This window comes from Centroberyx gerrardi, chromosome 21 (genome assembly GCF_048128805.1).
Source record: "Centroberyx gerrardi isolate f3 chromosome 21, fCenGer3.hap1.cur.20231027, whole genome shotgun sequence".
Lineage (NCBI taxonomy): Eukaryota > Metazoa > Chordata > Actinopteri > Beryciformes > Berycidae > Centroberyx > Centroberyx gerrardi.
This window is the reverse complement of record NC_136017.1, coordinates 5,739,211-5,883,389: the sequence shown is the minus strand read 5'-3', so window position 1 is coordinate 5,883,389 and position 144,179 is coordinate 5,739,211. Positions and strand designations below refer to the sequence as shown.

General features: G+C 42.0%; 7 protein-coding genes and 1 non-coding gene across 9 annotated transcripts in view; 6 read left to right on the top strand and 2 right to left on the bottom strand.

The window, feature by feature from the left end:
- Positions 1-19,454: 19,454 nt before the first annotated feature.
- Positions 19,455-21,095, top strand: pou3f3b (POU class 3 homeobox 3b). Its single transcript, XM_071923711.1, has 2 exons — positions 19,455-20,669; positions 20,997-21,095. Exons 1-2 carry the CDS (start codon positions 19,455-19,457, stop codon positions 21,093-21,095), a joined length of 1,314 nt encoding a protein of 437 aa, XP_071779812.1.
- A 29,557-nt stretch (positions 21,096-50,652) lies between these two features.
- Positions 50,653-67,738, top strand: mrps9 (mitochondrial ribosomal protein S9). The gene is made up of 11 exons (XM_071923715.2): positions 50,653-50,756; positions 52,077-52,259; positions 56,997-57,059; positions 58,509-58,539; positions 58,695-58,774; positions 63,569-63,654; positions 64,196-64,271; positions 64,778-64,946; positions 65,284-65,392; positions 66,292-66,461; positions 67,286-67,738. Exons 1-11 carry the CDS (start codon positions 50,658-50,660, stop codon positions 67,375-67,377), a joined length of 1,158 nt encoding a protein of 385 aa, XP_071779816.2. The 5' UTR covers positions 50,653-50,657; the 3' UTR covers positions 67,378-67,738.
- A 1,330-nt stretch (positions 67,739-69,068) lies between these two features.
- On the top strand, positions 69,069-88,583 carry LOC139930498 (SLAIN motif-containing protein 1-like). Its single transcript, XM_071923714.2, has 9 exons — positions 69,069-69,514; positions 72,483-72,619; positions 80,030-80,173; positions 80,785-80,904; positions 84,068-84,217; positions 85,156-85,578; positions 87,172-87,321; positions 87,546-87,882; positions 88,508-88,583. The coding sequence occupies exons 1-9, from the start codon at positions 69,069-69,071 to the stop codon at positions 88,581-88,583; spliced, it is 1,983 nt and encodes a 660-aa protein (XP_071779815.2).
- A 4,939-nt stretch (positions 88,584-93,522) lies between these two features.
- On the top strand, positions 93,523-93,595 carry trnar-ucg (transfer RNA arginine (anticodon UCG)). The gene has a single exon. It is a non-coding gene; the product is annotated as a tRNA-Arg (tRNA).
- A 2,664-nt stretch (positions 93,596-96,259) lies between these two features.
- On the top strand, positions 96,260-105,382 carry fam171b (family with sequence similarity 171 member B). The gene is made up of 8 exons (XM_071923720.2): positions 96,260-96,443; positions 99,395-99,628; positions 101,539-101,631; positions 102,585-102,743; positions 102,900-103,070; positions 103,281-103,397; positions 103,511-103,634; positions 104,062-105,382. The coding sequence occupies exons 1-8, from the start codon at positions 96,284-96,286 to the stop codon at positions 105,380-105,382; spliced, it is 2,379 nt and encodes a 792-aa protein (XP_071779821.1). The 5' UTR covers positions 96,260-96,283.
- Positions 105,383-108,886: 3,504 nt separating this feature from the next.
- On the bottom strand, positions 108,887-115,037 carry zswim2 (zinc finger, SWIM-type containing 2). Its single transcript, XM_071923713.2, has 10 exons — positions 114,888-115,037; positions 114,683-114,759; positions 114,081-114,121; positions 113,171-113,399; positions 112,160-112,411; positions 111,763-111,847; positions 110,835-110,917; positions 109,855-110,023; positions 109,172-109,420; positions 108,887-109,015 (listed from the first exon to the last, which is right to left on the bottom strand). The coding sequence occupies exons 1-10, from the start codon at positions 115,035-115,037 to the stop codon at positions 108,887-108,889; spliced, it is 1,464 nt and encodes a 487-aa protein (XP_071779814.2).
- A 2,093-nt stretch (positions 115,038-117,130) lies between these two features.
- LOC139930491 (calcitonin gene-related peptide type 1 receptor-like) lies at positions 117,131-129,355 on the top strand. Of its 2 annotated transcripts, XM_071923704.2 has the most exons (13): positions 117,131-117,211; positions 120,567-120,642; positions 121,429-121,585; positions 122,870-122,980; positions 123,623-123,735; positions 123,832-123,923; positions 124,784-124,910; positions 125,065-125,218; positions 125,588-125,648; positions 125,994-126,060; positions 126,826-127,044; positions 127,664-127,705; positions 128,284-129,355. In XM_071923704.2, exons 2-13 carry the CDS (start codon positions 120,574-120,576, stop codon positions 128,503-128,505), a joined length of 1,434 nt encoding a protein of 477 aa, XP_071779805.1. In that variant the 5' UTR covers positions 117,131-117,211; positions 120,567-120,573; the 3' UTR covers positions 128,506-129,355. The 2 variants fall into 2 exon arrangements, with proteins under 2 accessions (XP_071779805.1, XP_078147232.1); XM_078291106.1 differs by lacking the exons at positions 117,131-117,211; positions 120,567-120,642 and adding an exon at positions 117,293-117,306 and having other exon boundaries at positions 121,395-121,585.
- Positions 129,356-143,442: 14,087 nt separating this feature from the next.
- col5a2b (collagen, type V, alpha 2b) overlaps positions 143,443-144,179 on the bottom strand; it is a 42,652-nt gene continuing 41,915 nt past the window's right edge. Inside the window, exon 55 of the mRNA XM_071923691.2 lies at positions 143,443-144,179. This exon is cut by the window's right edge and continues 526 nt beyond it. The gene's annotated coding sequence lies outside the window, so the exon portion shown is untranslated.

The window sequence follows — 144,179 nt, the reverse complement described above, 5'->3', positions numbered from 1 at the left end:
GGCGATGGCCACACTGGAGCCTCAGTCCTCTGTGTCTGTCGCTGAGTCGCCCCGTCCGTCCATCTGTCCGTCCGCCCTCAAAGGGACGTTTGTCCATTTGCCACGCGGGTCATTCAGGACCCACACACACACACACACACACACACACACACACACACACACACACATACAGAGAAACACACCCTCTTGTGACTGGACAAATGGACACTCGGTGACCCTGAGAGAGGCACTTCAGCAGCAGAATCGCTTTATTCGCCAAGTGCAATGACTTTGTTTTGATGATATTAGCGTAAAGACATATTGATTAATAAATACAGTCACATATTAAGTACATAAAGACACTTACAGAGGACAAAACAGGCAGAGAGCAGGGCTTTTGTTTGTCTGTTTTTATTGTTCAGTTCATTACATTGTTCTGAATGAAGAGAGGTCAAAGTTCATGCTCTGAAACAGACTGGAATTTGCTAGTACAGATTACAATGAACTAAACCACCATGTGCATCAGTATCTAACTAAATCTGGAACAGATTGTCGTCAGGCTTATTAGCTTCCTTGTGCATCACATTTGGGTGAATGACAATTTTTGGGTCCTAAAAAACACATAGAATATGTCAAATTATGTAAAATTATGTCAAATTATTCTTATTATTCTACAACATCTGCTTCATGAGAAACCATTTTCTTTTTATTGAAATGCAATTCATCGTTGGCGTTCCAAAGTGCAAAAACTGGCATAAAAATGTTCATTTTCTTAATACAGTTTTTAATCAAATACTTATATGCATTTTAGGCACTACAACAATTAATGCTTTTCAGCTTTCAGTGGTGATAAATACAGTAAAAGTGTGTTATTTAACATTTTGACATCTCCTGTACAATTTTTGAGACTCTTCTACTGTAATTCATTCATTCGTAAAGAAAAAAAGTATTCATATCGACACATCATCAGCATTGTTTGTGCTATTTTGAGCAATACATAGCAACTTCTGCATGGTATAATGTAAAAAAAAAAAAAATACAGGGAAATGGTGTACATGATGTGGAAAATTACTGGTTACATAAACTGATAAGTCCTACCAGTGACACAGTATCAGGCTGTGACAAAAACCCTATGAAAGAGTCTATCTGAGACGAGCCGGCGATAGAATATTTTCCAGTGAGCGATGTGACAATGTGACATCATGCTGAGGGGAAATGAGCACGAGCAGAGAGAGAGAGAGGGAGAGAGAGAGAGAGAGAGAGAGAGATATTCAAAAAGAAACTCTACCGGCTATATCCCCGAGCTTCACTGACGAAAATGTCTTTAGGTGGCGAGGATTATGGATTAATCTATAATAACTAGTGAAGGAAAAGAGAGAGGGGGGGGAGAGGAGAGAGAGAGAGAGAGAGAGGGGGGGGGGGGGGGGAAGAAGAAAAAACACTACTGTACCACCGCGAGAAATACTGCCTCATCATCTAATGTTCCGACTAATATCCCCCCCCCCCCCCCCCCACCCTCCAAATTATATCGTTTAGACCGGTATCAGCTGGAGAATTAATCATCGTTTCACTGACACCGGAGTTCATTAAATAAACTGTTTCCCCCCTCTACGATTTCCACAAGTTGTAGGGATTTTTTAAATATATTTTTTCACCCCCCCACCACCCCCCCCCCCCCTCCCCTTGATAATCTGTTTATCCGTAAGTGTCACATTACATTTGCAAAGCAGCTGGGGGGACCACTGCCATCGTGTACGGAGGGGCTCGAGTGTGATTACCCGGCCTCATATTTGGCGCGCACTCAGACTTGTCAAATCCTTTGATCTGAACTGTCTTCATAATCACTTCAAAAAGTCTTCCTGAGAGCGTGAGGGCTTTACAAATGGGCTTCCCACTTTTCGCAGGGCTCCACTTTTATTCCGCGCGCGCACGTGTGTGTGTGTGTGTGTGTGTGTGTGTGTGTGTGTGTGTGTGTGTGTGTGTGTGTGTGACTCTCTCGGTCTCGGTCTCTATTTTTTGTGTGTCTCTCTGTCTTTATCTCTCTTGCTTGGTCTGTGTGTTTGTCTTTATAGCTCTCTATCTCTCTTTCTGTGTCTGTCTCTCTTTCTGAGTGTGTGTGTGTGTGTGTGTGTCCATCTCTCCCTCTCTTTCTCTCTCTCTCTCTCTCTCTCTCTCTCTCTCTCTCTGTGTGTGTCACTGTGTGTGTGTGTGTGTGTGTGTGTGTCTCTCTGTCCCTCTCTGTCTCTCTATCTCTCTGTCTTTCTGTGTGTGTGTGTGTGTGTGTGTGTGTCTCTCTCTCTCTGATTGTCTCTCTCTCCTTGTCTATGTGTCTCTCTCTATGTCTCTCTCTCAATTCAATTCAATTGAAATGAGCTTTATTGGCATTAAATACTTCAGTATCAGTTGCCGAAGCGAAAGGTAATAATCAATAAAAGTAGCGATAAAAAAACCCTCAATAAAAAGTCTCTCTCTTTCTGTGTATGTGTGTGTGTGTGTGTCTGTCTGTCTGCCTATATGTCTCTCTCTCTTTCTGCATGTCTCTCTCTCTCTCTCTCTCTCTCGCTCTCTCTCTCTCTGTGTCTTTCCGCCTTTGTCCCTCTCATTCTCTCTCTCTCTTTCTGTCTCACTGTGTGTGTATCCTTTTCTCTCTTTTTCTGTATATGTGTATCTCTCTCTCTCTCGCTCTCTCTCTCTCTCCCTCACAGGGACATTTTGGAGGCTTTGTGGTTTGTGTGATGGATTTCATTATCTCAATAGCTGTACCTCTCTCTCTCTCTCTCTCTCTCTCTCTCTCTCTCTCTCTCTCTCTGTATTTCACCAGTGGATCCAGAATAAGGCCGCAATTGAAACAGACAATGGCGGCCTTTGAGAATATTTTTAATATCCTGCCCCTGTTGTCTTTCCCTCACAACCCGGTCAGACCTGAGCGTCCTCTCTCTCTCTCTCTCTCTCTCTCTCTCTCTCTCTCTCTCTCTCTAGCTATCTCTCTGGATGGAGGTGCAGATGGAGGTGGAAGCGGCGGCGGTGGCGATGGCGGCAGCAGGGAGGTGAGGGGGTGTAAAAGGAGCGCTCCCCTTCACTCTGCGCTTCAACAATAGCATTTGCATATTTTTATACTCTCTCTCTCTCTCTCTCCCTCTCTCTCTCTCTCTCTCTCTCTCTCTCAAAGAAAACAGCCTGAAGCGTGAATACTCCAGCAGCGGGCGTGCAGAGGAAAACGGAAGCTGGGGAGACGGCGTGTCCGCTTTGCTAGGGGAGAGACAGTGTGCATACACACACACACACACACACACACACACACACACACACGCTCTCACACTGAGGCCCTTACCTCTAGAGGTGGTGCATCGGAGAAGGAGGGGGGGTAAGGAGGGGTATCGCAGGGAGACCAAAGTTTAGGTTGAGGAAGTGTGTGTGCGTGTGTGCGTGTGTGTGCATGTGTGCGTGTGTGTGTGTGTGTGTGTGTCGGGGTGGCAGGGGACTGTGGCTCTCCTGAAAGAGGAAGAGACAAAGAGAAAAGCAGACATTAGAATCAGATGGGTAACCACTGCTAAAAACAAAATAGCCAGACTAGCAGAGATGGAGACTGAAGAAGACGTGAATTCCCCCGGTGGTTCAGTGTGGTAGCATCAAGTTAGCACTGACATGGCAGACTGAACCCAGCTAGAGTACATACACTGCAAAAAAACAGTCCAGTTTAAGTAGGCTTTAAAGGTTAAGGCTGGTGTCTTTTAATGCATTTCTTACTGTCAACAAATCCTATGAAAATAACAAAATCAGCAATGAATTTGTTTTGCTAACAAGTCTCGTCCATGTAGCCGATGCCCAATAAAACCATGCCTCAGCAGCCATAGAACTCCATTGTATTAAAAAAACGATTAAAAACACGTCAAAGAGCCATGCCGTTGCTCTGGGCAACATATTACATCATCGCGATGCACCGGGTCGGCCGACTTTTTCCTCAAACAACTTAATAAGCCGGCTGTAAACACGTTTTCCATCTCAGGAAAGTAGTTCCGTAGCACCGAAAATAGTCCCCGGCGTAATGAAGAATGTGTTGAATTTGATTTGGTAATAACTACAACAGCCTGACTTTTCACGGTAACAGTTAGCGACTTTTACAATTGAAACTATGTCTTTGTGAGCTGTATTTCAAGGTTTTTAGCTTACAATTGGAGCCAATGACTTCCGGTTTGAAGGCTAAAAAGGGAATGTGGGAAGTCGGAAAGTAATGAGAGTAGAGCAAACGCATTGTTAATTTTGTTGTTTTCATAGGATTTGTTGATGATAAGAAGTAGTATTTAAAAACACCAGCCGTATCCTTTAAGGCTGGTTTTGAGTCTTGAAGTGATAATCTGTGACATTTTCATGTAAACAAATGTCCATCGTGCTGCTCTGTATCACCGATCGCTATAACACAACAGTGATGCAACCTATATCCAGTTCATGAAAGCTTTTACATTGGTGTCTGGTAGCTCTTTCCTGGGAAAATCACAGGAAGTGATGCGTTTTACATTTCCGGTTTGTTTGGAATAAACAGAAGAAGAACTGGGTAGTTAGCATGAGCAGCGATAGCCACCATGGCTGAACAGACAGAGAACAGAGCGGCACCTACAGAAACTCAAACTTCATCAACAGAAAATCCAAGCTCCGCCCACACTGTTTGATTGACAGGTGACCTCTGGGAAGTGCAGTGCAGAAACACCACAGCACTGAGGCTGGGCACCAAAGATGGAGACAAAATTTTAAAATGAGGAGCTTGAGGATTACCACTTTAAAATCGTATTTTTCTTTAAACAAGTAAAAAAAAAGCTAGTGGGATGAGATAGTTTCACTCGTTTCCAAGGAAAATCAACTTGTTTCAAGATATTGCCTCTTGTTTCTAGCAAAATTATCTCATCCCTAATGACAGAATTTGAACTTGTTTTAAGACAAATAAGGCCTAAATGTATGGGTCTCTAAATGAATACAGAATTATGAATGATAGTGGCTGTTATTTCTGATCAATGACCCTAATAGTGGAAAAAAAAACTGAACCTTGTAAAAAATACACTCACTCATTATAAAGATTTGCATGGCAGCAATGCAGACAAAACTGATTTCAAGATAGTTATTAACCATTTCCAAACTATTTCTTCACCTGTTCAGCGGAGATACAGACCATTAAAACATTTGAATGTGGATCACAGCTGTAACATTGGATATTATGGCTGTCGTTTTATCTGCACAGGAGACCGTAAGAAATACAGTCAGATTATTATGAAAAGAGAGCGGCGTTACGTAACTGTCTCACTCTGGGTTTTAGCTGGAGGAGAAGAGACAGGTTGGATAAATGTAGGCTAAACAGTGTTTCTATGGCCGCCGCTGGCAAAGTATTCAGTGTGTGTTGCTCTCTGTTGGGAGGATTTGTGTTGTTCACCTTGTGTTCACTTAAAGTTTGTGGACCGCTAATCCAAAGGTCTATCAGAAACACAACGTCACACACACACACACACACACCGGGGTCGACCGAATTTAAAACACACCCCTCGCTAACCGCAGGCGTAACCGCTGAGGATTGGCCATGCCTTGCTAAGCTTTCGTCTCACACCTAAAATGTGAAGGTTAGAGTCTGAGAATAACAAGACGTGCAGCAGTCTTCAGAGGAGAGAACGGCGTGCCGCATGTAATTTCATTTTACATGACACCCTGCATTATCTCGGGTTCAATCACACCAAGAAGGCGTCTGTGTGTAAGACCTTGATTTGGACGGGTGTGGGAAGATAGTACAAGTTTAGAGTCTTGACAATGAAGACGTCTGTGACTCTCTTAAAAAAAAAGTATGTGCCATTTTCCATGTGCCTAGTTTGGGACATTTGTGATACTATTTTTTATGCAACATATATTCAAGGCAGCATGTGTCGTGCCATATGTTGTGTTGAAAAGATAACAAAAATGTGTGTTGTCCCAAATTTGACACCAGATGACACAAAGATGTTGTGAAAAATCCACAGATCAAGACGAATTTTCAAAAACTTGTGATGTTTCCAAGTGGACTATTTACATCAAGACAAGTGAAAACCTGATGAAGATATATTGAACAAATTTAGTGCCGTCCCGCTGTGCTGATGGTATTCATTCCTGGTATTCATTTCTGACAAAGGAAACGCTCGCCAAAACAAACTGTGTACAAACACACAGATAGAAACACACACACCCACGTTCACACACAGTCATCGCCGCTTCCTGGAATGATAAACTGATGATGTGCAACTGCTTTCCATGCTACCAAAGCCAACAGCTGAGACTGATATTTGACTTGACAGTCCACGCTGAGGCAATTTTCCAACATGGTTGAACAACAAAGTTCTATTGTATTCTATTCTCTTCAACTGTAATGCGCTCTTTCTTATGACTGCAGTTACGCAAGCTAAAGATTCTCTACCAAAGTATAAAAGCATTGAAATTACACAAAAGCTCTCCCTGCGTCTCCAGTGAAGTCAGGGGAGAAATCAAGGAAGTTAGTATTATAACTCCCCCCCCCAGCCTGTAACATACAGTATTTCCTAGCCTGGTCCGCCTGCATTAAGACCCACTGGTGAGTAATGTGTGGTGGGTGTGAGCTCAGAGGGTCGGCGGCCAGCATGCCATCCCCTCAAAGCCGCTTTTGTGATGCTGCTGGCTGAACGCTCACGCCAGGCCCGGGACGAGAAGGAGGGAGGAGACGGGGAAAGGGGCTAGCACCGGTTTTGTGAGTCGGGAATGTGTGTGTGTGTGTAGCCAAACACACTACTGAAGAGGCCTTAGTTGTGTCACAAATCTAGAAATGTTGTCTGGCACGATCATGGAGGTCCATTAGAGAAGTGGCAGTGCGCAAAACAAATATATAATAAATGGGCTAGAAAAAGAGAGATACCTGAAAATGATTGTTAGGTGTAGGTCAGTTCAGTAATGTTTTAAGTAGAAGTGAACAGTCTGATTTGTTTTCAAATGTAGGTTACTGTGACAGAGGAAACTATCTTGTCTTTAGCCCTAGTCCCTAGTCTCTACTCCAAACCTTTATGAGTTGTAGTTTGAGGAGAGTCAGCTCAGTTAAAGGGGCATTAAATAATTTATGACTTTCATCGACCTCTATCAGCGACCAAGGAATTGCAGCAACGACAGCTCTCCAGCACAGCTTACGGCAGCCTGTAACTGACAAAAATAATAAATTCACGTTTTCACAAAAGAATGAGAAAGCTAGCTAAATTACAGCAGAGATCCAACAGAAACACTTAGCCCGCGAGATAATATTTCACAATGGACACAATATTGCTTTATCATTTGCTTGTTTGGCTTCAGAACGAAATGTGTTGCAACGCTGGTCGCACACTCGTAGCTCCGTCCTCCATCTTTGAGCAGCTGGACATTTGAGGGGGAGGTTGAGTCATTGGTATTGATCAGCAACCCTATCAACCCCTCTCAAATCATGGTCATTTTGTGCTACGGGACAGTAAAAATCTTACTTAATGCACCTTTAAGCTAACTAGCCAGGCTAATTTTGCAAAGCAACTGATGTTAATGTTAACATGCTAGTTTCTAGGTAGTTTAGCAGTAGAGCGCACACCCATAAAAAGGTGCAAACCAATGGTCCAAAGTCAGAGTAAGTAATAATGAAGGTTGCACACTTCTCTCCATACGAAAATATTTATTTTAGATCACCAACATGTTTCGGCATTATGCCTTCTTCAGGGTGTCATGCTAGTTTCTACTAGATACATTAGCTAGCACACAAATCACATGCGTTTACAACAAGACCGTGATGGTTAGCTGACCAGATGCTATGGCTAGCTAGCTAACAAGCTGACATTATCTAAACTCAAAATGGATTAGATGGATCAGTCAAGAAATTATCAGTTTCCAGTCAAAACCAGTACAGAAATTAACCATTTCTATTAAATTCTGTCGTACGTTTAGAAACACAATCAGCTGTTCAAAGCCACTATTGCCCATGGAGCTGAGCCTCCAATATGGCCGCTAGAGGGTGAGTTACATCACCTGAAAGCCCTCTATTGCAGTCTATAAAGCTGCATATTTTGGCTCGTGTACCTCCTAGTTTATCCAACCTGTGTGTGTGTGTGTGTGTGTGTGTGTGTGTGTGTGTGTGTGTATGCGCGCACAGGGACTGTAAGTAGAGAGAGGGGAAGAGGGAGAGCCAGCTAGATGGAGAGGGAGGGAAAAAGCACTCGTACAAGATGTATGTAAACCCATTTCCAAACAAATGGGCCTGACTGCACGGCGACGGGGAGAGGGCCATAAGCGTCCGGCGTGCATAATGCCCGCATGAATCAAGACTTCCCGACGCTGAACGTGACCACACAAGCTCGTGTACGAATAGCAGCCGTCACCCACAGTCACATATCATCAACAACAGTCGCCGACCCCAACAGCAAGGCCCCATTCTGAAGTTGAGAGTCACCTATCATTGCTGGAGCTAGCCAGCCTGCACGTCGTACATGTGCACGGTGTGTGTGTGATTGCGCACGACACAATATAATACATGTAACACCTGCGTTTCCCTGTACAGGGGTTCTCAAAGTGCGGTCAGAGGACCCACAGGGGTCTTAACGGAGGCTTTCAAGGGTCCCAAAATGAAAAAAGGTAGCACTGTGCTTTACAATAGGCTTATTCCAGTGTATTAAGCTATGGAAAAGTATTGTAAATACATATTAACACTGTATTAATGCTTAATGATAATCTCCCAAACACATAATAGCGTGACAAATGTACATACAAACAATTACTCTTGCACTCTTATGTAGTTATAATACTTTTCTACTGGTTAATACTCTTTAAGCCCATGATGAATATTAAAATGTTGCTCTTATTCATTCTCATCACTGGGTAATTTAGCATTCCTTGCCCAATCATATCTAACAATGAGCAAACTGGAGCTTTGGGACAGAACCAACGTTTTTCGGATGGGGATCTGTGTCTGTTCGGGTTACTTGATACAGAAAACGTGGCTGAACATAACTGCTGCTGGAGTTTAGCGAGCTGCATATTTGGCTCCTATAGTTTCCAGTCTATCCAACCTGCACCGGTCCCACTGAAGCTGTAGATTTTCCGCTCATTTGCTGAGCATCATGGATCATCAGACGGACGCCGGTACACAGTGGTGAGCCGTTTGCGCTGTCTATCTCTGCTTATGCATCACACCTGCACACAGGCACATATATATATACACACACACACAAACACAGGTTGGATAATGTAGGGGCTATAGGAGCTAAATAAGCAGCTTTCTGTACTGAATTACGGATACTGTATCCCTACTATGTACACACATACTGTACATGCACACACACATGCTCTCACACACATGTTGTTGGATAAACTGGAAGCTACAGCAAGCTATGCAGTTTTTGCGACTAATATTCCTCTAAGTGTGCACATGCATACATAAGCACACACACACACACACAAACACTTGTACACATGCAGGCATGCACATGCAAGCTTTGTCCCATGCATTCAGGCTGCCTTTACCCTGAGAGGCCTGGCTCTGAATCAGGGCCCCGCCAGCGACTCCAGCTACCCCCTGCACCCCCAGCACACATGGCTGCAACAGTGTGTGTGTGTGCGAGCATGTATCTACAAACAAGTGTGTTTGCATGCATGTGAGGGTCTGTGTGTGTGTGTGTGTGTGTGTGTGTGTGTGTGTGTGCAGAGGGGGTGGCAGGGTTGCCTCCAACGCCCCAGCGCCGGTGCAACGAGGCCATCATTTATCCCTGATTGGGAGGAAAGCAGGAGCGTTGAATTTGTGCTACAATGCGGCGCCCATAAAGAGAGAGACGACATTTCCTCCCCATTTCCCTCATGAATATCAAAGACGGAGGCAGCGCCACCGCCGCCACCACAACAACACATAAGGAAAAATTACAGCCCTATTATTTTATTTGCATTACCTGTAATAGGCAGCATATTGGGTGGTGTATTTATTGCCTTATCAGCACCGGCTTGGCTGTAAACATTTGCTGATTTATTAGCCATCCGGGCTTTGCCCAAACATCACACATAATTACTTAGCAAATAGTGGAAAGACGGTGTCAGAATTTTTTGTTGTTTTTACTACTTTGTGGGTTTTGCGATGGATTGACCAGACTTAGTGGGAGAAAGCAGGCAGCTTTGGTGTTGGAGGTTGATGTGTCTATCACAGATGGGGGATCTTAAAGGCTCGTTTTTCCTGCTGCTGGCTCGGTCCCAGACATGCCTATAGCCTCGACAGGGAATCACACAGGCGGAGAATGGCTGTTATTTGTACAGCTCTATATCCAGAGTCACTCCTATCGGGGATGTGGTTAGTGTTGTTTTTCCTGTGCCTCTACCTGAGCACCCGCTTCCATCCAATTATGTTGTTTGTCTTTTCAAAGGCCTCAATACCTCTAGCTTTGCAAAGCCCCCCTTCCTCACTGTTCCACAAAGTTAGATAGAACTAGATCCATTAAGTTGGCGAAATGAGCAAAAAGCGAGAGAGGGGGTTACCCTAGGTGCGCCCGTTCTTCTGTTATCCAATTTTATTGGGATTTGGAGTGATTTGCGCCAGGCTCCCCGAGGGAAATAAATACTTTGATTAATGTAATCCTGGGCAGGGAGGTGCCACAAACCCCCCTGTATCCTCAGGGAACGCTACTGTTTAACAAACAAAAACAAAAAGCAGGGACTATGGAGAGACACGCTCAGTGGCTACAAACCAGCAGCTGGAGACGTCTCTCTGCTTTACTTCTATGGATTTGAGTTCCTACGGATTTAGTTGATTTATTTATTAATTACTCCGCTTAATAATACAATATAATTCATGATTAGCATGTGTAATACAGCCTAATAGAATATAGAAATACCAGCATGTCTATCTACTTATTTGCATACACAATAATGCTGTGGTTTGTTTTGATGCTGCTGGAGGTGGTGGAGGAGGAGGGGGGGGGGGGGGGGGGGGGGGTCTGGGCGTTTGTGTGTCCATGTTGATGTGTTATACACCTAGAGAGAGAGAGAGAGAGAGAGAGAAGGAGAGAAGGAGGGATAGGGCAGAGCCAGAGGGAGGTGAGGGGGCTCAAGGCTGTGGTGAGGCAGCACCGACCAGCACCCGAAGCGATGGGTGGAGGATGGGGTGGGGGGCGAGGGGGTGAAGCTGAGACTGGCAGACAATGGTCCTCCTACAGTCCCCCCACCCCTCCACCCCTCCCTACACCCCCACACACACACACACACACCTCTTCCCTCTCCTCTCCTCCCCTCTGACTCAGAAAGCTGCACACTTCATCCTATCTTTGCCTATCTGTCCTCCGTCACTCACCTCCTCACCAGCCGGCACTAGTGGTTTTGTGTGTGTGTGTGTGTGTGTGTGTGTGTGTGTGCGTGTGTGTGTGTGTGCACTATAAACACCTGCCTTTGGATCAGGCCACAGACATGACTCTCTCTCTCTCTCTTGACCTCTCTCAGGTCGTGTTTTCAGCACAACTAACCTCGCCGTGACCTTCGACCTTTACTCTCCAATTAATTCGCACCTCAGTGTTTTTTTTTTTAAGTCATAACCTCATTAAATTGAGACAAATTTTGAACTATTGCGCAGGATCCCTGTCACCCAATCAAAACTATTAATTCTGGTTCATTCAAAGCACTTAGCTATGACGAAATGCTCGACCTTATTGAATTTCAATGTCTAATTTTATGATAAAACTCACAAAAAAATAAAAATAAAAAACAGACACTTTGTAAGCTTTTTTTTACCTGATGACACAAATCACACCAAAGGAATCTATGTCCTCTAAACTATATTTTTTTAGAAACTACAAACTAATTTAAAGCAAATTATGACATTCCTATTGATTTCCAATCCAAAATCAATACTGGCTGAGCTGATACGTGTTCCAGCCATGAAGCATAGTCAAATGAGGGCTGAGCACCATTGGAGACGCCTATAATAACACTAAACATATAATCTTTACCTGCATGTCAGCCCATTTACAAGCTGTAGGCCTACCGCTCTGCATAGCTAATGCAGGGCAATTACAATACCGCGTACTGGAATAAGAGGTGTATATAATTATATACAGTATATTGGCCTTTATTAATAGAATATGAATAAAGACCCTCTGTCTCGTTTGAATGAGTCAAGAAAAAATCCTATTCATAAAAGACCGTGTCTGAAATTGAAGGCATGTTTAATGCTTACACTGATATTCAGCGTAGCCCATTTAATTAACGGTATAGTAGCTACATTATCATTTAAGTGCTCCAAGTTGGATTCGGCTTTAAATCAACGTTTGGCTTGACATGAGACACACTTAACGTATGTTATTAACGTTTCGGATTACTGACTGGACCAAGTGAAGAAAATAAATTATGCAGCCCATAGGCAACTTAAGTAGGCCATAATTAAAACGGCCGAAATTGCATCAATTTAATCTGGATATTGTAAGCAGGGGTGTAGTGGAGGGGACAGCCACCTCAACTCGGTTTACACCTTTCCTTCTGAGGCTGACATAACTCTGAATGTCATGTGTCATAAATTCATAGCAGCTATACATCTTAGAAAGTGTTATCAAACTGATTAGATATGATATAGTATTTTCAGGGTGGGAGGGGGGAGCATACATTTATGTTTTTGTATGAATAAATGATTGATTATTGTTTATATTGGTGTTTTAGCCTTTATCACCGACTGAAGGTCATAGTTTACCCACCTCTATATTTGTCCTTTTTTTTCTCCTGCAGGTCAAAACGCGCATTGGGTTTATGAATATGGTTATTGAGAATGTAGGAAATCCGAGACATGACGCCACCCCTGCGGTGTAAAAACGCTTATTTTCTAATGAGAGCACCTTTAAATCAGCAGAAAAAGGGACCATACCATCTCACCCATTTTCCACTGCAATATTGCCCTCGCTCTGTTTCCCCGTGCGCGATTTGCAAGCAAAAGGCATGGGTAGAATATGCTGCGGGTCTGAGTGGGAAATGTAAGTCCATGAAAAGATGTTTGATGAATTGGGCAATCTGTTCGTTAAATCTGATCTGGAGGAATAAACGGCCTCCTGCTACCAACAACAGTCACACCAGGACAGACTAGATGCATAATGCAGTGTAATAATGCACAATACTGCTTAGATGCTTTGTTGTTGTTGTTGTTGTTGCTGCTGATGATGATGATGAAGAAGAATTTGACTGGATAGTGCAGCTCTAAATGGCTGGTCAAGCATGCAGAGAAATTGCAATGCACTAATTCCCCAGATAATTCATGATTCCTGCCCGGCCCTCATTTGCTAATAATTCTTAATGTCGTGGTTAGTCATATGTTTCCACAAAGACCTGCTGGCTCAGACTTATGGCTTATAGGCTACTGCAGATGGCGACTGGCTTAAAAACAGCACGCAGAGACTATATAATCGCTGCCTATTTGCATATCAAGTAGGGATACGCTGTCATTGATAGGCTACTGTCATTGTTACTGATCGATACACGCGGGGTTCCTTCACAATCTTTCACTGCTGGATTTGCTGAAATCATATTCAGATTATAGTGGAATATATGAGAACGTGCAAAAATAATTCATCTGTGGCCCCAGCCTCTCATGAAATTAAGATATTCAAAAAAAATCTGGGGAATTAAAATATTGTGTTGTTGATTAACTAATGCTATTTGTCTATAATGATGCCTCTGGGGTTAATTGATGAACCAGAATATAGCCTAAACCCATATTTTATTTGGGGTTTTTTTTTGGCCCTTGGATTCTGCCATGCAGCCTTGTTTTGCAAGAAGAGGAACGAGCAGGATGCTGCATATGAATACTGTAATATTTATCAAGCAGGTTTGTGTCATCTATATTGCCTCAGCATGATATAGGCCTATTCAAATAGTAGCCTACACCATCCTCCTATTCGCAATTTAGCTCTTGCCTCTGGGCCGATATAGCAATTTGCCTTTGGAAATGTGTCCCCCGTTCCGTCATTTTCTGTCCCTAGTCGAATACAGCTGATATCTTAATTGCCAATCGTGTCATCCATAGCCATCAATTCCTGTCTCTTCTTGAAAGGGTGGCCATAAAAATACAAGAATGCATCTACACTGCAAAAAATACCCATCTTAGCAAGTCATTTTTATTCAGTATTCTGTCTTAAAATCTTATTTTTCTTAAAACGATTTAAAAAAAAAAAAAAAAAAATCCAATGGGGCGAGATAGGTAGCCTACATCCAATTGCGTCCAATGCAAATCAACTTGGTTCATGAATTGTGTTGAATCAAGTGACATATCTTGATAGTAGTGGAGTGAAGCATCTTGTTCTGCCTTGTTTTGAGGTGGTGACGCCTGTTTGTAGAAAATCCTTGAAACAAGTGAAACTGCATTGGTCACAACTGCGAGAATTTTGTATTTGTTGTAAGAAAAATAAGACTTAAAGACTGATTATGAGTCTGAATTACTTGTTAAGGTGGACATTTTTTGCAGTGTATAAGTGGATTTGCATCATGAGTGAGTGCGACACCTGGCGGCAGACATGATTTATCTATCATGAAGCCAACAATGAGTTCAAATCCATTTTACCTCAACCCTGACTAAAGCAACAACTGGCCTGTGTTAGACAGTGGCATGGGGCTTGGGGAGTGCTGGGCTCGTTACTCGAGAAAAGTAACGCGTTACTCACTACCTGTTACTCACTCAACACGGTAAAACGTTACTTTACTATTTACTCCCATGAGGCAGTAGTACGTTACGTTACTTTTCCGTTACACACCCAAAAATTGACGTTTGGCGTCTGTTCTTATCTTCAAGCATCGCGATAACTCAGTTACCTCATCGTGTGAATGATCAGGGAAAACAAACAACGTCGATGTCCAGTGGCCGTGTCATTTGGCTCGATAAAATCAAAGTAGTAGAAACACTTCCACCCAGACAAAGTAAGCTTTTCTTCCATTTCTCATCTTGTCAAACTAAACGACAGCTAGTCAGGATGGAAACTAATCGAGGGAAGGGGGTGTAATATTAATTTATTGGCTAGTTCAATCTGATAACAGAATTAACATTAAGCTAACGACTTGTAGGCTAATTTTTTGATTGGTAGCTTGTAGCCTAGCATGGCGTTACACTGCTCTTTTCAGATGGGTGTAACGGCGTTACTGTAACGCGTTACCGCCCAGCACCGGTGTTGGCCCGGGACACCGAGGCTCTTTTCATCTCGACTCCAGTGCACAAACATACAGCTTAATGCGACTAGTGTTTCCCCCTTTTATTGGGCTCACCATGGCTACCAAGTGCTGGGCTCAGAAATGCGCTGCCCATCAATGAAGGAAAAGGAGTTAACCCGTGAGAAAAGAGGAAGAAAACCTCGAGGAAAGTGTAGAGAAGACAGTCTAAATTCAAAGTGTTCTCCACAAATTCGGGTTAATGTGTGATAGGTTACTCACTGATGACATTATTTTCAAAATGTGGCAGAAAATGGTGATAAATGGACACGAGCTGTTTCAGGATCGGTGCATTTCAATTCATGGAAACCATACATTGTCCTCTACTAGATAATTGCCTGTTACCAGATCTCTTCCCATTAGGATTTCTGCATCTGCACGGTTAAAATTTGTCGTTTTACTTTGAGTTTTCCTGACATTTCCTCGTTCCTTTGCTCTTGGAATAGCTCCAAAGTATATACATATATATAAATAAAATACTGTTTGGCATCCGTTAAAATCGCCGTCTATTTATAAGCATTTATAGGCTTTGTCTGTTGATTGCAGTTTAGGACTGAGCTGTGGTGGCCAGGCTGCTGCAGATAAACTTTAAACAAACTTTGCAGCGGCAAGATCGATTTATATTAAACGATTTCATATTGCACTTGCCTACGCGATTCCTCTGGAGGATTCAACCGAGGGGTCTCTCTCTCTCTCTCTCTCACTCTCTCTCTCTCTCCCTCTCTCTCTCTCTCTCCCTGCTTAAAATGTGATTGATTGCACTTTTCTCCGGTGGACATTCACTACAAAACAGCACAGCTTATCCATCTGCCCCGCTATTTATATAAAAAACCAGAGGCTGGGGCGCAAAAGCAAACACAGCGCACGTATTGATTTTTACGCATTCCAAAAAAAAAAAGGAAGGACACGCATTTGCAATTCGGTTTTATATTTAAGTTAGAGAGAAGGTAATTCTGTCTATATATCGGCGCAAAAAGTATAGACTGAAATGCCATTAAAACCAGCAAATGGTATGTATATATATATCCATACTATAACCATATGTTCAAGCCATGCGTTTGCGATGGAGATAAACTATAACATTCCTCAAGCGTAAAGGAAAATAGGCATAGGGTATTTGTTGACTTACCTTATGTCGAAGAATAGGGAAATAGCTTCACATTGTTAATATAGAGCCTGTTAATGGTTATCTCCCTTTCCTACGACTCGGTGCTCCCTAAGATTTTCTTTCCTCTGCCTCAACTGAGCAGGAGCACTCCTCGGCTCCCGCTATTATTTTCACTAAAATATATGAAAATTTATGCAAATGAAAATCAGCACTAACTGTTCGTCTCTTGTTATACTTGGGGATGATTTTTTTCCTCTCCCCCCTTTCTTTCTTTCTTTTTTTTTTTTTTTTTTTTTTTGCATACAAAACAAATGAACTCCCCCAGCAGGGAACTTGGGGACCTTTTATGAAATAAGCAAATAAATAATAAACACATCATATATCAGAGAGGAGTGTTTTATCGCCGCACGGTGATTTCGGGGAGCATTTCTGAAATGGCTTTTGACTCCTTTTTTTTATTTTTTGGTTATCTTGTGCACGGAGCCCTCTTCTCTGCATACACCCTTGGTGTCACGTTTCTCCTGGCCGCCTGAGACGCCCTTTGAAAGCGTGCAGTGTGGATTGAACAGCAGTAATTTAGACAGAAATCCTCACTGTATATTAATGAATAGAGGGCCCCATGGCACTGGCCCCTAGCCTGCCTATTCAATGTAAACAAATCCACGAGGCTCCCTCGGTTTTGAGCTCAGTCCAAATTAAATCTACTGGGATTGGTGGGGGGGGGGGGGGGCAAACTGGCATGGAGCACAGCAGAACTACACCAGTGCGTTATATTTGCTCTGGTGCTGTGAATATGTAATTTCTTGTATGCAATAAAATCTATGCGTAATCTTTGCTTTGGTGGGCTTATGTGGCAGTGTTAGGTGCTAAAACCGTGACATGCCCCCCCCTAACCTCTACAACATGATATACTACAGTTAATCCTACCAGGAAAATCACCTACCAGGGGTGTAGGCCTGCGCTGTTCGCCCTGGAAGACACACACACACACACACCCTCAGCTGCGTCTCCCTCAACCAATGGGGTGCAATAGGCTATATATCTGGCACCCATTACCACCCTTGGGTGCGTCCGTATAGGCAGAGGGGTCCCACGGGCTAACAAAGGCCCATTCATCTCCGGGGTTATGTGGTCATCTCGCATTTTAAGGACTATCTCTAGATTTCAGATTTTAAAAGAAGCAGACATTTCCACCGCCGCCGCCCCCTGCAAATCCCCCAAGGACTGCTCAATTTGCCCTTGTTTTGGTTGCCACTTTCTCTTTCACTGTGGTTCAGTGAGGTTGCCTGTGCGCTGCGTTTCCGCATGGAAGCATCCCCGCAACCTTTGTGCGTTAACTCCTGAGGAGCCGAGGCGCAGGGCTGCACTGGCTGGTGGGTGCTGCGCTGTGTTGCGCTCAAAACATGACATACATCTCGTCTTTCTTTTTCACATATATGTACATACATGCTCTGAGGTGCATGAAACAGGCCCTTATTCCAGGTTTAGGTTGCAGTGTCATGGTTTTATTGTCCTTGGAGTCAAATAAAGATCAAAGTGACAATATGAGTCTGAAAGGCATTTTGACTTTTATATGCTCATAAACAACTTTAGCTGGGAGATTTTGATAAACCTTTTTTGAAATGTTAATGTGACCATTTTAAACATACCATACCTTCTATACAGCCTGCCACACCTAGCCCTTTAGGTTAATTATGACTACAGTCTATGTTTATATCCAAAGCGTCTTAAAGTCCCATAAGTTCATATATTAAACCCCATAATATATTATAGGGAATTAAACTTCTAACCATGGCAGTATTGATGCCTTGCTCAACCTATAGTTACACAGTCAGATAGGTCAGGTTACCTCATATATTTACCAGTACATCTTATAATGTCAAATGCATGGGCATATTTTGAATAAAAAGAATTGCGTGGGTATGTTTGTAACAGGGATAAACTCACTTCAATTCAGTTTACCACTTTTTTATTTGCTAAACAGAGTTTATCCACCTGTTTAGGCTGGCATAAATCTTGAATTCATATTAGGCTATAGTCAGTAGTTTCAAACTGGTGTAAGTTATATCAGGATATGGTCTTTTAAGGGGGACAAACATGAAACATCTTTTTCTGAAAATATAAGAATTTTTTGGTTATACTGCTGGTGGTTTTCCTTATGATTGTCACAAACTAGAAGTCATAGTTTACCCACTTTTTTATTTACCACTACATCCCTGTTTGTGTGCTAATATCTCTGTATTATTTACTACTAAGTTGTATTCTCCGTTTTGTTTGGATTGCAATTAAAAATCAGCCAATTGGAACAGCCGGAAGGAGGGCTCGTGCGCCCGGAGCAAGGCTGGCGAGACCTGCCAATCACACCCCGGGTAACCAATCAACGGGGACGCACAGGGTAAACATCCGCGCGTCGTCAAGCTTGGAGGGGGGCGGGACTACACGGCCTGTCAGAGAGAGAGAGCGAGGGAGAGAGAGAGATATAGAGTGAGAGAGGGAGAGAGAACAAGCGAATGAGAGAAGAGGCTTGCAACCATCGCCTTGCACTGTTATACTGGATTGTACTTCAACGGGAGTTTGCGGTTTGGCAGGTTTATATACATCAAAACAGAACAAAGAGATAGGCTCTACAGTGCTATAAAAGAAGAGAGAGAAAAGAATAAAGCGAGGGAGAAATCTCGGCGACTGAATTACAAAAGAACTAAGGACACTCTGCTAATGTTTTTCACATCCAAAGGGGACATAAACTGGGACTTTGTACATTGTGGAGAATTTGCAACGTTTTTTTTTGCGACCACCAAAAGTTTGTTTGGGACAAAGCGTTTTTTCCTGTATATTTGAATTTTAATGTTCAGAAATTCATCCCGGTGCAAAACTTTCTAAACGGACTGCACATGGTTTCAAAGGGCTTTTGAAAACCTGGGATTTTATTCATCGATATTCATGCATAACTGTTTGAAATAGAATGTTGTAAATACATACGGATTTTATCCATTTTTCTGCCACCATTTTGAACCTTTTTTGCGTTTTTTACGCGCGTCGATGGTATTTGCCAAAAAGCTACCCATACTTTTAAAGTTTGAATAATTCATGAGATACAATTTGCCTGCTCGAAAGAAGTGACTGTAAAAAGGGAGGGGGGTTATCCACAAACATATTCATAAGGGTTGACGGAATGGCCACCGCGGCTTCCAATCCTTATCTGGCCAGCAATAGCATCTTATCGTCCGGCTCCATCGTGCACTCTGACTCCGGAGGTGGTGGCATGCAGCCGGGCAGTGCTGCGGTTACCTCGGGGTCTGGGGGCTACAGGGGAGACCCCTCCGTCAAGATGGTACAGAGTGACTTTATGCAAGGCGCAATGGCAGCGAGCAACGGGGGACACATGCTGAGCCATGCCCATCAGTGGGTGACATCCCTCCCGCACGCCGCAGCGGCCGCAGCAGCAGCCGCAGTCGCTGCAGCTGAAGCCGGATCGCCCTGGTCGTCGAGTCCCGTCGGGATGACGGGCAGCCCGCAGCAGCAGGACGTGAAAAACTCCGGCAGAGACGATCTACACACGGGCACCGCGCTGCACCACAGGCCCCCTCACTTAGCTCCCCATCAGACTCACGCCGGGGCTTGGGGGAGCACGACTGCGGCTCACATTAACTCCATATCCGGGGGGCAGCAGCAGCAGCAGTCGCTGATCTACTCCCAGCCGGGCGGGTTCACTGTGAACGGGATGCTCAGTCCGGGGAGCCAGAGCCTGGTGCACCCGGGCTTGGTGAGGGGGGACACCCCGGATCTGGACCACGGCAGTCACCACCACCACCATCACCACCAGCATCCGCATCACCAGCAGCACCACGGCGGCGTCAACAGCCACGACCCGCACTCGGACGAGGACACGCCGACCTCGGACGACCTGGAGCAGTTCGCCAAGCAGTTCAAGCAGCGGAGGATCAAACTGGGCTTTACGCAGGCGGACGTCGGCTTGGCTTTGGGCACCCTGTATGGGAACGTTTTCTCTCAGACAACCATTTGCAGATTCGAGGCTCTGCAGCTCAGCTTCAAAAACATGTGCAAGCTCAAGCCTTTGTTAAACAAGTGGCTTGAGGAGGCTGACTCGTCCACCGGCAGCCCCACCAGCATCGACAAGATCGCGGCGCAGGGAAGGAAGCGAAAGAAGCGCACCTCCATCGAAGTGAGCGTAAAGGGGGCTTTGGAGAGCCACTTCCTAAAATGCCCCAAACCCTCGGCCCAGGAGATCAGCAGCCTAGCGGACAACTTGCAGCTGGAGAAAGAGGTGGTTAGAGTGTGGTTTTGCAATAGGAGACAGAAGGAAAAACGGATGACGCCCCCAGGAGTGCCACAGACGCCGGAGGATGTGTACTCTCAGGTCGGCAATGTGAGTGCAGAAACACCGCCCCCCTCCATGGACTGCAAAAGAATGTTCAGTGAAACATAGAACAGCACACAAGAATATTTTATATGAAATTAAACTGATAAAAAAAAACACACAGACTATCGCCAAGATAGCCACAACAAATTTTTTGATACTGTGATTGTGAGGGAATATGAATGAGACTGCAAATGTGTTATATATTTTTCACCAGAAAAAAAAACAGCAACCTCCCCCTTTTTCCTCCCAACCCCCCCCAGAACGCACCGTTAACCTTCTTCCAGGCCCTGAAATGTCTTAACCTAAAAGGTTCCTTCTGCTTTTTTCTTTCAGGGACATTTTTTAGTAGATTACTTAAAAGATGCAAGTGAAGCGAGCGACCAGAGGGTGACAACTACAAGTTCATTCCACCAGGTAATTTTGGCGCATTAAAACACACCAAGAGGAAACTCAAACCAAGTGTTATTATTTTTTTTTCTCTCCCCAAAAATATAACCCCACTTTATCCTGTGTTTGATTTGCGAAGAGACAAAGGAGCAGGCATTTGTATATTTAGAAATGGGACTTAACCCCCCCCTCCCCCCCCATCCCAAACAATAACAGAGGGAAAAACTGCAACAGCAACAATATGAAGAAGAGTGGCATCCACGAAGCTTCCATCATTATTTCACTTTATTTTTTCGGGGTGGACTGCATGGTTTAATTTTGACACACGGAGGATTTGAGCTGTTTTTTTGGAGGCCCTGTGAGCCCAGAGATAAAAGACAACCAGGACAGGACTGTCCCCGCCTGATCTCAAAGATCACACCTTCTTTCAAATGGGCTTTTTATTTAAGGGACTTAAACACCGCGAGTGGATTTTTTTGTCTCTCTTTTTTTTTGGCCTTTTTTTCCAAGAAATAGAGCATAAGACATTTGAAAAGACTATCTTCAGCTGCACTTATTTGAAAAAATCTCCTCTGAAAATCTGTTGCCAAGTGTGACTGAGTGGGTGCTGTGGATATACTATTAATGCTGCCCTTTCTAAGCAGTATTCTTTGGTAGGTTTTAATAAACAAAACTCTGTAAAGCCGGCAATATAGATCACTAGATCAGATACTGATCTGAGTTATTTACTTTATATTTTTCATCAGAATGACTTGTTTTAATATTTTATTCGGAATACATATGAATTATTCCAAACGGTAATTTATTTTTTCTCCCCAGGAACTTGTGTAAGATGCTTTCCCCTTTCTTGTTTTTTTTTTTTTTGTTGTTGACCTTATTTGTTTTTGTTTAATTTTGTATTATCGTTTCTAAAGGAGCACAAATCACCATAAGCTGACATTGACCGTTGTTAGGTAATAAGGGTATATTTTGATGTGATAATTTGATTGTAATTTAATTTCAGTAGTGGTTCCGTACGAGCTGATTGAGACACAATAAATTTGTTAGAATGAAATGCAGTCATCTTGTGTTTTGAAATTTATATTCATATCGTATAATGGGCTGTTTATTAATTTTTTTTTTTTTTTGCATTATCCCGTCTCTATTCATGCTATTTTTGCCATGCACAGCAGCAGAACCTAATGAAGAAAATGGTGGACTATATTGTCCCAGATGAAGCTGCGAGCTAATAATAACCTGCTTCAGAATAACGCAGAAAAATATGTTTAAGCGCTTTACAGTTTAATTTAAGTGAAAATATAGACTTTGTTCTAACTTATAAAACACATCCAACTATTTTCTCCCTCGGGAAATATATATATTTTTATTTTTTATATATAGGCTGCCATATTAATATATAACCTGCTAGGTCATTGCCTAAGCCTAAACACAGGTTCACCATCATTGTTACCATCATCCCATAACTAGACCTATATATTACCATTTAAATGAAGCAGCACGGCCAGTTGCTGCCTGTACAATGGCTCGTGTGTTTGTTTACATCTGGTGCCTCTTCAGGCCTTGGGCAAAACGCACGAGCCTTTTCTCCAAATGCCCTAACCTTCTAACATATAAAACACATGCAAGCGTGAAAATGCATAAAATGAAGGGTGGATTTATATTTTGCAGTGGTGAAAAAAATATGAGGGAGCATCGTCGGTGGGTTAGACACATTTCAAATGGACGCGTCCATGATTGTGGTTGTTATATAGACGCGTCCATAATATCCTGGCTGCATGTTATGTAATATGAACGTTACAGCTCGGTATAGTGCAGATATTGGAGCACGTATAATACTGAAACAGAAAGATTCAGCATATTTATTGTTCTCCTACGCTTCTGAGCGCTTTATCTGTGCGCTCCCCGCTGCTGCCATTGCAGTGGCAGTTTAAAAACTGAAAGCCACCTCTAATCTGCAAAATAATTGATTTACACTGAAAGAAATAACCCACCAAACTCGCGATTTCACTACATTTGTGTGGCTGGTGTGTGGGCCTATAGAGGGAACTTGCTTTTGGTGCATGCAAGAGCAGAAAGAGTGCTGCAAATGAAAAACAAAACAATGTGGTGTAATGCATTGCAGGCAGTGGAACAGCCCCACTCCATGTAACTCTATGCATATATAACTCCATTCACTTCCATATGACTCCACGCCCATTCACATAAGCCCATAAACATCCATATTTGTCGGGACAGGCCCACAGAGGGGTGAAGCTGCTTACAGGCAGACTCTATAGGTCCATAACTTGGTGAGCTGACATGTTGTTTTAGGATCCGGGGCACTGGGTCAGATAGCTTATTGATTATGTCTATCCAGTGCTGAGGAGCCCACAGGCTGAGCCTCTGCTGCACTTTACCAAGGATGAAACACTAAACTGCTGTTTGACATGTTGAAGTGGTAAGAATATCAGATTGTTGTTTCAGGACTTGGTCAGGTTGGGGGCAATAGCCGACTTCTGAACGGGGTTTTGCGGGACAGGCCCAACGAAGAATCCTTATAATATTCCTATAATATTCCTGTAGGGACTTACAGTGTTATGTGTGTGGTAGTTAATAGTGAGTTTATAGTGTCCTTATCGTAACTTTATGGCATTTTTTTTCATCTCCTATGGTACTATTCCTCTAATATTCCTACAGGATATATAGTTTATAGTCTTGCTGTGATATTTCTATAGTATCATTCTAAAAAAAATATTATAGGATTACTCTAGTTCTTTTCGTAAGGGTTTCCACGTCTCTTTGAATGGGAAAATGTTCACGGTCTGCACATGAGGCAAATGTGTTCCTGGGTTTCAAACTTTTTTTTCTTGAGTTGTCTTGCTCGCCTATTCAGCAAAACTCACAAAACGTGTCTTCTCGCTGGAGGATTTGAATTTCGCGGATGATTTCCCATACTAGTTGCTTAGCAACTGAATTCAATGTTATAGAGAAGTAGGCATCATTTTTCTTTGTCTCCATTAGTAAAAGTGCCAGTCAGACACACGGGATAATTTTTTTTTTTTTTTTTTTTTTTTTTTTGCAAAGGCTCATTTCAAAGCCGTGGATTTGAAGAAGCCAAGTTTCTGCGCAAATAAAAATGCAGGGATTGTCTGGGTGTTTTGGTGCCAATAACTCACATTTTACCAGATGTACATGGCTTAAATTATGTAGCTATATTATAATATCTGCAAATCTGTGATTAGCTTTTACAACGATATTTATAGGTGTGACGTACAGAAAAAAAATGCTTTTACATCAATATTTAAATGTGTGACTTAAAGAAGATAGTCTACAAGTTCTCGTCTAAATAGTGTCAATTCAGGACAACATGAGGTGGGACTCTACATTCATTTTTATTTAAACTAATTTATGTTTAGCGCAGCTATAGATAGAAAAAAAAGTACGCCTTTATGTAATAGCCTACGCCATGTAAGGTGTCAGGCTGTACTTTGGCCTCAGTGCAGCCTACCTGCACTTGCTCATCATGCATGCAGTTCTTGTGCCTGTATAAAATCCAATGCAAAGTCACATGACGTGCTAAGATAAGCTGCTGCTCTGCCCAGCGCACAAGACCTTCAGCACAGAGGGAAATACTGGAGTTTTGTTGCCGCTATACTAAGTTGACTATAACAAATCCCATACAGCAGACCTCTGCATTTACATTGTGCACGCATATGGATTCCGCAAAATACCTTTTTGGAGCAGCCAACTGCCTGCACGGCTCGTGCAGAAATATCCCAATCTGGTGAGAGATTTTACCAAGGGCGACACAAAAAGAGTTTCAAATCTCATAATGGGTTTTGATCCGCCTATTCTCCAACAGCTTTGCCTTTTTCATGGGTCTTCAAAACCAAGTTGGCAGCAGCGTGGATGTGTGTGTACGGCAGCTCAGGCTGAGCAGCGGTACGCTCAGGCCTAGAAGGACCTCAGCTCTCTGCTTTATTGATTTAGGACGCCAGTGGCCCAACAGGCTCCGCGCGCCCATTCACACTAATTAAAGCTGGTCGTTGTCACACCGCTGGTCTTTAAAACGAGGCTTGATCGGTAATTGGAGGTATTTCTGATTTGTCCTATAAACCAAACTTGTAATAGGCTATCTGATTATTATTATTATTATTACTATTATTATTTCATATTCCATGTCAATACCCAGCACCCTTGAATCAATCACGTTACATCTTCCCTCATGACACTCATCATATTTTAAGTCGATGCTGTTTTGGAAGCTGTAACCACATCAATATAATGGCCTAATAAATACACTTTAATTGCAATGTTTTTATATTATATATAGCCTACACTTAAGCATATAATAGACCTACAATAAAAGTAGGCTACGTGTCTATTAGGCTACACACTTTTATTGTTATATGTTTAGGTTTATACCGTTGTAGCTATGTTTATTATAGGCCTACACCAACTTAAACGAATGTATTTATTATAGACTATTATATTATACACACACACATACATTTATTATATTATATCCTGCTTAGGTTTATAGATATTATTGTGCAGTTATGATAATTATGCGTATATGCCCTAGTTATAAGGCTAAACCAACTTAAATGTGGGGTATTCAGACTTACACATTGATATTGCATGTATTATAGGCTATTATATAAGACGCCCACTTTAATTATAATATATGTAGGTGTTCAGATATAGTTGTACACTTGTATTAATGTTTATTATACGCCTAGTTATGGGGCTAAAACAACTTAAGTGTAGTGTATTGAGACTTTCAGACCGATTTTCCATATTAAAGGCTCTTATATAAGACGCACACTTCTATTATATTACATGCTTAGGTTTTAGATGCAGCTGTACACTTGCAGTTATGTGTATTCTATGGTTATGTGCCTAGTTATAGGGCTACACCAGCAGAGATGCAGGGCAGGCCGGTGTAAACCTTATTGTGACCTGAGGAAAATGTGCATATACACAATGGTTCCCCCTCATATTGTATTTACTCCACGTGTCGAGCACATGAATATGGATTATTCTGAGCTGTTCTCCACGGGGAGGCTTCCTCCTGCACGTCCACATGCATTCATTTCTGCTCCACACACTGCAAAGCAACTCCAAAAAAATCCCCCCAGTTCTGCCTGCTTCTGATCGATGACGCTTGATTATTTTTATAGGATCACTTGTATTTGTTCTTTATATTTTCCCCCTCATCCTCGTCCTCCTCATCAGGATCTCTATCTTCTTGTAACTTCATAAACAATAGGTGGTGCACGTGGTAGTAACGTCTATATTTCACTGTTTTTAACTTTATTCCTGCTCTGTTTATATCACAATATTAACGCTACTGTATTTCCTAATTGGACTACACGCTGTCAGAAACTGCACCAAAAAGCAGTTGCACGAATTATCTTATTTCTTGTCTATTTTTTAAACATTTCAGGCGTTTTCCACCAAGTTTTATATAAATCAAATGGCCAATTACTAGTGTTTGTACATTTATTAACAGCACAACAGTAATCTAAAATTACCTACTTTGAACAAACTGTAAAAAAAATATATTATTATTATTATTGGTAGTATAATAATAATAATTATTATCATTATTATTATTATTATTTAATTAACGTAATATGGGTGATCAAGGTGGCTGGATGATATATAATTATTAGATTGTTATTATTGTTATTATTATTATTATACCAGCAAGACCTAAAGTGATATTTCTGTTGAATGACGAAGAGACAAAACGACTAAAACGACATTTAACGGTGACTTATCACCTTCTCTCCGCATCAGAAAGCAGAAACTCAACACGTTTTGGAAATGATTTAAAAGAATAAAAAATTCTATTAATCCTCTATCAAATGCAGGCCAATACCTAAAAAACATAAGAGCTATAGAGAGAGCATTAGGCCCATACATGCATATAGGGGTTTATCAGGTCTCTATCCGTTTGTGGCAGCAGGAGAAGAGAAGAGAATAGAAGAGAGAGGAGAGGAGGACGTTTTAAAATATGACGTGACTCTCGGGGGTTTCCTCTCTATAAATTGTGAAGGTCATGGTTTTCTGAGCAGGGAGGATGGATAGGTAGAGGAGGGGTGAATGGAGTCTGAATGCAGCTCAGCCATAGACTGAGGTAATGTGCTTCAGCAGCTCATCTGCCTGTCTGCATTTCAAAAGCACAGAAAGCCTTGTGTAGTCTAATGTTGTTTTTTTTAACCCCCCCCCCACCTCTCTCTCTCTCCCTCCTTACCAACCGCGGATTTAATGCCTTTTATACAGCAACGTGAACGATTCTGTTATATTTGATTAACAATTCATAAGTGACAAAACAGTCTACTCTTCCCAAATAAGGATAATTTTCTATCAGGATTTGTAAAGTGAAGTGAGATGAAACACTTGCACCATAGATCAGATTTAACACCCAAACTGTGCCAGTACACCGTCCCATAATTAAGAGCTCTAACGAAAAATCTCTATAGTATTCCTATAATATTCCTATAGGGATTTATAGTGTTTGTTGTACTCAATAATGTAGGTAACCTTATTGTATTTATTGTATTCTCACCTCCTATGGCATCACTATAAAAGTACCATAGTGACCTTATGGTACTTTTAATTTTCTCATTTCCTATGGTATCGCTATAATATTCCTATAATATTCCTATAGGAACTTAGTTTATAGTGACATCTCTTATGGTATTGCTATAATATTCCTATAATATTCCTTTATTTTTATGAGTTTATGACTTTATGAGTTTACAGTGACCTTATTACACTTTCATTTAACCATCTTCTATGGTATCTATACTATAATATTCCTATAGAGACTTTGTGAGATTATAGTGAGTTTATGGTAGGCTGCTTTATAATTACACCTCCTATGGTATCGCTATAATATTCCTATAATACTCCTATAGGGACTTTTTGACTTTATAGGGACTTGATTTATTTTTTCATCTCCTATGGTATCATTATAATATTCCTATAATACTCCTATAGGGACTTTGTCAGTTTATAGTAACCTGATTTGCTTTATTTTTTCAACTCTATAATATTCCTATAGGGACTTTGTGACTTTCTCGGGACCTAATTTGCTTTATTTCTGGTATGACTACAGTGTTATAATAAGTTGTGTTCCTAGTGGAAGTTTTTGGACAGAGAAGTAGTCCCGGGTCTCTGCTCCAGACCTGCAGTCCCCACTGAGCAGCGTTCAAACCCTCAAACCAAGTCGAAACGCAGATTGGCTGCAGACTGCGCGCTCCCGATCTCTCCACACCCCACAAAAAAAACCTCTGCAACAAAAAGGTAAATATTTATCTGTGCGTGAAAAATAGTCAGGAATTTGTCAACAGTTTGTGTGTGGCCAGGTTGGTCACTAATTTGTCTCTGACATCAGTCTTATTAAAATTCATCATTAAGAGGGAATTTGTCTTTGGGTGAATGAAAAACTTGCAGCAATAAATTAGACTTAGACTAAGCCAGCCCACAGAGACTAGATTTATACCTGAATAGTCAATGTGATTAAAAAAAAAAAAAAAAAAATAGAATAAACATTTTGGTGTTTATAGATAATTCTTCATCTTCATCTGATTAATTAGTCGTCCAGGATACTGTATCGTCTATTAAACATTTATTTTTTCAGTTACAGTTACAGTAAGGAGAGTTGTAAACATGTTTTTGATTAATCAAATCATTTAAACCAGTTTATCCGCCTAGTTTATTATTTTTTATAACTTTTCCTTACCATTAATGTCATATTTACCAAGATTAAAATGAGTTAAAACAGTAATTCTTTAGTTTGAATCTTCTTTTGCTGTAAAATATCCCACCGTCTTATTGATATAACCAGGATTTATCCAGCATCAAGCCTGTGTATCGTTTTTGATGAAGGCACCAGATGCACCGGAGAGTAAAGCCGTCTCTGCTGCAGCTTCCCTGACCTTACAGCGCCATCCAGTGGCCGCTTCAGCTGACTCCACTAAATAAATATATATTTTCCATGACAAGACTTTTAATGTTCCTGTCATTATCTCCACCAGAAGCAACTGTCTTAATCAGAATCAGATAATAAAGATGGCATTTTGATGTAGTTTGAATTATGAATTAAGCTATTCAGATTTGTGTTTTATTGCAGGGGGGTGTAGACTATTTTTATTTTTGTTTTGTTTTTTTATAGCACTGTATGTCATTGCAGGCCTATATTGAAAAATTGAGCATGCAACTAATCAGAGGGAGCAGATTTTTTAAAAGGGTTTTCTTCAGGCCTATTGGGCTGCATGGAAATAGCTAAGATGGAAATTTGGCCCAGTAAATCAGTTTCATTAATTGAGACAAAATGTATTTACTTTTAGTGTAAAACTGCATTGTTGTTGTTTGTGCACTGTTTAAAAAAAAAATGCAAACATTACTTACCAATTTGATTTCTCCTTACAGCTACATTTATTTGTAGAAGCATATAAATTACATATCTTGGAGTATCTATCTATCTATCTATCTATCTATCTGTCTATCTATCTATATCTATCTATCTATCTAACTATCAATCTGTCTATCTATCTATCTATCGATCTATCTAACTATCAATCTGTCTATCTAACTATCAATCTGTCTATCTGTCTATCTATCTATCTGTGTCTATCTATCTATATCTATCTAACTATCAATCTGTCTATCTATCTGTCTATCTACCTATCTGTCTACCTGTCTGTCTATCTATTTATCTATCTATCGATCTATCTATCAATCTGTCTATCTATCTATCTATCTATCTATCTATCTATCTATCTATCTATCAGAGTCAAAGAAACAATGCAGTAAGATGTTTAGAGGTTCTCCCTGGATGAATCAGTGTGTAAAATCCACAGAGAAACACCAGAACCTCTTGAGCTCCCTCTTGCATTGTGAAAGCTACATAGGAGCCCCGGTGCAGCAGAACGTATGGCAGGTGTGTCTCTTCATATAGGCTTCTGGCTGGGTGATGATGACATCAGTATAAATATGCTGTAATTGAGGTCAAGTCTTGCCTTGTGTTTTTTTTTTATATACGTATATATACTTTGGAGAGCCGCCATTCCCTTGTTTTTCATGGGAATTTCATAGGAGACACACTCAGCTAATGTAAACCTCATTGGGAGCGCTACACATCACCATGCTGTATTGCTTGGTATAGATGTTTTCATAATTCAAATTGTTCTGCCCACTATTTTTGAAGCTACATTACTTCCTTAATTGGTTTCCTTGTGATTTCACCCGAGAGCTCGCAAAGAAACCGAATTAATTCTGCGTCGTCCTGTTGTACGACTTTTCTGAGCATGTTGTATTCAGCCTTGTTTCAGCCAAGCAATCCGATTGGTTAAACACATGTTCCATCCGCGCCGGTGATTCCCATAAAAGACGGCTAGCCCTGCTTTATTGGTTGCTATGGGAACCAGGAAGCTAGTTAGTGATCTTTCACATTTCCTCCTGTTTTTTATTCTTATGGTTGTATGCTGCATTAGAGAAAGCTTTTCAGTCAGCGCACATGTGTTGGTAACCGTCGCACAAAAGCCATAATACCTTTGAGGATGTTCTTTCTAGTGATTATGGGTACTTTGGTGATGCTGATGGTACCCATAATCACAGTAAAGGAAACCCTCATGGGTATTATTGCTGTAATGTGGCATCTTGTGAAGTCTTACATACTATATATCAGTAGTGGAAGAAGCACTCAAATCCTTTACTTACTGAGTAAAAGTAGAAATACCATAATGGAATATTATTCCAGTAAAAGTCCTGTATTCAAAATTCTACTTCAAGTATTAGCAATGAAATGTACTTTAAGTATCAAAAGTAAAAACATTAATTCATTCATTTTATTAATTCATCTAACTACTCCCTCTTTCATTTTGAGTGACTTGAACTTTGATAGTGTATGTTTTATGAACTTTATGTTTTATATGCAAAACCTTATTCTGCAAAGTAACTAGTACTCAGGTGTCAGAGAAAGGTATAGTGGAGTAAAATGTGCAATATTCTATTTTGAAATATAGTGGAGGAAGTCTAATGTCGCACTAAAGTACAGTACTTGAGTAAATATACTTAGTTTACAGCAATAGTATATTTATGTATGTTATTCATAGAGATATGTAATTCTGCACTTGTCCATAAAGTTATTTTTGAACAAAATGCCCAGTGACAGTGAGTGTAACACTTCCATTTGAAATGTAGTAGAGGAAAAGTCTAATGTTGCAAAAAATGGAAATACTCAAGTAAAGTAAAGGCACCTGAAAATTGCACTTAAGTACAGTACTTGAGTAAGTGTGCTTAGTCACTTTCCCCTGCTGCTATATTTATGTTATTCACAGAAGTATGAGGCAGATTTTTTGTGAGTGGCACTTGTCCATATGGTTATCTTTGAGCGGGTTGCCCAGTGACAGCGAGCGCAGCCTGTGATGTGAAACTTCTCGGTGCCTGCTCGTAGTTCCTCCCAAGTGTTCGAGTGTTCTGAACCCGGCGCCGCCCCGCGACCGGCCGGGCCTCGCACGGCGGCGCGCTGCGAGTGCTCCGCTCCTCCAGAACCTCGTGTCAAAAAGCTGGTCAGCGTTCAAAGGACTCTGAACGTTCCCCAAAACTGACGCCCACAGCCGCGGCGAGCCGGTGCCAACAATCTCTGCTTATGTTGGCTCCGAGAACTATTGTACAGAGAGAGAGGGGGATTTAAAAGTTGCCAAGTAATGACTTGCTAACCTCAAGAAAAGTATTCTTCCAAAAAAGAAGCACTTCTCAACACTCAACGCCAGGACTTTCTGCTTATAAGCACAAACATCACATGGACGAAGACTTCTTAAATACTTATAGATTTTCAGGCAGATGTCTTTATAGTTGGAGGTGATGCGGACAGTTTGCATCTGGGGAGGTTTTGGCAGGTTGTGCTGTGCTGTTGACTCATGTTCTGTTCACTGCTGTTGAGTTCAGTTTGATGTCAGGATGATGGCACTTGGCCAAATGATGACGTCACCGGACTGGGATCAATTAGAAATGAAAATCTATTTTCAAGCCCTGCCTGTCTGGACTGAATCCTGTGTGTCTTGCATGTGTGCACGAATGTGAGTCTGTGGGTGTTTACAAGCATGTTTCACACATGTGTATGTGCATGTGTGTCTGTCTGCTTGTGTGTGTGTCTATGTTTGTACTTGCATGCGTGTGTGTGTGTGTCTGTGTGTGTACGTCTGTGCCTGTTTGTGCGTTCTTGTTAGTCTCGCGAGGCCGGACCTCAGGATAAGTCTCGGTCTGGGGAATTTTCACTTCTGTCTCCGTTTCCACTCTGCTGGATTCCAGCGGCAACATTTTGATTGGCTGGAATGGCTATCAATCACTGGCTCTTGACAGGTAGATCGCTGAGATTTTCTGAAGCGCATTTCAACTCCAAATAGACGATGGACATTTAGATTTTAGACTGTTAACGCAAATATGTGCTGTACATAAAATGACTGAGATGAAGCCGCAGGAGTTGTGCTTACAGGAATTAATAAAAGGTATAGCGATGTGTCGGCATGTCTGTCTACAGAATATGGGAAAAGTCTTATAGCTAATGTAGCCTCAATCTCAGACTTTTCGCAGCCTGATGCTCCATTTTGATTGGTAGCCTTTTTTTTATTTAGTTTAGTTTAGTTGTTTGGTCCAACTGGCTCTTCGTCCTGGTAGAGGTCGCCTTCTTGTGTATCTGTGCTTGTATTCCTGTGTGTGTGTGTCTGTGTATGTGCGTGTCTCTGACTGTGAGAGTGTGTGTTTGTATGCCTGTGTGTGTGTGTGTGACTGTGTGTGTGTCTGTGTATGTGCGTGTCTCTGACTGTGAGAGTGTGTGTGTGACTGCCTGTGCGTGTCAATGTAAGCGTGTATGTCTGTCTCTGTGTGTGTACCTGAGTTTGTGTCTTCCTTTTTGCACCTCCCTGTGTGTGTGTGTGTGTGTGTGTGTGTGTGTCTTGGCCTATCTCAGGGAGCGGTCTGGGCGGTGACGGGTCGCCTAGGCAGACGGATCGATGTCCGGGGACGGGGGGGAAGGGGGTCGGTCCTCAGGGGTGCGGCGGTGACATCTCCTGCCGCAGCTCGCCGGCCCGCCGCCAGCCCCGGGTCAGCTATCCCAGCAGGCCGTTCGCCCCGCCAGCAGTTACCAAGGTGACAGCATGTCAGCGCGGCCCCGCAGCGCTGCTGGGAGGAGGAGGAGGGCGAGTGGGGAGCCCGATGCATCACCGGCTCTGATGGGTTTGTCAATACTGCTTAGATCCAGGGGGAGCCGGGCCCGCCGTGACACACACCGGCCCCCTCTAGAGACTGGCTCAGCACACACACACACACACATGCACATACACACATTCGCACACACATGCCCATACACATTATAAAGACACTCACATACACCCACGCACACGTATACAAACATAAACACATGCACATATGCAGGAAAAACACACATATACACACATATCCAAACGCACACACATGCATATATACTTTCACATACACACACATGGATATACACATGAAAAGACACACACACTTCTCTCTCAAGCACCAAAATATACACTTTTGAGTAAATAAACATAAAAAACCTGGCCATGAGCATGTAGTACACTCTCTCACTAGCATGAACACACACACACACACACACACAGCCATACACATGTGCCGCTGACAGACTGATTGTCTGAGCAGACATGTGCGCTTGCATGGATGCATGGATTAAGCCATGGGTGCAGGAGTCGAGAGCGAGCTGGCAGATAGAATTACTGTATGCACCAAGACCCAGGGAAAAAGAAGAGAGGGAGAGAGAGAGAGAGAGAGAGAGAGAAGGGGGGTGACGGAGGGGAGAGAAAGAGTGAGAAAGAGGGAAAGGCTGAGGTAGGAAGACGAGCGTAGAGAAAATGACAAAAAAAGTGAGAGGAAATGTTAAATGCAGGGGCAGAAAAATGAAATGAGGACAGGGAGAAGAATGAGAAGAGAGAGGGAGAGAGAGAGGGACAGAGAAAGAGAAAGCAGGGTTAGGCCGTCTGACTCTGTATCTCATTAACCAGGGAGAGAGGGATTGGAAAAGCGGTGGAGGAACATCGGCAGTGCTCGGCTCAGACGGGGGCTTGCAGTGTAACCATTTATAGGCCGTGGATTTAATAGATTACTAATGATCGGACACAGGCATTTTCAAGTTAGGCATTAGAGCCGAATGCCCGAAGAAAGACCGTTTGTTGCCACATACATTCTCACCTCTCTTGATTCTCCGTTTATCCCTTAAGAAACCCGGTAGGACATTTGAACAAGAGGAGGGTGTGTGTATTTTGGCTGTTAGCGCTGACCCTTTGAAGGGTTTACTGCTAATCTGGTGCCGCTATCTCGGCGTGGTAAGGGTGCTGCACCACCCACTGTAAGTACAGTAGGGAGAAGGTGTGGGGATATACCGCGCGCCCATGATTTCTCGTAGGCTCCATATCCAATCTGAACAATCCTCTTAGCGAGTGAGAGAGAGAGAGAGAGGGAGAGAGAGTTGAGCTCTGCCCTCCCCGGGGAAGTCTCTGCTTCATTCAAACTATTATGTCAATGTTTAATGCTTAAAGAGAGAGAGAGAGATGGAAATATTCAGACTATTCTTACACTTTCGGTAAAAGGGAGAGCTTGCTTACGACTGCTAGTCTCTACCGAACCGCCATTTTCAGTGGATTTACAGTAGTGCGTCTCTAAATCTACGATGTACCGCGGTATCCCCTTCCCATCCTGTTGTTCCTGCGCCGCTGTCTCGTCATGTGACTTGTCGATATATTCCTCCGCCTTTCCCGCTGAGAAAAACTCACATTTACAGTATTTGGAAAATAAAGCCACTCTGATTCTGATTTAAGCGTCGCTGTTGCTGCGCGGTTTTCCCGTGCAGCGCTTCTCTCGTCTCTGCGGTGGCAAAACACGACTCACACACTCGCAAACAGAGAGGTGGCTCGCTCTCCGACGCGAACGCCATCCGAATGGCTTCCGCAGCCGTTTAAAAGCTTTGCTCGCTGAAATAAAAGTAATTAATTGGTGTTATACACCAAGGACATAATTATCTTTTCCAGTAACTGGCACATATTTAATTACCAGTAATTGTTCCCCGAGCCTTGTTCAAAAGTGTTGCGCGCCAGACAGTTCTGATATATTATACACTAATCCTGCACTTGATACTCAGTCAATTAGGAAATGTGTGTCAAAGAGCAATCATGTAAACAGCATTGTGGAACATTACCACACACACACACATACATCCTTCTGAGACATCACGCCTATGTGGGCCAGTATCGGTGTGTGCACACATACACGTGCACTAACACACACACACACACACACACACACACACACGTTTCCCTCCTCGGGGCAGTATCCCTACCTATCCTCTTCCTTCCCAAGGTGTTAATGCCTGCCAGATTGGAGGAAAGTAATTTGAGATCATTTCGCAACAAAGGCCACAGATACTGATTAACACAGGGCTACTTTCTCGCAAAGTGGCGTGGTCCCATTTAAAAAAAGCGTCGGGAGCTAAATTTACTCCCCTGTGCCTGGGGGGTGTGTGGGGCCAGAGGCTGCAGAGGGGCCCTTGAACATGAGAACAGGGTTTAATAAGTAAACAGGGGAGGCAGAGAACAGTGCTTCTGATCAGGGCTTATTTGCCCAGCCGAGCCCCCGGTACGCGCTACTAGCTGATTAGCCCTGCCAATTGTACCTTGTAATTGCAGTGCCTTGACCCCCTCTAGGCAAATATTAGATTTTAGTGGTTTAACCTTTCCAGTCGTCAGCGCGGGGTAAATTGCCTAACCAGATGTTAAGGAGCCCAGCGGTAGTCCCCAGCCCTTCTGATCAGCGGGGAAAAAGCACACAAATTGAACCTTTCTTTTTAATATTGTCTCAATTTCCTCTGGCCTTTCAAGCTGATTTTTCACAGCAATTTCTCCCCCCCAGAGAAATAGTCATACTCCGATACTTATCCCTTCTCTGATTTCAGGTTACAAGCGAGACGTATTATTTAAAATCAGTCCAGTCACAGTCATTAGGGGGGGACAAATGATCAATCAAAAGATCAATGGTAGATATTAACCTAGCAATCAGTCATTCGGTTCAATCACCCCGGCTATTTGTCAGCTGGTAGGACGCAACACATCCAGTTTGAACAGTTCTGTATCCATTTTGGGTGAAAAAATTGTAATCTTCATTGTAAAGTTCATTTATTACTCATTTACTCTAAAATATAGACGATTTGGTCTGTAAAGGGTTTGTCAAGTTACCTACCACCCTTAAAAATGTAGCATTTTTTGCATCATTGAGTAAAAGTAGTTCTGGTTATCTCATTGTGGAAGAAAACTATTCCATTGTTACTATTTAGAGTATTTTTCTTGTGTAAAATTGTTACAATTCAACCAAAACTGTTTGAGACTGACCACTGGACACTTTTGTGGTCAGTTTTTGCATGCAACCACTCGAGATCCATTTTTCCTTTCAGTCCTGCAGCACGACACAGAGAGAAGATGCCGTCGTCAGTATGCTACACTGCAGTGAATACAGAACAACAAATAGGAAGGAGTGTAGATATCCCGTGTCGTCGAACCGCCTCGCGCCGCAGCTCTGAGCACAACGCGAGGTCAAACGAGCAGCAATTACACAATCCTGCTCCTCGGATGAAAGCATTATTTTCCGCCAAATCCCTCTCTGTAATAAAACCGGGATTGATGTGTGGCTGCATGCGAGCGCTCGCTGGAAACATCCGTCCAAATGAAATGGAAACAATATGAAAACATTTTCTGAAGGCTCCGCCGCTGAAAGACGGACAGGCGGCCTGGAATTCCACCCCCACCACCCCCGCCCTCTCCGACTTTTTTAAATTCCACCCCGCGTTCAAACATTCACCCAGATATGTAAATCTCCCCTCCAGTCCCGACCACAGACCGAACAACGGTGCCTGGTTTCCATCATTCCCCGTGAACCTGTAGGTGTCGGTACAGCCAAAACAGAAACATGAGAGGGCCAGATACCCCACTGGTCAAATTAACATAAACCTCATCCCCTGCCTCACAATATAACCATCTAACCTATAATCTTATAAGCTATATAACCTTACAACTCGATGATGAACGGGACTGTGTGTGTGTGTGGTTTCTCTATGTGTGTGAATGGGAGTGTATGCTTTCACACATGCCATGTTTGAGTCTGCATGTGCGTTCAAACCGGTCCCAGCACCTCAGCCGGGCCTTGGGGAACCCCGCTGCCCGGGGAGAGCCCCCCCCACCCCACCCCACCCCACCCCACCCCCTTTCTTTCGCAGACTGAGACCATTATGGGAAACGCTGACAGGACGGGGGGTGGAGGGTGGGAGGGGTTGTAGACGGAAGTTTTTCTTGGGTCATGCTCAGCCGTTTCCAGAGGGCTCGGGTTGCAGCCCCCGGTCCCGTCTTGGGTCCCCGATCCTCTTCCTCCCGAAAGGCAGCTGCGTCTCCGAAAGCCCCGCTTCACCCCGCGTGTAATAGTTTCCTTCCTCATCCACCCCCCCAACACACACACACACACACACACACACACACACACACACACAACTACAGGGAGTCCCAGCCTCACCTGAAAAACGAGTCGGATGGAAGGGAAGGAGGTATATAGTCATCTTTTCATCCCAGAGATGGACTGAGGTAACCCTTCGGCCGAGGGGGGGGGGAAACCCAATACTGCCTCCAGCTCGCTGTCTGAGGAGAGAGAGAGAGAGAGAGGGGGGGGGGGGGTCAAAAGTGGTTCCATGTGAGAGAAGGAAGTGAAGTCTGGGAACGACAGGGATAGACAGACCCCCCCCCCAACCCCCTCCACCACCCCCCTACCCAAAACCACCTGACAGATTCCCATCCTCAAGCACGTTGAAATCAGTATTAGAATAAGTCTCTGTAGATTACTTTCTGTCATCCGGATAGTAAAATGTCAAAAAAAAAAAATACATTAAATCTGAAGCACTGTTCAGTTTTCTTCTATTCTGTGCTGTTCTGGTCTATACTTTTCGGTGCTGTTCTATTTTACTCGTTTCTATTCTGTGCGGTTCTATTCTGTCCTACACTTTCCTATTCTATTCTCCACTGGTCAGTTCTGTTCTGTGCAATTCCACTCAAATCAACTATTTTCCATTCTATTCTACTCTGCACTGTTCTATTTTGTTCTATTCTGTGCTCTTGCTATTCCGTACTACTATGTTGCCGTGTTCAGTTCAGTTCTGTGCAATTCAATTCTATTTTATTCTGTTCTGCGGTGTGCTATTCTATTTTATTCTATTCTCTTTTATACTATTATATATACTATTAGATTCTGTGCAGTTCTGTCCCATTCTATTCTGCCTTGTTCTTTTGTATTCTACTTTATTATATTCCATGCTGTTCTGTTCTATTCTACTCTACACTGTTCTATTCTATTCTGCTCTATTCAATGCAGTTCTGTGCAATGCATTCTGTTCTGTTCTACTCTATTCTGTTCTATTCTACTCTGCACTGTTCTATTCTATTCTGCTCTATTCAGTGCAGTTCTGTGCAATGCATTCTGTTCTGTTCTACTCTATCCTGTCCTATTCTACTCTACACTGTTCTATTCTATTCTGCTCTATTCAATGCAGTTCTGTGCAATGCATTCTGTTCTGTTCTACTCTATTCTGTTCTATTCTACTCTACACTGTTCTATTCTATTCTGCTCTATTCAGTTCAGTTCTGTGCAATTCTGTTCAGTGCATTCTGTTCTGTTCTGCTCTATTCTGTTCTATTCTGCTCTGTTCAATTCTGTTCAATACATTTTGTTCTATTCTGTTCTGTTCTATTTGGTTGTGCTGTGTTTTACTATGACAGATTATAGCCCCCCTCCCCCGCAGCAGCAGCTCCTGTGTGACTGCAGGCTGTCACAGTGTGCTCAGGTAGGGTTTCCCCCTGCGGAGCGGCTCTGAAGAGGCCTAATATCTGCGGACATCTATGGCTGCCGCCCAATCTGTTGCACGGTCCGCTCATTTCACGCGCTGCCAGAAGTGCTTTGTAATTAGCCTGATATTGATGAAGGCTGATTCCAGCAGGTAATCGCTGGCGGTTCAGCTTTTTTTTTACGCATCTCAGCGGAATGTCTCTATCCATTACCAAAGGCAAATTAATTTCCACTCAGTGACCATACTCGTTGATAATCCATGAATTGGTGTGTGAGTGTGTGTGTGGTTGTCAGTAATGACAGCAGATCTGGCTAAGCAATCCGTATCTGAGCTGTGACCCATAGCCCCATAGAGGACTTGCTGTACCTCGCATAAGGATCACTGTTGGTTTGAGCTTTACACTGCAGTCAGTCCGGTAGTGTCCCTCTTTCAGCAAAATGAATGTAATTTATGATATTCTATCTGAATTAAGTGATAGATGCAGCGTAGGATTTGACCGATATTGCTTTATGAAGGCCGATACTGATGGCGATTTCATTTCCCGAGCCCCAGTGCTTTCTATATGGAGTTTGTACTGTATGCTCTCCCTGTGTTCGCGTTGGTTTTCCTCCGGGTGTTTTGGGTTCCACTGCCCGAAGACAGGTGGATTTGTCAGGGTGTTTCCCTGCCTTCCGGCCTAATGCATGCTGGGACAGGCTCCAACCCCCCATGACTCTCAATAGGAATAAGTAGGCAGAATGTTTGAATAAATTTGACCATTGTGTTTCTTGTCAGGGTGTAGAAGCCCCTGAAACAGCATTTAGACCATCATGGGACACTGAAATCCAGACTAATGACATTGTTTTAGGTGGAGTAGCAGCTCTTTAAGGCATGATATTCCAACTAAATTGATTAAGTGATAAATGAGGATTCATATCGATACTGAAGTTTGGAGGCCCGTTTTTCCAGGATGCAGTGGCAGGTGCTTATGACAGTCTGTCTGTATTATGCATTAACGTGCATTAACATGTAAGAATGTGTGTGTTTCTGTATTTATTGATATTTCTGCCTGTATTCAGAAAGTGTGCAAAAAATGAAAATATGTAAATACTATTACTATAATAAATATACCACAGAAAGGCATTTTATGTGCACTGCTAAGTTACCTTAGTACTGCTTTAACCCCTATTTTTTACATTCTACTTTTCCAGAGTTTCCCAGCCACTGTCCTGGTTTTAGCAGGAGTCTGGTGTTAGCGCCCCACACCGGTGTTCTGTGTCCACAGTGTGTGGGCGTGGCAGGCTTCCTGTGGGTCGAGGTTAGAGCGCCTCTGGCCCCTCTGCTGCTCCCATGCTGAGGCTGGGACACCACACAGCCCTCCATGTCCCCCGGCTGCCTTTCCCAATCACTGACTCCATTCCCCAAAGATAAGAACCCAATCAGCGCTGTTGGCTTGGGTACATATGCTCGTCGCCTGAATCAAAACAAGAATTGGAGAGTGGACTGCTGCGGTGTGTGTGTGTGTGTGTGTGTGTGTGTGTGTGTGTGTGTGTGTTGGTGAGAGGTGGAGGATGGGGGGGCGGTGGTTTTGACGCCTAGGGGTGTGTGGCTATGGTGTGCCCATGAAAAAAGCATGGGCCTGTTTACCCAAGAGTGGGGGAGACTCACGGCCTTTCTCTCTCGTTCACACTCTCTCTCTCCTTCATTTATACATGCACAGCATTCACACACAATATAAAAAATATAAAAGACTAGAAATATTTTACATATCCTGACAGCGGGTCTTTTGAACTGTGTTATTTCAGACTGATTCCACTGTGCAAGAGCCAAGAGCACCAAGGTGATACAAGAATATAATTTTCTTACAGTATATGAGTGCATACATTTTCAGCATGGGTGGCTCCAGTGGGAATTGAACTCCTATCAGTATTAGCGCCATGCTTTATCCACTGAACTAGACAGGGAATAGATCTCTTAACCCTGGTAGAGTTAGGGCAATGCTCTATCATTGAGCTACAATCTACAGTTGAGCTATGCCGGACCAATCCAATTTCTTGATTCAAGGGAAATTCAGCACGCATCATGCATAACAACGCAGAACACATTCACAGCTTTTACAGTTAAATTCTATAAAAAAAAAAAACACTATACCGTCTATACAGTCCCATTTCTCTCAGTTAATCTGTTTGCCCTAAAATGAGAAGGTGACCGTTGCCTGGGGGCAATCATCACCAAAATAATACGTTTTGAACCTGAACACAACCAAGAGGGTATGACACTAGGAGGTGTCCTAGTGTCACACACACACACACACACAAACATAGACTGCTTCGAAGAACTATTTGTTTTGAAAGGGGAAAAAAAGCCCAAATACATGCTATTTAATGTAATAAATTTCCTGCCACCAATATTTTGTAAGCCATTTCAGTACACGTCCTGAAGGAGGGTTTGTAATGATATGTTTTGTTGTGTTTTTGTCCAGTGATGCCTGCACAAGTACATCACATATATTGTGTACTGCATGCATGATCAGCATGTGTATATATGCACCGTTAAGAAAAACGGATGACACAGTATATTTAAGATTTACGCTCACACAGTGATTCAAGGGGGAAATGACCAGTTACACTTAAATACGCTATTTCTAAAACCTGCTGTGAGTGTATTGTGATGTATTGGAGATCCCTTCCAACACAGCACTAAGGGTAAATAAATAAGCTTTAAAAGAGTAAATGAGCTTGAGCAAAGTGGCCCTTTGAGTCCCCATGTTTGTGAAGCAACCATAATGGATTCTTTAGAGCCGTGAACGGTTTATAGGCATGACAGCCATGTTTCGGCACGATGGGCTTATCCCTGCGCAAGGCGCTAAGGATATTAGGGAATCAGCGTAAAGCGGCATGGAAATGATGACTGGAGCAAAGCCTCAGCTCGCTGGTATTATAAGCCCTCGATTCCCCGCCACTCCATCCTTGGGAAAGAGGGGAAAGGAGCCGACTTGGCACGGCTCCACGGTGCGATATCCTCCATTATTTGTTGCTCCATCGGTGTTTTAGCCATACAATTAAAAGGATGTCACTCAATCTGGGGCTGGGGCAAATTGAGCGGAGGTCAGTGTCGCCTATTGTGGCGCTCCCCTGTTCGAGATGATGCTGGAATGCGTGCTGTCCATATGGAGAACTGTTGGAGCAGATGGATGAAAGCCAACTCTCTAATGACTGGCAGAGAGATACAGCCTAGCATGTAGCATCGATGGCACATGCCAAGAAAACAGACGCCCATAAGGTTCCCTAAATGAAATCCTCTTACTTTCAAGTCGTAGGAAAATTCATCGTTTTCACAGCGACAGTCAATGAGATGTGCAGAAATGTTTGCTCCTTGTTAATAAGGTGCGTAATTGGATGGTGTGACCTGCGAAACGGCTAAAATGTCTTGTTTGCAGTCATCAGAATGTCGAGTCACTGTGTTGCAGAGTTTACCTAAGTCCACACTGAGCTCACCAGACGAATATCTCCACCCAATCCACCCACGGTGGCTCCGCTGTCAGAGACGGACCACGGCAGAAGGATGATTAATGTCCCACCTCTCACCCCCCACTGTGAATTAGAGACCATGGGTCGAAACTATTTTTCTTGGTGAGCAGGAGCACGCTTGTGGCTAAAAACCGGGGCAAACACTGTTTATCATCTGCCTGACGACAGCCCTCCTCGGGGCAAATTAACCACGCGGCCGTATCGACTGGCACGGGCCGGGAGTCAGTGCCCCTTCACTTTGATTAATCTCCCCGTGTTCCTGTTCCAACTCTATCAAAGTAATCTAAGTGAAGACACACAGCATTGATCTGTAAACACAGCGTACTACTGTACCACAAACACACACATACACACACTGAGAGGAAAGGAGACCATAACTACTGGAGGCAAACTTCTCGTCAAGTTACGATTACGTTGAATGAAACCTATTTGCATGTATGATTGTCATCAGAATAGGAAATGGCAAGTAACTGTTTCGCAGTGGAAATTGTCAGATATGCTTACATTAAGATAGAGGATCATATCTGAAAGCAAAAGTGGGGACTCAAATATACTTCACTACACCTTCATCCCTGAAAAATACAACCCAGTCCAAGGACACTTTATCCTTTCCACATGTCTACATGTAACATCTCGATCTCAGATCTTTGAGACTTGGAAATAAATAGCTTCATAGTCTTTCGAGGCGGTTTGGAAGTATAACTCCCCCACAGGCTGCTCTTCTGCTATTTGTATGTATCTACAAGGACGGGATGGTCAAAATAAAAGACACCGCGACAATAAAAGTCCCACCACAGTGAAGACTTGTGGTGGTTCTGTACTGGTGTGGGCCGTATTACCAGGCATGGACTCAATCCCTTCATCCATGTGTTCCAGTATGACATTGCCCCCATAAAGAAGAGAGTGGTCACCGAGTGTTTTGGAAGCCATGACGACGATGTTGTTCATATGTCAAGGCCTTCTCAATAACTAGCTGTGATCCAGCATCTGAAACAGCATTTTCAGACCCAGATTATCATTCAAACAGTGATGAGCACTGATAGACTTATAGGAGATGAACGAACAAAAACCAGAAAACTGCAGAAATTGGATTTTAACTACTTTAATTGTAATTTGTCATGCAACCTCAGTTGAGTGTATTGGTTTGAAATTGAACTTATTACTAAATTCAACTTTCAACTGTTATTTCAAGTTAGTTTGAAGTAAAAAAAAATTGCAGTACACAAATCATCAAATTCAATTAAAAGTCAATCAACAAATTTTAAATTCAGTTGTTATTATTAAACAATATACAATTACATTTCAATTTTATGAGATACTACTCAGGGATTTAGGAAACATGCAGGGAACGTGAGAATAAAGATTCTATCTTTTGCAATATGTTTTGAAGTAAGATGATTGACACTAGACTTTAACTCATCTGGACTACTCTAACATTATATTTGATCCAGTAGTAATAACGGGTCAAATCCATATAAATATCCGGTTTTCTGTGCATGCCACATTCATTTGTATGTATATCCCCATGATGAAATATCTGTTTTCTGCAGGGATGCAGCAGATTAACGGTCCTCCAGCTGCTCCCTGCAAAGCCAAAAGAGAGTGATGTTTATTACAAACAATACTAGTCAATAAGTAGCCCTAGATATTGATTATTTTTGATCACCCTACACCAACAAAATGCACCCTAGTACAGAGTTGTTCCAGTGATAAAATGATATACGATGAGATAAAGTTAAGTTAATGTTAAGTGAGTTAAGCTATGTGAAGCTAAGGAGGAAAGTGGCATGGCCCCTCGCACATAAAATATGAAAAAAATACAAATAGGACTGGAGCTGTTAATTTTAAATTTGCAACTACTTGTCTTTTAAAACCATGCAAGCTCTACCGATAATTCTCACTTAGGTGTGCATTTGCTTTCTCTTCCAAAGTCTGTTAATGTAAACTTAATGTGTGTGAGCCGATGATATTGATCACATTGAGTAAAAAGGAGTTTTTTCTAAGCGTGACGCATCTTTGCTTGCACCAAATTTAAATAATCTAATATGAACAAATGAGTAAATGAAGCATCTCTGCACTGTAAACATGTAGCCTTCGCTGTTTATTGTAAAGCATCCAAAGGGATTTAAGAGTGAGTAGTGAAGAGTAACTTGCTGTATCTCTCTCTCTCTAAAAAAAATATAGAAATCTGATTTTGGCTTGTTTAATGACAGATTGAATCTGTGTTACAAAAAAGAAAAAAAAATTCTGATTTACAGGCACAATAATTAGAGGTTTAGCTTCACAAGACTGAGCGCTCTTATTGGAGGAGGGTTCAAATGGGGCTTCAATATGATGCTTACTGTATGGATTCCCACTCCCAGTTTTGAATGACATTAATTACCGCACATCTTTGAAAATTGAATTATATAGCCTCATCCACATCTGCAGCAGGACTGTGGGAGGCAGATATGAAAAGCTGACTGCTGGAAATCCTGAGACCCGAGGAGCTGAAATGTGGCTTTGACGTGGTTCTGAATTCCCCGTCTTCTGGCACAGGCAAACTCCTGGTCGTTTTCTGTATTTCAGCTGTGATTAGTTGAGCTTATACCACACCATCCTGAGGCAGATCACTACCAGCACAAAACTTGTCCGGTGTCACTCATATACCACTCGTTACATTTTTTCTTGGAAATTACCTCCACCTCTGCCTCTTTTAGAATGCCTGTCAGAAAGGGAAGATACGGGATCTATTTACATTTCAAGGGGAAATCAACCTCCAAAAATAAGAATTCAAATAATAATGTGATACTTCATTGATCCCCATAGGAAAAGTCTTGCTCAAGGGCACTTCAGCAGAGTGGATGCTTGCTGACACAAGGCCATCCTGCTATGCTTATGAATTAGGACAACCAGGCTAATATTTTATGAACTTGGATACTTTTTCTTTCCCCAAACAAGAAACAACCATTTTAGCAGCAGATACTCATTCATCATACATGCATACTGCATGTATGATCTTTGACACAGAGTTAAAGTTAAAACGCTTCTACCAAAGTAAAGCATAATTTCCTTGATAGCAGCTTGAAAGTTCAAAATTGTCATATGCAAATTTCCATGATGAGTCCTCTTAGGTGAGGTCTCTAGACAAAATAACATTAGAAGCACAATTTAACCAGATCACAAGCTTTACAGCTGGTTTTGCTAAGACAAATATGGTGCAACGGTGAAGGAATTTGTAGTATGGTGTTACATTTCCAGACATTTTCAAACTTTCTCATGAAGTTTTGCACTTGTTCTATACTTCGCAACACATGGAAATCTTTTTCCATACTTTCCAAACTTGCATAAGAACCCATGTTTTTGAACTTTGACCCCAACTAGTGTTCCCCAAAGACAAATCTATTAGTTGTAATGGGTGGTGGACAAATTAGTGGGCAGTGAAACCCTGGCAGTGTGTCTTTTCTACCCATTGAGCCCAAAGTTGCGCCTAAAAAGCAGATCAATTTCCTTATTAGCTCGACTTGATTTTTCATCAATTTCTTTTGTCAATTTAAAAATTTCAATCCTCAATATTCAAAGCAACTCCTTTCATTCAAACCAATGTATGAGTAACTTAATGACTGAGTTAATCTGACCCTGCAGGGTTCGTTTATAAACTATAAGAATCTTGAATCTTGCTTCAAATGAAATGGGCAATAACAGAGATTTCTTCTTCTTTAAGTATTTCGGAGGCAAGTCAGATGTAAAGTGAGTACATACAGTAACTTGTCTTATGTCATTGCTCATAACCTCTGTAAGGACAAAAATACACTACAAGATTTACTCCAGATTTTTGAGTCATTCAAGCTGTCCCGCAAAACTTAAAAGGTAGAGGGTGACAATCCCACATAATAGCTGCTCTCAGATGTTTTCTCTCCGCAGCAAGGCGGCGGTAAGTCAGAGGTTAGAGAAGCGGGCTTGTGACCATAAGGTCACTGGTTTGAATCCCAGACAGGCTGGGAAAATCTAGGTGGGATGAGAAATGTTCTCTCCACCCTAAACAGCTTCCTTAGAGGTGCTCTTGAGCAAGGCACTCAATCCAGGAAGCTTCTCAGTGTCCAACAGTGGAAGACTGTGGTTGTACTGGGCACAAAGTGTGTAACTGTGATTGTGAAAAGAGCTCAGTCATCCTTACCTGGATAAATAAACGTTATCATTGGCATAATTAGGAATCCATACAAAATGTTGTGTTTGTCCAACCTTGTATTTATCAGCACCAACTACACAATTAATTATGTTTTATGTCGTCGCTGTCAGGTGAAAACCCTGCATCTCCAAAATGTCAACTTTTCAGTATAACTAAGAAAAACAGCTTTATTTCAGCTTGATCACAATGCATTTTTGACTTTATCCTGTGGATTTTCTTTTGGTTTCACAAGGCCAAGAGGTCGGAGCATGCAGTCCTTCAACTGAAGTAAAAACATGAAAATCACCAAAATTGGTTTTCACAGGACAACAGCGATGTGTAGCCTTGCCAGTGTGTGTGTGTAGCTCACCTGAATCTGCTCCTTTATCTCCCGTGGCGTGACATTTAACGAACCTTTTGTTGTCAGTGCGGCTTTTACATGGAAGACAAATGGTGCTCACATATGCGTTAAACTGAAGAGGGTATTGCAGCCTCACAAGTGCGACGTTATTGCTGTTGGTATCTGGGTCAAAGTGATTTCCGATAATTGTTCTTTCTATTGGTATAAATTGCTTGTAAACATCCACATACAAATAACTGGCGCCGGCCATGACAATCATGTGGTTTTGAAGGCTGAAACATAAGGAGTACAAAAAGAACAAACTGTCAAAAATGTAGAAACCAAAATTCTTTAGTGGGATTCTTACAAACGTACCTAAATTGAGGCAATCGCTCAATTTAGGTACGTGCTTGACGGTAATTTTGGAAAATGTGAACAGTTGAACACTCAACATATTAGAGGCTCACTTGGTACAATTACAATAAATGCAAAGCCATTCTGAGTGATTACCAATCATGGTGAGGCATCCAAAGCGGTCACCAAAAGCTTCAATGCCATGGTGGGAAAATAGCACCAGCCACCAGGCGAATGCTGGCTATCCAACCAGCCACTTAAGCAGGAAACCAACAATGTTTGGAGGCCCGGATCTAGTCTAACAATCTTGTTGGATGGTAAAATAGTGAAGGTGGCTGGTTAATTTTGGCATTTACCTTCTCAAACAACAGATCTCAAAGTAATCCAACATAGTATTTTCTGCTATCCATCAATAAAATGCCAAATAACATCATTTCTCATTTCTCTTATGGTGGCCTACCTTGTACATTATATTACATATGGGAGTATTTTTGTATGTGGATCTTCTGTTGTATTTCACTTGAGATTGTCTTTGATCCAGCACCTATCTTTTGGATGTGTGCGTCTTTCTTTTGATTTACATTTTACAATTTCAGCATTTTTGCTGACGCTCTTAGCAATGCAGTGAATGCAACAGAAACCATGGAATCAATAAGCACTCGTTGTAGGCTTGGAGTTCAATTCCACCTCCAAATGAATGGTTGTTACCTAACATGGCTGGTGGTGCAGACAAACTTAACAGCTGCAGCCGAAGATGTAGCAGGATTCGGCTGGTGGCTGGTGTTAATTTCCAACCTTTGCTCTTAGAAGAGGCCATAAGGAATAGTTTTAGTGTACTGGATCATTGCAGATTTTTTGCTTTTAGCATGTGGCCAGAATGTTTTGATTCTCCATGACCATAACTGAACAACACAAGGGTTCAATAAGCTGTAACACTGTGATGTCGACTGATGTCTGAGTAATGAAATAAAGCCATGTAATGGGAAGTGGCCTATATAGGTCACTATAGTGAAACGTTTTAATATGATTTGTCTCCTTTTTAATTAATTTTATTTCCCTTAGTTGTCATTTCATGCACATTGTTGTTATGCAATTTTCCACCATGTTGTGGTTTGATGTCATTTGGTTTCTATTATCCGGTCCAGTTTTGCCTTTTCATTTTTTTTTCTTGTTTGTTTCCTTTTGTTTGTTTTTGTTTGTTTCTATATTTGATTTGCTTTTAAGTGAGATGCTATAGATATAAAAAAAAAAAAAATAAAAAAAAACTTTGAGGAGCTTTTTAATCTCACTTGCACAAATTTGTAGTTTTTCTCATCTTTCTGTGTTTTGTTATCATTGTATTTTGGCACTGATTTCATCAATTATCACTATGAAAATACAATAAATGGAAACTGAATGAATAGTCTGATGAAAAGAATGAGCCATAAATGGAAAATGGTGGTATTTCCCTTTAAAAGATTAAGCCTATGTCACTGGCAAGTGCTCTTGAGTTTAAATGATGTGCGATACTTACCGGTGTGTATTTACAGCTACACAAGAAGCTGCTTATGATGGCGGCTCCTCTGCAGTGGTGCATGAAGTAGTAGAATTCATTCTCGCGGGACATGATGGAGACTTTCCATGGCCAAAACATGTGGTTCAACATCTGTGCTGTAGTTGTGGCCAGACCTCTCCGGCCTCATTCTACAAAAGACTGGGGAAAAAAACACAACTGACCAGCCAGAATGGTAACAACCTATTCATCACACACAGCTAAATCTACATACAACTATATCAAAACAGAGTGTTGTCATCAACAAGCCAACAGACAATATATTAAGTAATCTTAGTGTTACTAATCACTAACACTTCTTGTTTCACAAACTATTATCATGGCTTTCCTTGTGATCCCTATAAGCTATGGACTGACACACACATACTGTACATATACACACACACACACACATATGTGAAATATTTTGTAACATGTAGGCTACATTAAGCAGTATATTGAATGTGACAGATTTAAAAAAAAAAAAAAACCAACGTAATTAGCCAAAGTGGTGCTAGGCTAGCTAGCTAGTTTATGTTAGTCGAAGAAACACTCACGCTCTGCCAGGTCTTCTTCCTCCAGGGTGCTCAAGTACACAACCATACAAATTCCAGCTATGCCAAAGACAAATAATACTTTTTGTACATACACACAATACATTTTTGATTTAAAAAAAAATATATATATATATGTTTTTTGGTTCATTGCTGCTGAAGTGTTAGCCCTTAACTCAGGCTGTCGTTAGCACACTGCTACCTCTTTACTGGTCAATTAACGGTCAACGTTATTTTCCTGACCCATAAGACGCTGCCTTCAAGTGCTGTGGGAAATTTCACCATTTTGAGTTAAGCACACATGAACAACCCAATAACAAGGGGCAGAAACACAGGTAGAGACGATCTCTCTATTAGCATAATCCCATATAAACCAGTATGTGTCAGTCACTTTGTCCATTATTTACTACTAAAGTTTATGGGTAAACATCATTGACATCTGACAGTTTTTTCAACTATGTAGCATTGAGAGCTATTTTAAGAGTGTGAAGGTTTCATACAACTAAACACGACACCAGTTTATTTCACGGATTAGTCCCCCCCTCTCTGGTTGAAGGTGTACTAATCAGTTGAATTAGCTGTTACAGAGTTGGTTTGGAGTGAAAACCTGTATACTGTTGGCACAATGGCACTTAACTGATGGATCCATTTTGTTAATATTTCTGATCACTTCAATGTGTGGCAAGTCATATTTACGACTTGAAACACAGTAGTAGGAGCTTATGAGGAGCCCTTGAAGGCAGCATTTGCCTTGCCTTGTCAGGTTTCCCAGGTTTCCCCTCTCCTTTCCCTTTCTGGTCAAGATTTAGAATGAAAATGGAAAAATTAGCAAAATATCCTCAAATCCAAATTCAGCAATACAAAAACCTTTTTTTTTTTTTTTTGAAAATGAGGACAAATAATATCATGTTGGCGCCCACTAATAGAAACGCTGTGAAAACAATTAATTTATGTACAGTTTTTAAGATTTCCGTATGACATTTACATCAGCCCGGCATAATCATGAGATTATGTACCTGCTTTATTAAACCAGTAAAAAAGAAAACAGAGTAAAAGCGTCATGAATAATTAATTGCGCAAAATAGAAACGGAAGCGCATTGACTCCTTGTATATTTTATTATTGTTTGTTGGATAATTTCTGGCATGTGGAATGTCGATGTGTCGGTGTAAAATAGTTAAATAAAAAAAAATAAAAATAAAAATCTGTTTTGTATTCTTTTACACGGAGGAACTTCCGGTGTGACGTCCCCGTGTTCGGCAAAGATGGCGGCCTCCTGTGTGCGAACCGTGGGATCCTTTCTCGGAAAATGTGGGAATTGCAGCTCGAATATAAACACAGTCACGTCGCAGTTGAGCCGACAGGTGTGTGGGATTTTTACCAATGATATACTCTAGTTTGTATGATCGCGACAAACGTCAGTAGATAGAAATTAACTACGATGCTAAAATGTTGACGTCCTTGAACTAGCATCCTCTTGCAGCGCCTGTCAACTGGAGCTGTCATGACTGAGAGATATTTGAAATAACGGTCAGCCTATGTAGCATTGAATTTAGTCACACAGTCAAATTCAGGCAATTTAAATCAGATTAGTAGACTCTTTCCTACAATACTGCTGTGCTATGGTGCTGTCCCGTACAAGTAGCAAGTTAGCATAGCCATAGCATGATGTTTTTTTCTTTTTTTCAACAGTAAATCTTTATTCACAATGACACTCGTACATTATAAGATTGAAAAATTTCCAATAGAAGTTGAAGTGCTGTGATAAAGACAAAATCACAAGTACAAATAGAAACGATAGGAACAGAGAAAAGTATTACAAAATAATTAGGATAATATCATTACAAGATAGCCATAGTATGATGGTGTAGCAAGTTACAATGATGTAAGTTAGCTTACGTAGCTATGTTGCAAAATATTAGCATTTCTCATTTCTCGTGCCTCTCAAGTGTAGAATGTGCTGCAGATACTAGATAGCTATACATAGCATACCACTGTACTGGGACACATGTCTCTGTTATGGATCTTAATATAGTTTGTCAGCAAATAGGCTTTTTCTAAGACCAGCCAGCAACAGACCTGCCTGGAAGGGAGGAAAAAGGGAGGAGGAAGGGAAGGAGGGAGGGAGGAAGGGAAGGAGGCAGGCAGGATCGAAGGAAAGAGGGAGGAGAGATGGAGGAAAGAAAGAGGGAGGAAGGAAGGAAAGAAGAAGGAGGAGAGAGGGAGGGAGGAAGGAATGAGTGAGGAGGGAGGGAGGAAGGAAATGAGGGAGGAAGGAAGGAAGGAGGAAGGAAAAGACAGAGGAAGAGAAACAGCCTGTGTGTTTATAAGTAAACACAAGGGCTGGGCGATAACTCAATATTATCGTTTATCGTCTTTCAGTGAAATCATATCATGATGATATGGTGATTCTGTGATATCATGACACACAATTCTGCTGTCTAAACTGACGATAACAAGCAAATTGTATTTAAAAACTCTGAAAAATGAGATGTGAACCATTTTAAGGAATATTATTTGAATGGGGGTGAACATTAATTCGATTTTTTAACATGTGGTTGCATATGTAAGCCATATCGTGATATACTGTCTATCAATATGGGAAAAAATGCTTATGAGTATCGTGTTATTGATTTCAACCATATCGCCCAGCCGTAGTAAACACACGTTTTCCCCCTCCACAGGTCCTGAGCAGGCAGATCTGTGTCAGCGCGGCCCTCCACAGAAAGAACCTGGCGGCGGCGGGGCCAGAGAAGTTCACAGTGGAGTTCATCCAGAAGCAGGTGGAGGAGTTCAACATCGGGAAACGACACCTGGCCAACATGATGGGAGAAGACCCAGAGAACTTCACTCAGGAGGACGTAGATGTAAGAGACAAGAGACGGAGGAAACTCTGTGTGTGTGTGTGTGCGCAGATTTTCATGTTCTATCTTGAAGGATTACATGCTCCTCTATGGTTTAAGAAAATTCTACAACCCTTGTGCTTATGAAACCTTTTCAAGGCCAGTTGAATGAACTAAAAAAAAAACGCATGATGATCAATCTGAAAACAAGGCTGTTTGTTTTAGTTCCTGAAAAGTTGACATTCGGGAGATGTGAGGTTTTCACCCAAAAGCAGTGGTATGGACATTTCCATGATACAGTTGTGGCAGGTGCTTGAGGGAATGTAGAGGCAAGCAATTTTATTACAATCTTTTCACATTTTCATATAAATAAATGTCTGTTTTGCTACTTTCTATCACCGATTGCTATACCACAATAATGATTCAACCCATATCCAGTTCAGGAAAGCTTTTCCATTGTCTATTCCAAACAGCCGGTGTCTGGTAGCTCTTTCCTGGGAAAAATCCTCTGGATCAGAGGAAGTGATGCGTTTTACATGTCTGGTTTGTCTGGAATAAACGGAAGAAGAACTGGGTAGTTAGCATGAGCAGCGATAGCCACAGAAACAGCTACAGACAAATCTGATTGATTGGACACTCTAAATTGCCATTAGGTGTGAGTGTGATCTGTCTATCTGTATTGGCCCAGTGATGGACTGGCAACTTGCCAACAGTGTTTTTCTGCCTTCCACCCAATGCATGCTGGGATAGGCTCCAGCCCCCTGTGACCCTGAATAGGAATAAGCAGGCCCAGGATTTTCTCTACCATTGAATATGTGAGCTGCTAACACAAAAAAAAATGAATTAGTCTGGGTTTCAGTGGAGGGTTTTAGTATCACATGATGGTCTAAATGCTATTTTAGAGGTGTTTCCACCTTGCCAAAAATAAAATGATCGGGGAAACACTGAGTCCTTGTAATTTTTTGGCATGGAAATGGACAAATTTTGAATATCGGCACAATGGGCACATGAACTCATTCCCTTAGTTGAATCCTTTCAAGTGGCAGATTAGAGAAGACAGTGCAGTTTTTTGGTCATGCGGAGCTGTTTAGCAGAGAGCTTGTAGGGTTTTTTGTTTTTGTTTTTGTTTTTTGAGCCAGGCCAAAATTAAGTGCTGAATGCAAAGTGCCTGTCAGTGGCCATCTGTCACACTGCAGCAGCCCCTTACATTGCCTTTTGTTATATAAGCCACCAACCTCTGGGCTACTGCTGCATCAGTATTCCAGTATTCCTTCCAGCTGGAGGGAGGGATGATGTGTTTTAGGCGGCCAGCCACACTGATCCATCAGAAAACGGACAGAATTATTGGCGGATAGATTTCTGTCTGTTGGGCTTTTTTTTGAACATCAACACAGTGGGCGAGGCAGGAGAACAGGAAGGCTTTGCTCATAACGGAGCTACTTCATAGAAAAGATAAGAAAGTATAAATTCAGTAAGAAACTGAGCTGGAAAACCTACAACCATCCCAATGTTTTATCTTTTTTTCAGTCGTGCCGTTGTCTCGGTGTTGACCACTGTTTTTTCCAAAGAAACGTAGGAATACCTGTGCGTCCAGAAAAGTTCAGTTCAGCAGGGTCTAGCTTTCTAGAAATCTGACAGAGACAGATGAAAATGAATTGAAATGAACGCACACAGACAGACGCAGCGGATCAGTGTGGGCGCTGCCGTAAAGCGGTCCCCCCCCCCCTGTTGGCTGGCTCCTCCGCTGTCAGCTGTGTCATCAGCATCAGCACCAGCCGATTCCACAGGCAGCGGGCAGCAGGAGTACGCGGCTCTGCCTAATGTGCTGCGTCAGGGATATTAGCAACGCCCTCAAAACAAACACGCACACACAGGCTTATTTCAGATTTTGGCAGTACATTAGCCCGCATTGCTCCAATCATTTAGCTTGATTTCCCACTTTCCCTGTCCCCGTTCCCCAACGTCCCTCTCCTGTAATGAAGAGAGCTGTTGGCGCCGGGCTGTGAAAGCCAAAGTGACGGCTAGCGTCCCGTCCTCAGATGTGTGGAGGGAAAGAGGAAAATTTGGGACGACTGGAGGAGTGCAGAGCAGGGCAGCTGATACTCCCTCCTCCCCGGCTCTGAGTCCAAGCTTTTCAGCTGTGACGGTGATAAAGACCCAGGAAAAATCAAAAGGATGTTTAGAGCCAGGGTGAGAAATTAACACCAGCCGCCAGCCAAATGCCGGTAAACACCTCCTGTGACTGGAACGTTTATCTGACAGGTAACCAATCGCTGTGTGGAGGATCATTTCTCTTCTAGACACCTATTTGGCTGGTGAATTAGTAAAAGTGGTAAAAGTAAACTTTGTAGTCTACCAGATGCTATAGCCAGTGGATGGATGAGTTTCCTGGCCTGATTAAAGCATTATGGAAAGTTTTTTGGCAACAGAACTGCAGCTCATTTTAAAGGGTAACTTGGGTATTTTTCAACCTGGACCCTATTTCCCCATCTTTTTGTGTCTAAGTGACTAAAGGGGACAACAATTTTTGAAATCGGTCCAGTATTGAGCGCGATCGCATCGCCGGCAGCCACGAAACGAGCTGCAATGTAATCCGACGGGGCAAATCGCACCGTCAATGTACGTCCACTAAAAGTGCTTGTTTTTGCCACTGACAGGCTCAGATTGTTATTATAAGTGTCTGACAACATTATGGAAAGGACCCTACAGAGAAATGAAATGTTTTTCTTTACCTTTCGCTTGATCCGGTCTGTGTGTAACCAAGTCTCGCTCAAGTCTCGCGAGAGTTGAGTTGTTGCAGGAAGTTACACACAGACCGGATCAAGCGAAAGGTAAAGAAAAACGTTTCATTTCTCTGTAGGGTCCTTTCCATTATTAAACTAAATTATTAACCTATTCCACTATTAAAGGGCCCCTATTATAGGAATTAAAAATGTCCTTTATTTATATACATATAAGATCCAAGAAGTTTAATGAAGCTATTTCTAAAATTTGAGGCGTTAAATTTAAAGTTATTGCATTTTCAAAAATCCACCCTTTTTACGGGCAGTTTCGGACAGTTTGGACAACTTGAGTCAACACATCACTACAGGCCTTGGTCCTGATTGGCTTCCCTCACTTAACAATTGCTAAAATCCTTCCACTCAGGCCAGTTTGCAGACTGTCGTCCAATCAGGGTCCAGTATTGTGAGGTCTTCAAATTCATTCAATAAATCCCGTTTTAACCAAACTACATTTATTCGCAAAACATCATGAAGAACATTATTCTTATCCTGAGCCATAAGATATTTGAAAAAAAAAAAGCTCTGAAGCAAATAAAAATATACCATAATCACATTTGGTAGGAATATAAAATGCATTTAAATGGCAAGTATTGCTACACCACACCAACTCCTCTTATCCAAACTCAACTATTAGCTCGAGCCTAGGTCAGACTTTCAACCAGCTGCTGCCTCTTTTATGTCAAAATAACATTACAAGGATGAGCTTAGAAATTAAATATTGAATGTTTACCATGTGGTTTGCTAGGTCTTGGATAACTTCTCAGACTAGTTAGCTTGAAATGTGTTGCACATCGTCAGCTGGCGGTCTGTTAATGCTTCATATCCCACATTATTCAGTCTCAAGACATGGGAGTAGATGGCCTTTTGCCAAGTTTTAGAAACACCGCAGAGTAGAAAATAAGACAGTTTTGATCGTGTCAGCCAGTGTGTTCAAAATTTAATTCGATTCATTTTACTATGTTGTCGAAATTTGTAAAATTTGACACCCTCCTGTGCCACGGCGCTGCTCACTTGTATGGTTGACTGTTAGACTGTCTCTCTCTCTCTCTCTCTCTCTTTCTTCCTCTGTCACTCTCTCTCTCTCTCTGTCACTCTGTCTCTCCCCCTGGGGATCTCTGCCATATTGTGCCGAGGCTCTGGGGACGAACAGGTGCTTCCTCATCTGTTCCCCGCTTCTCCCTGGCTGTCTCTCCTTTTTTTTACCCTTTGCCTTCTCCTGAACTATATCTCTCTTTCTTTTTTCTTTCTGTCTTTCTCTCTTCCTGTCTCGCACCTTCGCACACCCGCGTACGCGCAAGCACACATTTCCCCCAAAGCGGTCCCTCTCCCTCTCTTCCTGCCTTCCGTCGTCTTGACAACCTTAAAGGCAGCAACCTCCTCCCTCCATGCAGCACCTGCTGCCTCACTAATTGAACCGACAGTGAAAGAAAAAAGTGAAGGAAGAGGAGGAGAGGAAAGATGGCGGGATGGAGAGAGAGAGAGAGAGGAACGAACAGACTGTCTTGATGAGTGTGGCGGGGCCGACACACTTCCTGTCTCCCTCTCTTCTCACACACACACATTTGCAGTGCCATCTGTAGCGCTGCTAATGACCCGGACACACAAACACACACACACACACACACACACAAACAAACTCACACAGCTGAGGATGAACTTCAAGTGAACTGTTGGGTGTCCACAGTGTCCTCTGCTCACTGTCAACACAGCCAGAAGCTTGTGTCTTTTTCTGCTCGTTTTCTCCTCTAACTTCAGTTGCTACAGAAACAGCAACCCCCCCCAACACACACACACACACACACACCACGCTCGCCTTTCCTTGAACTCCGCAAGCAGCTTGTGCTTCTTCCTCTCCTGTCAGTTTGACTGTCGTCCGTTGGTCTGACCTCTATCACGGACGTGTCATTGTTGCCATAACCTGACATCAAAATGCCATTTATTTTTCTTTTTTTCTTTTTGTTTTTTTTCTCACCCACAGAGAAGTATCGCCTACCTCTTCCCCTCTGGCCTGTTTGAAAAGAGAGCCAGGCCGCTCATGAAGGTAAGTCTCGATCTGTCTAGTGGAGGGGAAACCCATCTAAACTCAGTTGATCCACCTTTTTATTTGCAGTGTAGCGTTGACCTTGTTAGGCCGACATGACTCTTGAAGACCTAAATTCATAGTAGGGCTGCAACTAAAGATTATTTTCATTTTCGATTAATCTATCGATTCTTTTTTAGATTAATCATTTAGTCTATAAAATGTCCCGTCACAAGTTACGAGAACCCAAAGCGATTCTTAAAATGTCTTACTTATTCTGATGAGCAGCCAAAAAACCCAAAGTATTCATTTTATAATGATATGAGCATTTATGAAGCTGCAACCAGCAAATGTTTGGTATTTTTACTCGATTATCAAAATTGTAGTTGATTAATTTTAATTTCAGCGCTGATTCATAATATACTGTGCAGAGCCTAATATTAAACTGGTGTAACTTACATAAAAGGCATAAATGAGTGTTTTTCTAAAAATGTTATTGATTTTTTTTATACTGGAGATCATAATTTACCCATCTATTTATTTTCACTATCGCTGGTGACATGATTATTGTCATCATCGCCCTATACCAACCTACAAAAGCAAGCATCAGCTAACCTAATTTTTATGTTTTTAAATGTTTAGAAGTAATTTCAACAAGAAATATGTTTAGAAATGCTGCTTTACCAAGACATGTCTACCAAGACACTGTTGCTGGTGTTGCTTGGGTCGGCGTCTGTGTACAAACCAGCTTGGATTTAGAGGGAAGAAGAGATTGTATGGTTGAATTATCTCTTGAAGAAGGCTCAGCAGTATGTAATAGGCTTAGACATATTCACAACACTGTGGTCAGTATTTTTATTATTAAGAAATATAACCAACAGGACATGCATAAAAAAATAGACAGCGATGTCATCAAAACCAGTAGACTGGAGCAAGATTAGATGAATATTACAAAATCAGAAATAAATAAGCTTTGATATTCAAATTTATATTAACAATCATTGCAAAACAAGTAAGTAAATTGATTAATAAATACATATATACATAAATGCCAGTATATTGAACTGACCACAGATTTTACAATAATGGGAATATTTACACTCCATTATTTACTGTTGGTCTCAACAACATTAGGCTAATGAGACGGCCGACGCTGCTGATTAGAAGTGGCTCTTTCAGTAGTTCAGAAACCCCAAACTTTGCCCACGATCATGTTGTTGGGGCAGGAGATAAACTATTCTCTCATCTCCTGCTCTTTGTCACACGGTGGCTTTGATCCTCACACTCTTTACAAGGGCAAGAGTCAGAGTTTGTGTGCACATCGCAGGGCCGTGCTCGTAACACTGGGTTATCTAAGAATTCAAGCTTATTCTGCTTGTTTCATGGTAAGTCGCTCTAGATAAGGGCCTCAGCTAAATGCCCAAAACGTAAATATCAAGTACAAACTCTCCTGTTTTCTTCCCTTTTCAGCATCCAGAAGAAATATTTCCAAGGCAGAGAGGTATGTGATCTGTGCGCCCGATAAAACATTTTGCAGTAAATGTTTCCAGAATGGGGAGTGAGCGTAGCCTAAACTGTGAATGTGCTGACAAATAAATACATACATCAAATGTTCCACAACTTGATTGGCTGATGTTCTCTTTCCTCTCCTTGAAGCTGTCCAATGGGGAGCGGACGGCCGGCCTTTCCACTTCTTGTTCTACACAGGCAAACAGTCCTACTACTCCCTGATGCATGTGAGTACTGAGGGCTTGTGCTCGGCGGTAGCAGTAAGCTGCACTGTCAGGTTTAGGTGAGGCGGAGGTAAATCTTCATCCAGCCTCACCCCCACCCTACACCTCCTAAACCCCCCCCCACCCCCACCCCACCCCCTCCAGCCGCAGCCGGAGCTTCCTGCCCCTCGGGTCATATCCTATGCAGAGAGAGTGAGTTGAGAGAAGGCGGTGGCGTCCCCGAGGGCAGGCACCGTCAGATCCTCTTTTCCACACAGAAAGCTACAGCTGAATAGAGCCGGGGTGAAGGAGAGGTGGTGGGGGTGGGGGTGGGGGGTGGTGGGGTGGGAGGGGCAGATGGGGCGAAGGTGAGACCGAGGGAGGAGGAGTGAGATAGATAGATGGGTAAAAGGTAGTCCGGCTTAAAGGATGTTTTACTGGGGAACACCCGCTTTGAGAGGATAACATTTCTTTTCCGTCTTTGGTCTTTTTCCTGTTCTTAAACTTTGTCCCTTCTGGCCGCGGTGCACCCTGTCTCACTGCGAGCCAATCAAATCAAAGCCAAACAAAGGCCCTGTGTCAAACAGGCTCCTGATTGGCCGCCTGTTATGCTGCTCTGCGCACAGCGGTAGCGTCTAAACTGTCTCTCCGCTGCTTGAATGGTTAACTGGCCCAGCATTAGCTGAAAATTAACTAACAACAAAGCAGGTGTGAGGTCGGCAAAAAGAAACAATAGAAGAGCAAGTTTTAAATTTAAACCCTGAATCATGAATGTTTTACACAGCACCTGATTCTATACAAAAAATAACATTGTATACAGGAAGAGTGACAGAATTCCACGTATATTAATTATTTTGGACGGCATTGTTTTTAATGTTAGCATGTGAGCCAAAAAGGTAGTCAAATGCTAATCATGTGCGACACCTATCGGTCCCCAGTCTGAGTCCCAGATTATGATTAGTTGAAGAAAAACAGACACTCTCTTGGCTTTTCTTTGACTTTTTTTTTTTTTAACCACTTGACCACAGCTTCAGAGAGACTTCAGTTTAAAACAAAGTGAGGAGAAAGGTCTGGTCAGGCAGGACCAGGTAAAATGATAAGAGAGAGGTAGAGGAAAGTAAAGGGAGAGAGATCACAAGGTGTGTGGCAAGGGAGTAAACTGAGAGGGGTCTTTTAGTATTTCAGGTATGAGTATGTACAGTTTTGTTTTTTTTAAAGATAAAAATTCCTGCTGAAAAGTGATCCATTCATAACTTTCATATCCCACATAAATACTTTTTTTTTTCTCGTTTTCGTTCATGAAAAATGCAAATGGTGAAAAAAGGTTTAAAACTTCAATACACATTTAAAACTCATGTTTAGCTCGTACATATTGTCAGCCCCAGTATCATTAACTCATAGTCAATAGTTTTTAAATTTGAAACATGTCTTTATTCTGGACCACAGTGGCTTAATAGGGATTGCCAAAATCCAGTGCTGGACTGGGCCTGTCAGGTTCAGGGTGATGACAGAAAGTTTAATTTAGCTATTGTCGCCTATAGTTGATAAAATTCAGAAAGAAAACCAAAAAAGAGAAAACCCAGTGGCTTATCAAAAACATCAACATGGTGCTCTTTCTGGAGATGAATGGAAGCTGTGGGTCCAAAAAACCTGAAATAAAAAAAAAACAAAACATGCTTGCAGGTGCTAAAGTGAGCGACGCAGACATGTTTTTGTGTCCGGGCTCAAAATCGCGTTTGAGGCGTGGCACGCCTAGCTTGTCAGGCTTTGTCCCGCCATGGGGAGCGACTCCTCCACGGGGATTTAGGGGGAGCTGGGGTGTGTGTGTGTGTGTGTGTGTGTGTGTTTGGGGTGGGTGGAGGGGGGGTAGCTGAGACCCCCAGGGAGTCCCAGAGAGCTGGAGCTACAGCTGAAGCTACACCGTTAATGCTGCTGCTCACCTCTGAGGAGACCTCCACCTCCTTCTCCTCCTCCTCCTCCTCCTCCTCCCTCCATCTTTTGTTGTCTTCCTCTCTGCCGCTGACCTTGCTCAAAGACGTTCCATAGATAAGAGGTGTGTGTCTGTGTTTTTGTGAGAGAGAGAGAGGAGTATGAATCTCTGAATATTGGCCCAAGCGCACACTTCTGTATGTCTGATACACACACACACACACACACACCCACCATTGTGCCCTGCAGCCTCAATCTGCACCCCCTGCTGTTGGTTTAAATAGGTATGTCAGACATGTCTGAGACGCCGCGCTGCCTGTCTGTGTGATTGCAGGCTCAATCACTCCCTCTCATCCTCCCATTCCCCTCGCTCTCCTCCCTTTTCCTCCTTCTCCACCTTCCCTTTTCTCTCTTCCCTGGCCTCCCTCACTCCCCGCCACCTCTTGTCCCTACTCAAGTATTTCTTTTAAACGTTATCGCCGACTCTCTCTCTCTCTCTCTAACACACACACACACACACACACACACACCTCAGGAGTCTTGCCAGGAGAGGGCAGCGGTGTGTAAAGCAGGCTGCCTGGTCGACTAGCCTCCTCTGGCTGTTGTCGGGCTCAGGCAGCGTGGTACATTAACCTACACACTGCTCCACTGAGCCCTTTATGGCCAGGACCCTGGGGAACACACACATACATACACACACACACACACACACACACACACACCCCTCCTTTTTACCCCACCTCCCACCTCCAGTCAGGAAGAAATACCTAGCTGGAGTGCATCAGCTAGGCCTTTTCATCCAGGAGTGTAATAACGCTGCGAACTCGTACGACCGCGGCTTATTTGTCGGCGCGAGCCTTTTCGGTTAAATTAGTCCAATTGCGTTTTTTTTTTTTTTTAATGCTTCAATATATTCCACCTTCCTCTCCTCGCCGCGGCCCTGAACTCGAAGGCCTCGCGCTGCATACAAAGATCCAGGCCACTTATTGAATAGAAACGAGTCGAGCTGCAGCCGTCCGTCTCCGTAACAGGCTTGACTTAAATGTATCTAGATATTGGCCGTCTCAACAAACCCCCCTCTCTCCGCGCCTTTCATCCAGCCAATCCATGCGAATTATTCCGCGCCATTGTAAGGCCCAGTGTTTGCGAACGTTGTAACGCAAAGCCCCCTTATCCAAGCCTTCCCCTCCTCCCACCTTCTTTTTTTTTTTTTTTTTTTTTTTTTTACGATTTTCTATTACTCCTTTTTTTTTTTTGCAAGGAAAATTGGTTTTTGCTTGATGTTTGCTTTTTTTTTTTTTTGCCCCCCCACCCACCACCCCTCTCCTCCCCCCCCCCCCCCCCCTCCTCCTCCAACCCCTCTGTCGTTGGTCGGAGTGGCAGCGGATTAGGCGCACTCTATCAAGAAGGAATTAAACAAACATCTGGTGAATAATTGACGGGGAAATGAGTTCTCACCCAGGCGTTGGGGTGCGGGGGGGTGGTGAGGGGAGGGGGGGGGGGGGGGGGGGGGGGGTCTGCCTTGGGGACGTGACCAGCATGCCCACCTCTTCCCGTCTGTCTGACTGTCTGTCTGACTGTCTGTCTGTCTCTCTGTGTGCCCCGTCGCCATGCCACACTCCCCTCAAGTTATTTCCCATGCAGGTTTAAGCCATACAGTATAACAAGCTCACTCTTAAACTGCTATTTTTTATTTTATTTTATTTTATTTTTTTTGTGCCAGCAGGTTTACTTCCAGCTTTGCTCCAGGCTCAGCCTATATATCAGACACCCCGGGTCTATTCACCTCCAATTCAGAATGTAAAAGGGAACTGTGATACAATTACTAAAGATGGAGGATTTACTCTTTGGATTCTCGGATATGACAAGCTTTTTAAATGTCTAAATTTGAATGAAAATCTCCACTCTGATTTGATTGAATTGAACCGTTGTGTATGTACTGTGTCACAGTAAATGTGTGAAAATGATAAATGTGTACATTTACTTGTAAATGTGGTAAATGTACACGTTTCCCAAGGTAAATCTAGTGAGTGAATCTTGTGTAGTAAAGTCAGATCTGTGAGGCGCAGGAGATTCATTCATGTAACACAACCACATCACATTTGGCAGAAGCAGACCCTGAACACATCATTGAGTGAGGATGGAGGCAATCTGAGGCCATTTTGTTGTGCCTCTTTACTTTTGGTTGGCAGTAAGTTAGGCAGACGTCGCTGTGTTGATAGCCTGTGTTCAACGTAGATGTAGTTTACTGGTAAATGTACACATTAACCATTTTTTCACATTTACTGTGAGATAGATACTGTATACTGTGTCTATAGCGTGAGTCCGAGTCTTCTATCCTCTGTTGTCTGTCTCAATGTTTTTACATCTCGCTCACTTGTTTTCTGTGCTCAGCAAAGGGAGTCGCACAACGTTATATCACCAAATATTCAGGCTCGGACTCAGACTCTCCAAGGCCTCGTACCGCGGTCCTAAATCGAACCACGACCCACCAGAAAACGGCCTCACACGGAGGTTTTCCACCAGGCTCGCCGGGCACGATGCCAATTTAGACAAGGCCGCCGTCCAGCACATGGATGGCTAGCTCGCTCTGCATGGCGGCTCTCCCTGTGGGGAAGGAGAGGAGAGCGGGAGTGAGGGAAAAAGGAAGGGAGTTGGGGTCCACGCCTGGTGGTCACCCCCAATTCAATTTCCCCACCCTTTTAAATCCACCAGGGATGTGGGGATCTGCCTTTTTTAATAGAGAGTTGGTGTGTGTAGGAATGTGTGTGCGCGCAACCCTGCTTTTATTGCACTTTAGAGAATTTCTCACAGTCTCATAGTCTTTTAGAATCTTTTTTCCTCATGCTTATGTTATCTTATGTTGTTGTATGTTTTGGTGCCTTCTAGGAAACCTATGGTAAAGTCTTGAACATAGAGAAGCACCAAGATTGGCTGAGAGGCAAGGGACTCTTCTCCCTGGACACCAAGCAGATGTAAGTGGAGAAAGAGCTTTTACAACACAGAAGGAAGGGAGAAGGCAGTAAATTTGGTTTTGGTCGAAAATTAGACTTTTGCCAGTGTTTTGTCAGATGGGGGAAAAAAACTATTTAAAGCCATTTTGGTCAGTTTCACAATCTTTTGCCTTTTTAGGGCGGAGAATTGCGTTTGTTGAGGAAGTGGTAGGAAACCCACACACTATGAAAAAACAAGGATACAAGGTTTCTGATTTGAGAGTCTGTTTTTATTCCAAAGTTCACCGCAGCAAATGTTTTGGTGAAAGCGACTATATTCAGTGCATACAGTAAAAGTGTGAAACAAAGAACAAGCCTAACCAGGAAGTGTATATACGTCTCGGGACTTTAAACTGTTTTACGTAAATAGAGGCAGTTTGACTGGAGTGCAGCCTCAGAAAGGGACAGCATCACTTGGTAGGATTGATGATAAATAAAGCACTCAATCCATGTACTCTTGATTTTGTGTCACTGAGCAAAATCTAAATGTGTGTGTGTGTGTGTGTGTGTGTGTCTCCCACAGCTCTCTCGGCACCAGCAGGTGGCTCATGAAGGAGGAGCTGGAGGCGTTGGTAGTGGAGACCATCTCAGATTACGATGTAAGAACGTCTGTCTCTCCTCTTATCCTCCTCTTCCTCCTCTTCCTCTTCCCCTCCTCGGCTCAGCTCAGCTCCCCTCCGACACTCTCCTCTGTTAATGCCATAATATTCATAAGACGTAAACTGTGAGGGTGTTGCAGTTCATCCAGCAACCACTAGGGGGACAGGGTCTACACAGGTCGGGAAACTCGGTATTTGGTAAATATACACTGCCTGTCAAAAGTTTGGACACACTTGGTTGAATGTATTATGTTTTTCATTATCCTAAAGCCATTTTGATCTAAAGGCTTATGCTTAAATGCTTGAAATGTATTTCTTGTCTTTACTATTATTCTAAAATGTGGAAAATAGTAAGAATAAAGAAAAATAGTGTATACTTCTGCATATTGATGAATAGTCCAGGTGCATCATTGCAACGCATTTAGTGGAATTTGAGGCTTACACTGGCAAATTTCGGCATGCAGTTTGACGTGTGTGTGTGTGTGTGTGTGTGTGTTTTTCCCCAGTATGCGCGCTTCATCCAGCTGATGGAGCGCCTGCTGTCCCTGCCTTACTGCGCCATAGAGGAGGAGTTTGTCCTGCGTTACCGTCGGCAACTGGAGGTCCAGTCCAGGAAGCAAGTGGTGCCGCCGCTGCAGAGGGACGACAAGGGCGTGGCCTTCAGCGCCGCAGATGGTAGATACGTGGTTCTCAAACTCACCTGCATTTTCTCTTGCCGATTTACAAGCCAGATTGACATTTTTGCAAGTCCAGAGAAAGCTGGACTTGCCAGCGATGGCTGAACCTCTTCACCGCCTCACTAAGAGTAAGAAATTCAGGTCTGAGGAACATCGTGGTTCATGATTTCTGGGTATTGAAGCCTAAAAATTCAAACCGTTAGTTCTCGCTGCCATTTGGGGCAGCCAACGTGCGAAATTGCCGTCGATCTTAGCATATGATGATAAGAAAAAGGAGGTAAAATTGAGTGTGTGTGTGTGTGTGTGTGTGTGTGTGTGTGTGTGTTCAAACCCAGGCCGGAGAAAGTCGTCCAACTCCTCAGTGGTTTTGAGAGACAGCGGCTCCGGACACATCAGTATCAACGGAAGAGTATACCTGGAGTACTTCCCCGTACTACAAGACAGGTAATAAAGTTTCGTATTCGTATTCGTGTTCGTATTTGTGTTTGGACTCTTTCCACATCACAAGCTCTCTCTCTCTCTCTCTCTCTCTCTCTCTCTCTCTCTCTCTCTCTCTCTCTCTCTCTCTCTCTCTCTCTTATAGATACCATTTTCCTTAAAATGCAAGTCATGATGTGTTTTACTGAAAAAAAAGAAAAAAAAAACATTTTAAAAAGCAGCTTTTTCACTCTTCACAGCATCACCTCGTTTTTTATTTATCTCCTTGTAGTAAGTTAATTACACAGTTGAGTGATTGTGTGTCAGTGTGTGTAAGGTCGGTGCGCGTTGTGTGTGTGTGTGTGTGTGTGTGTGAATGGCCAGCCACTCTAGTGTTGTCACGCAGTGTGAGGACAGGCCGTAATTGGAGCAGAGAGGTGACAATTGACTTTGTCAGCACCCATAGGCCATTCAGCTTGAGACACCAACCAGAACACAGACACACACACTTTCTTTTTCCCTCTCTCTCTCTCTCTCGTACACACACACACACACACACACCTTATCCGGCTCTTGCTGAGTCAGAAGTTACTCTGTAATGTGTGGCGGTGTGATTGTAAAAGAGGGCTTTTCACAGCGACAGTATCCTCTATGCTGCTCTTGTCTGAAAAGTCACCCAACCAGACATTAAATTAGCTAAGCCACTGCTGTTGATACCGCTATCTGTTAAATAGCCCGTGCTCCTGGTTTGCCTATTCAACCACATTTCATTCTTTCTCATTTTTTTTTATCTCTTGGTCATTTTCTTTTACCCTTCCTCTCTTCCCTCCTTCCCCCCTCCCTTGTTCCCTTCCTCACCCGTCGCATCCCCCTCTCCCTCTCCTTCTCCTTCTCCCTCCCTCCCTCCCTCCCTCCCTCCCTCTCAGAGAGCAGCTGATGTTCCCGCTCCAGTTCATGGGCATGCTGGGCCGCTTCGACCTGGAGTGCGCGGTGAGCGGCGGCGGGCGGGCCAGCCAGGCGGGGGCGCTGCGCCTCGCCGTCTCCCGCGCCCTGCTCAGCTTCCTGTCCGAGGGAGAGGTGGAGACCATGAGACAAGGTGAGGGGTGTGAAGCCGTCTTCACACAAATATAATCCGTTTTGAGCCTGACAGTAGACATGATCGTAGTGGCAGGATGCAATTTGCAGAGGGTTGAAAGGGGATCGCGTCTCCCTCGTTAGCACACGCGGTTACATGCATCCATCTTGTCGAAATAAAGATTTTTTTACAGACTTCCCTGCTCTGTGGCTGCTAGCCTCACCTTGATAGCCACAACCAGCTCACCACTGGCCACGCCCACCGCTAATGGTCTACGCCCCAAAACGTCCCAAACATAATTGAAAAGCCAATTTCAGGCAAACTGGGGGATTTAATCATGAACACGCTGGGTCACAGACAGACAGGCTGATCATATATATCCTATTTATTCATTATTTTAATGTCAAAAGGTTGCTTATTGCATTAAATATGAACACATCATCCTCTGGGCTAAGATGGTGGTCCTGTATAAGTCACTAACCCTGCATCCTGAAACTGAATTGAACTGAACTAAATGGGTAACTTAGCTGTCGAACAGGTTGTTCCTCGGTTGAATCATTGATTGGTTGATGTGTTATGTATTGGTGGATTATGACATTTTCCAAAAGCAACTCATTAGTTAACATTTAGAACAAATCAGGTTTACTGGCACATTTGGGTATTGTGGTGCGTGATTTCCTCCTCTTTTCATCACTTTTCATCTCTCTCTCTCTCTCTAGAACAGTCAACTAAAAGGGATACAATTGATCTAACAAGAAAGTAAAGTGGATACATTACTGAATAAGATATATATATTTCTCTCTCTCTCTCTTTCTCTCTCTCTCTCTCTCTCTCTCGTCTTCCAGCTGGTCTGCTGACCCCCGACCCGAGGGTGAGAGAGAGGAAGAAGCCGGGCCAGGAGGGAGCGCGGAGGAAATTCACCTGGAAGAAGCGCTGAGGAAGAGGAGGAGGAAGAGTGCAGAATGGAAAATGAAATCTCATCTGAGCTAAAATACGGAACATTCAAGAGTGACTTTGGATATTGATTCGCCCCTGTTTGAGTCAATCAACATCATTTTTTGACACGAGCCACATCACTTGTGTCCTCTTAAGTATATTTGAGGTTGGAACAACAGCCAGCTGAAAGCCTCTGTACATGTGCACACTAAAGCTTCTCACATGGCGGCCATGTCTTCAGGATATCAGCTGCAGTGAGCTTCCCCAGCCACCAGAGGGCGGCCTATGCCAAGGAATGAATGAAAACGTTGAATATGTTTGTCAGTGTTGCAATCATTAAATTAAATTTTTCATATAAAAATGCGTTGTTTTGTAATTCTTGTATTACGAGGCCTACAGTTTCTTAATCTTGTGTGAGTTGAGTTTTGTTCTGATACCATGTGGTCCTGTAAAGAACGACACTTACAAGGTTAGAGGTTTGATTCCCAATACTGGAAGACATCTAGCACTAAAGGAAAGGTGTTTTGGATAAATGCATCGACCAAATAACATGTTATACTTTGAGTACTGTGAGGAAAGCATTGTTTCGGTGCTTAAAGGTGGCTGTTACTTCAAAGGAAGCTTAAATATTTCATTATGCTTTTTGCACTCTCATGCCAACAAACAATTTTTGAGTTCGACCTACTTTACATGCAGGCAGGGGGTCTGCTGAAAAAATCTGTTTGACAAAGACAAATGTAAGACTTGTTAAAATCTTTTTAATGCTACTTAGAATTACATTTAAGGCCAATTTTAAAACCAAAATAAAGAAACAAAACTGGCAAAACCTTCCTGGGTTTTTTTGTAAGGACGTTGATTGTAATGGTTCATGAAGGCCTCTTGTGATTAGTGAAGAAGATACAGGGGAAAAAAGTGCTATTAACCCTGTTCTGTATTAATCTAAGAGTGGACATGCAGCGCAAAGACACCTATCAATGCATAGTGAAAAAATAACACCTCTATAACTATTTAAGACATTTTAATACTTTAATTTGGATAACAAGACTTTTTCAGACTTTTCAAGGACCTGCGCATCCCCTAGTTTCCAATGGGTGCCACAGCCAGCTCCAACCACAAGGTGGCGCCAAATGCGCGTAAATGTTGATCAGGTGAGTCTGGCCTCAACAAATGATAATGTACTTTCCTCAGCGCCGAAACAATTAGAATATTTATAATTATCAGTTGAATGGATGCTGATATATAATAGACCTATCTGCTGCAGTACATGTAATTTTCCTGAAACAAGGTTGCACTCTTCAGTATAGAGTTTGAACTTCTATTCTGGTTTGAGAATGAGTGTAAGCTTTTGTCCAAAATAAAAATCCTATCAGGGCTTGTTATGGAAAATGGCAATCCCGACTACGACAGGTGCCGTTAGTCTACCTGTAATCAGTGCTGCGGGTGTGGGAGGGGGGGGTGGAGGGTGGAGTCTGTATAGTCTCTCATTGGGTGACTTGCCCACAACCCAGACAAGCGGACTAGACAGATTACTACCGTTCCCGAATACAGAAACCACGGTGAGGGCGACGGGTGAGCCGGGAGCGCAGCAGCCTGCCGCCTGCCTGTCCTCCATTTCTGGATCCAAATCGGGAGGAGAGTCGGGGTGAAAATTGGAGGCTATAAACCTGATCAGACTGTGATAATCAGATCCCGATGGAGGCGGCGGTGCTGAACCCCCAGATGATGCCGGAGCTGGACTGCAACAGCAACACCCTGAACGCCGAGCTGGAGGTGAAGAAGCTGCAGGAGCTGGTCCGCAAACTGGAGCGGCAGAACGAGCAGCTGCGGACGCGGGCGAACGGCTGCGCGGGCGGGCCGCACATGCTGCCTCCGTCCCCGGCGTGCATCCTCGGGAGCGCCGGGGGCTCCTACTGCCTCCCCGGCCCGCTGCCCGCCCTGCTGTGCCCGTCGTCGTCGTCGTCGTCGTCCTTGGGGCCGTTCGCGCCCCCGGACGAGCCCTTCGACTATTTCCACCCGCATACCGCCGGTGATGGAGCGGCTGCGGGGGAGGCGGAGGACGCGGAGCCCACGGTTCTGGACGAGCTGGAGGTGCTGGACGTGGATTCTCTGTTCTGCTCAGACGAGTCCGATGAAACATGGTAACTGTCGACTGTTTGTTTTATTTATGAACCATTTGTTGCTTTTCCGCGTAATGGCAGCAGTCTCGAGTCATATTTTTTTTTTTTTGACATTTTACATGCAAAGGCCAGACTAAGTGCTGATTCTCCAGGATTTTACGCATTGTTTTCCTTTTCCCTGATAATAGTTTGATGCAAGGTGTTTTCCGGCCGGGTGTCCAGGCTTCTGCAATGCCAAAACAAAGCCACACCTTCAAAGTTAATTGGCAGGAGAGGCCACTTGTCATTAGGCCTGTAGATCAGGCTGCACCAAACCCCAATACCCCTGCCAGTCTGTCTGTCTCTCTGTGTGTATGGGAGAGAACTAAACATCAATATGCCATTTGGTGGACGCTTTTGCATCCAAAACACATGAACAGTCTCAGCAGTGGGAATCAAACCCCTAACCATGGCAGTCTAAACCACATCAGTTTCCATGTTGACCTATAAGAATCCAGTGTTGCCTTGCTCACCTGGCTTGAAAACCCTTCAGGAACATGACTCAAGGCCTTTTCTGAATCACTGGGGTTAAATTGGCCATACAGTGAAATCCAACAAGCAGCAGTAATTTCAATAACATGCCACCTTGTGTTAGCTGGCATGTTATTCTTTTGTCCAGTAAAATACACGGTAAAAGTGGTTGCAAACAGTTGAAATGCTGCAGAAATTAGCGCTACTTTGTGGATCTCTCCCTTACAAATAAGAGAATGTCACATATCTTGATCAGCATGTTATAGAGGAAAGATAAAGAACTTGTGATGTTTATTCGCTGCGAATGAAGTGTCTTGAGTTGAGACGTTTTGAATCAGTTGATAGACACTGAAGATACAATTAAAAACAAATCGGGTGATGGACTGAGTACTGCAGCACAGTTTGATTCATCCTTCCTTTCTTTCTTTTTCTGGTGAATGCTGGGTATTCATATTGCAGGTGCTCCTCATATGTCCCCTCTCTCTGTCTATGAATAGTAACTGAGGTTTGTGTGTGTGTGTGTGTGTGTGTGTCCTGTCCCCTTCACTTCTGAGTTTCACCTGAAGTCAGAGAGGGGTTCAATCTATAATTCAGGTCCCTCCATGTTGGCTGACAGAGCAAACCAAGGAGTGGTGGACATGCTGTCGAAATAGTGCGATCCTCTCCGGTGGAACAGTGGCTCTTCCACCTGACACCTAAAACGCTTAATATCACCTTAAAAACCAGAGGGAGAGATTTTTTCTCTTCTTTCCTTAGTGGTAGAAGTGTTGGTTGTACAGTGGCAGGACAGAGAATTGGCTGGAGAACGGTTATCGGTGGGTACAGGGCGTTTAAAATGTTTTGAAGAAGCACAAATCATACATACAAACGTGTCTATAATGTGAATTACACAGGAATTTAGATAATAAAGAGGACAAAGAGGATTTTCAATTTATTTGTGGAATAAACTAGAAGTAGGAGAAAGGGGGAGGGTGATACAATTAGTATCATCGCGACTAAATTTGACAGATTAATCACATTATTTTATATCTGAGTAGATCTGAATTGTCATGACGTTATTGGTTTGAGAGGGACGCGCCGCCATGTTGGAAGAGTGATGACAAATGGAGAGACTGTAATGTCTTCACCTCCTCCTCCTTTGCAGAACAAAGAGAATGTTTGATTTCTGTGCGGCACTATAAGAGGAGGAGGAGGAGGAGGGGTTCAGAGAGGAAGATGTGATAACGTTTCAATCTTTCCTTTTTGTTGTAACTCTTCCAACATGGTGGCACGCCCCTCCGTATACTCAGTAGCTGTCTTTCCATCCAGCCGTCAAGGGAATTTTAAACAATCGTTTGAAATGTCACAGAAAATGAAATGTGAATCGGGTTCGTTTCCATCAGCTAGTTTGAAGCGAATAAACAATCTTTCTGAATGTCTGGAAAAAACACAAGAAGCCCGCAATCCACCCAGAGAATGGAGAGCGTTTCAAGAATTAATTGGTTATTGTCTTTTAATGTCGGCTAATGTCCAAAGACAAAAACCAAGGAGTGTCCTTGTGCCAACTAATCGCTGTAGAACCACGATGGGTGTGTGATGGAGTGTCTCGTGTCATGGGACTGACAGTGTGTGTGATGTTTTGTGAATGGATGTAGTGGACAGATATTTTACTCAACAGTTCGTCTTTCAGATTATCCAAAGCCACTTTTGAATTGTAAAATGAGACTGAACTAAGCCTCTTCGCCAAATACATTTCCATTGCTATTTATCACATCCTTTTTTTAGCGCCTTTCCAACTCAAACGAGTGTCAAATTTTGTTTCGATGTTGACCAAATGTTATCAAATTTGCCGTTTCCATTGAGCTTTTCTAATTCGATGCAATATAATTCACATGAAAACACGTCCAGTTTCCAGCTTCAGCTTCTTCTCTCACCCTGCCTTCACCCTGGTCCTCTTTCCCTCTCCTCACTCTTTTCTGGCTAAGTCACATTAGACTGAAGCCCAGTGAAAAAGACAAGAAGTAAGAGAGGAGGAAGCTAATATTATGAGTTCAAACCAGCCATACTAGCCTGTAGCGATCTAGGTAAGCTAGTTAGCTAGCTGCTGAGCTTCCAGCATCATGATGGTCATGAATGAATGAAAAATTAACTCCTTGCCATTTATATTTTTTATTTAGATTTCGACCAGAGTTCCTTCTTTACTTTCAAGTTTGCTAGTTAGCGAACTTGTGCTCCAAAAACACGACACAGCTGTTCTTTGGCCCCGCCCACTGAGGTTTAACTCAACCAATGAGATTGTTCCTGCCCCTGAGGAATATTCGTATAACTAAAACTCCAATCTGCCTTTATTCTCCTGTCATGCATGCTCTCTTCCTTCTGCTCTGCCTGTCTTGTGTTGTTAAATGTAGTTAAATTTGCTCTCCTCCTGTGCCATTCAGCTGTTTGACTGTTAGACTGTCTGTATTTCAGTCTGTATCTCAGTCTCTCTGTCTCTCTCTAGGTTGTTTGCGTCGTCCAGGGCCAGAGAGTCGCTCGACTCCCCCCTCACACCTCTCCAGTGGTGCCGGCAGGTGCTGGACAGCCCCAAATCTGAAGTGGAGGCCGCCAGGAGATCGCTGTCCCTCAGACTGGAACAAGGTACGAGGCCACAGGTTGTTTGTGTGTGAAGAGAACGGAGATTTATTAGCCCCGAGGGGGGATTTGTCTTGTAAACCAGCACAGCCAGCAGTGCACAACAGACAAACACTGCATGTAAACACATTATACTTCTCTCACTGTGTTTCATTGCAGAGCTGTGTGTGTGTGTGTGTGTGTGTGTGTGTGTGTGTGTGTGTGTGTGTGTGTGTGTGTGAAATTTGTTTTTGTACATCTTCACATGGTTTTATATACTGTGTGTGATTCCTTTAGTGTAATTGCTCAGATAATCACACCTAGTGGTATCACACCTCTGCCTTGTTACCATAACAAGTGTACTGTATACAGAGCAGAGCGCTGCTGGAGCACACAGCTGCGCCTGCAAGAAAGCTCACAGCAAGAAAATGTACTTGATAACAGAGAATAAAGTTCTTTGAAATACACAACAATACATTATTACAAATAATACAATGTAGCAGAGGTGGTTTATAGTCTCATAATCTCTCCTGCTATGATTTAATATTGATGTAAAATTGATGTGAAGAGAAGGATCATTTTTTTTCTGTGTGTCCAAGATCACAAACTTTCATTTATTTGCACAGCGATCAAACATAGAAGTGAAATGATTGGTGGCAGAGGTGGGGACTCGAGTCACATGACTTGCAATTGGAAGTCAGACTTGATGCATGAAGAGAAGACTTGAGACTTGACTTGACTTGGGTTCTGGTGACTTGGGACTTGACTCTGACTTGTACTTTGATGACTTGAAAAGGTTTCTAAAGTCTTGACTTGAGATCTTGTGTTTGTGTAAATGACTTAGATTGAAAGTGATTTGTTCCAGCAGACGACTGAATTTAAATTCTGTTTTCTGAATTTGTATGGAATGATTGAATTTATTGAAGTTGAAACTGATTATAGAAATCAAACTCATGATGCTCTTACCAAGTTTTTATCCTATTAAAACCATATTGCATTGAAAAGTCCTAGATATTTAGTTTTCTTTAAAGGAATAGTTCATCCAAAAATGAAAATTCTGTCATCATCTACTCACCCTCATGCCAAATGAAACACAGGTGAAATTTGTTAGTCCATATAACACACACGGAGGTTGCCAGCACAACTTTGTAGCAGCCTTCTCCAAAACAACTGAAGTCAATGGGGACCGGTTCTTTAGAGTTCCAAAACAAAAACAGCCAAACAATCACACTGTGAATAGAAAGACCTATACACCATTATTTGTTGCAAATCAATCAGCTGTTGTTATGATTTGCACTAAATTATGGTGTAAATATACTGTAGGTCTTTTTGGAACTCTGAAGAACTGGTCCCCACTGACTTCAGTTGTTTTGGAGAAGGCTGCTATGGAGTTGTGCTGCAGCCTCCCTGTGTGTTATATGGACAAACTTCACCTGTGTTTCAACTGGCATGAGGGTGAGTAGATGATGACAGAATTTTTGTTTTTGGGTGAACTATTCCTTTAAGATATTAAATTGACACTGGACACTTGATTTCTTCTCACTTGACTTGGTGTTTTACATTTAGACTTGAGACTTGACTTGAGACTTGTGCCTCAAGACTTGAGACTGACTTGAGACTCGAGCAAAGTTGACTTGGTCACACCTGATTGGTGGTTGCTAAAACACAGAAAGAAGAGATGATTATTATTTATTAGTGCAGGTGAAATAAAAACGCCACAGGGCTTTCAAACACCAACAAAAAAAAACAAAAGTGGGGAACAAAACAACAATAAATCAAGATGATAAAAATCAAGATGATTGCACTTTCCTCCCACAACTGATCTGGATAACAGTCTAAACGCTAACAGAGCTCAGTATGGTGGAAAACGATAGAACAAGATGCATGAAGAAGAAGGATGTCTGAAATGATGAGCGAACCAAACGGAAACCCACACAGTCTAAATATAACCGGCACAGCATCCCGGACTGGCAGGAGGATTCTGGGTGGGGAAGCTGTGGTGTGATTGGTAGAGAAATGAGAAATTCCCATGTATGAGGCTCGGTGTGAAGAGAAGGACCTGGATCAGCTTATTAGAGTATTGTGGGTTCATGAGTGTGTGAAGGTGTGTGGGAGTTTCTCACTGTCTGATGAACAAAGTTTGGGATGCTCCTTTTTTGGAGTTCAGCTGCAGTTTATTTTGGGCCTGGTACTGATTTTTGATTCTCCCGTTTGTAGGGCTGACAAAAAATCAAATTCCGATTATTTGACAGCAATTGTGATTTTAAAATTAAATTAATATCAGTTTTCTTGTCATACATTTTTGACAACTTTTAAATTGTTTAAAGAAAAGTGATTTTGTTCAAGAAAAACTTAATGTCAGTGTGCAGGATTTACTGAGTTTTGAGTATGATGAAAGGTTTTTTACCAATATTATACTTGATTAATTGACCAAAGATTACCTGGAGCACTAAAACACCTTGTTCAGAAATTAATTTTGGATGCTCCTCTCTTAAGCAATTAATTGTAGCCTCTGCGATTTGGAAATTGCAATAGTTCATATTGTGATTTCAATGTTTTTTTTTCGATTAATTGTTCAGCTCTACCCATTTCTCTAACCCTAACCATATCATAAGAGATGCAACAACAACTAGTTTAGCTAACTCTAACTCTTACTTGTTACTTTTGGATTCGTTGGCGTACCAGTTTCCTCTGTGTTTACAGTGATTTTCTGATGTTTTATGTCTAAGCCCGTTAGGATTTCTTTGTCTCACCCACACAGTTTCTATTTCTTCTCTCTTGTTTCCGTTTGAATCTGCACATAAACTAAACCCTAAGCCTGGAATATTGATTTGACTGAGATGAAGAGATGTAAAGGCGAGTCGGTCCCGCCTCTGAGGATTAGCTTGCAGGTCGCTGCCCGGTTCCTGGCTATTTTAAACCGCGGGACACGACTTGTAGGTGTCTTGGCAAACACGCACATGCTCACTAGCAGTCACTTGCTTTCTCACACCGCGCGAATCCCGGCCAAGAAGAAGAAGAAGTGCTAAACCTGTGAAGTCTAGACTGTGCAGCTTGATGCTGTCGCTGTTTTGGAGAGGAGCCACAGTCTTGCAGCAGCACACACACACACACACACACACACACAGCTTTCTGAGATGGCATGCATGTAACTCAGCTGGGTTTTAGAGGAATCACTAAAAGAGAAAAAAAAGGGGGTAAACTGAGATACAGCAAACAACCACCAGCATACATGAAAATCAGTCATATTTTCAGAAAAGCATTCATTTTCTGTACGCTTATTTATGATTTATCCTTTAAAGACCTTGTCCTCATAACTTGCATTGGTTACATACTATTTAGTATGATGTTTGCTATGAATTTATCTCATACATATTCATATCAGCCTAAAACAAGGTTGATAAACTATTACACAAATAAAAGGATGGCTCAACTGGCAGTGTATGTGAGCAGGGTGCACACTCAAGTATACAGTACCAGTGTTGGAGGTAATTTATTTTCTATTTTGGTGGTAACCACTAACTCAAACCTTTTAGTTTTTCTGTTCTTGTAATCTGTTATTAGTTTCATTTTTGTTTCAAATTTGAAAAACAGAGAAAAAAGTGAAAACTTTGCTGTATCTCGTGCAGACAACATGCTGCTAATAAATGCGATATAAGTCTGCTTGATATAAATTAAATTGTCTTACTGTTTTAAAAAGAGAGCAATAGTCTTTTATAGTCTAGTCATTTTAAAACATTGACTGACAACACACTTGGCAGCTCAGGCCACTTTGTCGCAGCGTGTTTTTAAAGAGGCGAACACAAAAGTACTGAGTTACTTTAATAAAGAGTCATTTTGGAATGTAATTGGTTACTTTTTAAGGTGAGTAACAAAGAAAAGTAACAAATTCCTTTCTCCCCCAACACTGTACACTTCTACACTGACACTCTCCTAGTACACACACACACACACACTGTAAGCGGATCGGATCACCTTCACCACTCCAGTGTGAGTAAGAGGCTCAGCAGCACAGTAGAGCTGTAATCTGTCCGTGCATCATGGCATTAGGCAGAGCGGACCTGGGTCAGCTGACCTGAACGCTGCATGGCTGCGATGTTTACATGCATTTCTCCAAATTACAGCCTGATTGAGCTTGATGTAATTGTAGGAGGGAGGCGTTGACGATATTGAGAAACACATTTGAGGTTTGAGGCCATTAGCGCCATCTTCAGACTTACTGTGTCTTACTCTCTGGCTGCCATAGTTGCATCATCATGAGTAAATGTCAGCAATATCGAGAAAAGAGGTCAGACGTGTGAAGGAATAGAGGTTTTAACGCTCTTGCTTTGCTTTCTCTGTTGCTTCATGTGGCTGAATCGACTGTTTTAAATGGATTTCATCTCTTCGGCTTATTGTCAGCCAACCTGGAAAAAGCAGAGCGGGGTTATCAGTTATCAGGAATTCCAGTCTATCAATGAGTCTCCTCTCCTCTCAGCTTCCAAGCCCGTGGGAGTTGAGAGCCGAGTCCCGAAGCGGTGCAGGGAAAGCTCAGCGGAGGCTTGCGGTCTCACAGTCTGGCTGCGGGGCTTTACAGAGGCGTGGAGTGTGGAGTGTGAATGGAGGTGACAGCTGCCTCGGCCTCAGCTGAACGCCGCGATGCATTAAGACAGCTTAACACCCTGAAGCCCTTAATGAGAGGAGATGGCGCTCGGCTCACCTGTGCGGGCGCCAGTTTGTGTCTGTTCTGCCATCCGACACTTTTTTTTTAAAACGTCAAAAGTAATAATCAGCAGTATTTTCACATCGGTAAAATCTTTTGCTACTCTGTTGCTGATTGATATTCGATTCAACCTATGTCAAGTTCATGAAAGCTTTTCCATTTGCTCGAATCAACAGAAGAAGAAGAAGAACTGGGTAGTCAGCATGAGCAGCGATAGCCACCATGGCTGAACAAAGAAAAGAGAAACTCAAACTGCATCAACAGAGAATACAAGCTCCGCCCCCACACTGTTTGATTGACAGGTGATCTCTGGCAAGTGCAGTGCAGAAACACCACAGCACTGAGCACCAAAGATGTCGCCAAAATATATAAAAACCAACGCTGATTCCCACTTTAAATGACGCATTTTCTAGGTGTTTATTCCCTTTTTCACCTCCCTGACTATTAATATGTAATATCGCAATCTCTGCTAATATTTGGGTCACAAAAGTGAACCCATGCCTTCACTCACTCCTGTAAAGTGTCGTCAGCCGGGCAGCTTGTTGCATCAGAGGAGGTGAACCTCAACTGTGGATGCAAACCGTCTTCTCCCAGCTCACAGATGAAGCCTCCCACCAGCTTGGCCTACTATCTCTCTCTCTCGCTCTCGCTCTCTCTCTCTCTCTCTCTCTCTCTCTCTCTCTCTCTCTCTCTCTCTCTCTCTCTCTCTGCCCGCGGTTGAATCCAGCAAACCCGGCAGAACCGGAGAGAGCCGTTGCCATAGAAACCGTGTTTACATGAAAGGAATGTGCCCTCCTTCAATGCTTAAGTGGCTTATATATTCGCATTGACAGGTAACAGAGAGAAATCCTCTTCCTGCATCTTTGAGTGGTTGGAGGCTTTAATAACGCACACACACACACACACATACACACACTTTAATAGAAGAGATGCATAATGTGCTTAACATGCACTACATTTTTTATTAATCTTTTCTTTGTTGCTGAGGATTTTGGCTGGGTTTTCATATCTCAGGTGCTCCAGACCAGTGAAAGTCTTCTCTTTGTCTAGGAATAGTATGAGGTGTGTGTGTGTGTGTGTGTGTCTGTACCTGGTGCGGAGTGTCTCAGACAGTCTGTGAGCAGCTCTGTTGTGCTGCTGAATGCAGCTTTGTCCTCTGTGCTGAGCAGATGTGGAGCCGCTGAATGGAGCGGTTTGTGGCGGTCACAGTGTTGGTGAGGCACTGGGTGTGAGGTAACTGCTGCACAGTGCTGCCCTCTCTTTGGAAAGGTGTGTGTGTGTGCCATGTGTTTATGTCTATATGTTTGTACTTACTTGTAATAGTCTTATTGTGAAGGGTAGTTTGAGTTTTGGAGCTAGGAGGTGAGGACTTAAATTCAACTGGTCCTCACTTTCAAAAAGGGTCTGTCTGTAGGTTTATGGGTAGAGTTCAGGTTAGATTACAGTTAGGGTTAAAATTAGATATTGGTGAAGGTTAAAGGTTTAAAGGTCCCATATGGTGTAAAACAGGATTCCCCTTGCCTCTTTGATTATAAAGGAGTTGGATGTGCTATCTAAACATGGTGAAAGTATCAAAACGCACAGTCGCCAACTAAATCCACATAATCCATATTAGAAAAGCGAGCCTCTAAACGAGCTGTTTGGACTTCCGTAACTTTGTGGCGTCACAAAGGTTCGCTCATTAGCATTTCTGTAAGAAATAATAGACTAACAAAGTGTTTTTTTCAAAGCGGTTGAGCGGTTGTCATTGTTTATTACCGGAGAGTTTTCCCTACCTCTCACTGCTGGCTCTGTGGTGTCTCACGTTTCACTCTTGAAACGGTTAGCCAATCAGAACAGAGGGGTCGTTAATATTAATGAGCCTTAAAGACACGGCGACAGAAACAGCCTGTTCTTGGTAAGGCTCAGAGAGATGCTGGAAAATGAACGTGTAGAAATGGATTGAGAGTGTTTTTGGTTCATGACACCACACACACAGCTTTGAATGGACCTCAAGACAGAAAATAAAACACTGGGAAGTGGAGAATATGGGACCTTTTTAAAGAATGAATGTATTCAGTAGAGTTTGTTCACACTGCGCTGTGAGTATGTCTGGATGCTGTTTCTGATACCTTGACTTCGATAGTGGATGTAAATGATTTGGTTCATCCTGAGAAACAGCACTCACCATACCACAGGCGTGAGACAGTTGTCCCCCAGGATGAAATCGGAGGAGGGACGATGGATTGTCCCCACATCCGTCAGTACATTCGTCTAGCTGTCCGTCACACACAATATCTCGGACACCAATGGTCCGATTCTCATGAAACTTAAAGGAATGGTGTGTTGTCTTGCTGCATTCTGGCATTGTTAAAATGACACTGATTGGCCTATAGGGGGCGCTACAACGTTTGTTTACTTGTTACTGATTGGCCCAAGTGGTGCCTGCATTATAGTTGTCTTGCATGTTTGTTTATGGAAATTATACCAAGGTAATTCAGTTAATTTTACAATATATATTGATGTTTAAAAATGTAGCACCTTTTTAAAATACCTTAAAAGCAATGCTGGTACCAAAAGTTGGTACAGCACCGATTTAGGTATCAATACCCAGCTCTACTCACATGTATAGTCATACAAATGTCACTATATGTGTTTAATGATGGCATGTTTTGGTCATGTTATGTCAACTTTATATTTCCTGTCCTTGTCCCCTTCCTTCCCTCTGCTTCCCCCCATCCTCTCTCCCTCCTTAGTGTCCAGGTGGCGTGGCTCGTTCTCCAGCCCCTCCCCCTCCTCCTCCCCCGTCCCTCCCCTCAGTCGGGTAGCCGGAGTGTCGCCCATCAGCGCTTCCCCGTCCGCAAAGCCCTGCTCCACCCCCCAGTCGTCTGAGAGACACGGTAAACATACTGTACACGGGTTTCGGGTACAAATTGATGATGATTTGGTTTCCCTATAGTTATCTATTTAACTAATCATGTCAGTGTCAGATTCAGTAGATTGAAGAGTCAAGGTTTATGTGTTCTCTCATTTTCCACATACTTTACCTCGACTCCACAGCAATATTGCAATTATAGTTTCACAAATATACTATGAAGCTGGTTTGAATTTGAAGTTTAGGCAAATAGCAGTTTAGCAACTTCTCCGGAGATGGAAATATTCTGATTGGTTAAACCTCAGTGGGCGGGGCCAAAGAACCACCGTTTTTCTGGCTAAGTAACGTTAGACTGAAGCCCAGTGAAAAAGACAAGAGGTAAGAGAGGAGGAGGCTAATATTATGAAGCCCAGCGCTCTTACCACTTAGTAAAAAAAAATGCAATCAAGCCATACTAAGTTATCTAGGTTAGTAATCAGCTAATCGGATTATTTCTGCCTCTGAGAAATGCTTGTCGGACTTAAACTCCAATCTGCAAAATGTATTTATGCCGGAATTGAAACATCTCATCTTTTTGCCATCCTCTCCATCTCCTCCTTCCCTTCTCCACTTTCTCTCCATCCATCCCTCACTCAGCCTCCTCCCTCTCCTCCCCGCTCCACCCGGCCCTCCATCGGACGCTGAGTCCCATAGGGAAGGAGCTCTCCCCTCTAGCTGAGCGGACGCCCGCGTTCGTCCCTCACCTAGCCAGCCGCAGTAAGCCCGCTCCTTACCTCGCTCCGTGTTGCGTCTCTGTCTGCTTTCCTCAGTAGTGTGTGTGTGTTAATTCCTCATTTTCTTGACTCATTGCTTTGGCACATCTTCAGTGAGGACGTTTGCATGCACAGAGTGTTACGGATGCTAGGCTATATCCTACTTGCCGGCATAGGCTAATGGTTGGAGAGACGATCCTTCAATCAGAAGCCCATGTTGGCAAGCATCCGCCCTGCTGAAGTGTCCTTGTGACCTCTGACCTCTCTGTGGAGGAGCAAACAAAAAGAGTATTTCCTTATGGGGATAAAGGAGGTATCATAATAAGGTGTTTATATGCATCTTTATATCCTGATATCCCTCTACACATGAAAAACAACACTCCAAATATGAAGATGATGCTTTAAGATTTCGGGCCTTGCGTCCTGTTTTATAACTTTTTTTATATTATTATATAGCTAAGAAAATAAAGGCTTTTTAACGTTATACCTCACACCTTGAGTGCCTTGGAATTTAACTCCAAATATTATCTTGGAAACAGAACTTACTCAGCAAAACCTAACAGTAAATGAAATGCATAATGTGCATGTAAACATACTCCATGGTGAGAACTGGGAATTTTTCATGTTTTCATGTATCTTCGAGCTTTATTTCAGTTGCAGAAATATTAAAAAAAAGTGTCCCATGGCCTTTTGAAATGCAACTCTGCTTGTTGCTCATCATTTCATTTGTCGGCATATCTGCTGCTGTGCTGTAGTTGTATTGGATTTGAGGGGGAGCGTGTGACAGATTTGAGTGCATTAGTGATGGAAAAACAATGTTCCAGACACGGCAAGGCCAAAGCTGTAGGGAACGAGCAAGGCCATATTGGAGTTCATCCCTTGAGGGAGGCACTCGGATACTGTGTTTCCCTCCCACAGGCGCTTGCTCATAGGCACAACTCCATGACAACGCCGCTCCAAACGGCAACATGGCATTAAAGAGCCAGGGCCTACTCTTCTTTCTGCTTTGTGTTCTTTTTAGATTATGCTGTTTGTTGTTCCAATAAAAATAGAAAATAAGCCTGGCTTTCATCTTGTCTGTGCCCTTTCTGTTTCATCTCTGTGGTGAAATGTTACCAGACCGGTACGCCGTCCAAATTGTTTGTCTCTTGGATATCGGGAGCCTCTTGCAACCACTGGGCGTACACTTGGTCTGAATACTCGCTCTCCAACTGGGAGTGCTGGTGTCACCTAATTAGGAGTAGACATTAAAAGTGAAAAGTACATGGTGAGCTTCCAAGGAAAACAAATTCTCAACCACAGAGTATCTCATTTCTAGATGGATGGATTCTAGATTTGCGTGCAGCGAAGCTCAATTTAGCACTAAGACCCATTTTACATTTTAGGCAATTAGCTGACATTCACATCCAAAGCAGCTTATGAGTGCTGTGGACCGTAGAATAAGCTTAAATTCCAAGATCACCAAAAAAACAGGACTTGTTTGAATGTGATTGGTGATGAGAGGATTGGACAGCTGATAGCCAATCAGCTGGTAGCGTGCACGACTTCAGTGTTCTGCCTGAACGAACGCGCGGCTCCATAAAAATAAAGGGTGCAAAACTACAATTTTCCTGTACATGAGAGCAAATTAGTGCGAGGCGAAGAAATAAGAGGAAAAAGGATGGAGATTGGAGGGATTTTCTTTTAGAGGGCATTTAGAGTGAGTAGATGGGGAATATCATTCACTGGGGAGAGGGTGATGTAACCCTATCCGGTGTATTTATGCCTCACTGGTGCCTAATATCCCCTAATTCTCAAAGCTAAGCATCTCCCTCCATTAGTGTGGATCCTTCATCTTTATGTAAAAGACACTCCAAAGACCCAAGGGGGCTTTTCTCATTACGGAGCTAACAAAACCGAACATAGCTGCCCTGCGCGGTGACTGTGCCGTTCGTTCCACCGCTGCACTGTAGCCCTGCTGCAGCTGAGCTGGAGAGGTACAGTGAGATTAAAAGACGTTACAAGTCTGGGCCGTTCTATGAGAGGAGTGAGAAATTTAAAGGGTAACTTCAGTATTTTTCAACCTGGACCCTATTTTCCCATCTTTTTGTGTCTAAGTGACTAAAGGGGACAACAATTTTTGAAATTGGTCCAGTATTGAGCGAGATCGCTTCAACCGGCAGCCGCGAAACGAGCTGCAATGTAATCCGACGGGGCAAATCGCACCGTCAATGTACGTCCACTAAAAGTGCTTGTTTTTGCCACTGACAGGCTCAGATCGTTATTATAAGTGTCTGACAACTCCTCCCGGCACTCCCCTCTCCAACTCTCACTCACGTATCCACAGTTGACTTCCTGCAACAACTCAACTCTCGCGAGACTTGGTTACACACAGACCGGATCAAGCGAAAGGTAAAGAAAAACGTTTCATTTCTCTGTAGGGTCCTTTCCATAATGTTGTCAGACACTTATAATAACAATCTGAGCCTGTCAGTGGCAGAAACAAGCACTTTTAGTGGACGTACATTGACGGTGCGATTTGCCCCGTCGGATTACATTGCAGCTCGTTTCGTGGCTGCCGGCTGCCGCGATCTCGCTCAATACTGGACCAGTTTCAAAAATTTTTGTCCCCTTTAGTCACTTAGACACAAAAAGATGGGGAAATAGGGTCCAGGTTGAAAAATACAGAAGTTACCCTTTAACATCAGCCAAACTCTATGTCCTTTAAATTGATTTCTTTAGTAGTTTATTAGATAGGGACAGTGCAGTTAACATAATTACACTTCACAATTGAAATATAAAAGATGTATTCACATGGAGTTTGTAGCTACTGCTAATTTCCAACCCTAGTCCCTAGTTGGGCTTTTAAATAGACTACAATTATCTAAAATGTCTTATATAGGCTAGTAAAAAGTTTTTAAAAATAGCCTACATTATTCAACATCACAATTACACAACGTCTTACAATGTACACACATAATGCTGCATGACACAACAAACAAGAGATTCAAATATTTTAGTATCCTTATATCCTATATTCCGTTTTATTCCAGAGTGTGTTACCCCTTACAGAGAATGCTGATTGTGTAAAAGCAGTCCTACAGTGTGGTTGTAAATGCAGGTGTGGAGCTGCCTCGACTGGTTCCTCAGCCTCCTTTTGCGATAACGAAATGTTTTTTTGTTTGAAGGCCGCAGTCTCCGGCGCTTGGCCCTCAGTCCCCAGTCGTCGATGGACAGCGAGCTGAGCGGTCCAGAGGCGGAGGACGACTCCATCGCTCTGGGATACAAGCTGCACGACCTCATCGACGTCCAGGTGATGGCCCGGCTGCAGGAGGAGAGTAAGTCACTGACCGAGCCTCAGTTTCAGAAGTATCACGTGTCCCAGTAGGAGCATGTCAGTCTATACAGTAGATCGGCCAAGCAGGAAAACATACAGATTTGAGTTTTAGATGTACAAACATTTCTCAGAGGGAGAGTTGTTCTGGAGGCAGAAATAATCTGATTGGTTGAGTTAAACCTCGATGGGAGAAGAATCCCTGAACGAAATCCAAACATCCATTTTGTATTTTTGCTGCATTTACATATCTGGCTGCATCTGCTGTCAACAGACTTTTGAATGGAAAGAATAACATGATGCTGACATAGAGGCAGAATGAGACAGAATGGTAGGATCTAGTTAGTACCTGGATGATTCAATACATATCTAAAATGTTCAAATAATAACTATATATAATTATTCTTTTTGTAGCATTTTTCAAGATCTTTACAAAGCACTTAACAAAGGAGTGTAAAAAAAAACTGGATAGAATTGACAGCAAAAGCAGTCAAAGCATGTAAAGAAACATAATAGTAAACCATATCAGGGAGTAAATGATCAGTGCATAAAAAGAGTTTTTAAGAAGTGATTTTAAAACAATGATACAGATTTTGTCTCATCAAAATCATTTCAGAACATTATAGTGAAAGGGATGATTTCTGATATTTTTTTATTTGGCTCTTTTTTTTTTGTCTGTTTTGAGGATTTGTGTCCCTTTGTTGTCGTTGCCTCTGTCTCATGGTGTGCCAATCCATTTCTTCCCCTGTCCATCTGTCTCCATTGTTCCCTCCTCTCTAATACTTTAACATATGGCACTAGATCTCAGAGCTCATCGCTACTTTAGCTTCATTAACCCCAGGAGGTGATGATTGTGTTTGTGTGTGTTTGTCCTGTCCATCTGTGTGTGTGTGTACATGTGTGTGTGTTTTGCGCGCCGGTCCTCATATCTCGCTCCCCCAGGTCTGAGGCAGGACTACGCCAGCACGTCGTCCGTCCTGGCCAACCGCCGCAGCCAGAGCTTCTCCTTCCAGCTCAGCCAGCTCAGCGCCGCGGCCGACCTGGAGGAGGAGGACGAGGAGGAGGAGGAGGAGGAAGAGGAGGAGGAGGAGGAGGAAGACTACGGCCTGCTGCCCCCGCCGCAGCCCCGCCTCACCCGCCTGCCGCACTCGCACACCTTCTCCAGCATCCGAGACTGGCGCAGAAGCACCAGCTCGCTCTCCACGCCTCCTTCCACGCCCTCCACCCCTCCGTACCCTTCCGCAGGGTTCGCCTTTCAACCCCAGCCGCAGCCCCAGGTCCTGGGACTGGGCCTGGGCCTGGGCCTGGGACTGGGACTGGCTGGCCCCTACGCCTCCGAGCAGCAGGGCTTCAGGCCAGGATCAGGTGAGCAGGAAAACCCCCTGGCTGTATTTGGTCGACTGTGATTAGTGTAGCTTCTTTGCCAGTAAGGACTTATTTCCTAGCAGGTTGTCTGTTTTAAAGTCTATTTGTTAAAAATGGTGCTGATTGGCGTCAAGGGTGAAAGAATACTTGAAAAAAGGAAGCCAAGGCACTCTTTTATGTTCAAAAGTTTAACAAAAAGCCTTTATTTTCTAGACTACCAGTGTCTACCTACCTTTTTCTATGGGTAACCATTGAAAATATAATGGCTTTTTTGACTTTTGCACTCATAAAGAAGAGTGCCTTGACTGCCTTTTTATACACTTTTGAAATAAATACCTGTCATTGTTGATACTTATCATCCTTGCTTAGATTAAAAATGATGCAATTTGCTTGAAACCAAACAAAACCTCTCTTCTAATAAGATTTATCTCTCTGTGTTGTTGTGTATATATCTGTTTTTGTACGTGCAATATTTACTGTATGTGTGTATTTACCGTGTGTGTGTATCCATGTATGTTGTTGGCCATATTGTTTTGGGCAAACTTCGTCGGTGCATCCAGCCGAATATGAGAGTAAGTTGACTTTTTGTAGTGTCGTCGTTATCCACTGAATTCACAGCAGAATTAAATATTTTGAACCTCCATAAACATAGAAAAGCTGCAACTGAATATTAAGCCAGCTATCTGCGATTGTACACAAACGCTTACTTAAACCTATTTATTCAATACTCATGAGCTTCTCTTTCCCCGGGGAGAAAACGTTTGCTCTCTGCTGGTTCGTCGACGCTCCCCGACTGACCTGCACTGACGCTCTAACCACTTAATAATAACTCTGTCTAAGCCTCTTGTACAACTGCTCTTTAAGCTCTGAGACCAGAGTGTGTTTCCGTTCCAAGGCGGAGATGAGAGAGAGAGAGAGAGAGAGAGTTTGATGGGATTAGAGCTGGGGAGGAGAGCAACGTATATCTGCCTGCAGGGGGCTGGAAACTGTTTTACGGTAAAGGAGATCAGGGTCAGCTTGGTGAGCCGTCTTAAAGGGACCGGGGTTGTAGTACGAGGACACAGGCAGACTCCCTCATGCATACATGATGTAACATGTTGTACCGTGTCGTTTTTATTGTTAAAGCTGCACTAGGCGGGTCCAAGGCAACTGTTTTAAAACTAAAGTTGTGTCTTGTTCGTGTCGAATGGATGCTGGGTAGTGCAGTGCGGTGAATACGTTTAATCATAAGTTCTGTCGATTTGAATTCCACTGAAATCAGGCAAAGGAATAAATATCACTTCTCTCTGTAATGTATTTCAGAATGGGAACCGTACAGTTTGTAGTTTATAAGTATCAATTAGGTTCAAGTATCTGCAAATGTATTGGAATAGACCAGAATGAAGCAAATATGCCGAATTTACAGCATCTCAATTAGTAGGGATGGGACGCTCTGCTCTGTTGCTGCCCCACTGTGATTTAGGCTGATAAGACGGGTGTCATTTTATATAAAAATCTTGCCTAGTGCAGCTTTAAACATCTTGAATTTATCGGTGTGTGTGTCTGTGTGTGTGTGTGTGTGTGTGTGTGTTTCTCTCTCTCTGTCTCTGTTAGATAAGCTGCGGAGGAGCATGCCTAACCTGGTCAGGACTCCCAGCATGCCGAGTGTGCCCATCCCGTCCAATCCTAGCGCTTCCCCTTGTTTGCTTCGTAACAGCCAGAGCTTTGACTCGTCCAGCGGGCTCGCCCGGCTGCAGTCCTCCAGTGAGATTCTTCTTCTCTTGTTTTTAAGCTTCAGAAACCACACTCGCACAACTCTGTTTTTGAATAGTCACCAGCATATATTCTACTGTACAATTAAAAGATGAAATCAAACCCTCAAACCCTGTTGGTCCCATGCATGTCCAAGACCAGATGGTGACTAATTTCAGATGTTTCTTTGTTTTCTGCTCATACTTCACATCTAATACCCCCCCCCTGTCCACCAGTCCCCTCCCCAGGCCAGCTGCAGAACAGGGTCCAGAGCGTGGGGAACTTCGCCTCGTTGTCACGGCAACCGCTGAAGGCCACCGCCTACGTCAGTCCCACCATCAAGGGCTCGGTCTCCATGCCGACCTCCACCAGCCTCCAGTCTCTGACCGGCAGCGCCAACAGCGGCAGCGGTAACGGCAGTGGGATCCCTATGCTCAGTAAAGCAGCAGCCGGGGGGGGCGCGCCTCCCACCTCCGCCCCCGCCGCGCCCCGCAGCGGCCTGCCCCGCCCCGCCTCCTTCATCGGCACCGCAAGCTCCACCCCCCGCAGCAAGATCGGCCAACCAGCGCGCAGGTATAGGCTGCTGATGAGGATTCAGTCAAAGTGTTTTAAAACTGTAAATGCTTTCTCACGTTGATATTGAACTGAATCACATTTTACATGATTTTACACTGGATTTAATACGCAGTAAGGGCCAGAAGGGCGTAACTGGCATTTTTATATAAAGTAAAAGCTCCTGAGATCTATTTTGCAGTGTAAGTATCTCTTTATTTGTGTGTTTATGTGATGACATAACCATTATCAAAAGATATTTACAATATATTTGATCAAAGTTAGGGCCACTTTTTTTCCTGTAAACTTTGCCAAAACCTACTTATGCCTCTCTGGCTCCAAGCCTTTCTACTGGTATTTTATCAATCAGGCTAAGACATTATTTTGCCTCTTTGGCATTGTATGTCACCAACAGTTGTTAGAGAACATCAAATACCACGAGTATACCGGTGGCCAATTCTGAAATCTGACACATGCAGCCTTTGATATGACAATTTAATTTTTAGCCTCTCAATTATGTATTATTTCACATCACTTGCCTTCAAAAAATGTGCGTCAGAAGACTGGAAACTGGCCGCCGGTACGTTTAGACTCGGCCTGTATCGAATCCATTTTGGTGTCACCGTCTCTCTCTTCTGTCACCCAGTTTACTGACGCCTCCAAAGAGCTTGTCCACCCTCAGTGCCCTTCGAGACGGAACCTGGAGAGACGGCTGCTACTGACGATCGGATGTAAAATAAAGACGAACGGCTGAAGACGTGGAGCGTCTTGACGGTGTGGTGTGGAGGCACCCTGCTGGCCGGGGTGACCCTCCGCACCGCAACATCAACTTGTTCTTTTGGGGGGACGTGGAATGAGACCAAAAAGTAGCTGTTAAGGCAAGAAAACGAGTGTGTTTTGAGATGCTGAGATCCTGCATAAAATAAAAGCCTGCTCATCCGCTCAGTTCTATGCAGAGTTTCTTCTCCAGGCCAGAAACGGAGACGGCGGGGTGTGTTTTCTGGGTTTTGGCGCGTGCATCTCAAGCAGCTGACACCTTGACACTCAGAATAGAGGGAGTACACTGACTTTGAATCGGGTCTGTGCCAAGAGGGAGTCGTTCCCTGTTGCTCTTGTGCAATAAACTGCTGGGTACCAGTAACACTAACCTGCTAAAGAGGGCTGCCAGTTTTTACTAAGTGAGCCTCACATTCTGTCATTTGTTTTTTGTTTTTTTTTACTTTACATTTTTGACTAATAATCAGGTGTTTTCCCTCTGGCAAGGAATGCCAATGATGCTGCTAAAATTGAATCAGTCCCTGTAGTTTGGGCACATTTGGTCTAATTTTTACAAGGCAAGAAATTACATGATAGTATTTATTAGTGTACAAATTTAATTATTATGTGTGCATATATATATATTGATGCAATATTATTGAATTTTAAATGTGAAACTTGTTGACCAAAATGAAAAATGTCTGAATGCGTTTACAAATTTGTCTAACCATGGAAGTGGCAAAACTTTGTGCATATTAACACTTTTGAATTATTTAATGGCATATAGGGTATCTGTTCTTGTTCCACTTTGTGTAAGACTCAAAACTTAATGAAATTTTTATGTTCTGCTTATGTTTACTAATGATTGCACTTCGTTTTACATTTGCTCTTCTGGATTTAGGAAAACAACACGATAGATGTTTAATAAATGTTTTGGGAGATTTCACAGTTGTACACGGCATAATGTAGCACCTTGTTTGTAATATTTGGCTTATGTTTTTAAATCACCATTACTTCATCGCACATTTCACAGAATCTTAACACTTTTGTTACTGTGTTTGACTGAATGAGTGAAACATTTTAATAAAACACATTGAATAAATGATTTCTTCTGGTGTTGTTATTCACGCGACTCATTTTACATTTTGTTGCAAACTGCACATCATGAAATACATACATCCATGTATTTCAAACTAGTAGTATATTTCCCAGAAATCCAGTTAGGGCTGTTTTTTTTTTTTTTTTTTTTTTTTTTTTTTCAGCCACTTTCTGAGGAAGTGAAAGTTTGATAACTCATTTAACCTCAAAATTACTTCACATTTATGCAGTAATTGGTACCTATAGTGTTATCAATATCACAAACAATTTCATACATCATTCATACTGTATATATCTATATAAGTGGCTTGTCTCACAGTTCATTAGCTTGACTTTGACCCATAATATCTGCAACAAAGGCACTGTATCAATTAAGTATCATGTAACTAGTAATTTTATATATGTGCCATTCTCTTGAATCATCACGTCCTAATCAATATGTAACAAGCCATGAAAAAACTGGATCACTGCATAGGAATTGAAAAATGGCACTATGTCGCCACCTAGTGGTGAAGTTCAAATGGCTTAACTGTTTGATTTCACACAAAGGACAAAATGAAAATGGAATCCACAAAGCATCTGAATCGCAACAGGAAACAAAAGCTTTCTGTTAGTTTCTTGTGGTTTTCAAATCAAGACAAAACACCTAAACACTTGGAGACAAACTATTTGTATATGTTAATTTGAATATTTGTGTTCAAACCATAAAACACCCACCATTTCCAAATGAAGACACCATGAAACAATGATTGACAGCACAAAAAAATGGAATATACTTAATATACCAGGATCCTGGTTCAAGCCTCAAGTCTTTTCATGTTCACATCATGTAACAACAATTATAAGCTGATGAATGTAAGGTACAAGCAATGTGGTTGTTGCTCAGAGATGCAGTAATACAGCCGATCATTAGCAGTTTGAGCACGTATAAGTAAGTTGATGAATGAGATGGACGAAGTCTTTGGCTGTAGCTCAGAGAGATAAGTAGATGCTTGTCATGCAGAAGGTTGCTGGTTCTGGCTCTCTCACTCATGTTATTGTTGTCAGTAGTGTGAACCCATGTAGAAATAAGTACATAAATGATGAAGGTGAGTTCATTTAAACTCAATAGCTTAGCAGAGTAAGCAGCTGGTTTCTTCATCACTACCTGACAGTCTGAGTGTTGGTTCCATCCCTGATGGGGCAGATTCATTCTTGTTAAAATCAGTCTGCAATGTCTTTAACCTGACTGGTAAATACACTGGCTTACAGAGCAATATACTGTATACTGGCTCCTATAGGCCGCTCCAAACAAATACACAGCATGTACACACTGATCATATAGGCAGATCCAAATAAATACTACAAGACAACAGTCAGAAACTAATACTTACTGGCTCCTACATGGACAAGTACAATATTAGACACAGATACTATATAGTAATATAATGCAATGGCGACTCGGTTCCAACGTTTTTCTTTTTCTCAGAGCTTTTCAATCTTTACTTGGGATAAGGCTTTCAAAAATCAACCAACTTACTGAAGCTTGAACCCACAACCTCAAAAAGTTATTGTAGACGCCCAGCAGTTTGAGCAAACACGCCGCAGTACTTACAAAGAGTTCTTCTCTGAACTGTTCAACCTTTACTTGGGATGTTGGCTTTCAAAATTCTCAAAACTGCTCAGGCTTGAACCCACAATCTTCATGTAGCCATCTAACTCCTTAAGCCACTGGGTCAGGCTGCTCCTGAACTTTTCAATCTTTACTTGGGATGTTGACTTTCAAACTTTACATGGTTTGAATTCACACCCTCAAACCTTTTCTGTAGCAGTCCAGTGCTTTTCCACTCTGCTTCGGAAAACTTTTTCTCAGAAGTTTTCAATCTCTACTTGGGCTGTTGGCTTTCAAAATTCCTGGCAACCTGGAGTGGATAGTGAGCCTGACCCTTGAACCTAAAACGTTAAAAAGCACAAACAGCTGTCTAGCAGTTAGAGCTACTGGGTCAAACTGCATCTGAGCTTTTTTAGGTGATGAGGGCCTCCTGCAGATCTTTGTCTTTCTGCTCTTTAAAGCGCTGCATGTCCACCCACGCCCCTTCAACATGCTCTCTGCAACAACACATCCACAAACACAGCAGACAGGCAGATGGGCATAGTGTCTTGATTTTGCTGGTTGATCATTTGTAATGTGCTTGTAATGTGAAGTTGTAAAAAGTTGTGCGAGTTGTAAGACACATTGTGCAAGTTCCAACACACTCGCTTTAAAGTAATAATCTACATTTTGCATTAAAGCATTTGCATCATCAGTAATCAATAATCATTTCTGACAGGCCTACCACCACACACCAACAATCACATTACAGAAAAAAACAAAAAGACAGAAAGGCAAAAGAAACAAAATCATCGATCAATAATCTTGAAATAAGCTTGATAGTCTGGAAACAAGTTAAAATCACTGGACAGCTTGTTATTTTTTGCAGTGCAGTAGGCCTAGGTGCAATAAGATAAGATAAGATAAGATAAGTTAAGTTTGCACTTAACTTGATCCCCTGGGGGGAAATTTGGGAAATACAATACATTCAATGCAATAAATACAGTCTCACCCGTTATTGTGAAGACTCCCGTGACCAAGGTGACCCTCCGGTTGGCTAAAAAGGCCGCTTCTATCCGGCCCCCCTGGGTGTCTCTCTGCATCCTCTTTGATTTTACAGATGCCCAGATGCCAATTCCCAGGACCAGCAAGTAGAAGACCACCATCATTATCATACCTGGTATATTGAGAGCCATTGTGGATCATAACAAAATGACTTGAGCGACCGTTTACTTCCCCAGTTTCAAAAACGTATATATATCTTCCTCTGCCTGCAGGCTATGTATGCAGGTGTGTTTGAGTTGGCCCGCAGTAATGTTATATATTATATTTAATATTATATATTACATGTATGCCATTCTCTTGAATTATCACGTCCTAATCAATATGTAACAAGCCATCAACTGGATCAATTGAAAAATGGCAATATGTCGCCACCTAGTGGTAGAAGTTCAAATGGCTTAGCTGTTTGATTTCACACAAAGGACAAAATGAAAATGGAATCCACAAAGAATCTGAATCGAAACAGGAAACAAAGGCTTTCTGTCAGTTTCTTGTGGTTTTCAAATCAAGAGAAAACACTAAAACACTTAAAGACAAACTGTTTGTATGTGTAAATTTCAAGAACCATAAAACACCCACCATTTCCAAACAAAGACACCATGAAAAAATGATTGACAGGAGAAATAAAAAAAAAATGGAATAGCCTACTTTGTAAAAGATCAGTGTGTGGCAGTGCAGCCACCTGGGAGACAACAGTAGCTGCACCTTCCCTTCGTCTGTGCTTGGTCACATGTTCTCAGTTTCACTCTGGATTTTTGTAAACTGCAGCTCTAGGAAGCACGAGCACATAGTCCATGGCAATCCCACAGTTTTTGGATTTGGGATTTGAACACATCAGAAACTGCTCCGCTGGAGAATGTGTGCTCCCTCTCGCATACAAAGTGACCCACTGTCCCATTTGAGTGAAATCCCCTGATGAGCAGTGCAGTCACACAGGAGACAACAGTAGCTGCAGCAAGACGAGACCTTCATCTGTGCTTGGTCACACGTTCTCAGTTTCACTCTGGATTTCAGATCAGATGCTCAGATCATGGTGCTCATAACGCCAAGGTTGTGGGTTCGACCCCCGTACTGACCGGCTGAAACTGGATCTGTGCCTTTATTTATAGAGGAAAACATTCTTAACAAAAACCTTTTTCTAGTGGCTAAAGGAGAATATATTCCTCCACCAGCGTGACCACGTGGCCTAATGGATAAGGCGTCTGACTTCGGATCAGAAGACTGAGGGTTCGAGTCCCTTCGTGGTTGGCTTTCTAATTTAGCAGTTCCAGATGTTTCCATAAAAGCAGCAGGTATTGCAACCGTGAATGATGTTTACTGGAAACTGAAATTCGTCATGAAACTAGGAGTCAAAGTGCGTGGAAAGCAGCCGAGTGCTTAAAGGGGAAAGCCAACAACGGCCCCCAAGACCCTTTCCTTTCATGTTCAGAAATGTAAATAAACAAAAAAATATTTTTGCACACCTAAAAGTCTTTGAGTGACAGGTGCGTAGAAAAAAACAAAAAGGTAGATACTGAGAAAGAAATATGATCCCGCACAAAGAAAGAATAAGAGCCCTATTGCAAAATCTTAACATGATAAACATACATTAGAGTCGGTCTAAAGGTATAAGTATTGCAAAATCATCATCAAAATTTTGAAGATGCAAAAATACATTAGAGCAAGCATGGGATATAATATTGTAAGTCATTTAATATTTGTATGTTTATTGAACCTTTTGCATCTGTGGTAGTAGTCTAATCTCTTTAGCACTGCACTGTGATAGCTACTGGTAATCTAACTCTTATGCCTTTTCTTTAATATAGATTATTGTTATGAATTGAGCTCATTACCTCAGGTGCACCTGTTGGGCCATGTGACCTAGACTGAGGATGGCCTACAGGTGTGTCCTTTGGAATAACCTCTCCTCATTGGTCTGTTCCTCTTTACCCTGTTCTATTTATTTGCCTGATGAAGACCTTATTGACCGAAATGTCACATTAAAGTATCAGGCAAGTGTCAGAACTTTTCCATCTTTACTTGGGATGTTGGCTTTCAAAATGTATTATTTTACTCAGGATTGAATCCACAACCTCAACACATTTGTGTAGCAGTCCAGTGCTTTGAGCCATTGGGTCACTCTGCTTTTGAAGACTTTTTCTCAGAGGTTTCCAATCTTTACTGGGGTTGTTGGCTTTCAAATGTTCCTGGCAACTTCAAAGTGGAAACTGAGCCTAACCCTTGAACCCAGAACTGTTCAGCACTTTGAGCCACTGGGTCAAACGGCTTCTGAGCTTGTTTTCTGAGAGCTTTTCGGTCTTTCCTCTAGATACTGGCTGGCATTAGCCTGGCTCGGTTCCAGACTCCTGAATCGTGTCCCGCCCACTTTTCAGATTTTGTTGAGGGATCCAGAGAATAACAGAGCGGCAACAAAATGGCCCTTCAGTCTGAATATCAGGCAACTTATCTACTCATCTCAGTAGGCTCAGCTTCTGAACTTGTTCTCTCAAAGTCATAGTGTCATGATAATAGTGGCTCTCAAATAAAGAAAATACATTAACTGGGGTTGTGAACTACAATATTCAAAGGGCTCTAGAAACAGTTTACTCCTCTGAGCTACTGACTGAAACCTCAAATTTAAACATACAATCTGCTGACTTCTGACCAGTTTCCAATCCTATTAAACCAGCTGCCCACAGATTATGGTAACATAGCCTTTTCTAAGACATGTTGTGATAAACTACACCAGTCTAACATTTTATTGATCAGTCTGATGAAGCTGTCAGTGTTCCTCTTGGCACCATCGTGCCTGTGCATTGAAAATATTACAAGTGACGGACCCAGAAATTCTCAGAAATGTATCCTTTATTTAATTTATTATAAATCAATCATGATTCAATGTTGCCTTTTCAATGTTGACAACGCAATCAATTATCCACACTGATTGAATGTTAATTTAACATTGAATTTTAAACCTCAACCAAAATGATGATTCTGATGTAAATTTAAAATTCAGATTTTTTTAACTATATTTTTTTCAATAGAGCATTGGAGATAAAAATAGACAACCATCAGGGATCTACTGTACCGACAGAGGCCCCCCCCCATCTCCCAGACCCCGATGATGTAACAGCATCTCCCGTCTTACCAAAGTGCATAAACAAGCAAGACCCCTCACTCTGCCACTATTTCTGGGTACCGCAATCATCATCACAGAGTCTGCTCCTTATGTGCTCTCAATGTATTAATGGAAACATATAGAAGAAAATGTCTCGACAAAAGTCAGAGGACTGAAACATCGACAGAATAAAGTAGAGTTTATTTTTTCTGACAAAAGTTAATGGAAAAGTTGCAACACATTGTCTATTGTTGATCTTCCATTAAAAAAATGGGACTGTTCAAAAACCTCTGAATATTATTGGTTGGAATTTTTATTTAAGCCCACAGCATGGTAACCATTAAAGATGCACTGTTTTCCAGGGAGTAAAAGTAATGGGATTTTGAAATAAAAATACAGTAACAACTCAGTAAAAATAAAAACTGTGTGAATTTGGGACATTTATTGTTAAGAATGTGTATTTTTATGACATGGGAAATTATCTAACAAGGTGAAAAAAGTCATTTTTAATTTCATTGTAACTTTAATGCTGTCTGCCCGTGGCAAAACTGCAGAGCGAAGGAGAAACACGGCGCATGCGTGAGGGTTACCGCCTACATTTGCAGACCAGAAGATCGAGCGACACCTCTTCTGCAACATAAACAATCTTCGGTCATACACACCCAGCCTCAGCACCAGCGCATCCTTTCTCCACGGGGGTTTTTCCTCAGCACCACACCGAGATTGCAGAGACCCACGAAAGCGACATGAGGCCTTCATAACACGGACACACACACATTTCGGGACCTCGGTTTTTACGTTATGTTCGTTATGTCTTTGAGTCTGGGCTCCCTCTCGCCATGCCTGCCGCTGATCGCTACCTGCTGCTGTCGGTGCTTTTGATTTCCTGCCCGGATGGGGCGGTGGGAGCAGCGGAGGAGGGCGGCGGCCTGCGCTCCTCCTCGCCCGGGGACAATGATGGCTTCACCGCCGCGCTCGGAAGAGACCCGCCCGCCACCGGCCCGACCGCTCCGGGCCAATTTCTCACTCCGCCTGCTTTAATAGCAGGTAAACACGCAACGAGACAACACGGTTCAAACGGTTTTGTCTGCTTGGGTCAGTCATTGTTTGGGAAAATGGAAATTAGCTGTAACGATAGTCAACGTGACTCCTATTATTATGGTAGCCCATTAAATGATGAGGCAGGAGAAAATATCCCATGTGTTATCACCTGTCTTTGTTTTCTGAAAGCTGTTGACTGTCTTAACGATTCTTCAACGATATATCACCACAGTATTCCTATTAGCGATATTCCTATAGGGACTTACAATGTGTCTATACTCAGTAGTGAGTTTACACTTATCTTATAGCGTTTTGTTTACTTTATGGCATTTTTTATTCCTTGTTATCACTAGGAATAGCCTACCATTCCTATAGGGCCTTGCAGTTTTCTTGGGATATTTGTAGGATTAATTGTAGGATTATTATAGTTCTTTAGGGAAAAAAAAACATTTCACATATACTTAGCAATAGCCTATGTATGGAGATACCTTTAAAAATATATTTTTTTAAATGGCCAAGCATGTACAAGTAGATGACATTCAATCAAAATATGTTTTGAGTGGCAACAAGATACTTTTGGATGAAGAAAATGTATTTCCAGTGGTCAAAATATATTTCAAACGAATGTCATCTTTATGTGCAAATACATTCTTGGATATTTTTTGGGTTAATTTAAGGCGTACTGTATCTCTGTCTCTGTATATTCTGAAATATGTGTTTGTATTTTTTCCAGTATGGGGCAATTTGCTCTATTGGAGAAACAACAGGGAAGTCAATATGACTCCTGATATGTTACTCAATGAACAATACCAATACCTTGTGGAAAGATAAAAAGCAGATAAAAATGAACAATGAAAGGAAGCCTAATTATGCAATATACCATCCATCACCTGTCTTTGTTAAACCAAAAACCTATGTTCTCTGTAAGCTCTTAACTGTCTTAAATGAAGGGCTATTTGTCTGAATGAGAGGCTATTTTTCACAGCCAGTCTAGCTGTCAGACTAATAGGATTAAGATGTATAATGTTGAGGTGTGAGGGATTGGGGGCTTTATCTTTTTTGGCCAGTGCAGGTGAATATTAATCCTTTGCTGTACTGTGCTGATACAGTGGGTAAGCTCATGTCCGCTGATGGCCTCGCTGCTGCAAATTCTTTGTTTACATTTGAAGTGGGTGTGTATGGTGGGTGTCTCCCATCCCACACACCCCCACCCCAGGCACCCAAAATATTTACACTCTCCGTAGTACCTCCACCGGCCGTGTCTGTCTCTCAGTCACAGATATAGACTCTAGATATAAAGTATAAATCACATTATTGCTGTCATTTGTCTGATTTGGGACAGCACACATTTCTGGAATTTTTTTTAGCACAATGCAACATATAAAGAGTTCATTTCCAAAACTCTTGATTGACTTTGGGGGGGAAAAAACTTACCTGCATTGCTGAAATACTGATGATTACTCTACATTGTCTAAAATGTTACTGCTTCCTAAGTAAAAGGCATGAGACAAACAACATGAGTGAGGTACTTTCATGCCAACATGGAAGGCATCATCTTATTCAAATTGTGGTATTTTGGTGGTATAATTTGCATTGAAACTCTTCATATGTCAGCAACACACTGCCACACCTTATCGTAAAAAGTTGAAATTTAAAACAGATGCTTGTTGTCCTCTGATTTTGGTTATTTTGGGTTAGAAGGATTACGTGGTTTGACAAAGTTCTACAACCCTTAAGTCTATGAAACGCTTTCAAACTCAAAAATGCATGCTCGTCAAGCTGAAACGTTGACATTTTGGAGATACAAGGTGAAAATGAAGAAGTAGGCCATATGCGTATCAGTGGCTCTTTGAAGTCGGCCCGTCTGCACATGGGCGTGTGCCTGAACGCTTAAGTATGCAAGAAGGTTGGAGGGGAAGAAACGTGAGCGTCAGACGTGGCATGTGGCTTCTCCTCTCCGCTGCCACTTGGTTTTTGATGTATTTTTCATCCTCCTACCGATTCAGCTCTGCCTCGCCTCATCACTTTTTCATGGTGAGCGAAAGGTTACCGAGGGAATATGTCGGCTGCTGAGAGGATGATGTGGAGGCAGGTCTGCATACAGATAGTATACTAGTGGAGACGTACTGATCGGGGAAGGAAATTACCACAAACTAAACGCTGGGAAATCTTTGTTTTGAAGTTATTACTAAATAACTGCAAGGTTCATCTCCTCTACCAGCCATGTTGGTAGGTAACTAACCCTAACTCAAACCCCATTAGCTTGAGTTACCATTTTTACCATTTTATGTATGTTTTGTGGCACTGTGGTAAGCCAACTAACCTATTTGTTCTGTATTCTGCATGTTAGAGCTTAAGGCACCTGATGGGGAGCCGAAAGCTGAGATCTCATTCAAACAGACTGCTAACTACTAAATGCACTGTGGGATTGTGCAGACTTGATCTCTGCATGCTGTGCCTTTCAAAACTATCATGACTAAATATCCATTCTGTTCTCCAAAACGCGGCTTAAAAGGAAGTCGTTTTTTTTTTTTAAAGCAATAACCTCACATCAATTGGTTGTGACATCCCGTCACTTTGTGAGTGCTGTTGCTGGTCTCTGCATGTCTGCTGTGATGCACTTGTTGTCGTACTGTATCAATCAGCCGTTGCATTCTCTGCAGTAATAAATCCCAAATTATACACACTCAGAAACAGTTTTCAAACACTAGAAAGGACAATGGATTTTGGAAGTCTAGGAGAAAGCCAACAAGCTGTCAATGGAAGGGGATAAATGCAGTTATAACTTATATTTCTGTGCATGATTTTGAAAACTTAACAAAAAGCGGGTCTAGGAAAAGTCACAGAGGGACATCTATCAATTGACGGCATGTTAACATGTTTCTAAATGTGTGCTGTCCTCTTTCCAGAGCCCCAGTTTGCCCTGAAGGTCCTGGTGAGGGACATGGTGACCCGTCAACCGCTGTCTGGGGCCTCGGTGGATGTTTACGTGAACCACACCGTCAGGAGCTCCGCCCGGACCGGGGAGAGGGGCGAGGTCCTGCTCTGGGTGCCCTACAGCCCCGACCTCAGCCTCACCCTCCTGGGCAACATGGAAGGCTACGTGCCCAGCCCGCTACCCTGGAGCACCTCCAAGAGACCCAGTGAGTAGCACCCAAAATAGATTTTTTAAACCTTTATGTATCCAAGGAAGATTGGCTGAGCAGCTTTACTGGAGGAATTGGGGGTTCAGTCCTTTAGATGGCGGTTGTTGAGGGAGAGGAGAGTATTTCTTATTCACTCTCCTAGCCTAAATTTTCCCATCCGGCTCCCTTTCAGTCATAAGCCCGCCTCTTTAACTTCTGCTGAGGAAAAGGTAATGGTAAACCTTGAAACACTGAAAGGTTATGAGTTGGTATAAGAAGGGTTTCATTCCAAAATATCCATTATGGAAGAATGTTGTTGCTTGACATTACTCGGTTAATGCTGCAAAACCACAGATGATTCTATCCTCAAAAACAGAGCTATTTTGGAAGCAAAGGCCTTAAGATGACTCATAACCTATATAGTTACCTGTAATATGCTTAAAGCTATACTAGGCAAGGTTTTTATGTAACAGGATACCTGTTTTATCAGTCTAAATCACAAACTGGGGGCTGCAACAGAGAAAGCCATCTCATCTCATCATCTTTGTCATTCCCCTGTCTCTCTCTCTCTCTGCTGTCACCTATGCAATAAAGCAGAAATGTCAAAACATAATAATAATAATGATAAACAACAAAATAGACCTTTCTCCTTAGAAGAGCAGAGTCGCATTACGATTATGAGCAGAATAGAATGAAATACCTGAGAAAGCTTTAGAAAGCTTTACTGTCTTGCTGTTGACATATGTATAGTCATAAATAAAAACATTTTGTATGCATTTATTCACTTTAACGCCAGCTAGAGTATTCCCGCGTTCTCAGGACTGAATTATTTACGTTCATTACAGATTGATGAGCTCTCTGCGACAACATACAACTTGTCTCTAAGGTTTGTTCATGATAAAGCAATTCACGGCACCGCTGCATGGTAAAGTGTAATTGAATGCCGTGCGCTACACAGTCATTTTATTGATCGTTTCTAAAGCGGTGCGTGTCGCCAAGGCTCGGGTGAAACATACCCCTGCCTCAGCCAACTGTCTTTGTCCTGCATTGAATCCCGAGCTCAGGGGGGTGGGGGTGGGGGGGGTGGGGGGGGGGGGATCTATGACCACGCCGAGCTTATGTAAAAGGGGCCTGGGTCTTGCTGGGTGGGCAGCCTCTATTGTCGGTGTTTCCATCCCTTCTCACTGGGCTGAATGAGACAGAGGCGTTGAGGTTGTCGGGGGGGGGGGTGGGGAAGATGAAGCAAGTATTCTGAAAGGGTGGAAACAGAGGGATGAAAAAAGAACGGGCGGCAGGCTGACGAGGCACGCTTTGCTCCGCATCATCTGAGGCGCCTCCCTTTTGTGCCGTCCAACCACACCGCTGAACCCTAAAAAAAAAAAAAAAAAGACTTGAAGCGGTATCGCCATCTGCTGGTGGCATTGCAGGTCTCAGGCTGCGCTGTGTGAGTCACTGTAAACCGCCGCTGTGTCCTGAAAACACAGGAGAAGGAGAAGGCGGGGAAACACGTCTCCTCTCTTTGAAATATCCTCTTCACTCATTTATTAAATCCTCAACCAAACGTAGCTTGTGTTTTTGATCATTTCATTACATCTGTCTCCTTTTCCTCAATTTTCTTCTGCGTGGAAAACTATACAGCCACATACATTTGCAGAGAAAGTGGATGATGGGAAACTTCTCTTGTCTTAATAGACACAATGGTCACTTTTGATCTTAGTCACAGTGCTTTGTATTCACATTTATCATTATTCATCTTGAATGAGTTACCGCAAAACAAACAAAGAGTTGGCAAAGAGTAGAATCAGCAAACACTTTCTTTCTCTTTCTTTTCTCTCTTTGACATTGTCATCTCTGAACTGTTTTGTTGACACAGTATTTGTGGTATTTGTGATTGATTTTTTTTGTGCCTTTTGTTTGTGACCCTGCAGTATTCTCTGCTGTGACCCTGCTGCTGCTCCCTCATAACCAGGGGAACATCTGGCTGTTTGAAGACTCAGTTCTCATCACTGGGAAGTTACGTGGTATGTGTGCTCACCTCACCTTACAGAGGGCCAGGGTCAATTCACCTTCAATTCAAAACTGTGATTTGTAGAATAATGATACAGCCTTCATTCTCAATCATTTCTTTATAGGTTGCATTTTACATATCAGGCTTTTAGCTGAAAACCTTTTTAGCCTTCAGGAGCGACTTGCAGTGGGTGCAGCTGTGGAACAAGCCTCATTTTCTAGATCACCAGTATTACAAGCAGCCAGTAATAAGCAGCACAAGAGTCAGAGCCGCAGTGACCAGAAAATATTGCAGTGACCCAAATAGTGACCCAGGAATGTAAGAGAGAAGTGCCAAGAAAAGAAATGAGTCAAGACAAAAATAGAGAATATTAGAGCAAATAGAGAAAAGCATGTGAGAGAAAGCATGATTCATTAAGAAGAGGAGAGATTGGATAAAACCCTTTTTTATAGCTAAACTATTTCCAATATTTGTTGAAAGTGACTTTACCCAATACTGACTTCAACCCATCTTTTGCTCCCTTTTATGTTTTATGAACATAAAATTAATTGATTGTTGTGATCTTACATACAAGTAAACAGTAGAATAATAGCGCACAGATCTACTGTGTGGATACAAGTGTGAATATGAACAAATGAAACCTACTGTAGCGTTTTGTCCCCCTATCAATTAGGATAAATTACATCTCCTAGTTCCTCTCTTGACTACATATGCTTGTGATATGATATATGATGATATATGATGTGATATATGATATAGGGTTAAGGCATTTTTACTATAAAGTGAAGAGTGCTTTGGTTTTCTTTTGCCTTCTGGATCTCAGTTGAAACTCCACTCCAAAGAGCAGCTTCCAATCACTTCTCTTCCATCTTTCCTGCACTATCATGGCAGAATCACTTAAAACTAAAAGATATGCTGTCACAGTGTCCAGATTCTGGTGCATAATATCCCATGTTGTTTTCACAGATAGCTCCTTCCAGCCCAACATTAAATTCCCCAAGAACCTGCTCACACTCTCTGAGAACAGCAACATCTCCTCAGTGACAGCTTACCTGACTGTCCCACAGCACCACCTAGCGAAGGACTGTGTCAGCTGCACTCCAGGCATCATCAGCAGCAAATCAGGTGAGCCTTCTCTAAGGACGTGTTCAATCTAGTGTGGAGCTGTAAAATCTTCTATTTCTCTCAAACTAAGTGAAAAAAATCTGCCATATTGTCATGTTTACTGACAGTTTCTCAGATCGACTCCTCCTCTCACTGTACTCCTGCTTGTGTTTTCAGTGTACAGGAGCATCGAGCTGAAGGCGGTGGCAGCCATTAGTGCTCTGCTGTACTCTGGTGGCGAGGAGCTCCAGGTTCGAGGGCCCGTCCAGATCAGCTTGCCCCTGGGACACACCACCAACCTCAGGGCCTCTGATACTGTGCCAGCCTGGGCCTTCAACATCAAGACTGGTAGGCAAACAATTAAATTAAAAACTGTTGTATTAAAGCCAAAGTACCCTTAACGATGTTCTTGCCCTCTTGGGTATTATTGCTAAAATAATACTTAACAAGGCACTCAATAATTCATGTAAGCTCATAGAGTACGTGCATCAATTGATTTATTGACTGAGACTGTGATGCATAGCAACAGAAAAACTAAGTTATTTTCTCTATTTGAAGGTGCCTGGGAGACTCAGGGTCTGGGAATAGTGAATAAGGTCAGAGATGGCCTGGTCTGGACCTACACAGCCTCTCATCTGGGCTACTGGATTGCTGCCCCCATGCCCTCATCAAACGGTATGACAACATGGGAATATTAAAGGTTTTGGAATTCAACGTCATGTAAGCGCTGTTTGTATAAAGCGTTCAACTGAAATCTGTATTGTATATCTATAAATTTGTCCATCCAGGTTACATGGGACACGCAAGCTCTATGGATTTCATATCGTACCACACCTACCTGCTAATGGGAATACTGGGAGGAACGCTGGCTGTAGTGATCGGATTTCTTTCCGTGTTGCTGTGTCACTGCGGGTAAGAAATCACTGCAGTGAAATTACCAGTTAAATATCAGTTTCGATAAAATAAAACAAAGATTTGGACCCACTTTGTGTATTGCATTGAACTCAAATGATATTCATTTGCCTTATAATTTCCACATATTGAACTGGGACATTCATTTTTTTCAGAATAACTTGTCTAGATATAATATTGTACCTACCTAAGCTTACTTTTAACAAGGTGGGTAGAAATTACAATGACTGAAATACCTCATAAATTCAATTTATTCAACAACCCCTTTTTTTATGAGGGATGGAGGACAAATGGAAGTGTCTGGTGAGGAAAAATACCAGTCTAAAATTAGAAATGGCGAGGAATCCCTTTCGGCCTGACATGTTTGGAAAGCAGCCCTATAGAACTGCGGTTCATCTTGATAAAATTCTGTGTCTCCCACACACAGAGGTTCTCGTCGAGAGCCCAGGAGAAGGAGAGCACGCTTTTCCAAACTGGCGGTTCTGAAAAAGGACCAGACCACCTCGACCCACATGGAAGAGGGTTTGTTGTTCCATTCCGGTGACCACAGCCTGGCTTCACGCAGTGTCCAGTGCGAGCCCTCCTCCACGCCGAGGCACAAAGCCAACTACAACATCTACGTGGAGGACCCGGGGAGTCGCGCGGCGGCTCCTCTTTATGAGAACATGGCTCCGGATCGGATGAAAGGTCCCCAGCAACCGCATCACTACATCAACAGCGAAGAGGTGGCTCGAATCCGGGAGAAGTCAGAACAGAACCGGGCCAACATGAACTCTGATAACTTCTTCCAAGACAAGCTGGTTCACATCTACAACCAGCCAGTGGCCATCATTCAGGCTCCAGAGCTTTTCGGTGCTCAGGAGCAGCAACTGTCGGGCTGCAAGTCTGCCACCTTCCCTCGTAACGGAGGTGAGTATGATGCTCACTCAGAGCCTTCTAGTAAAGACAGCTACACCCAGACCCTACCCAAAGTCCCACACCACCACTCCCAAGCTGGAAACAACCCACAGCAGAGCAGCCAAGACGAGCCCCAGCCTCTGGAGACTCCTCCCCAAGGCCAAGTCCCCAATCCTGGTGTGTGGGGACGCTACACTAACCTCCTCGAATCCTCTGTCTCTGTGCCTGGGACTCTCAACGAGGCAGCTGGTATGGAGGCCTTCAGCGGTGGGCATGGAGTGCCCAGCGAGCTACAGGGGATCTCAGAGCGCACCTTGCTGGAGCTGACTCGGGGCAAGTCCTCCTCGTCTCACCCCCGGGCCTGGTTCGTCTCCCTGGACGGGAAGCCGGCTGCCCAGGTACGCCACTCCATCATCGAGCTCCAGAGCCGCCACCGTCCCCCTAGCAGCAACGACACCAGCCTGGACTCAGGGGTGGACATGAACGAGCCTCTGCAGAGCATCCGTGAGGGGGAGCGCGACAGGCCGTCGATCAGGGCCTCTTCCCTCCCGCACCACAGAGCAGGGCGCTATGGTGAAGAACAGGACCTGAGCAGCAGTGAGAGCGGTACCACGGCCACGTGTACGCCGGAGGACCCTTACCTGAGGAACATTTTAGACGGGAGCAGCGGGGCCATACCCAATATTCCCGAAGAGCGAGACGGGATGGATACGTCCAGCGCTCAGGAGGACAGCGAGTCGAGAAGCACGCCGCCTCCGCGCCGCCTGAGGAAGGTGAGGGAGAAGGGGAGGACAGAGAAGAGGAGTGCCAAGCACGTCCGCGAGGGGAGACCTCTGACCAAGCGAAGCTAGAGACAAGCATTCTCTTTCATCATTCAGCGCTTAATTTAAATGTCCCATTAACCATTTAATCCATAGTGAGCTATTTTCATCACACGGTGGTGTCAGTGGTGAGTGAGTGATCTGAGAGCTCATGCAATTCAATTTTTACTCGCGCTCACATAGGCATTGTTGTTGTTGGGTTATGCGATTGTACAACCTTGCCAAAGAAAGCATAAGCTAGCTCAAGTACAAAAGCAGGATCTATGTCATGTTGAAGCATTATGTAGCTACTGTAGATGTGTTTGTGCACCATGTTCTCTCATTCTCCCTAAACTGAAGATCACCAGCGAGATTCTTCACAGCAAAGTGTCCGTGTGAACACGATGTCCCGTAGCTATCCCATATAGAGGGTGCCTTCTTTCTGCCTGTAATCATTAAATATGATGATATAAGGCACAGTATTTGCCTCTATTTAGCAAAATCTGGTGAGCTTGCAGGATGAACACGGATACAGGTCTATGTGTAGTGCACTTACCCTCACCATAATTGCCTGCTGTAAAAAAAAAAAAAAAAAAAAAAAAGAATATATAGGAGCCTTCCCTATTCACAATGCTTACATCTGGTTTTGGCCACACTGCCTCTCTATAAGAGAATCTCGGGTCCACAAAATGTCCTGGTTATACCACTGTTGGGATCAGCTCACTGTCAATTCAAAAAGTAGAATACTAAAATTCAAAAGTTGAAATAACTCATGACATAACATGCTTCTTCATATCCAATCTATTGACAACTGATTGTGAGTAAAAGTTCTCATTGTTATTGAATTTTGCTTCTTCTTCAACTTTCCGACTCCAACCCTGGACCACGATGGATTTTGGAATAAGACGTTGATGTACAGTCTAAAGCTCAGCTGCCATTTTGAAGTCATCATTATCTGATATTCAAGTCATAGAGCCTAGAGTTATTTTAGAACGCATGAAAATGAATGTTACATTGTGTGTGTATGAAAATATTTCGCATTTTACTGTAGAACCGAAACGAGGCAGACAACACATTACTTCTTTGTAGCTGTCAGCTTGGTGTTTGAATGGTTCATTTTCACTGTCTATTCTTGAAAGGCGACTCAGCGTTGTGATGTCATAAATGAATAATAGTAACTATTATAGCAATAATACCCTAAAAGGGCATTCTTTAATGTGATTATGGGTATGACAATAGTGTCACCAAAGTATCCATAATCCCAGTAAAGAACATCTTTAAGGGTATTATGTTTAACCAACGCATACTGACTGAAAGGTTTTCTTCAAAGTAATATACAGTAAATACAGAATAAAAAAGAAAAGCTTTTTGGGAATCATCAGCATGGTTGGAAAATTCTCTGACCGATCAGATTGAGTGGGGAGTCATTTCTGATTGGTTGGAAGGGTGTTGATTAATTTCAGATAATCACACAGGTCTTAATTTTCTATACTAGCCTTGTACTTTGCTTTCCACAGAAGCCAACCACCCTCTGCTTCACATCAGGGAGTGCTTAGACCCCGAGTCATGCATAATTCTATAAACAACCAAACACCATGTCATATATTATAGCATTATGTTTTAGAGGTATTCTTGTTAATTCTACAATTACAAACCTCCCCCCATCTCTCTAAAAGAGTCACCCTGGAACGTAGTCATTTCAAAGAGATACATATTTCAGAACAGAGAACATTTTCTCTTTTTATCATGCGCACCACCATAGTTCAAGAGCAGTAAACCAACAACTACCTGCTGATCAGCATCACCGGTATTCTCCCACCTCTTTACATTTATTTAGGCTAACAGACAAATTACTTTCTGATCAGTGTGATCACAGAATTAAGTATATTTTTTCCTTGCAGTGAGATATGTTTGAGGGAGAAGAAGAGAATTTTTTCAAATGAAAGAATAATGGTGCTGACTACATGTGGTACAGAGTGGCCATTTTGGGAGTTTAACCAATTTTTAAACTTCTAATATCAACACTGAAAAGTATTCTACCCAAGTGAAATATTGATTGAACAATGAGGTCACATCTCTGAGTCTGTCTTTCTCTCTTCTACCGATTGATGTGATGGCTGTCGTCCTGAGTCAAATGAAGCACACAACACTTTATTGTGCCTGTTTGTTACACTGGCACACAGCATTAGCAGAGGCTGTATACATTTTCAATGTGTAGATACTACAATGACAAAAGTACAGTGTGAAATACTCAAAACTGACAGAAAAACATCCATGCAAACTATGTTAAGTTGATGGGCGTTTGGTAAAACACACACTACCAATGACTCCATCCAGAAAATGGTTCCTCTAGCAATATTTACCCCTACATTCAAATTTTAAATACAACTCAGCAGCAACAATTTTGCCGTAATTTAGTCTTCCGTCATGGTACTGTTAATCTTTTTCACTCATTATTTCACATGTAACTTTGTATGTATGAGGCTCAATACTACAGCTACATACATAAATGTAATTTTTATATGTACATAGTCAAGCAGCATTTTATGTAGTATGTGGGCGTGGTTTACTTTATTTTGTGCTTACCCTGCATTTCGTTTCCTGTCTCAAAGGAACGGTTTTGAAAGGTGCATCAGTGTGTTCAATGAAAAGCTTTTTGAGCCATTGTCAGTCGACCGCAGGGCGCATTTTATCGATAAGAGTGCTTTTAAGGAGCGTCTTCTCATGGGAGTGTAAAAAAAAAAAAAGCCTGAACATGCAAGAGCTTTGTAATTCTAAATGTAGCAACACGTTGAGCACTTAGTCATTCAGTACGCTAACAAACGAATGAAAATACTTACTCTTTGCTAGTGATCAGCTTGAAAATATATTCCAGCTAAAACACCGTAAGGAGTGGTATGTTGACAGTTTGTGCTGATAATTCTTGAACAAAACAAGCATACCATTGCTCCCATTTTAAAGTGGTCTCACTGAATGTATTTGTATTGATTTCAATGTGTTCTATAGTGTGCTCCTCTTGTGTCTAGCCATTGAACATTATGGGCTTTCTTTCTTCCAAAATGGGCAACTCTTGTGTTTACCTCTGTAATGATGGTAGTGTTTTTAGTCTTGCCTTTTTGTGCACTAAATTAATAAACTCACTTGATACCAATACCAGTTCACAAGCTTTCTCATCCAAGCAGTTTCACTGTATTATGTAAAAAAAAAAATCTTTATTTATCTGCCACACACACAAACACAAATAGTGGAAAGAGAATATTTCTAAAATTTTAAAATAAAGGGTACACTTGAATAACTAATGAATAGTTGAATTCACAGTGGCTTTATTCCATTGTATTAACCTATGGGAAAGAAGAGCACACAGTAATATGCAAGTAGTTACTGAACATCCTCCTAAGAAGTTATTTTAGTCTTTTACATGCCCGTGTGAAGACTTAAACACAGGTAAACACACTGGAATAAAGCCATTTTAAGGTCACGTGTTACCAACGGGTGGTCACAATAATTTTTATGACTCTTTCTTCCTCTGTGTGATTATCAAGACTCCAGTCAGTCTTAGCTCTGGAGCACGTCTGTTGCTCGTGTCTTGCCTGGTTGCCGCGGCTCTTGGTTTGGGTTGCAGCCTAACTCGCCAGACGGGAAAGGTGATCGCAGCTGTTTGATCTGGCTCTGGTCTCCTTGAACCTACAAAAAGATTTGCATCACATTCACTGAGTCGGTCAAAAGAAGAACAGTCAACAGTTTGAGCTTTCTGAAACTCTCCCTTTCCTTCCCAAGTCATTAGTCCTTAGTCATTCGGTTTTGTGGGACACTTAAAAGTATCGAAGCGCCTGTCAGCACCTCAGAGTTCAGCGTACCGTGTGAGGGAGCGACCTTAGCCGTCTTGTCCAGCAGCAGCACTCCTGGGATAAACAGATCCTTTAGGTTATTCTCTGGCAGTTTGTCACGGGCATTGGAGAGGCAGGAGGCCAGCTGAGGGGCGGCCTTCCTCCCACTGGTGCTCCAAGTAGCGGGACAGTGAACGACGAAGCCGTCCAAGGGGCAGGAGTTCGACTTCCGCAGGATCCCATCCACACAGTCTGCGTGGAACTGAAGAGAGTGTGTGTGTGATGGGGGAAGGGAGAGAAAGAGAGGGGACTCTATATAATAAAGTTTTTTGCATAGCCATGTTTTTTTTCATTCATTATGGTCATATAGATGAGCAGAGTGATTCAGAAGTCTCAGGTCCTATTATCCTTCATTAAGCATGTTGGGTACTTGCAATACTTTCCCATAGGTTAACACACAAATTAAAATATCATAAGGCCACTGTAATAATAATAATAATAATAATATAAAGTCCACTGTAAAGTACCTTGTTAACCAACCTTTTCTTTGTATGTGTAAAAAACTGTACATTATATATTCGATTTTCATCAAGTACTTACACAGCTTTATAGCGTTTTTCCTATACTTTTCCTTGATTTTGCACAAGGGTTAATACACTGGAATAAGGAAGTTCAGAGGCGCCGGTCTGTCTTTACCTTGTGATTGCAGGGCAGGGTTCGGGCGATCTGGCGCAAGGCAAAGCTCTGCAGACAGATCCGACACTGCTGTCCCGGGTCCAGCAGCCGAGACCCTGGCCTCACCTGGACCGCAGGCAGACGCCTCAACACATGCTCCGGTAGAGGGTCCTCGGCATCAGGAGCAATGCTGAGGAGGGACATGAGAAATGACGAGTTCATTTCCAGAATCCAGAAATTTGTTGTTCTAAAAATCACTGTAAAGCCTCGCGTAAATTGCACCACTGTAATAAAAAATAAAACAAACGTTCAATAAATCTCATTAGAAATTGTATAAGACCTCAGTCCTCAGTTCTGCCAGAACTATGCAATTTATAACTGAAGATTTACTGGTCTTACTAGAACTCAGATGGAGACAAAATGCCACAGTGTGGTGGGGTAGACTGTCATTATTCAGTATTTCTAATAAAATAATTTGTTTGTAAAATTGTTTTAATTGTTTTCAACTAAGGACTTCGTAACCGCTTAGAGTCACTGTTTTCAAATGAATGAATATCTCATTTCAGAAGAAAACTCTTCAAATATTCAGTTCCAAAGACATCTTTTATTCTCTTTCCTTGTTATGTTAACCTTTTCCATGATTATTCATAAAAATAAGGTGGAAAAACTTCATGTACACGAACTTAGCCGTCCCATACCAATTAATTCAGATTCAAACTTTAAAGCTGCATTAGGCAACTTCATATTTTGATGACTCCAAGTGGCAGCAAAAGATAACTGGACCTAAATTTCTGCTTCCAAGACAGGTAGGGGTGTAGATGGTGAAGAATGTCACAGCAGGTTCAACCATCATTGAGTCGGGTGTATTTTTACATAAAAATCTTGTTAATGGCCTGTGAAAAAGTCAGTGTTCAGACACTGAACCTGACCATCTTCAGTATGTACAATTTAATCAGTTATCCATCATGAAGTGGATGATTTGGATGTGTTCAATAACTTGCCTGCGATTCGCTGGCTGAGAGGACGCCCCTCTTTCTTCATCAGTCAGGTCCTCTCCCACATGGCACCACTTCCCTCTCCTTTTCTGTTTGAGGTTTGGTCACAGGTTTTATTTTCCTATTTTTGTCTAAACAGCATTATCCTGAATTGTTTTGTTTTTTTCCCAAATGGGATGCATGATACATTGATATTAAGATCACAAACGTGGGCAAGTTCCTCAGAAAAGTCTGCCGACATGCGGACTCGCATGAGAGAGGCCGCATCAGAGCCTCACGCACTTGCTGGTTTTTCACCGGGACAGCCCTAAATGCTCACACCTCAAACTCTGTGAGGCCGTGAGTGCGTAGGTTGGGATTGGGCTGCTGGGTTTCAGAGCTGAATCCAGATGCCGCGGGACCGGTGGACGACCTACTTGCTGTGTCTTTTAGCTCGTGGCCGCTTTACCTGGACCTGTTTTTCTTAAATCTTTCTTGTGTACTTCCTCACTAGAGCAGAAGATCGTGCCACTGTCCAGTTACAGTCCAGCGAGCGGGAACCCAAGACTTTATCATTTTTATAAACTTAGTAAAACTTTTTATCATTCTGTCTGTGGTCCAGTGCTTGGTCAATTTTCTAGAACCTTTTAAATTCTGGTGTTGGTGTTTTAAATACATGGTAGTGCTTGGTAGTCTGCCATAAATAGTACGTACAAAGTGTACAGTGTAAATGTTTTACTTGGATTTTGCTGTTACTCCTTCAAAGTCCATTATGTGTACACATTATGCGCATTTTCATTAAGTATTGTGTACTTATGGAATAAGGGTATTGCAAAGCGCTGCCTGAGTCGGATTTTGGATCAACACTGCTCCTGTGAAATGCTCGAGGGCCCATGTGGCAAGAAAGGCTGATGCAGTGCAAGGAGAATTTCAAGGCTGAATCCAATTTGCTTACCGTTCGTGAAACAAACGGATGCTCTGGGTGGCAGCCCTTCTTTGAGCAGTCCTCACACAGGTAGTAGTAACGGCAGACAGTGCATCTGAACACATTAAAATAGGAATTGTATAGGGCAGAACACAGTATTTGAATTACTAATCAGTTTGACTAAGAAATTAAGGGTTATTGAATTATGTAGAAAAGTTGCATATGACAATCTAAAAAGTTAACAGACACCAGATGTGATTAGTTAAAATGCAAGAGGGTAGACTGGTATAAATCACCATACTGCAAATATTTCATTACTTTTGTGATTCATGGGATCTTATTGAGGATCGATGCAGCAAAACAAGATGGCTGCTACTGCATGGCAACACTTCTCAATTCTCCTCAGTCATTAACATTACTAGCTTACTTGAAGCACGTGCCGGTGACGGGGCCGACGCGGCAGCTGTGGCAGAGAACTCCCAGATGTCTGTCGGGCTTCTCCGTCTCAGCAGCAGCGTAGAGCCTGGCCGCGTTCTTCACCTCCTCCCGCAGGAGCTTCAAAGAGCCGAACGCCTCCCTGCAGAGCGGGCACTTCACCGTAACGTCCTGGCCCGAGAGCTCCTGGTGGTCCGCCCACACCTTCATGCAGGAGATATGGATGTTGTTGCCGCAGCCGAACCTGAGACGAAGAGGAAAGCAGAGAATCAAGAAAAGTCGTGCGATTCTGGCAAAAAACGTTTTTGCTGATTACATCTGGACACAGTCTTTTCTACATTATGTCTTTGTCAGTGTTTGAACAAACTGTACAAAACATTTTGTGATTTAAAAAAAATAGATGTTAAGACTTTTCATTTGCTCCGATTATGATTTTGTGTGACATGGAGCCTGTTTTTATAAAAGCCCAAGTATTTTGCAGGCCAGGATTAGTTTTATTTTTTTGTTCCTTCATAGCTTGAAGAATGGTAGAAAAATTTGTGCAGATACAGTTTTAACAAAATATAATTATATGTGATAACAGTCACAACTGGACATATTAGGATTTACACTGCTGCACAGGGTCATGTTCTATGGAAGCCCATTCCCGCCACTCAAAATAAAAAAAAGGGACTGAATTGTGAGTTTTTTTCTTGCAATTGTGACTATTTCTCACAATTCTGACTTTTATCAGAATTCTGACTTTTTATCAGAATTCTGACTTTTTATCTCACAACTCTGACTTTAGATCTCACAAAAAAAGGCAGAATTGTGAGATATAAAGTCAGAATTGCAAGAAAAAAACTCACAATTGAGTCGTTTATTTTATTGAGTGGCGGGAATGGGCTTCCATAATGTTCAGGCCAACAGAGCAGCAGAAGCCGACTGGAAAACACACATCATCCGACAACATTAGTGTACTGAAACAACAGTCTGACAACACTGCCCCCCTCTGACCCCACACCTGCAGTAAGACACGGGCAGCTGTTTCTCCAGCAGCTCCTCTTGACAGATGGGACACACATCCTGGGCTTGGATCACTTTCCGGCAGACGCTTCCAGCCTCCCGGCCCTGCAGGCTTGGGAGCTTCAAGGCAACGCCGCGGCCGCTTTCTCTCCGGGGCGTCCTGCTTCGGTGGAACCCATGGAGGATCTCCGAAATTTGTCTTTCCACGAGCCCTTTCTGAAAGCAGTCTAGAGCAGAGTTATTTTTAACAGCTCAAGTGCATGGGGTGGGTCAGTTCTTTTAAAGTTACCATTCACAGCAAATTTTCCAGTGTTAATAAGTGCTGATTTTTCGGTGACAATTATTTGGAGTTGACATGGCTCTGGGTCGGCTGTTCAGAACTATCAGAACTGTTTAACTCTTGACGGGTGTGGACTGATGGAAACACTGGCATGGTGTTGATTTTTACACTCAGACTTAAATTAACACTGGCGATTTTGCTGTGTACATCTTTCAGGTTGAAATGAGGGTTTTAATTCCAAAAAACTATATCCAATTTTGAATGTTTTTTATCTGAATGTCAGTCAATATTTCAAAAGTACAGTTGATTCCACCCTCAAAAAAAAAAAAAAAAAAAAAAAAGGGTTTAGCAGGAATAATCATAAATCACTGGACTGAAGCTGAACATTATCAAAGGTGTCTTTGATGTTTTTAGGATCATTTTGAAAATGAATTTAGAAATTTTTTTGGTATTAGGTTTTGCAATACGCATACATTTCTTTAAAACAATCCATCCATGACTACAAGAATCAAAATGAAATCTTAGGAGGAATTTGCATTACATTCATTTGACACTATAACTGGATTGAAAATGATGGAAACGGTGTACAAAAAAAGGGAACAGTCTGCAATTCATCCGTTCAACTTACATTCATGTTCTCTGGGTAGTCTGAATTTCCGCATTAAAACCCTGTAATGAAATGGAGAAGGGTTAGAAGTCCTTTCTAGCGTTAGGGTTGAAATAAGATTTGAGAAGTTCAGACCAGCAACTGCCATCTAAACCTAAACCCATTAGATCTTTCAGACAGACAATCAATATCACAGGTGGTTCTCTACTTAGCCTATGACCTGAAATAATTTGAACAGAACTGTACACTTCAACTGCAACTGAAGTGCTAGGATTAGTTTTTTAGTTTTCCTATAGAATTGTTTTACTGTAAATGCTAGCCAGGTTTTCGTTAACTAAAATGCCAAAATAAAAATGTTTTCCTCCTTTAACTGTGACAAGTAGAGAAATATCAGTATAGATTTGGCTGTAAAAGAACTGGCACTTGTGATTACAGAGAGAACTGTGGCTTTTATACAATGATTATGAACGATGTGTACATACTGTAAGAATAAAAAAAAAAAAAAAAAAAGGGGAACAGTCAGTCAAGAATTATCATTGGAACGTGTCTTTGAAGAATCAGATTGCTTGGCTGAAACTACTTGTACAATAGTATGATGATATTTTTGTGTGTGTCAAAGGTACCAGCAGATGTGTTTGCATGGCTCCATCTCCCTGTGGAATGCAGGACAGGTGCAAGTATGTGGGTCGCCCAAGCACACCTGTTAGGAAGAACATGACATCATCAACACAGGTATTTATTCTGTATGTTGAAGAAGTTGACGCAAACCAAGATGGAGTTTTGTTGAGAAGCAATATGCAGCCTGATCCTGAAATGGAGAGTAATTACCCTAAAGTTTTGGGCCTGTCCCTCCTCCTTCAGTAGAAATGATGTCGGGCCATAGGTTTTAAGGAGGAAGGCAGTCATGGTGAGGGCTTGGTCCTGGTGGAAACTCACTGCATCGCTGGCAGTGTTCCTCCAGACAGTTTTCCTGAACATACTGTCACTGCAGAATGAAGATATCAATTCATTATTTATCATGTAGTAAGAATTAAGATGTGAGTGTTGTTAGATACAAATAGAGCATGGAAGCCTGGGAAAACTGCCATGGGGTTAAAAGTTATGATACCACTGGGACCAACCATGCTAAAAGATATATGGAGGTATGGAAAGGTACACTTCATGAAAAGAGTAAGTGTCCTTAATATTCTGTACACTCATACTGCATATGTGCACATTTTCAAATCACCATAGGTTATCTGCTAACAGCCAGGGAGAAATCTCCATGACGAAATACTGTCGATGCAAAACTGTACTTTTACCATTTGGTACCAAAAAACCGTTTGGTTCACCAACTTTTAGTAGAAGACACCATGCATTTATGTCAAATGTGAAAAGGGGGAAACGGGAAAGGTAACGTTAGGCTAAAGTAACTCGAAGGTAACTTACGTTACTCAGGTAGGCCTACTTTCAAAGTGTCGACCACTGAGATTAACATAAAACTGATATTTTCTTGAAATTTTTCAAGTTCAGACCGAGTTAGAATTAATGCCGAATTGACTTAGTTTTTGCTTTACCAACCTGGGTTTTACCAACCGTGTACCGTATTTGGCATATCCCAATTAACGTTAAACGTTAAGTTAACGTTAGCTAGCGTTACTTACCTGTTTGCTACTGGTACTACCGACATGCTAATGCAAAAAACAGCCTAATTGAATAGCTAGTGTTACATTAAGCAAACTGTAACAGATTCAGTTTGATAAACTCATCTTTCAAGGCTCAGACTTCCCAGAAATTACTTCTCTTTCGTCTATAATTCCACTAGACTAGTTGCTGCTTATAAAACGGATAGTTCCGGTCCTTGATTATGATTGGCTGAGCTACGTTCGAAGCCGTTTTAAAATACTCTATAAACATACACCTGTGACCGCATCACATCAGTATTACTGCGCCAAACAAATTGTCTGTGTCTGCGTGTTGCTTGGCAACCATTCTGCTAAATGTCGCTGAAGAACTACATTGTTTGGCGGAAGAATGATTATTTGTTATCAATAAATTGCATTTTTTTGTTGCTGTGTGTTTATTTTATGAAACCTTGCCAGGTATATGTAGTAACCGTTTTATAAAAGCAATAAGCCCCGCGAGGCCGTGGTTTACAGTGATTTTAGAACAGCTAAGGGGGTTTTAACCATAGATATATAACACGATAGATATAACTGATATAATAAGATATAACTGTTATATCTCTATGGTTTTAACAACGCCCCTTAGCTGTTCTAAAATCACTGTAAACCACGGCCTTTTGGGGCTTATTGCTTTATTTTTTACTAACTAGCAGACCAAGTGAAAAGACGCCATAGTCATGGTAATCTGACTGTTGTCATGGAGTTTGGTTACCAGCAGAGGGCGCTGTTGCCTAGGACCAGAAACCCTGGGCTGTTGATTAGTCTGTTTGCACCCTATCATGCCTGATTCAGAGGGATGTGGCTGGTAAAAAACCAGCATCAATAAATTTGCAATAAATTTAACGGACCGAGAAATCATCTGGAACCTGGACAGAACTTGTAGGCTTAATAAGGTTGAAGATACAATAATTTATTGCCATAGCAACCAAAAAGATATGATTTGATGTGCTTGTCTCGGTGTACCCAGAATAGACACAAGGCAGGACATGAGGCACACATACACATATACCCTTCATATAGTTCTAATGACAGCAATAAATACAAAAATCCATTAGGAAAGGCCAGTAAATATACCTTTACAAGTGCAGAAAGTTTCAAAGTAAAACCAATAAATAAGCAAAATCAATAGATGGATTGCTTATGATTTACAGAACCCAGACCAATCAAATCCAGCACTCAGGATACTAAATAAGTAAATGATAAGTGATAGAGCATGTTGTACCCTAAGAACTTTTTTTTGGAACTTTTTTTAAACAAAATTGACTCTCGGTAATTGCCATGGCACTGTAGGCCTATTGATAGTTGGGGATAGCCTCCCGAAAAGGCAAGCATGTGATGTCACACAAAGCCCCAGTCAGTCTTTATCAGGACAGTTGAGTCTTGCCTCTTCTTTCCCAGTAGAGCTCACAGACTCTGGGAGGATACACACAGAACATACGGCTGCTCTTCAGGAACAAAGTGATATCTAATTTTTCTACTGCTGCATCGGTAAGTCCCATTAACAATTATAATTTTTCACCACGTAGACTACGATCACCATTAAAATTCTCGTGTCTTATGGTGCTGGAGATGGACAGAAGCTGCTGAAAGGTTAATTTTTGAAGAGCAGGTTGAGCTGAACACACATGAACACACACGTTTTAGGGGTACGGGCTCCAGAAACAAAACAACCCCCCAGCTTAAATATATTTCTGAGATGTGTCAGGATGTTTTTGGGGCGCCTAGGTTAGGGTCGTAGTAGTGTACCTCTTTAATTGGATATTCTGCTTCAGTTTAAGCGAAAATGATAGGCAAAAATCATTCATGTACTACAATAACAGAACTAGATATTCTAGCAGGGCCTTTTGTACACACACACACACAAATACACACCAGTACCTGTTTGTATGCTTATTTTATTTGTTGCTGGTCCTGATATTAAGGCCAGAATTAGCTGTTGGTTTGTGCTATGCATGGCAGCAATTATGTTTTGTAATTCATAAGTCAATTGAGGAGAGCTTAGTGCTGATGTGTTGAGATACTTTGTTAGTTCCTAAATTGTTTACTTTTAGCACAGAGAGGGAATGTACAAGACTGGTGAATTTGATCACAGTTGTGCAATCCAACAACAAAAACCTGCTCACATGGTGGACTTCAGGCTCTCAAATGTGTTTCTAATTGGAGTTCCTGACATGGGAAAGTTTGGGAATCCTCATGTTTTGATACAGAAGGGCCATGTAGCTATAGGGAGTAACTTCACTTCTAGGTAAATAAGAGTCTTAGTGTGGCATTAGAGAGATATGGCTGCATGTCTACGTGTGTGTGTGTGTGTGCGTGTGTGTGTGTGTGTGTGTGAGAAGATATTAATCATCTAAACTGACAAAGCCTTCCTGATGTAGCAGGGGTAAAGAAGAGGAAATGAATAAAGGCTGTTGGTCTGGGTTGCTGCATTGGCTGTTGGTTTGACAACACTAAAATGAGAGCAGCATTTGAAAAAAAAAAATGACACTTACAAAATGATTGATAGCACAAAATTAGAAAAAAAAAAATCCATCCTTTAAGGGACAATAAGTGAGTTAAAAATTTGGTCAAAATTGGTAAAAATGTCAAAATAAGATTTTTTACGTACTTCAATAAGAGTTATGCAATTCAGATCATGACGTCTCTACAAAATGGAAATAGTGGGATACAGTTGTTTGGAAATTGACTCACAGGAACAGATTCAGGGCCGACGGTAACCTGCAGGGAAGTGAGGATGCAGAGGGAATACACAGGAATCCCAGTTCCTCCCCTCAGGTCGATGCTTACTCACAGACTGGAGCCGCAGAATTAGAGACGGCTTTAATAAGACAACAGTGTTACTCCTTAAGAGTTCTATTCTGAAATGCTTTACTTTAAATCCATTTTGAAAAAAACAAACAAACAGTGGAGTTCGTTATTCAATATTTCAAAAGATATAGAGCATCATGGACCTACTAGTGAAGCATAGTTGAATTCAGATATACAGTACACATACACACTATCCATCATTAATGTAATGCTGGTACTGATACCACACCACTACAACTACTACTATTACTGCTACTACTTCCACCAATACTAATAGTAATTCAATTGACCTGTTACCCATTATATGATGAGCTGAGAAAGGTGCTTCATCGTAAAATGACTTCTGTTTTTGCCAATTTATTTTGGCTAGATGATTATGACTTGATCCCTGAATTTGTTTGGGAATATGTTCGTTATACACAAACTGAAAGGCTCGATGTCTGCATGATACCTGAGTTTGTTTCAGATAATGTTTCTCATGCACCAACTACAACATGATGACTGGATGTGTCTTGTAAGCCCAGGTGTATGAGCTGGACAACGAGCGCATGACACTCACATATCTCATATACATGTATGTTAGATTTTTGGGACATTTTTACAGCGTACATATTCTGCATTCAGTTCTACTGCTGTCATTTTGCACAGCCAAACAGAGTTTTAACTCTTACCGTTTCCTATAGTTTTCATATGTTAAAATTGTTGGTTACACATTTTAATATAAACCTTATTTGTTATATTGCCATTTATATACTATTTTTCTGTTTATATTCAATTTTTTCTAAGCTGTATCCAATTATTGGCCACTGCAACGACTAATACAATTTCCCCATGAAGATCATTCCAATTTCATATCATCTTAAAATGTAGACGAACATATGGAGCATCTGCATGTCAGCAGAGGAAAGCTTCTGTATGTGAGTGAGTTTGTCACACGTGTCCTTACTGTATTTGCCATGATACTGACCTCTCTGACAAACGTCCATATTGACGCTCTGTCTTTTGCCAGACTGTGGTTAAAGTTGCTTAACACGCATAATAACGACACAGGAAGGAAGCTGCGGGGAACAAGAGGAAACTAAAGGCCAAATTTGTAACCCAGACATCCAAAAAGGGGAGTCCTGCTATTGAAAAGTAAAAACATGGGCTTGGAGGCCATGGTTTTATTCTCAGATTTATTTACACGGCTCTTGATACAAGGATGAACAGCAGGCAGCAGCTAAATATGAGTTTTTGAAATGTATTCTGAAGTTTTAAAATAGAACTGACCTATATTGGGAGTTTCACTGGATTGAAAGAAGAAAAAAATCCCCCAAAACGCAGGTAAATAGACCTCAAATTTATACAGTCAAAACCCATACTTTGAAGTCTGCTTTAAGTCCACTGGGAAATTTGAATATCCTGACAGCAAAACGTATTTTCATTTTTTGAATCTTAACACTTATCATGCTGGATGTCATATGAGGCAATTCTGATAGTTGCTATGAAGTTCATGTACAGATAAATAGATAATAGTTTATCGTCTCTGGAGGAAAGGGGGGTTTTGCCAGCAGCATAAGGTACAGCTTAGTAAAGATAATAATGTCAAGGAAGCAATGTGAAATATCTAAAAACACAATTCATAGAAAAAAAAAAGAACGAAAAATGAAAATACTAAAAGTGTGTTAATTAAAATGAGGCCTACAAATACAAAACCAACACATGCTGCTGCAGCAGAGCGCTGGATCAGGTTAGCAGCTGCTGCAGCTCAGGAAGGATTTTTCTTATTGAACTCTGGGGGGAAATTATTCAGTACAGAAAGTGCTGACATTTTTACCTGTTCCTCCGAATCGCATAAAAATACCCTCCAATAGCAGCTGACCATCTGTACTTTATTTATCATCTATGATTTGAGCCAAAAATAAATGTCCCAATATGTTTTCCCCATACTGAAACATTGAGTCATATGAACAGTGTTTGACATGGACCGCCAACTCTCCTCCTGATGACCCAGTTTCCTTTTCTCAACTTGAAAACTATTTTCAACTTTCCTCAGAATACGGATGGAGATCCGAGCGAGGATGGATCCTGACTGCACGCTGTTCCTGCTGCTGCTGTGCTCCCTCACTAAGGTGGATACCGCATCTAAACTTGCTTTTTTTGATGTGTTTTCTTATGGGATGAACTGCGACTCTCAGCCAGCCAATGACATGCTTTCTTAGCCTTAATTCTTGTCTTTTAAAAAGGGGACCACATTGGAAATAAGTTTTGGTTATCCTCGATGATTTTAATTAATGCATGACTGATTTTGATTATCAAACAAACTGTAGACTTTGTTTTTATCTCATTCTGTGACTGGAGGTAGTTGAGAAAGTAAAATACTGAAACTTTTCCACTCCACAGAAAACTATCTAATCCTTCAATTGGAGTTAAGACATGAAACCCAACAAATTTGGAATTACGAGGTTTTCATATAACAGCGATACAGCCCATTTCTTCCTTACTTTGCTTATTATTTTCAATAAAAGTTGGTCAGCCAAAGGTAAATATGATGCAATTTAGAAAAAAGGTTTTTGTAGTTTTGTAGTTAGAGAGGGATTTTGACCAGCCAATGGCAAATACAGTAGACACAGTATGATCCCAGTAATTAATTTTCTAGTAATTCCTCATCTTCTTTCTGTAAACGAAACAAAATCTCTACCTTCAAGTTTCCCTCTTCCTGGACATAATGGCAACAATCACTCACTTCCTGTCTGGACTTTATCGCTCTGCATTTGATTGGTTTTCTGCTTTGAATGGGTCTAGCACAAACAGACATCATTAATAATGCATTAAATATAGAACTCTTATTAAACAAACAATATAATTCACATTTCTTGTGGGTGTGTGTGTATCTGTGTGTGGTGTCTCTGTCCCAGCTGCTTGTGCTAGCGAGCCCTAAAGTCAACGATTACCAGCGAGAGGAGCATCCTCCAAATCACCAGGGCGAATTTGATGTCACACGCAGCAAGATTGCCACGGCCCAATATGAATGCTTCCAGCGGATCTTGAAAGACTCGCATCAGAAAAAAAACGGTAAGAGATACGGCTTTGAAGACCTGTGACAGCTCAGTGGAAAATAAAACTGGCATTCCTAAATGAAAACTTAACTAGGCTAAAAAGACTAAAAGGCTGTTTTCTCATTTTTCTATGAATGTAGGCCTATTGTACACTGAATAGCTTAATATCAACAAAGGATGATACTGTATGATTATGAGCTAAAACAATAGAGGGTTGTGAAAAGGTCCTACCTCCTGATAAGTTATGTAAACATACCTGCACAGAGTCGTGAGGGTAAGGTGAGTTAAAGAGCGAGTAGGTGGCTGCATCCCTGTATTTAAAGAGTGGCCTGGGCAGTACCAAGTCACTGGGGGAGGGAGATACTCTGGTTAAAGTCTATAGTAATGTGGAAGTTAAATTTCCCACATAGAATGGTGACTATATGTAAACTGCTTTACTTTAGATAGTCAACCAATATAATAATGTTTGAAATCTTATTTTTCATTTACATTTTAAGAATGCTTACAATACCTCCTCTTGTATAGCCTACCCTGTGTTTACCTCTGTTAATAGTTCAGTCCAATCAAGGTAGGGCTGAGGAAGGTAACAGCTTGCTGTGAGGCTGTGGAAGTGGATTTATATGATTTAAATTGTTATTTATAGCATCCTGGGACTTCATCTTTGTGTTTCTTGATTTTTGCACAATATTATTTTTTGGTTAATAAAACCACAACATTTTGCATTATACCTCTGCCTCATAACTCCCTTCTTCAGGTACACTGACATCTTTTTGAAGTTTTTTCAGTGCCAATCAGCCACACTAGCATCCCTATTAAAGGAATAGTTCACCCAAAAATGAAAATTCGTTCGTTTGTCCATACAACAGTCCCAAAGCTTGCCAACTGAAGTATGTTGCAGCGTTCTCAAACGCTATTATTTTTTGAAGTCTTCAGACTTCAAAAAATAATGGAAAATAACCATAAAATGGCTTCATGCAGCTCTTCCAGGATAATCCAAGTCTCTTGAAGCCAACAGATCCCAAAGTGACTTGAAAAGACCGACATTTACACCATTATTTAGCTGAAATCGCCACTAGCTGTTGTTTTCAATATACGTCACGTTTGCACGCACCCCGGCCTAGATAGGTAAGACTAGCTCCAATTACCTTTAAGTAGCGGTACAAGCAGTAATGCTACAAGGATACATATTTTCTGGACCTACCCTGGAAAGCTTGAAAACAACAAAAAGCGTACCATACTTTGCCAGGTATGTACATGTATGCAGTGGAACACGCTGTCTGACTCGTTCGCTGTGTGTCAGGTCCGATGTGCAACAGGACGTGGGATGGATGGCTGTGCTGGGATGAAACTGAAGCTGGCTTCACCACAGAGCAGCACTGTCCAGACTACTACGGAGACTTCGACCCCAAAGGTACATTTCTGTGCTCTCTGTGTTTTCTGTGATCTCAACCAATAATGATAAATTGGCTCTTACTAATTAAGTCAACTTTTGAACTTGTCAAAGGGGCAATAAGTAAGATTTTTACTGCGCTATGGCACAAAATGACCATGATATATCTGCGGTGATAGGGTTGTTGATCAGTACCAGTGACTCAGCAATTACTTCACCAGGTGCAGAGATTTCTGGCTTTCAAAACTCACTTTCCGGCCTTTTCTCAGCTTTGGGACGAAAACTTCCCATCCATTGGAATTTCACGACACTCTATTTACATTTTCAACTTCTCAACAATAGAAGACGGTGCTACAAGCAACCGGTGTCACGAGACCTTTAGTTACACAGGCTGAAAAGCCTTGTTCTCAAGCCAAAAAAGCAAACAACAAATCCGGATTATTATTCCACTATTTTACGTGGTGATGTATTACCTCTTCACAAGACGTTTCTGTTTGATCTCTGCTCCAATTAGCTAGCTTACTCATCCCTATTGTGAAAATGTGACTTTATTTTTTGTGTCAGCTACAGGCCACCATAAATCAAGGGGGGCAGAAGTTGCATCTTTACAGCATGTTTTGCTTTTCCTTTCTGCCTGATGCTTAATCTCAAATGTGTTAACAGAGGTGGCATCCAAAGTCTGCACTGAGACGGGCGACTGGTGGCGCCACCCGCAGAGCAACAGGACCTGGACCAACTACACCAAATGCACCGCCAACACTAAGCACGGCAGGAGGGTATGTTCAAGGATGAGAGAGAAAGAAACATCTGGAAGCCATGGCAGAATATATATACTGTATATGTCATGTTGTATTCGTTGTGTTTTCTTGCAGACGGCGATGAATCTCTTCTACTTGGTTCTGATTGGCCACGGACTGTCGCTGACATCATTGTTCATATCGTTAGGAATATTCTTCCATTACAAGTAAGTATGGACAGAACAGTGGACTACAAACACATGACTGCACTACCGCCGCTTTCTCTGTAGTTCTTTATATACTATAACCTTATTTATCTAATCTCTCACATGAAAAGTGTTCAGATGTTTGACCTGACAGTCCTTAAATTTCATTGCAAATCCATGGCTGACCTCGCAAAAGTGATCGAATCTAGATGATAGAATGTACGTGAGCCTGAGGTGTGACCAAGTCAAGTTTGCGCTAGTCTCAAGTCAGTCTCAAGTATTGAGGTACAAGTCTCAAGTCTAAATGTAGATTACCAAGTCAAGTCCAAGTCAAGTCCATGTCATTAATCTAAAGTCTCAAGTCTAAATGTAGAACAGCAAGTCAAGTCAGAACAAATCAAGAGTCCAGTATCAATTTAATATCTTAAAGAAAACTAAATATCTAGGACTTTTCAATGCAATATGGTTTTAATAGGATAAAAACTTGGTAAGAGCATCATGAGTTTGATTTCTATAATCAGTTTCAACTTCAATAAATTCAATCATTCCATACAAATTCAGAAAACAGAATTTAAATTCAGACGTCTGCTGGAACAAATCTCATCACTTTCAATCTAAGTCATTTACACAAACACAAGATCTTTTGTTGAGACTTTAGAAACCTTTTCAAGTCATCAAAGTACAAGTCAGAGTCAAGTCCCAAGTCACCAGAACCCAAGTCAAGTCAAGTCTCAAGTCTTCTCTTCATGCATCAAGTCAAGTCTCAAGCAATTAAAACTGTGACTCGAGTCCCCACCTCTGACGTGAGCTGACTGAACTTTATTATTTCATTGCATCACAGAATAAATTATGTGTGTCTCTCCTCTCCCTGATCCCCTCAGGAGTCTGAGCTGCCAGAGGATAACGCTCCACAAAAACCTCTTTTTCTCATTTGTACTAAACTCAGTCATCACCATCATCTGGCTCACCGCAGTGGCAAACAACCAGGAACTCATGCAAAGCAATTCTGTGAGTAAGACTCTTTGCATCAGAGGCTCAAAGGATTTCTCGATATCACTAATACACATACTATATCTTAGATTAACTCTGATATCTGCTCAGTGGAGATTTTAGGTTTTTGTGTCGGAAGATGCCGGGGCTCATGCTGCTTTCTTCTGTCTAGGTGAGCTGTAAGGTGATCATGTTCATCCACCTGTATTTGCTGAGCTGTAACTACTTCTGGATGCTGTGTGAGGGAATCTACCTGCACACGCTCATCGTTGTGGCGGTGTTTGCAGAGAAGCAGCATCTCATGTGGTATTACTTACTGGGATGGGGTGAGTAGGGCTTTTCTCGGGGAGTGAGAAGCTTTATCTGCATCTTCTGAAAACCTCTGTCCATCTAATTCACTTGCTAACATGGGAAATTTGGCGGACTTAGAAAGTGCATATGATGCTTTACAGTGGGAATGAAACCCCTAACAATGAAAAGGTTGAGCTGCACAGGGATTGATACCCCAGTGTTTTAAAATCACTGTAAACCATAGCCTCTTGTGGCTTATTGCTTAATTAACAGTTTAAATGTTTAATTTTTCTGACTGAGTTAAATCAAATACAGATTTGTTAATGTATTTTAAACATGTCCCTTTCTGTGTCTTGTGCAGAAATGTACCAAATGTCATAAATGTACCAAATGTTATTTTACAGGTTTTCCACTTGTGCCAGCACTGATACACGCAATAGCTCGTCGCTGCTACTACAACGACAAGTGAGTCTTTTTGATTAACATCTCCAAATGCGGATGATCAATTCCAAGGGTATCGCTATGCCCAACTACTTTATGTTCATGTATTTACATATAGAAATATTACACAGACTGAAGAAAGAAAAGAAAAAGAAAAATCCCAAACGGCTTAAAAGAAACATCTCACTTGAAAGATATAAAAGTTATGAAAACAAACAAAATAAAGATGAAGAACCTAATCTCTCTACACTCTAATACTCTTTCATTTGCCGCATGTAATTTCGTCGTACTTTATGAAACTCTGACGTAAGGTGAGCGACTGCATAATATGGCATTTATCTGATTCTGTGTTTGTCTGTAACTTCACAGTTGCTGGATCAGCTCAGACACTTCCTTGCTCTACATTATCCACGGCCCCATCTGTGCCGCACTGCTGGTAAGCACTGAATTGTACTGTGAGAAAATCAGGCAAACATGTGACTAAAGGCATACATTATGGACCATAATGTGTATCATGTCGCTACTGTTGGGTAAAAACCACATAACTGCAATTTTCTTTTTTCTTTTTCTTACTTGAAATGAAAGTTTAGATGGTCATTAATGTGTTGGGTGAGTTGCATTACCTGTGAGCCATTGGAACCTGTTAAAATCCATTTGTATTTATTCAAAAAAACTTAAAAAAATAAGCATTATTTTCATCACTCCTTCATTTCTTTATGCAGATATGTGTTTTTACCAGACAGCAGCCATATGTGCTATTATAAGATCTTGTAACAATCTTATAACATGGTATATCTCTATATGAAGCATTTCATCTCAAGATACTCCATCTCTGACATAATTTAAACTGTTTATTGATCTTGGAATTACGAGCTACAATGTGTGTTAATGATTATTAACATTGTACTAGTGTGTGAAAGTGTTTTTCTTTGCTGTATCCTATGTATCCTATTACGATTTGCTGCTGTAACAACCTGATTTCATGAATACAGTTTCATGTTATCTTAATAGTATCAGTAATAGTAGTAGTAGCAGTACTAGTAGTAGTTACAGTAGTATTAGTGGTAGTATTAGTAGTAGTAGCAGCAGCACTAGCAGTAGAAGTCATGGTAGTAGTACTGCTAACTTCTTTGAAAATATACCAACCATTTTCTTTATTGTAACATCAAACATCATTCAGTTTGGTCTTTTTTCATTTCAGGTGAACCTGTTCTTCCTGCTGAACATCGTGCGTGTTCTCATCACCAAGCTGAAAGTGACCCACCAGGCAGAGTCCAGCCTGTACATGAAGGCAGTGAGAGCCACCCTCATCCTGGTCCCTCTGCTCGGGATTCAGTTCGTCCTGATCCCCTACAAGCCCCAGGGACGCCTGGCCTTTGAGATCTTTCAGTACATCATGAATATCCTCATGCACTACCAGGTGAGCAGAGCACCTCTACGGACTCCGTTATCTAAGGATGCATTCACACCGAGAATGTTTGGAGCGGTTTATTCGAACTCTGGAGCGTTTACTCCTTTAATTTGGTTTGTTTGGGTAGATGAGAACGATGCCATTCGAACTCTGGTGGCACCAAATAGCCGAACCGAGATGCCTGAAAATGAGTCAGTCCTCTAACAAGAGAACTGCAGTGCGGTTCATTAGCAGTAATCTGAACCAACTACAGGAAACAACCACAAAACACAAGGTTTTATGGGTAGAAGGAGACAGATGTCACTAATAATAGCAAACAGTACCTCATGCTTGGAAAGTCTAGCATAACTAACTTCATGTGTTTATAACTGATTTTATAGTTTATAACTAGGCTTGATCTAGGCTTGAGCTTGATCTCTGACTATCCAAAGGCAATAGTGTAAATCCAATTAATTTTTCATGGTTGGATACAATTGCATTTATGTTTTTGGGGCAGCATTAATGTGTGAAGTTGTGAACAGTATTTTTAGTTTGCAGGCCCATGATACAGTTGTATGAGCTCAAAGGATTTCTCATCTGGTTCATTTTCATAAGTCATCAAGAAACTCTTTTTTTTTTTTATTCCCAGGGTCTCTTGGTTGCTACAATATTCTGCTTCTTCAATGGGGAGGTAAGTGCTGAGCTTGATTCATCATGTGATTTGTGACAGTTTTCCATGTTGTCTTTTTAGGTGTGTGGGTCTCACTGGATACAAGTATATTTTATGGTTGGACAGGCTTTCCGGGCAGCTGCATTACATTTCACTCTCTTGGCATTTATATTGCACATTGCCAAAAGTACTGAACGCAACCTGTTTATTGCACTTTCATTCAATCCACATTTTTAACTCATTTTTGTTGGTTGAGTAACTTCACTGATTTAGGAAAATTGAGTTCCCAATGTGAGTGAAAAATTACCGTTAAAGCTCATTTTGAAGCAATTTACATAGTGTAAAACCATGGTTCTTGAGTTTTCATTTACATTTTTAGCATTGAGCTGACACTCTTATCCAGAGCAACTTACAAAGAGAAATTTAGGGGTTCAGTGTTTTGCTCAAAGACAGTTTGAGAGTTCGCATGAATGTTGATGGACACAATGCCTCTTGTAGGGATCAAGCCTGAGGCCTTTCAGGTACAGGACGATCTCTTTATCTCTTCCACCCTGAGTCCTCTTGTGTCTTACATCCTCTTTGGGTCTCTCCTCTCTTAGGTTCAAAGCGTCTTGCGGAGACACTGGAACCAGCAGCGAATGCAGTTCGGCCTGGGCACCTTCGCCCACGCCGACATCTTCCGCTCGGCCTCCTACGTGGCGTCGTCGCTCACGGAGGTCCACCGCTGCTACAGCATCGAGAGCCACGTCGAGCACATGAACGGCAAGAGCTACCACGACATCGAAACCACCATCCTCAGATCGGACAACCCTTTCGCGTGAGGGAGGCGCTCGAGGCTCGCCGCTTCCTTTCTCTCCCAATCCTCCGAGATATTTTGAAGATTGATGTGAATTTACAGAAGCAAGCTGGGGAATTTAAGAGAATTTCACAGTCTTCTTTCATCGTCTTTATATTTTCTTGGAGTTACTGCCCATGGCAGTTGAGTATTTAACGTTAGTATTATTTTTATTTTTCCATTTTTCCATCTTCAAACCAGTAAACACAACTTTTATTTTTGACTCATATGGCTTTTTCTGACGGATGTTCTCAAATGGATTTTTTGAGAGAGACCAAACTCACTGTTCCTTTATATATAGTCATCATTCACTACTTTCCATGAATATTCAAAAAGGCTCTTAAGAATTAAAGCTATCTGCTGCCTCACTGTATGGTATTAACACAAGGAATGATTACTTTTTTCATCTTGTGGATTAAACTTGACAAAGAGTCCTCCATGAACAAGAAGCACTGAAGTCCAAGAGGAGCAACGTTAGCCTTGGTGGTTTACTTTGCTACGGCACATGGCTCTTTCACACTGAGTTGACTGTTATGGTCTTGCAGAGAGAGAATTTATGACTTTTTCCACGCAGCATTTTGAGGATGTTATACTACCTTTATATAATGGGTAGCTACAGCCAAACAATCTAATTGGCCAAAACACTGTTCAACCATTCAGTTGGCAACTAGCTAGTTAGCTAGTTGATCATCTTTCTTGTTTTCTCCTGTTTTTTTGTTTCTTATGTATGTATACTACTTCGAAGAAAACTTCTCAGACAGTACACATGCCTTGGTAATCATTGTAATGAAGTGTTAATACCTTTGAAGATGTTTTTTGCTGTAATTATGAGTACTTCAGTGCTGCCAGTGGCACTCGGCTGGGCCTTGTACCAGCTGCAACACTGTTGTACCCATAATCCCAGTAAAGAACGCTCTTTTGGGTGTTATTGCTTTTATAATGGCACTACCAGTGAAACCACTGCAGTTCACAACCTAAGCCCTGCCTGTGTGGGATAAGTAGTACAGGACAACGTGGGTAATGTAATTATTAACACTATGTCAATGATTTCAATGAAAGATCTGCACAGGATAAATCAAAATCTACATTATTGCATAAACTTACTGAGGTGGCATTTTATAGTATGAAATGTGTAACGAATTACTTCTACCATCAACTTTTTCACGCAGGAAACAATAGTCAAAACAGCCTCTTCACCATTTTTGTGTGATCATATTCTGAATGGTTCACAAAGCCAGAAATGATAAGGTTTTTTTTTTTAAGTATCACACAATGTATCTGTAATTAGCATCAAACAGAGTGTTAATCTGGATGGTACTAGAATTGAAGCAGGTTATTTGTCCTGCAGTTCTTACTCCCACAGGGAAGGCCGCTCTATAATAATTACAGTATTATTCTGCAAAATCTCTGAATTACCTGACTTCCTCTGGTAAGAACGAATCCCGTCCGGATAGGGCTTTTTAATGTAATTTCATAAAGGGATGGTACATATTTCAGAGATAAATAATACTTGCGTCTTTGAAGTGGCTAACCAAGTTTTGGTTTACTTTTGGTCCTGAGGTCAGAGGAGTGGGCTAGTAACTGAAACATGCTGGTCAGCTCATTTTTCAGCTAACTTCCTGCAGTATGTGTGTGAAACATAACATAACATATGCCATTTGGTGGACGCTTATATTTAAAGCACTTTCCTGTATCATGGGTGTATACATTTTTAACATGGATGGCCCAAGTGGGAATGTAACCCCTATCCTTGGCATAGACTGGAGTTTTAGTTCTACAAACATTTCTCAGAGGCAGAGCTACTCTGGAGGTGGAAATAATCTGATTGGTTGAGTTAAACATCAGTGGGCGGAGCCAAAGATTTGACAGTTTTTCAGAGTGCAAGTTAGCTAACTGACAAACCTAAATGGCAAAGAAGGAACTCTTATCAAAATATAAATAAAAAATAGAAATGGCAATGACCTCTTATTTTCTGTTGATTCATGATCATGTCATTCATGATGTTGGGTGGTCAGCAGCTAGCTAACTAGCTTACCTAGATATTTAAAGGCAAGTATAACTGGTTTGACAGTCAGCAAAGCTAACAAGCTAAGCTAACTTGGCTAGATTCAGCTAGTAGCAAGAGTGCTACGCTTCTTTTCACTGGGCTTTAGTCCGCGATTTAGCCAGAATATCTGTGGTTCTTTGGCTCCGCCCACTGAGGTTTAACTCAACCAATGAGATTATTTCTGCCTCTGAGAAATGTTTGTAGAACTAAAACTCAAATCTATGCCAAGGATAGGGGTTACATTCCCACTTGGGCCATCCATGCTAAAAATGTATAGGCATTTGATATATTTGTAAAACTCTTGGCAGTGCTAGTACCATCCTCTACCTCTGCAACTGGACACGTAGACAGAAAATGTCCGTGACCAAGCTAACACCACTTTGACCCAAGTAAAACAAAAAAGCCTGCAAGTTAAAGGCCTGCAATTTGAAATTTGGGGTGGACTGTCCCTTGAGGAAAAGTTAATTTCATTCATTAATTCTCATTTCTTCGTTTAAGTTAAGTTAAATAAACAAGGTTCCCAATATGATTTTGTTGGAAACATAAAGTTGCCTTGTACAGACAGGTGATAGATATCCACTGAGTTCAAGGTCCTTTGAGCTCATTGTGTTTTCAAGTTTTTCATATTATTCCAATTATTCCAAAATGCTGGAGAGATGTCTGTGACAGAAAGAAAGGCAGAGAGAAACTAGGGTGTGAAAAGTGCATGTGTTTGTATATATTTATGACTGTATGTTGAGTATGAATATGACATATATTAAGACGCAGAATATAAAGAAGAGCATTGTATTTAGACAGCTATTGGTGTATTTTGCATATGTTTCCAGTCAACTGAGATGGACTGCATCATTGTATATTGACTCCATTCTCTGTAGCCCACAAACCCAGGCTGGTTTGATTAATAGTATAAACACTGATAATTATAAGTTAAATAAATTCCCTTTAAAATACTCTAGGAAATAAATAAAATGCTACCTAGAAAATTGAAAAAAGAGCATGTGTGCAGCAGAGATTGGCATTTACAATTATTTCCTACAAATTATCATCAGTTTCTTTCCTGTGCTTTTAAATTTTCCAATTTTCGTAATGAAGTCCTTCACATCCAGTTACAGTTAGAGTTAAGGAGTAATTTTCATAACAGGAATGGGCATCAATATGGCAAGTGGAGGGCTGCTGGTTTCAGCCCTTTCATAAATTTAATTGCAATCTTAAAGTGATATTTCACTTTGGTATGATATTTACATGTTAGGCATTTTGCTAGCATATCGTATCCAGAGAGATTTTAAAAAGAGTGAGCTGGTAGGGATTGAACCTGTGACTTTTTTGTGGTCTATAAAGATTTATCAACAAATATCATTTAGATGAGAAAGAGCCACCAGACTAGTAGGAGATTCATAAGGTTTCCTTAACAATGATTTCTTTGTGTGTATTATTTGTAGTCGTATCCAGTTTTGGAACTTCATGGAATCCTATTGAGGTGAGCCTGCTGTCTAATGAAAACAGACCACTTTTATGGTAAAATTGCCCCCAAAAATAAGACTTTAAAAAAAAAATTTGTATCATATTTTGATGATGGAATTAGAGAATATCACTACTGTTCATGATAAGTGTATTCTAACAATTTACCACACTGGGGTTTGCCTATATTTCCCAAAGTGCACCACATCTTCTCTGTACTGTTTCCAATGAGATGAGGGTAAAGAAAATCCTACGCTGGATTTGAAGGCCTTAATGGCCACAAAAGTGAAAGATATTGGAAACCTCATCGCTGTGTGAAAACTCAGTTTAGAGTCAGGATTTGGGTGGAGCTTTTCTTCAATCCCTCCATGTTACAGGTATCATATTTTGCAATAAAATACCTAAACCCTGACGTTGGCTGTGCTCTATTGTGGATTGAAGTCTTACAGAAAGTCAGATATTTATGTTATGCCGGGCATAGTTGTGTGTTACTTTATCATATCGAATCTCATTTTCATTGCTTTTACATGTATAGAGTTTTGTCATAAGATCTTGACAATATACTGTGATGCTCGCTGATGGAGAAGTAATACTGCAAATATATAAGGTGTTTAAAATTGAGATTTAACAATTAGGCGAAGTCCCACTCTCAAAACAAAAGGTCTTTGTCTTTCATTCCATTTAAGGTCTCTCTCTCTCTCTCTCTCTCTGTCTCTCTCTCTCTCTCTCTCTCTCTCTCTCTCTCTCTCTCTCTCTCTCTCTCTCTCTCTTTCTTTCTGTCTCTCTCTTGTTTTGAAGCGTTTTTCTGATTGGGACAGTCTTAAGACACTTCCGTTTCATTTCCCAAGAGGAATGTAAGAAAATATGTAACAGTATTTCTTTCCCCCACATATTCTCTTCAGGGTGTGATCTCCTTGTCTGAGCTTCTGAAGTGTTTCCTAGTGAAATATGGGATGTATTATTGTCTACCCCTCTTCCAAATGTCAAACTTATAAGAACAGGTAAAATAAGAAAAAGAAAACCACAAAGAGAAAATGCAATATCTATCCTTTTGTTTTAAATCATTATCTGAAGTTCATTGTTTTATTGCCTTTTTCAAATCTTATTGTGGAACAAAACTCTTCAAATATTACAATAAATGTGCACAAATGTTACATTTTCCTGAGGATAAAAGATTTAATCTGCAAACAGAACACATTGCGAGTAGCATTTGCCAGCTATGTGCATGCCTTTCAAAGTGTTCCTGTATGATGTATCTGTGGTGTTGCATGACATTAGCATTACAGTAATCATGAGAATATATCTTGCTATGTAATTTCTGTGCAGTACACTAAACATCTGACATTTTTATGGAGGCAGTCCATATAACTTTTAGCATCCTGTTACATCACCGTTTAAGCTAACCTAGCATCCTGTGTGGTTTAGCCTATGTGGGCACAAGTTTCCTCTTTGAAACACTGATAAAAAACAAAATCTAAACTATTAACTGCACTTGTCACATCTGAAAGCTCTGGACTGAGTTACTGAGTTACTGTAACAACAAACCTTTTGTCATGTTGTTTTCCTAACACCACAACACCATCAAATTAGCTGCCTTCCTTTATTTACCCCAGTGGAAATCAGGCCAGTGGACGCATTGCAGGCTTCCTGTTTCTAAGAATACTTTGCCATTGAACTCTTGATCCGTCTGCTCTTGCGTACTGGTAGCAAACACTTCCTCTAAGTCTCATGACTAACACTTGTTTACTGGTACAGTTTCCGCAAGCTTACACTGGAAATTTAAGGCATTCAGCTGATGTTTTTATCCAGAGCGGCTTCCAATAGGTGAGCAGGTAGGATCTGCGTCTCGCTCAAGGACATTTGGTCAGGACACGTACCTGTTAATGGACACACACTGGCTGTTGACCCTTCAGTTATGGGACGGTCTCTCCAGCCTCTGGGTCACCCTAACACCCCATTTACTCCCCTGCATGGTCACAAGGCGACACGACATGTTTTAGTGCAAAAGGGTTTTAATAAGCAATGGAGAGGTTCAGGAAAGTTGGACTTTGAAAAGAAAAATACTCAGTCTGTTCCACCGATGGCCAGATCGATTTAACTAGGCATTTAGATAGAGTAATTTACCATTAATGCAACAGTACAAAAAGCTTCACTTCCTAAATCGCCAACATTACAAGTAACCAAGTGACTTATACCCACAAACTTACCCATGTACTTGACTCACAGTCAGGGTGGGAGGCTCTACCTGGAAGGTATTGGCATATAAAACTAACATTACTTCAACACATCAAATAGACCTAACAGGTATCAAATTAGCAAGCAATCTCGGGAAAAACAACTACAACAACTGCTTGAAGTTGGAACTTAGCTAGGTTACCAGCTAGCACCCTAGGCTAGATTCCAGTAGCTAGCTATATTGGACTAAATACAGTATATTACCTTGAAATGTGAACCTCTATCCCTCTGGATTCTTGAGATTCATTTGTTTCAAATCCATTTTTCAGTGGGGAATCTGTGAAATGCTAAACGGTTTGTCTGATTCCCAACGTTTGATGTGAATCTAGGACATAACCGGGCTGTACTTGCTCTTTCAGGTAGAGTTTCAGACCGTGATCCTATAATGATCATGTTAGAGAGAAGTGCTCGGAGAAGACATAAAACTAATGAGAGTTAAGGAGAGGTATCAAAGATTTTTTTTGTTAATTCAATATACAGTAAGAATGTATTAGAGCGAATAGAGGAGTGAATCAGTCATTTCCACCATTGGGGCTCGGAGGGAGAAGAGATGAGTCTGGTTTGAGGTTGGCTGGTGTGTGAGACTGAGCAATTGTCAGGATGTATGGGGTTGAATTCATAAATTTGATATGAGCAACAAGTGGAGGGAGAGCAGCAGGGGGTGACATGAGTCCAAGTCCAAGTCCAAATCATACGTAATCCAAACTGTGTGTAGAATAGTGTGCCAGGATCGCGTGGCTCAAGCTTGTGTGTGTGTTTGTGTGTGTGTGTGCGTGTGTGTGCGTGTGTGTGTGTGCGTGAGGCCGTGTAGGACATAATTCAAACTTGGCCACACAGGTGCATCCCCTCCCTACTTGTCTTTCTGCCTTCTGTTTATAGTTAGATTCCCGACAAATTGAGGCACACACACACACACATACAAACTTGAGCCATGTGATCCTGGCACACTATTCTACACAGTTTCGATTACGTAAGATTTTGACTCTGTGTGTGTGTGTGTGTGTGTGTGTGTGTGTGTGTGCATGTGCATGCAGACTCTTTCAAGCATCACCGGACTCACAAATAATTCCGAGGTTATGGAAAATGTCTAAAATAATCCCACTACCTAAAAAGACAAATCCCTCTGAATTAAATGATTTTAGACCGGTAGCTTTAACTCCAGTAGTCATGAAATATTTTGAGCGAATTGTTTTATCTCATTTAAAGTCTGAAACCAATGGTCACATGGACACTTTACAATTTGCATACAGAGCAAAGAGGGGTGTGGAGGATGCAACAGTAACACTTCTGAACCAAGTTTACAAACACCTGGAAACCCCATCATCTGTGCATACTGTTTGCTGATTTCTCATCTGCCTTTAATACTGTCCAGGCAGATCTATTGACAGTGAAGCTGGGTAGCATGGATGTAAATCACACCCTCATAAGATGGATATACAACTTCCTTACTGAGAGGCAACAGTATGTCCATGTCCATGGAGGACAGTCATCTATCAGCACTCAGACTGGGGTACCACAAGGTTGTGTCCTCTCACCTCTGCTGTTCACATCTTATACCAATGACTGTGTTAGCCATCAGGATAATTGTACAATGATAAAATTTGCAGATGATGCGGCTCTGATAGGTCTTTATGAGACCAGTTATAGAGCTGAGATTAACCACTTCTATAGCTGGTGTTCAGATAACTCACTGATTTTAAACACAAAGAAAACGAAAGAAATGATCATTGATTTCAGAAGAAACTCCTGTCTGTCCCCTGTAATTATGAACAACATAACCATTGAAAGAGTACAGGAGTATAAGTACCTGGGCACTATTATTGATAGCAAACTGACATGGAATGCTAACACCAATGCTAGGTTTGCAAAGGCTCAGCAACGTCTCTACTTCTTAAGGAAACTTAGAAGTTTTAAGGTGGACAGAACTATGCTGACACTGTTTTACAAGACCTGCATTCAGAGTATATTGACCTTTTGTATTCAGTGTTGGGGGGGGGGGGGGGGGGGGCTCTTTGTGCGAAGCAATAAAGGTTTCATTCATTCATTCATGTTTTTCCTTATCTGAAAATGACCTATACCTAACTTAATTTATAAATAACCCTCATAAATACATAACTCTGATCAGTGTCTCAAGCCTTTGGTGTCGTCATGACGATCTCATGGTTTGCAGTCATCTGTGTGAAGAAGACATTCGCCGTGCGTCTGTCAGTCGGTATCAGACAGATGGGAGGGTTCGCCTCAGATCAAATTCCTGAACTATCTCACAAAATGAGCAGTGCATTTTCTCCATATGATGAAATAAATAGCAGAGTTTGGGAGTAACAGTAGATGTAACAGGATTACAGAGAAGACAAAATGTCAGCTGTGTTGTGTTACAATTACTGTAAAAAAGCATACAAAGCAGCAATAATCCTTAACATTTTCCTATAAATGAATGCAAGTAAATAAATGTTTTGCTTCTCTGTATCGCTGGTTGATAAAACACAACAGTGATTCAACCTATTTCCAGTTCATGAAAGCTTTTACATTTGCTTGCCTCTCTAAGCTCTAGGCTACAGCTGCCCCAGTTTTACCAGTTAGAGGAATTCAAACATGTTTGAGGGCAAAATGGTGTTTTAATTGTAAGAATATGGACACACTAACACAATACATGTGGCACTTCTTGAAACAATATTTGATTGTTTTTTTCCTCTCACTTAGTTGTGGTTACAGACAACAATAACACTATTTGAATTGTAAGAATACTTTCAATTAATAGATTTTAAGGCAAAGTAATTACATTACATTAATAACTTTGAGTAACCCAGTGAATTACATTAGTGATTACAATTTTAAACCAATTTTAAGCGGGTAATTGGTCATTCGTAATGGATCTAATTTCTTAAGAAACCTTCCAAACCCTGAATACAACCAATAATAAGCTTTAGTTTGAAAAGAAAAAATGTGTTGGACAGGTTCAAGTCAAAAGTGTCACATTGTACTTTGTCTTTTCTTCTCCAGCTCAGACGACAGGAGAGGGGACGAGGTCAAACTTGAAACAATATGCTGCGGCCATTTGCAGCCATTCCAGTCATTCCAGTCATTCCACCTCATAAGAGTCACGCATAAGCAGTGTTTTCTGGTAAATCCACACACAAAGAGACGCTTTTCCTTTGTATCACTCATGCACAAACATGTGTACACACAGACATGCATACACACACACACACACACACACTCAACCGCTGTAAAAAACACATCTGGCAAATAAAGCGCAGCTCGGAGCGTGATCTGGCCAGGCAAGTATGGGGATGTCTGCACTCTGGAGAACAATGGAATGAGTTCTTGGCCGTCGTCGAGGGCGTGGAGGGCGTACGGGGGTAAGGGTGAGCGATGCGGCCCGGCGGTACAGTATGGATGTGACCCGGGCCTGGGTGGGACCGCAGGAAGTCTGCCGCTCGCTGCGTGGCCCTTTCAGACCGCCGCGCCTCGCCGACAAGGGGTCATAAATTATCTGAGCAGCTCCCGTCACCGAGCGCGATTCTCCAGCAGCGCCGCCCACTTTGGCGTTGGGTTTTTCTGGAGAAGCGTCACACTCCCATGTGTGATTACATCACTTGAAGAGTTCACTTCCTGAATGTTACTATCCAAATAAAAAAAAAAAAAAAAAAAACGGGCCTGAAAGTCATCATTTAAGATCTTTAAAATATTGGGAAGAGGATGATCGGGCGGTGTCCATCTGTACACTGCAAAAACTGACAAACTTATTGGTTATTTTATTTTGTATCCAGACTTATCAAGCTTATTTTAGGATTTTTTTTTTTTGTGAAATCATCTTAATGCACTGGCAGATAATTTTACCAGTTTCAACAAATTTTACGTTTTTTCAGGATAATGTAACATTTACTTGATAAAAGTGAAATTGCCTTGGAGAAAGTTTCTTGTTTCAAGATTTTCTTCATTGTTTTATGATGACTTCTTGAAAGAAGTCATATTGGCATGTATCAGGTGAAATTTATTGAAACCAGCGAGATTATCTGCCAGTGCAGTGAGATAATTATAAAAATAAAAATATCATGAAATATCATGAATATCATGATATCATGAAATAAGCTGATTGATCTGGAAACAAATTAAAATCACTGGGCAGCTTGTCATTTTTTGCAGTGTATGTCCATCAATCAAACGTGATATATCAGGTAATGTGACGCTACTGGTGCGATTTTGACAAAGCTTAGAGGGATGATGCTTCTTCACAGTGATCCAGTGTTTTGAAAAAAATACTCTGATTGTCCTAATGGGGGCGCTGTAATTAAAGGTCAAAATTTCAAACTCTGAAGGGCCATAACTGCTACACCGCTGCTCCGATTTTGCCGAAACTTGGACGGATGATGCATCTTGTTACATCCTACATCTTACGTCTTGCATCATTCATGTGCGATGACACAACTTAAGCTACCTACTACCCCTTTAAAGGCAATTAATTTTGTGCTATCATTTATTTTTCAAGACGAGACCAAAACATCTAAGACGCCGCTCTTTTCAAACGGCGGAGGTCTCACTTAGGAGCGAATCTCTTCAAAACATCTCAAACAATAAGCTTATTAGAGTTTTAAAGGGCCCAGTTCCTCTCGCTCTGCCCAGGGCGGCGAGCCAGTATCCACTTGTGCGAGGCGTGTCGGCGCTCTCGTCTTCGCCATGATCCCGCCAACAGGAACTCCCTCGCTCCTCTCCCAGTTTCCTGCCATTGTTCTCTTCCCCTCCACCAAACACAAGCTCCGCCCAGGATCTGGGAAAAGGTGGGATGTTAAAGTGGCCCATTTCCCTTTCGCTCTGCTACGACCTCAGCCAATGGAATGGGCTGGGTGGGGTGAGTGGGTTAAGTGTGTGTGTGTGTGTGTGTGTGTGAGAGAGAGAGAGAGAGAGAGAGAGCGAGTATGAACAGCCTCTTTCCAAAATGAGATTTCCATTTGTGTGTGTGTGTGTTTGTGTGTGTGTGTGTGTGTGTGTGTGTGTGTGAGAGAGAGAGAGAGAGAGAGAGAGAGAGAGAGAACAGAGAGGGAGTGTACATAAAAAAAACAGTATCATTACTGCAGTATTTTGGATGATGACATACAGTAAATCTTCACTAGACGTTTCTATGGGATCTCTGCTCTAATTAGCTAGCTTACTGCTCTCTATTGTGAAAATGTGATTTTACTGTTTGTGTCAATTGCAGGCCACCGTAGATCAAGGGGGTGGGAGGGGTGGGGGGGTGGAGAGAGGACAAGTTCATCAATGTTGATGCAATTCCTAGTAGTCGCCGATAGAGGTCGATAAAGATCACAGATTACTAAATGACTCTTTAAAATAGGTGCAATATTTTAAAAAAATGCTGTGAACAGTATGAGGCAAAATAGCTGAAATCCAAAATGTGAGCTTAGAGTTAATTAACAGATAAATATTTAATCAGAAGTTCAAGATCAAGTTCCTTCTATCGCTACACAACCAGACCAGAGGGATTGTTTTCAGGATAAAGGAAAAATCACATTTTCAACACATGACAACATGTAGGTGTAACAGTGCCATACATATAATATACAGTAGGGTTAGACCAATACGTCAGTTTGGAGATATATGTGGCCGATATTGGCCTTTCAATAAAAATCTGATGATATGATGGAGGTGAAGATATGATTTTACTCAACAGCTTCAGGAATGTCAGTGTGTAAAACCTAGTCTGGGTTTCAATGGAGAGTCTAAACGCTGTTTCAGAGGTTTTTCCACACTAACAGGAATACAGTTCTGGGGGAAACACTGAATCCTAGCAATTTTTTTGACTTTTTTTCATGAAAATTCTGGATGTATGGAAGATATACAGAATATTGGCACAAAAAAAAATCAGATATGAGCAGTGTAAATCCAGAAATATTGGTATGGGACTTCAAAAATCGAACCCTACTATACAGTACATTCAACTTCACAGGACAAGATACCTAACCTTAGTGTCTCTCTCTCTCTCTCTCTCTCTCTCTCTCTCTCTCTCTCTCTCCCCCTAATAAAACATCCCACATCTTTTGAATCTGATGAACATAAAGTAGTCCGACGGACTGAAACGGAGGATCCTTTCCCAGTGTCCTTTGAGTGTTTTGGGTGGTGGTAGTGTGGTGGGGGGGTGGTTGGGTGGGGGAGGGGGTGGGGGTGGAGGGGGTGATGGTGGGGGTGGGGGGGGGGGTTGCACAGGAAGGAAAAGGAGTAGCTGGGAAATCTCACCGAGGCTCCTCACCGAACAAGGGGCCGTTGTGAGGGACACCCCCGCCAGGATCCGGGCGCCGCTGCCAAGTCATTTCGGGGTCGCGGACTCAACAGTCGGCACCGGGGTGAAGCAGGTACAAATGCATAAAGAGGAACGCACTAACACACACATACACACACACACACAGGGGCAGTGAAACGGAGAAAGAAGAGAATTTAGCCTCTGGACTCATATATTTCCTCAGGAAACGTGAAATGACTACTTCCCCTCTGAGATGAGCAGGACAGGAGGCTAATTAAAGCCGACAGTGAAGTCAGACTGTTTCTGTGGATCAGTTCTGTCAACCAGCGCCCCCGTATGTCCATGCATACATATCTCAACAAAAACACAGTGTATGCACATCCAAAGAAAGTAGACCAGGTGCTGGGTGCTGCAGCACGAATCACCAAGGAGGAAAAAAACAGAAAATACCCGCACACTTTGTCATGTATGCCTGACGAACACCAACACAGGTCGAAATTATGCTGCAAAGAAACACTAAAGGAGGGTCTTTCCAGTGTGTGTGTTATTTTCTTTTCTTTCCCTTTGGTTTCATCTGTCCACATCTGGAACACGGCGCTTATTCTTGTTTTTGCCTCTTGTTTTATCTGTATTCATGTCCTTTGTTCTCTGTAAAGCACTTTGTGATGAACCCGTTTGTTAAAAGTGCTTTAGAAATAATTTTAACATGATGTGACTTGGAGGAGAAATGGTAACTCTCATCTAGTGAAGACACCCGCTGGAATCCAACAAGTGTCTCAAACATTAAAGCTGCACTAGGCAAGATTTTTTTTTTACATAAAAATCCACCGGTCTTATCAGCCAAAATCACAAAAGCGGGGCTGAAGAGCGTCCTGTAGATTTGCCCTGTTTGCACGAATGAAATTATAGTGTCAGATATGATCACTGGCAGGAAATCTTCGCACAGGAAGTGACGAATCGAAACTCAGATCTGAGGAGTGCACAGGTTACTGACGTCACGTTACATGAATTCTGGGTTTTGAAGTCCGTAAATTTCAAACAGTTACCTCTTGCTGCCAGCTGGAGTCACCCAACGTATAAAAATTTCCCAGTGCAGCTTTAACAGTCGTGTTGACAGCTTTCATAGTCATGATGCAATGCGGATTACTTGCAAGGAAAACCGCTCCAGAAAGCATCAAGTTTGGGCAGGGGAAGGAGACAGCTACCTTGAGCAAGGCATTTAAAGGGGAATGCCGCCCATTTTCTATAGCAAAATATGTCTTTCTCTACCCTTTGGGGAGTATTGTGATCATAGGCAAAACGTTTGAATCGGTTCCAGAGCCTGAATTACCAAGTTCCAGCTGGGTCACATGAGCAGCTTATGTACCTCGGATGCTAATTTGCCACGCCCCCTTTTCAGTCCAATGCAAAGTCAATGGGAGTTTGGATCTAAGACACAAACCTGGCATCCAAATGAGCCAAATAATTGTGAAGTGCTAATTGTTTTGCAAAAGAAAAGGCAATAGTCTCATCAAGATCCGCCAATATTCTCTGTTTCTGCAAGTATTTCATTGCAAGTATGGCCAACAATAGAAGATTGTGATCGCACTGGGCAGCTCACAGGTATGAATGTCTATAGATGAATGTGTGTGAAGCAGAGTGTTGCTTAAAAACAGCATACACACACTCACTAAATATCCCTAAGTAAATAAAGTTGTTCAGAAGATGGACAACCTAAAAGTGGACAATCCAAAAATGTTTTTACCACCACACGATGTAACTTTTACCTCATTCGGTTAAATTTCTCCCAGAATTCTCCTTGCATCAAAATGAAAATAGCAGCCCTGGCTAAAAATGAGCAGCTCGACAGATGTGGGCCGAGCCCGGGCCGCAGGAAACGGTGAGAGTGTCACGTCTTTCACCGTGGGGAGAGAGGAGAGGGCGACCCGCAAACATGTGCTGCCTGAACTCTGGCTCTCTTTCTTCCTGTAAGGATGCCCTCTCTCTCTCTCTCTCTCTCTCTGTGTTTCTGTCTCTCTCTCTCTCGTTCTCCCTCACTCTCACTCCCTCCCTCTTGCTCACACACCCGTATGCATGAAGATACACACACAGTGAAATGTTGGGGAAAAGCATCAGGGTTTGGTTCATAGCTGAAATAGGAGATGGCGGCTACACCCGCCCGCCTCCTTCAGCAGATAGATAGATAGATAGATAAAAGAGAATAAGAATTGAATAATGGAAATAATTTGTAACCTCTTATATTTTCCAATGAGCTGTAGTTACTTTTTTTCTGCTGCTTTGGTCCTATCCCCATGACGACTTGTTTGGAAAAATTAAGTTTCACTCTCATCAGCTGTCAAAAGTTTATTAGGTTATTAACTACTTGGCTGTGAGACCCTTGTCTGCATGTTACAGCTGTACCAATTTATTTATTTTACAATATACTGACTTACTTTTACTGGAGGCCTAAAACATTCAAGATCAACAATCATTCTGCAGTTCTAATACAGGATGGATGCAGCAGAAATGCCCGTCTGATCCTAGCCTGAGATACTAGTTTGACACTACTTTTTAATATGAATTTATCATAAAGACACAGAATATGGGTTTGATTCTCACTTGGGCTAGAAATGTATGCACTCATGGCACTATAAGTCAGTAGTTTTCTTATCCTGCTCCTCAGGACCCAGATCCCTGCTGGTCTTCATTCTAGGCATCTAATGAGGAAGCCAGGTGAATGCAATTAACTGTAACTAACTACATGGATTGAAAACCACTGCTGTAAGACACTTTGCCTCCACCAAATATCATCTGTTACATCGTTGTCCCCCTCTAGAGGTGAGACGGAGACTGTGCTAAAGGCAAGTTTAGTTCTGGTCATTTCTGTTGGCCTTGCAGAGGAAATGTGGACTCTGTTTCAAAGCAAGTTATTCTGCATAAGAATTCAAACCTGCTTTCTCAATGCAGGGTAAATTGAGTGTTTATTTATCTACACATTGTGGAAACAGATTTTCGGGATCATCAACCACTTCTTTTTTCCTGGGAAGAGCACAGTCACTCTAAAGAAAGACATACATTTATTCTCACATCAATAATCAACAGAAACAATAAACAAATAATTGGCAATTTACAGTTGTATGTTGCATTTACAGTTTAAGTTTTAACACGTCTAAAAAGAGATAGAGAGATAAACAAGTTTTCTGTTGAAAGAGTAAATGAGTTCTTGCACAGAACTTAATAATTTAGGTTCAAGCATGTTTTTCGCATTTTTGTTTAATTCCATAAAACTTTAAAAACTAGTCGTTGCCATATAAACTTCTGCCCATCTAGGCTTCTTGCCATGCATCTACTGGAAAAAAACAGCACTATTGAAAATTTGAATGTCCTTATTCATCATAAACATATTTGGTTATGTAGCCTTTAATTTCTTTATTCAGTCTTCGTTGTGACTGCTGAATAAAGAGGCTACAACTCATTATTTTTTCCAGAGTGCCGGCTGTTTTTCCAGTTTATGCAAGTTTTCAAGCCTTTTGCACCTCACTTTGTCTTTCTTTGGTTTTTTCGAGTCGAGCACCTCCAGCATCTGTTGGCATCACCCACATGCATTTCCCCATAGACTATTTGTGCCAGTCAGATTATAGATTTATTGAAAGATGAATAAATTACGTCAGCATCACACCAGTCTCGTGGCTTTCCTGTACACCTG

Bases quoted from the DNA above. Each gene is read 5' to 3' on its own strand.
- pou3f3b (XM_071923711.1), top strand. From the start codon at position 19,455: ATGGCCACCGCGGCTTCCAATCCTTATCTGGCCAGCAATAGCATCTTA. The intron at 20,670-20,996 runs GTGAGTGCAGAA...TTTTTCTTTCAG, and splicing joins TGTACTCTCAGGTCGGCAAT to GGACATTTTTTAGTAGATTA.
- mrps9 (XM_071923715.2), top strand. From the start codon at position 50,658: ATGGCGGCCTCCTGTGTGCGAACCGTGGGATCCTTTCTCGGAAAATGT. The intron at 52,260-56,996 runs GTAAGAGACAAG...TCTCACCCACAG, and splicing joins TCACTCAGGAGGACGTAGAT to AGAAGTATCGCCTACCTCTT. The intron at 64,272-64,777 runs GTAAGAACGTCT...GTTTTTCCCCAG, and splicing joins AGACCATCTCAGATTACGAT to TATGCGCGCTTCATCCAGCT.
- LOC139930498 (XM_071923714.2), top strand. From the start codon at position 69,069: ATGGAGGCGGCGGTGCTGAACCCCCAGATGATGCCGGAGCTGGACTGC. The intron at 85,579-87,171 runs GTGAGCAGGAAA...TGTCTCTGTTAG, and splicing joins GGGCTTCAGGCCAGGATCAG to ATAAGCTGCGGAGGAGCATG. The intron at 87,322-87,545 runs GTGAGATTCTTC...CCTGTCCACCAG, and splicing joins CGCCCGGCTGCAGTCCTCCA to TCCCCTCCCCAGGCCAGCTG.
- fam171b (XM_071923720.2), top strand. From the start codon at position 96,284: ATGCCTGCCGCTGATCGCTACCTGCTGCTGTCGGTGCTTTTGATTTCC. The intron at 99,629-101,538 runs GTGAGTAGCACC...GTGACCCTGCAG, and splicing joins GAGCACCTCCAAGAGACCCA to TATTCTCTGCTGTGACCCTG. The intron at 102,744-102,899 runs GTGAGCCTTCTC...TTGTGTTTTCAG, and splicing joins CATCATCAGCAGCAAATCAG to TGTACAGGAGCATCGAGCTG.
- zswim2 (XM_071923713.2), bottom strand. From the start codon at position 115,037: ATGTTCAGGAAAACTGTCTGGAGGAACACTGCCAGCGATGCAGTGAGT. The intron at 111,848-112,159 runs GTAAGCTAGTAA...TAATGTGTTCAG, and splicing joins GTCACCGGCACGTGCTTCAA to ATGCACTGTCTGCCGTTACT. The intron at 110,918-111,762 runs GTAAGCAAATTG...AACCTCAAACAG, and splicing joins ATCCGTTTGTTTCACGAACG to AAAAGGAGAGGGAAGTGGTG.
- LOC139930491 (XM_071923704.2), top strand. From the start codon at position 120,574: ATGGAGATCCGAGCGAGGATGGATCCTGACTGCACGCTGTTCCTGCTG. The intron at 122,981-123,622 runs GTACATTTCTGT...ATGTGTTAACAG, and splicing joins CGGAGACTTCGACCCCAAAG to AGGTGGCATCCAAAGTCTGC. The intron at 126,061-126,825 runs GTAAGCACTGAA...TTTTCATTTCAG, and splicing joins CCATCTGTGCCGCACTGCTG to GTGAACCTGTTCTTCCTGCT.